Source organism: Salmo salar, chromosome 11 (genome assembly GCF_965601325.2).
Source record: "Salmo salar chromosome 11, fSalSal1, whole genome shotgun sequence".
In the NCBI taxonomy this organism is placed as follows: domain Eukaryota; kingdom Metazoa; phylum Chordata; class Actinopteri; order Salmoniformes; family Salmonidae; genus Salmo; species Salmo salar.
The window spans coordinates 19,705,176-19,849,354 of NC_138301.1; the positions used below are offsets into that span (position 1 = coordinate 19,705,176).

The following is a 144,179-nucleotide window of genomic DNA, read 5'->3' on the forward strand; positions in this document are numbered from 1 at the left end:
TTATAAATGAACATTCAATAGCAATTGACCACAAAAAAGTGCCTTGACAAAAGGCCAAATTGCGACAAAGGGCCAAACATGAATTACTGCATACTCCAGCAGTGAATTCAGCAGGCAGACTGAATTACAGACAGTGGATAACAGGGTACACCTGGGCCTCTCACAAGGAGGGGCAATTTCACTCCTTGTGCATTCTTACCCTCTGTCTGTATGTATGTCAGTTCAGTCTGCCCATCCATCCATCCGTTCGTCCTCCCTCTCTCTCTCTCTCTCTCTCTCTGTGCAGACACTTAGCCGGTTTCGCTAGTCTCCAGGCAACAGCTGAGGTTTTGATGTCTAAATGTTTGTGCACTAAATGTCTCTTTAATTCAATTCCGTAATGCAGTGTTTGAAGATACGGATCAATGCCCGCTGCCTTTGATGGTCATCCTGGTACTCAGAGGCATGTCATTGTACCAATCCTGCACTACAGAAAACAACAAGGACCCCATCACATGATGCATCCAACGTGGCCGTGCAGATCCTTTCATTGTTGTCTCATCATAGAGGACTATGTGCTATTTCTGAATCACATCACATGAAGGATAAGTGTGCAACCATGTAGAGAACATTTTCTTCTTTGAGTACAACTCCTAAGGTACTGCAAGACCATTATACAGTAAGCATGAATCCTACCAACCCTACCCTGCACAGCCTGCATTAAGAGAAGAACAGACCAGGCACTATCTTAATTCACAGATCTTATCTCTTCATAATTACATAATTACACCCTCTGCCAGATCAATACAGATAGCAAGGGAGAGAGTGGATGAGTTAATCAATTGTCTGTTTTGTAGTAACCTGACACAATGTGAATAGAACAAAGAACAGCTACAGGTTTGTCTTGGAATTTGATTACCCCCCACAAAGGATATTAACTTCTTGAAGAGGTAACTGGTAATCATTAAATAAGACACCTACGTCCTGGTCAAAACATTATTCATTTAAAATAGTGTTTTTCTTTCACAGCATGGCATGTAAAACAGATAGATTAATCTAAACCGAGCAGGACTTTCCATCTACAAACTTCACTGTCTATTCAGCAAAAGGTATCTGCCAGTAAACCACAACCATCAGAGAGAAAGATTATGGCATAACCGATTTCTAAAATGTGATTAAAACCAGATGGGAGCGGAGATTGTATGAGGCAGAGGGTTTTACGGTATCACACAAAAGTATGTTTTTAAAGCAGAGTTTCATGTCCTGCCATCTAAAAAAAAATATAACTTTAGTGCTGCACATCTCTTTAGCAAAAAACAGGAATGATGTGTCTCTAAAAATGATATGTATTGCTGCCTATCTGCTAATCCCTTGACCTGATTTAATTACAGAAAACCCCAAAACTCTTACCACACATAAATCAATATTTTCAATCTATTGTTGAAATGTGTTTGAAGAATCATGGAAAGGAAAAAACTGATTGCACACAGGGAAAATGGCTTAAGCAATCTTCAGCAAGAAATGCAACAAACCATCTATACAAAAGGAGTACAAGGTAAAGCCTTTACACCCATATACCACATAGAAAAAAGGAACTTCAATGAAGGACCAATTCACTCTTTCAGATCATAATCCTTGGTGCCAATCAATAGATGCCAACAGAAAGTGCCAACCCTGTAATAACTATGAACCACTTATCAATCGTATTACTCACTTCTTGCCTCACCTTTTGTGTGTGTCTGTGTGTGTTTTCTCAGCATCTTACACTACGGAGGCAAGAGAGTATCATGTCTGTTAGTCATGCGTAGAGGCTTATTTGATATAATGAATGGAGGGAGGGATGTAGAAGATGCGATGGGAGGGTAATTACTTTAATGGCTGCAAAAGCTCCTGTTCAAAACACCTTTGCACACGATGGTTGATTATGGATGGTCATTTCAGCTTTCTGATGAAAACGCAGAGCTCTTAGTCCATGGGCTTGACTGATAATCGCATGACCAGAAATGTCAGAACAATGAAGTACTGAAATACATTGTCACATCCTCCCCTGAAGGTCCAAGCCTTCAGTTCTGGGCTTCAATTCATGGAAATAGTGGTATTTGTTAAACGCACCACAAAAAGCAAGATGAAGACAACAGAGGGTCAGAGGTTATACAGTATGATGTATAAAAAGATAGCAACTCAGTTCACAAGAGAAATGACCAAGAGGAAAACCAGAAATATCAACAAAACAAATAACTGAGCTATGAGTATTTTCTACTTTATTCGAAGACTCAAACAAGATAACTCACTAATTTCTCCTCTCACTAATTTCTGTGCTCAATTAAGTCAGTTGACATGACACACTAAAAGCATCTTAACTAAGCTTAAGTGTCTGTAAATTGAAAGAAATGAATTCCAACTCCTAAAAAGAAGCAATTAAATAAATGAAACATGCTATATAGATCAAATCAGGCACAAAGAAATTCCACTGAAACTTCTATTGTAACCTTGTCATGCTTTATGTGCTGTGCTTCACTGTACAGTAGTAGTGTTGTTACTCAAAGGAAAAATGTGACCTTCCTATTCGCAGCTAAGCACTTAGCAAAGCCATTCAGTCAGTGTGTGGTTAGCAAATTCATTCATGAATTGCATGTAGAGCACCTCTACTTCTTGGGAATACTGTAAGCTAAGTTCTCGTTGTAAAGCAGCCACTTTCACCAACATCCACAGTCCCATACAGTATTATTTCTCTATGAAACGGTAAAATGTCAGGTGTAATAAAAGTTGAGTAGTCAATCTACGTTAAAACCACCAAATCTGATGGTATTTTAATGTAAACATGTTTTATTTAACCTTTATTTAACTAGGCAAGTCAGTTAAGAATAAATTCTTATTTACACCGGCCAAACCTAGACGCCGCTGGGCCAATTGTGCGCCGCCCTACGGGACTCCCAATCACGGCCGGTTGTGATACAGCCTGGATTCAAACCAGGGTGTCTGTAGTGACGCCTCTAGACCTGAGATGCAGTGCCTCAGACCACTGTGCCACTCAGGAGCCCCGTTTTACTGTGCTCTTCTATATTTCACTTGATGATATAGCATATTAACAATACAGAGCATTCAACTTTTCATGGGAAGGAATGCCACACGTTTGCTACAGCACAAGGCCCATAATCAAATCTGCACTCAGACCACAACATAGAAAGAAATGATTACGACCTTCAAATTAAAGTACACAACGGAATCAATTTTGGTCAAACTCCCACACTACATTCTCAGCACTACTAGCTAGTTCTGTTGAATATAGTGTTTTATCGTTTGAATTCATACTCCGCTCTTGACTTAAAAAAAAAAAAAATGTACTGGGGTCTTGCTGTTCTGTAGAGTTTTAGTAAACACTGCACTGGAACATGACTTTGCAAACCTTTTTTTATGAATAGATTATAAAGAAATAGTCAAAATTAGCCATACATCATGCTTTGCATAAGTACAAAATATTTTTAAGAATCTAACAGCTTCAAATAATGTATCTAAAATACTATCTTTGGTAAATGATGAGCCAAAATGCCACTACAGGTAGACTATATTTAAAGTACAACGGCCAGTATTAAAATATATAAAATGAAACAAAGCAAACAAAGGTAAAGATATGCAGCATGGTAGTATATACATTAATAGTGTGTACTGTATGTGGTCCCACTGCTTTAAACACAACAATCAAAAACCTTCTGAGTCAATTCAAAACTTCTGATTTCTTTCAAAAGATGGAAGTAAATAAGCACAAACCCAGCTGTCATACATTCAATACATCAATATTCTGATCCTTCATGTAGTAGTTGCAAGTGAATCCAAGTAGACTTCAAACGGTGTTGGCCCGGAATGACATGGGTAAGAACAATTCAACATGGCAATGACTCAGCAATAGGACGGCATAATCAATAATTCATTAAGTTAACCTTCAATAATACTGAAATATATCTGTCTTTTCATATCCAAACACTTTACAACATACTGTGCTGTACTTGTGTTTTAGTGAGCCTTCAGCAGGACAAAGCTAACACAGGTGTGCTCTCCCTATTAGATGCATCGTGTTTGCCCTGAAATACACATCTAAACAGGGCATTTGCTCGATTGATACGTCGACATAACTGAATGAACGGTGAAGTACCCGTCTTTATTCCACATTTCTGTATTTGGTGAAGAGATTGTAGAGTACCCTCAGAGTAGACTTCAGGTCACAGTTCACAATATCTGCCAAAAGATCAGAAAAAAACCAAAGGCAGACTTTAGTCTGGGAAACATTTACAAGAAAAACATCTAAATGACCCAGATTCAGAGCTGCGATGTACACGCTGTATGATACCTTCTTCAAACATCTCCTGTAATTGGAACCAGCTCCTGTTGCTAGCTACTGCATACTTAAGACACAACACCTATAAGATCTGCATTAGCCCATTACATCCAGTGAGGCACAACTGGCCACTTTTATCTACACTAGAAAAACAAATGTTGCCTGAGCCCCATGCCTCAATGAAGCTGTTATGATTGCAGTGTGCTTTAAGTAGGCCTATTGCTATAATTTGGCATGCAACCACCTTTAAATCAAAGCTAAAGGGGAACACTTAATGTTACAGCCCAATGCAGTCATCATGGGCCACTCACTGGTGCTTGACCGTACCATTAAAACTATTACAGGCCTCCGTTCAATTAACACAACAGTCACATGGTTATACCCAGGGGATAAAAGTAATCAAATAGGGTGGCAGGTAGCCTAGCGGTTAAAAGCGTTGGGGCAGTAACTGAAAGGTTGCTGGTTCAAATCCCTAAGCTGACAAGGTGAAAAATCTTTTCATTTGCAATTGAGAACAAGCAGTGCCTGTAATTCGCTTTGGATAAGAGTGTCTGCTGAATGACTAAAATGGAAATATGTGCACTCTCTCTCTGTTGTTATGATTAGAAGGCATGCTCTGATTATATATAGTGTTGAGTGAATACTGCCCCAAGGGAAAATCATTAACACCATATTGTTTTGTTTAATCCCGAATGACAAAATGTTGAAATTCTGCTGTCACATGTCTTTCTTTCAGAAACAATGTACGTGTACAAAATGAAGGCACTCACCCTCTGCCCGTGGCTTGGGTTTCTCCAGGCCTCCATCTTGCATCAGCTCAAAAGAGAAAGCCACATTGTGCACCTATATGGGAAAAGAGATCAGCATGATCCAGTCCAGTAAGCAGCTCACTGTAAACTATTTGTAAGAGATTAAAATGAGTCCGATTTAAAATGTAGCCTACCTTTTGGTCAAAATGCTCTGGCGTTAGGAAGAAGTTGAAGAGAGGAACAAAGTAGCCCTCAAGCAGTCCCATCAGCAACACCAGGTACACACCATCAGCAAACTTGTAGAAACATGACAGGTAGAACAACATACTAATAATGACCATGTTCATCATCAAATCATAAGCAGGTATATTAAAAGGGAAACAAAGTCATCTCACCTGTGTGTCCAATTCAGACACCTCCAGGTTCAACTTGTTCAAGTGCTTGTTCACAAAGGTGATCAGAGTCTGCAAGAAGGGCAGGTATTCAGTCAGTTTAAATGTTACACAAACAACGAATACCTTCTATTTTTCGAATTAGGATGGAGACTTGCCTTTTTCACCACATTCAGCTTGTCTGGTGCATGGTCAAACAAGGTGTCAAACGCATCTCGGTCTGAAATTGAATAGAAGTTAAATGATTACAATAACAGAATGTTCATTTTAGTAATACAGAAGTAATAAAATAGTGATAATGTAATGGCAAATTAACTAAAATCAATGCATGGTAATATGACACTTTTTAAAATTTTTATTAGAACAAAGTGAAAATGCTTACCATGTCTTCCTGATAGAGCCCTGCAAGAGAAGAGAACAAAGTATTTCAGCACTGGTATCGTACTGTGTAATCACAGCACTGTAGAAAGACAGACGAAACAGACAAGTTCAAATGAGAAGAAAAAATAAACTAGGACTTTGTTTAAACTGGAAAATATTAACTGAATGCAGATGGTCTAATCAAGACGGCCAGGCAGGAAGACAAACAAAGAGATTTGCGTTGTGGTTCCATCCCAGGAACGGTCCGATCAAACGCTGTGTGGTGGGCCTTCCTGGTGGACATGTGCCCGGGAGGCAGTGGCTTGTCTTCACGGTCCAATCTTCCCCAGCAGAGACATGCTTCAGCAGCTGCTGCCCCTCGCAGGACAACAGCCCAGGGCCCCCTCCCTCTTATCTCCAGAGCTGATTTGCACCCGTTGGACCACTATTAATCAGATGCAGCTTCATAAAGCAGTGGTGTGGCTGGCAGGAGCAGAACCCCCGAACCCCCCTCCCCTCACTAAATCTGCACATTAGCATGGGGCTCCAACTGTCCATATCGGCCCCCCAAGGAGTTGGCGTGTCCGCATTGTCTTTCCGCTTTAACGCGAGACCGGGAGAGGCCGTTCCATTCCCCTCATCAGTCCCTCAATAGTTCCAACTGCTTCAATGCCCAGCGGACTCATTTGCTGACTGATTTGTGAACAGATATTTACAGACATGTGATTCGCCCTATAATCACCTAGTTTTGAATGACCTTTCCAAGGCAAAGTACATGATTGTGTTCGGTTCTCGTCCCTCATACTTATACCTCCATGAATTAACATAATTTTCATGGCCAAGTTTCTAAGGCCTTCTTTCCGTAAACATTGGCATTCATTTTCTTGGCTGCCTCTATAAACAAGTTTCAGACATTTTCTCTTCACACCCCGAGGGTCTGATAAAGGCCTTGTGGAAGACAGGACAAGTTGGGTAGTTTCATCCAGACATCTGTACATAGTTAGTTAAAAAGGATGACAGTGAAGACATACTCCGTGTTCCCTGTGATCTCTTCCTGAACCTGGCGAGACTGCAGGATCCCCTCCCGTTTCTGTGGGGAAAAACAGACAATTATGACTTTTGACAAAAATGTTAGTTTTTTCAGGATTTCCCTTTTCATAGTACAAAATGTATCAGGAAAGAACTGTACCTGTACAACCACAACTTGAATGGACACATGATCAGGTAGGCGGATGGGGGCGCGGCAGTGCTGAGACAGCGCCACCAATAAATGGAGAATGGCCACGATGCTTTTAGCATGGACAGCTAGGGGAGAACATAGGAAAGGAAAGAGGGAAGGAATGAGAGGAATGTTATAGTACATCCACCGGCATTGTCATTAAACAGATGATGCACACACTGGTGCACTGGAGCAGGGTTAAGATAAGAAGAAATGCCATTTTTTTTCACAATTATCAAGATAGGTGACTCTCAGCTTTCACAATGCCAAGTTGAAGGTTAAACAAAGGTCAAAAACAAAATGATAAACTCAATGTCATGTACAAACTGGTAGAAGTAGAAGTAATGTGCCTTTGTTAGAAACTGTAACAACCCACTCCAATCTTGTTGTCTGTAGTGTCATAGCGATTCAAGTGACTGATACAACAAGCTGCAAATTACAACTTCTTGAAAGATAGAATTCCAAAATAAATGTCAAATATGATAATTTACCACTAAAAAATATTACATTTACTATTTAGAGAACCTGTATGGGAGGATAAGAATGAAAAACAAAGGGATTAGCTGTCCTTTGATCACAGTCAAAAACAATCCTATTGATTTCCTCAAGGTGCTTTTAGATAATCTACAAAGGATTAAAAAAAAATTCAACTGCAATTTTAGAGAATTAGAGGGTTACAATACACCAAAGAATAATAAACCAATGTGAAAAAAACATGGCTTCAGCATATCCTTAAAAATATTGAAGAAAAATGGAATTGAAAAAGGAAACAAGACTGAGTACCGTGACCTCCCACCACTTGAGACAGACTCAATAATGTAATGTCAGAGGGTCGTAATGTCAGAGGGTCGTAATGTCAGAGGGTCGTAATGTCAGAGGGTCGTAATGTCAGAGGGTCGTAATGTCAGAGGGTCATAATGTCAGAGGGTCATAATGTCAGAGGGTCGTAATGTCAGAGGGTCATAATGTCAGAGGGTCATAATGTCAGAGGGTCATAATGTCAGAGGGTCATAATGTCAGAGGGTCGTAATGTCAGAGGGTCATAATGTCAGAGGGTCGTAATGTCAGAGGGTCGTAATGTCAGAGGGTCATAATGTCAGAGGGTCATAATGTCAGAGGGTCGTAATGTCAGAGGGTCGTAATGTCAGAGGGTCATAATGTCAGAGGGTCATAATGTATGTCAGAGGGTCATAATGTATGTCAGAGGGTCATAATGTCAGAGGGTCATAATTTCAGAGGGTCATAATGTCAGAGGGTCATAATGTCAGAGGGTCATAATGTCAGAGGGTCATAATGTCAGAGGGTCATAATGTCAGAGGGTCATAATGTCAGAGGGTCATAATGTCAGAGGGTCAGCACGGTGCAGATTGGTCCAATGTGAACTTTCTCTGTGCCTCTCTGGCACCCAACAAAATGACCAAACAAGCATGGTAAAAAAAGAACATTATCTTATTACATCACCTTTACATTGTCTTTTACACACACCATTGGCATAATAATAGTAATAATTGTAATTGTGATCAACACATTCCAAAAAAAACATGAACAAATGAATAGAATAGCAGGAATTCGAATGAAACAGTGCTCTGTGAAACATGTCACCTACAGTCAATGGTCCATTTGATGTTTCTGATTGAGACCTTCAGAGTGTCGTTGATCTTCTCCAGAACTGTCTGCAGCTTCTGCTTCTGGGCTATCTCAGACTGGGTCACCTCAGCCACATTCAGCCTCTCACCCTCCAGCTTCTCTGTAATTCCAAAATAAATACATATGTTTTATTGTCACATACAATGAGAACACAGGGAGGACCATCAAATCCAACTGGAATCAGACAAATTCCAGAGAATAATGTGATGCATTGCAAGCATAGAAGGGATGTTTTGGAGGGAATTGTACCAAAGAGTTTCTGCAGAACCTGCCCATCGTAGAGGTCTTCAGCCAGGTCTTTGACAATGATTCTCTCCCCCACCAGCACATCATTTATCCAGTCTATGAGTACCTGCATACAAAACATTATATAGAATTTAACAGGCACATACAAATTGTACATTCATAAGGCACATAATATTGCTTTCCAATGCTTTGATCGTGACATACGGCAGTCATTTTATATCTCACACCTTCATCAGTTCTTGCAGTTTGGGGTCATTCCTGGAGTTAGGGTCAACCATGGTGCGGACCTCATTCTCCTCTAGAACCACACACACACACACACACACACACACACACACACACACACACACACACACACACACACACACACACACACACACACACACACACACACACACACACACACACACACACACACACACACACACACACACACACACACACAGGTTTAGAATATAGACAATGAGAGAGAGTACAAGAAAGTGAGAGAGAGTGTGTGTGTGTGTGTGTGTGTGTGTGTGTGTGTGTGTGTGTGTGTGGGCATGCGATACACTACAGGAGTGGAAATGGAGGCCTTACCCAGCATGGTGTCCTCTGGGTCCAGCTCAAAGGGGATGGGGCTGAGCGGCAGGTTGATGGCATTCATCCCCTCCTCCTGGAGCTCAGACACTGCAGAAGCAGAGAAGCAGAGACCTTTAGTGGCCTGACTCAATGTGTGACAGGCTAATTATTATACAACTGTACTGACACCTCCATTGAGTTCACACGAAAAAAAATGGTCCACCCAATTTAGGGCTCTTTTCTTCAGGTTAAGCTGTGCTCTTCATGCCAGGTTGTTAGTATTATGGCACATTGGTCTTACCAGGAAGAGTTGGCTCACCACGCATGTCTATAATTATAACCTAGTTATCTTTGGTCACGTTCGGGTTAGCCAGGAGAGAGATAGTCTAGTTTTGATTAATAAGATGAAGTGCCTCATTGTAGCCAGTGATAATACTACACGGGAGACTCCCAGAATGAGCCATTCACACTATTACCGTAAATTGGAGGAGATGTGAGAGAGTGTATGTCTATTAACTAAGCAGTCAAGGTCAGTTGCTCTGATAGCTCAGACCATGACCGCTTTGAAAAAAAGACTTTCTCTCTGAGACACATCGCCCCACACAGGACAAGGCCATCCTCTCCCTCCAGTTGCTAGGTGTTCATAGATCTAGGCTCAGTCTCACGCTGGTATCCTGAGCATCCGCCTCCTTCCCTGATCATTTCACTTACCTCGCCTGGCGTCATGCAAATTGGCACATGTGGGGAACTCACACAGGTGATGTGACAACCTGACCACTCTGCCTGGCCATGGTACCAGCACTGCTAGTTCCTGTCCGGACCAGTTGATATGTCAGTAAGATCACTATAACACTGATGCAGAGCTGCATAACATAACGTGATAAAGGGCTGCAGAACAAACTACGATAGTTTTTTTTCAGTTTCCTCCCAAACAGAGAAAGCACCCCCTGGAGATGTCAACATCCTGTTAGTAATCAACACCAAGATCTCCCTCTGCTGTTCAGCCTAACCCACAGAGACAGAGATCACCTTCCTCACACTAAAAGAGCTGCATCCATTTGGTTCTTCAACAGACTGTTGAACCGACGCAAAAGCATAATCTGGATAATGTAAACCTCTCTGTCTGTCTCTGTCTGTCTCTATCTCTCTGATCTGAAAGGACTGCTCCTCAGTTCACAGGCAGAGACACAACATAGTTTACAATAACGCTCATATAATTGAAATACTGTGTGTTGCTGTCATGGGATTGGAGAGGCCCTCCATGGAACAGACCCCTACAGGACCAGGTTGGACAACATCAGTTCAGTATTTTGGTGAATGGGGCTCAGCTGCAGACTCACTTTTACATGCCCTTCAGGAGTATATATCGGGCATGTCTGTATCAAAAGATACGCTTCAAATGTAATGAATAAAAATGGGTCAAAGTGTCTTCCAGGAAACATTATAAACAATAATAGTGCTTCAGACATTTAATCATACTTGATGCTTGCTCATTTACCAAAAAGATTAAACGAAAACTCAAGTGCTTCTCTATTTAATACTTAATTGAAGGTATGATTTAAATAAAATGTGAAACTATGAAAGCCTTAGCAGCCTCTGGTCTGAACTCAGGCAGTGGTTGTGCTGGAGAGAGAATGGGATTTTTTCCTCATTCCTTGGTGAACACACTTGTGATGGAATATCTATCAGCAGCCTCTTATCCTTACATGACAGTGGCTCAGCCATGTGTACTGTCAACACAGACACACACAGCCTTCTCCCGCTATGGCTTGGACAGACGCAACGTAATACAACTCAAACAGATGCTGTCCCCCTCACCAAAAACAAAATCATCCAAATTGTTATCACAGTTATTTGATGATAGATGCATACATCAAACATGAAGAGGGTCTTTCAGTCACCATTCCCGTTCACGTATAACAAAATGACGTCATGTAAATAGACACGCCTAGCAATTACTAGCGAGCCTATACTATTACCGCGTTCAAAACAACTGGGAACTCGGACATCTCCGATTTCACTCTTGAGTGCTTTCAAGACATCTGGGAACTCCGGAAAAAACAAGCTCGACTGAGAATGTTTTTTTGAACGGTCATCCAACTCGAATTCAAAGTCGGGAACTCGTGCATCTTTCTAGAGCCCCGACTTTGCGACATGTAGATCACAGACGTCATGATTTTTTTTCTCCGAGTTCCCATTTATCTTGAAAGCAGCATATAGCAAAGTTTCTTAGCTTATTTTCAAGCAAAAACTGTCATTAATCTATTGAACAAATTGTTTAATTCTGAGGGGAAAAACGGTGGAATGTGGCTATTTATAGCATAATATAGCCTACAGTTCAACAGTAATCGTATTTTATTTCTAATCCTTTTTAGCTTCTTGATGTCAACCTTTTTATATAGATGCCTTAATAATAATCAAAATATAGCCTACTGCACGAACCTTCTTTTGCCTTTTTTCTTCTGGCCAAAGTTTCCCCAAGTTTTCCGAGGAAAGAGTCATCTTTTTTTCTTGAAGGTGGTGATTTTGGAGTCGGGGATTTGGGAGAAGAAGGCGATTTCTGTGGCGAAGAAGCCATTTCCAGTTTATTGCTGGGTATTCAAGCTATTGAGACGGTTGTAGCCTATCATAGAAATACAACTTTCTGCTTGTCAAAGTTTACGGAATAGCCAACGACGGAACCGGAATTCCAAGTATTTGCGCAGCCATCCGACGTCTCCCTGTTATTTGATTCCCGTACCCGTCCCTTTCCCACCCACTTTTCATGAATATGGGAAAAATAAGGTAGCCAATGTCCAGCAATGAGGAATAAGTATAGTAAAGCAAGAGCCGATAATGTAAAATAATCAGAGGGTTTTCGATTCTAGTCATAGGAAAATTAAGTCCAGCGAAATTATCAAACGTATTTTCCTTTGTTTTTCTGCTACCCAGATGTATTTACTTCCAGCAATATAATTCTCCATCAGTTTTCTTTTACTTATGCTTAACATGAGTTTCCATGGGGCTAGAACAAGGCCAATATGGAAAATAACACCAATGATATACAGCACACTTGTTCTGCAGTCCTAACAAGCAGTGTAACAAACTTGTTCAAGTGGGGGAGAATGGGTAAGACAAGGCAGCTGACTCAGTCAGTGTTGAGCCAGATCAATACATGATTGCTTATTTACCACAGACAGGATCACTCAAATGACTTCCAGGCTTTGTTGCCTCATTCTGCTAATGATCTGGTGAACTTGGTCTAGCTAGCACAGCTGACCAGGCAAGTGGTGAGAGCTGTTAGCAAATCAATGACATTCAAGCCTCTACTTGACAACACAGGCCTATTGCTGGCACATTATTAACCTCCTACATTTTAGGATGTAATCAAATATGCAGATGATAATAAATACATTTTTGTGTGTTGTTTTTACAATAATACTAACATACTCTTGCTGTCTAGTTTTATGAAAAACTTTGGGTTAACAAAAGGCCTATTCACAGTGCAGCCCTTTTGCCATCTCTTTTGATACAATTATGTGAACAACGCCATGTAAACAAAATGCACAATGGCCCTGGCCTTGCCCTGGGCTGTCATTAGAGGAGACAGTACTGTTGGACTATCTGTGGCATGGCCCTGGTGCAGACAGTGAGGAGCCCCTCTGGCCAGGACGTCTGGGGCCACTTCACCCCAAGAGCTCTACCACTGAGTTTGACCCATTTGACCAAGCTTTCAAATGCATTTCTCACTAGACTGGTTATTTGACAAGAGATGGACAGATATGCTCATAGCAGCTTGTTTTAAGGCAGGCTTTAAGAATTACATAATCAAATTGACTGATATTAGCACTCAACTGATATGACTAAGAGCATGCTTACTAACTTATAGATTTTTCTCCTGCCATCAGGAGTCATACAGCAAAAGGAATAGAAGTCCTACGTACAGTATTTCTCCTGAAACCTGGTTTATAATTAACACATGTAGATATTACTCTTCTGAGATACATTTACTGTGTTCAATGTGTTTTTTGCCGATGGGAACATGTGTCTTGTTCCATTTAAGGGAATGATTTGGAAAGTGCTAAGATAATGAAATTGTGCTTCTTTTTTTTAATTTATCTTCTCCACAGCTTTCTATTTTCATTGCCGTTCACAGCTTCTGTAATTTCACTGCAATTTCAGCCTCAGATTGCTATTCTTTTTAATGCTAATCATTGTTATTACATAACCTGTGTGAACAATAAGGGCATTTAAGATAAGGGCATTTACATGAAAATATGAAATGCTCCCAGTGTCAATTCACAGTCACATTGCAGTCCACGGGGATGAGCAGAGCGGACAGGCAGATACAACAACGAATAGTGACCTCTGCGGTGGATTCCATTTTACACCAGCATTCTACCAATGCCACTTACTCTGCCATACTCAGTTCTGTGAAAGACAGTGAGAGGTAAGAGCAGGGCCACTTCACATATGTTTTGTGTGACTGAAACCTCATATCGGTCTTTGCTCTGCTGTTAGAGATACATTTCTGAAATCTCATTCAACATGTCCCTGCAGCTTCTGTTGTGTTGATCACATCCAGAGGTGTCGAATGTAACTTGAGACTAGACACAATTAATGAGAGAGATCTGTGATAGGGCTTGTGTGATTATTTGTCAGTGCATGTGTTCCCACATGGCCGTGTCAGCACTTAGATTTTCCCATGTGCTGGAGGATCCTGCTGTGGGGTGAGGCATGAGGAGCACGTTAGAGAGGAGTGGGAGCGCTGAGCCCACAGCCCTCCTTACACCTCCACATCCCCTCGACCTCAGCATCTGGCCTCCTCTGTGCCTCCTAAACTCCCCACTGTGGTCATCTCCACAGACACAAAGAATAACAAAGAACACAACTCTAAAACCCTCCCTTTCCTCTCACTGGAGTCCCACCTCTATCCACCATCCAAGGCCATGCACCCTGTCACCCTACACCATGGACTACTGTCTCATCTGAGACCTTAGGTCATGAGTGCGGCTCGCAGGTGGACTCCCAGAATACGCTGATCATAACGTACTGAATTAACAACCTGCATCTCGACTGATGCACTGCTGTTATTTCAGAACAGGGCCCAGGTTCAGGACTGTCAAGTTCACAGGCAGACGGATCCTCAGATGCAGCAGTGACACACACGAACACGTGCACACGTCAAAACAGACTTGAGTTATCACTGTGATACTTGACTTGCCCTTCATAACTGGTCTCAGTTAACCCCATCTCTCACCAATTCCATCTCCAGGCATTAAATGCTGTGTCCATGACACACAAGTAATCCAATGCCAAAGAGATCATCTGTGCAGTTTGGTTGGGCTAAATGCTTTTAAACGGCATCTCTGTTCTCTTCAATTGCGTAAGCAAGGAGTGTGTGCCGAGTCTAAATGACTTTGCATGATTTGTTCTCAGCTGGTAATTTAATTTAATATCACTAGCCAGTTAATAGGCAGAAGACCCTTAGGTACTGTACTATGTAGCATCTGGTACCTCCACTTTCCTAGGCATCTGTTCCATGTTAAATAACTGACGTCAAGAGGTGAGGTTATACAAAATCTATATAATAAATGAATAGAAGCCGTTATCACAACTGATAGCTAGCTATTCAACAGGTTCCCAAAATAGAAACTGAAATCTTTAATTTTCTTCAACTGATAGATTTCATTAGAATCTGTGTCAGTAATGGTCACATGTTGGTTCTGACAGGTTGGCACTCGGTCACATTGTTTGTCAGACTGAGATGTGACTGAAGGTTGTGGTATTCAGAGCACCTTAACCTTTCCATTAGGAAGATATGCAGTCTGTCCTGGCCTGTTTGTCACCAAGCTGCCTTATCTTACAATAGAGAGGTGAGCCATATAATGGGAGCCAAACACTGGGGATCAAACAGACCCTCCCTTGAGCAATACGATTATTCAGGCAAGATTTCATCCTGTTGTAAATGACATTAAGCATGGAGCAGCCAGTGTGGTCTGATAGGAGAGATATCAAATCAGCCGCCGTGCATATTGTGATACCAACATAAACCTGCCTGAAGCTTATAGTTTAATGGTTCAGTGAGCTGAACACGTGAGAAAGTTGGAGAGAGAAAGAGAAAGAAAGTGTTCCGATTCTATTGGTATGCTGTAGGCCTTGGTTCTTTTAAACATGTTTATGCTGGCCAATGCCTGAACCCACATATTAGACAATTACATAGAGGCATTTTTGGGTCATTTCCTTGATCCCTTGATATGAGCCTCTTTCTAAACAACAGTGCTCTCTAGTGGTTACCTGTTCCAACGACATGTTAGAGGACATGAAATAGAATCAGCAGGATAGAATCATTACACTGTTATGAGCTGTGGTAAATGGTAGTTGCCAACCCGTTAATGACTCGTAAAAGTGATCAGTTAATGACTTAGATAACCTCATTTGACTCATTTAGTTTATTTCCCCAGATTTGAGATCACAACAGTTACTGTGAGAACTGGAGTCCAGAGGGTATTGCTATTACTTAGCAGAGCTGCACAGCAACGGGTGATGACAGAGCAGGAAGGAAGGGGCAAGAGGTACAACAGGAAAAGGAAAAGGTGGAGACAAGAGAGGAAGACCCTCACAGACAGAGAGGCAGACATACAGTATAGTGGCAGAGGAGAGACAGAGTGGGGGAAAGTGAGAGACAAAACATACATACACGCACATACAGGCACTATATATTAATGTCTCATCGCCCTCCCTCTCCTGGGACAGTGACATAGATCAGGGATCAGATTGAGAGGAAGGTGTGAGTCAGAGTAGAAAGTGGAGCCATAAAACAGTTATTGGAAAAGTGGGTGGCATCAGATGCCAGTAGGTGGCAACAGAGGCTCAAAGTTCATCTCATCCGGGTCAGATAGGAAAAACAGTTCTTAATCTCTTAACCAGCTGCATATTACTATAAGGCAGTGATTTACAAAGCACGGCTGCTGAATAGAAAATATAATGTCAAGGCGGTCAACTCTAATTGACTGTCAAGAGAGTGTGCCACTTCAGTTGAGTGTAATTTCCTTTGCAAGTAATTGTTCTGCAATTTTCTTCCATAAAGCCGTTTTATGCACATTTACCCTTGACTTGATAGCTCCAATGGCTGAGGTAAAATGGTTGGCATTTCTCAATTGACAATCTCAAATCTATGCTTTGGGTTGAATGCTCTGAAGGAAGCAGATTAATAAAATAAAATATCTACTTTAATACAACACCAAAGAGACACATACCTGTGTCTCATGATTTATCTCACTGAAATACATTGCTTTTACAAACCTCCATTATTATTTAGTCAAGAAAGTTGCTTTTAAACATGTGGCCTTCTGTAGACCTTTCAATGTTTTTAGGGATCACATTTCCTCAGCTTCTCCTTGATCTCGGCTGTACTGGACAAGGAAGTGAGGCACAATCTGCTAACCCCAGTAGCTTTAATTGCATCACAGCACACACACCATTGGTCCGTCACACTGTGTGATGCAAATTGTCTGAACAAAATGTCCAGGCCTATCCAGCCCCGGTCTAGCAGATGTGCCAGGTTTGGTTTGGAACACCTCCCTTGAATGTTTGTATGAGAGGCTCTGAGAACTCAGAGAAACAGACATTTTTACAAGCAGCATCATCAGGGCTTGCAAAAGTGTTTGGCTGAAGTTTTTTTTGGTTTCCATGGTGATGGGTTGAAGGGACAAGCGGATGACACAATAAAAAAAAGAGTGCTTCAATAGTCTGTACCTCTGTTGTGATTACATTAAATCAAGCTTTCCCCTTAAAAGCAAAGCTAATAGAAGGTATTGGATACTGGTGATAATACAGCCTGAGAGACATGCTTTGGCAGCTAGTATGATACATTGATTGTATGATGTTTCCTTTGAAATAATTGTTATTCCAAAGTAGATGCTTTAAAAAAAAAAAAGGTATTCTAGTGGTGTGGGGTGGCATGTACCGTAGAGGTTAGAGCGTTGGTCCATCAAGTGAAAGTCTCTGGTTCGTATACCCGAGCCAACAAGGTGAAAAGTATGTTGATGTGCCCTTGAGCAAGGGACTCAACCCTAATTTGCTCCAGGGGTGCCGTACTACTATGACTGACCCTGTAACACAACACATTTCACTGCACCTATCCTGTGTACTGTATGTGACAAAACATCTTAACCAGGTATGATGAGAGATGATTTCATGGCTTTTGAATAAGACACAAGACACTGATGGTGCATATGGAGAAAGAGAACTGCCTCCCTCCTGTGAGAACCATGAACCATATCTGGCAGGACTACAGTGGGCTGGCTGGGGAGAGAGTTGTATGGTTTGACATGTCCCCTGTGACCTCATCACCAAAGAATCCTTTCTGGCTCTCATGGATCCAGAAAGAGCTCCAGGAAACCATCCAGGAACATGTCCGTCTGGGGCCTTATCAGCACTGAGAATGGGACAGAGGAACTTAACCCATATATTTTAATTTAGGAGACTAGACATGGCAAGTAGACTAAATATAGGAGACATGCTCTTAAAGAGGAGTTAATGTTTAGGGTTTACTTTGAATACTGAGCCTGTATACTATGTCATGCTGAACGGCTTGATTTAAATGTGTTACCCCTATTTGTACTATTCTATGTGCCATATCAAACCATGGGGAGAACAACATTGTGATATTATGAAAGAATGACAGTAAACTGGATCAAGATGACAAATAACTCAGTTCATTTATTTACATTTGTTGCTTTAGGTCATACATAAAGCAACACAGAATCTCCATGAGAAAAGCAGACTGCATTCGAAGTCCCATAATACATTATTCAATGCATTAATTTCAGACAACATGAGTTATGAACCTATTGGGATATTAATTCCCTTTGTTTGTGTGGGTCAAGAGAAAGTTCTCCTGGGTGACAGCTTCTGGAAGAGAGAAAGAAAGATGACAAAAGATGGGAGAAAGAGTGACATGCCTCTACATGACAGAAAGCTGTCTACGCGAGTACACGTGTGTGTTTGTGAGTCTCAGCCTTTCGATAGTAGGATCATAATAGTTTGTAGAGTAGACATTTTTGTGAGAAGAACCTTTTTCAGGAACCGCCATTGTCTCACAAACACTGCTCTAGTTCAGCCCCCGTCAAGTACATCGGCTAATGGTTGGTATCGCCGGATGCAGACGAAACAGATAAATACAATGCTTAAATACTGCTGTCTGTAGATCAAACACAGGGGTTAGAAGCAATTTTTACTTGTGTGTGGAAGTCCTGACAGTAACTGGGACTAATCTGACCAGACATTCACTCCAAAACATTATTCACAAAACCATGTGACCATGCAGGTGATCACCTTCAGAATGGCATGTCTCCTAACCAATCAGGAGGCTCATCATCAGAAAGTTGAAAACAGACTTCAAGTGAACATGAGGAGAAATTAAAGGAAGGAAATATAGGTTAGAATACAGAGAGAAATCAGAGGAAGGGTTAAATCCAGGTAAAATGTATTGAAACTTTGTAATTGTTAGATAGTCAAAGAAAAGGCATTGAGAAAACATGAGATTGTGCTACTCAACAACACACAATTTAGCACTGTACAGTGTATTGCATGAATTATGTAACTTCTGGTTCAGGAAAGAACATACACACCACAGCATTCAAACATAACCTGAGTTTTCATGTCAGATTCTGTCCTCCTGAACAATTCCTTTCAGCAATATTCGTAACATTATGAGAAACATATTTAAGTGAAATAGACTTGTACAAAATAACAAAAATGAAGAAAACGTATATTACAAACACACAACAACTCTTTAGAAGATTGTCCCTTATCCCACCTCATCATACAGTAAATTGAATTTGGCCTTGCATCTGTTTCACCAATAGGTGGCAGCAATGAGTAAGCATTAAACAGTCCATGAACTGGGGTAGTAAACCAAAGCCCACGGCCATGAAATCTCTTCCCCTTTTTAAGTACAACGGACAACGCACAAAAATACTGGAGGCACTGGGCCATAAAATAAAGCAATAAAAGTTATCATAATGTGTAGCGAAAGTACACTACGGTCATGGGGTCATAGGAAATCTTACAATAACAACTTTTAAATGTAAACGTGTGTCAAACAATATTGAAATAGAAAAAAAAGATGAGAAAATCTGGTCAAGCACAGATCCACGTTGGCCCCCGACCCCAACCTGTGAGTTCAGCAGGGTTTAGTAAACGTGCAGCGTCAGCACTAGTCATTATCCAAGGCCTGGACAGCTATTAGGCAGCCATTAACTCCCACACCATTCATCAGGCATCAGCCACAGGTCAAGGCAGCTCCCCAAGTTAAAGTGTTTCAAGTCAGTCTTTTCATTTAGATTACTTTTTCCCGCACAAAAACTCTGTCATAACCTGAGTTAAGCCATGTAAAAACGGGCTCGATTTTGACAGTCAGTTGTTGAACGACTCAACTCTAGAGCAAAATAGATTGGATGATTTCAGCAGTCATATCAACCACATACCGTAAATGATTTAGACCACCATGAAACCATGTACAGGACATAACCCCTCATCATAAAGAAAAATGTAATGTTCATGAAAAACTACCACACGTATCACAAACCAAGCTACTGCTTGGGAAATGTTATTTGTTCTTTGGTTGGTGTAGGATTAGATCTAATGCACTCACAGCTACATATTCTGTGAGAAAATATTAACAAGGTGCTTGTACACATGGTCAAATGGTAGCTTGCCGTCATATGACATGGCACAAATGCAAGATACGGCAGTTAATGTTCGGCCAGGGTTCAGACCCTATTGCACGAGGGTTAGGATTAGGCTTTCCTCCCTGGTGGGCCTCTACATGAGCCTGTGGCCCAGGTGTTCCTCCAGCCACAGCAGTAGGGGCTGGATGGACTGGGAGACAGGCCCGGTTTCAGAGTACATCTGCAGCAGCACCTCCTGGAGCATGAACAGCAGGGGCACTCCCAGGCTAAGTAGCTCATACAGGAAGACATAGTCTTGTACATTGGCCCTAAAGTGGAGGGCCACAGCCTGGGCCGTACCATGCACCCAGCGAGACAGGCGGCGGGGGGAGTCACACACAGCCCGGGTCACACTCAGGGGCCAGCTCAGGCTCTTCCTCAGGCGGGAGCTGAAGGTACCTGGTGACTGGCTCTGCAGGCCTTCTGTTGGGTCACCGTTGGGAGTCTGTGTCTCTGATCCCTCCTGAACCCCGGCTCCATTCTGACCCTGAGGGAGAGACCCATTGAGTCACAAAGATGTCCCACAAATTAACATCAAAATGACAATGGCAGGTGGATGATTGAATGATCGAGAACAATTACCAGATGTGAATTGAATGTCCTCCGATGGTTCATTCCATTTTTACGTTGTGTGAAGTGCAGCTTGCAGTATAACTTGCCTAATTAAACATGATCAAAAGAGGATTTAGAAAAATGGGCACATAAACAGTTAATTATCTCTACCCGGCACAGCCGGAAGAGGACTGGCCACCCCTCAGAGCCTGGTTCCTCTCTAGGTTTCTTCCTAGGCTCTTGCCTTTCTAGGGAGTTTTTCCTAGCCACCATGCTGCTACATCTGCATTGCTTGCTCTTTGGGGTTTTAGGTTTGGTATCTGAATAGTACTTGGTCACAACTGCTGATTTGATTGATTGATTGATTGATTGGCTGATTGATTGATTGACATTAAGCGAACATCAACCTTAGTGTTGGGAAACACATACCCTGCTCAGAGTCGAAGGCATGGCCTCCCTGGCGCAGGGCGGTGCCACAGGTGTCACAGCGAAAGCACTCCCTGTGGAAATAAAGTCCCTCAGCACTGATCCTCTCCACCACGTACACGCGCTTCTGGCAGGAGTGACACTTGTCACCAGACCCGGGGAACTCCCTCCACAAGGAACCCTGGGAAACAGAACAGACAGACAGACAGTGCTACAAACGTTGTCAGCACAGCAAATTACGATAATGAGGGAGTGATGCACTTGTGTCAGAGTCCACAACTTTGACCCTAAAAGGCCTTATGGCCGAGTTTGGCCTTTGGTTCACAAAGCATAATGAGTCACAGAGTCCTTTAAAGAATAATCATCCCAATCCTTATTTTACACAATCTCTCTTCATCTGACTCAGAGCCTTAGTCTATGTTCTTCACCTAGATAAGGGCTGTTGTTCAAGGCTGGTACAGCCTGAGTGGCTGCATGCTCAGCCAGACATGCTTACTGGAGACAGAGGCGGAGAGGCTGGGGGTGAACAGGGGGAGGAGGCTTCAGGCCTGTGGTCAGTCTCATAGAGGGAAGAGGTGAGGATTTTCAGGAATGTTTTCTCATTATGGTTAACTAGTGAGCCTGTCTGGATGATTCAGATTGTACTCTAGACTGACTGATTGGCGCTGACTCAAACTGATCAGAAATCTGTGAACAGGGAGGGGCAGTCTAACTCACAAAGTGCAACACCACACAAATATATTCAGCCTTAGCATGAGAGGGCCCAGAGTAGCTAAAAAATACCTCACATGCTTCTTGCATGTAAGACCTTTGTGTCTACATGTGTCCTTTGTAATTTAGACGGTAGTACAAGTTACTTTAGCAGGCATGTGGCGCTGGGGGCAAAATACCTGTTTGACGTTATTAAAAACAGCTTTGGTTGGAGTATTGCAGTGCGTTGTTGTTGGGATACATATGTGGAGCCACTGCTGTGACACTGAAACAGCAACATGACTGTGATGTTAATAACTACAACTGTAAGTTACATGCAAATTAGATTAGAAGTTAAACTAATTTATACTTCTAAAATATATACACTGCTCAAAAAAATAAAGGGAACACTTAAACACAACGTAACTCCAAGTCAATCACGCTTCTGTGAAATCAAACTGTCCACTTAGGAAGCAACACTGATTGACAATAAATTTCACATGCTGTTGTGCAAATGGAATAGACAACAGGTGGAAATTATAGGCAATTAGCAAGACACCCGCAATAAAGGAGTGGTTCTGCAGGTGGGGACCACAGACCACTTCTCAGTTCCCATGCTTCCTGGCTGATGTTTTGGTCACTTTTGAATGCTGGCGGTGCTTTCACTCTAGTGGTAGCATGAGACGGAGTCTACAACCCACACAAGTGGCTCAGGTAGTGCAGCTCATCCAGGATGGCACATCAATGCGAGCTGTGGCAAGAAGGTTTGCTGTGTCTGTCAGCGTAGTGTCCAGAGCATGGAGGCGCTACCAGGAGACAGGCCAGTACATCAGGAGACGTGGAGGAGGCCGTAGGAGGGCAACAACCCAGCAGCAGGACCGCTACCTCTGCCTTTGTGCAAGGAGGAGCAGGAGAAGCACTGCCAGAGCCCTGCAAAATGACCTCCAGCAGGCCACAAATGTGCATGCTCAAACGGTCAGAAACAGACTCCATGAGGGTGGTATGAGGGCCCGACGTCCACAGGTGTGGGTTGTGCTTACAGCCCAACACCGTGCAGGACGTTTGGCATTTGCCAGAGAACACCAAGATTGGCAAATTCGCCACTGGCGCCCTGTGCTCTTCACAGATGAAAGCAGGTTCACACTGAGCACGTGACAGACGTGACAGAGTCTGGAGATGCCGTGGAGAATGTTCTGCTGACTGCAACATCCTCCAGCATGACCGGTTTGGCGGTGGGTCAGTCATGGTGTGGGGTGGCATTTCTTTGGGGGGCCGCACAGCCCTCCATGTGCTCGCCAGAGGTAGCCTGACTGCCATTAGGTACCGAGATGAGATCCTCAGACCCCTTGTGAGACCATATGCTGGTGCAGTTGGCCCTGGGTTCCTCTTAATGCAAGACAATGCTAGACCTCATGTGGCTGGAGTGTGTCAGCAGTTCCTGCAAGAGGAAGGCATTGATGCTATGGACTGGCCCGCCCGTTCCCCAGACCTGAATCCAATTGAGCACATCTGGGACATCATGTCTCGCTCCATCCACCAACGCCACGTTGCACCACAGACTGTCCAGGAGTTGGCAGATGCTTTAGTCCAGGTCTGGGAGGAGATCCCTCAGGAGACCATCCGCCACCTCATCAGGAGCATGCCCAGGCATTGTAGGGAGGTCATACAGGCACGTGGAGGCCACACACACTACTGAGCCTCATTTTGACCTGTTTTAAGGACATTACATCAAAGTTGGATCAGCCTGTAGTGTGGTTTTCCACTTTAATTTTGAGTGTGACTCCAAATCCAGACCTCCATGGGTTGATAAATTGGATATTTATTGATTATTTTTGTGTGATTTTGTTGTCAGCACATTCAACTATGTAAAGAAAAATGTATTTAATAAGATTATTTCTTTCATTCAGATCTAGGATGTGTTGTTTAAGTGTTCCCTTTATTTTTTTGAGCAGTATATAATTATCCGGATTACATCATGTTTAAAATCAAACAGACAGCACATCATTTTGTGTTTCTCTGAGAGGCAGCAAGCTCTGCATATAGAAATGGCGTGGCCATAAATAGTGCTATGGTTTGGAGGCACACAAGAGGCACTCACCACATGTGACTCATTCAAGGGATCTCTTTGCATTTCTTTCATACAAAGCTGCATATCTAGTGCCCCAGATTGACTGGTCTTTGGTTTTCCATGAAGAATGAAGGAATTAGAGGCAACAGAGAAGAAAACTTAGTTGAACAGTTCAGTGACAGATAAGGGATAGATGAGTGCATCAAAATAATAGTATAATGTTTGCTCTGACATTAGGGGATATGGGTTCCATCACGGCAGACAGATGGGGAGACATGGATGTGTTTGTTTTCACCTTGAGTTGGAGTAGAATGGATAAGGATGAAGACACGGTTTGAGGGAGTGAGAAGGTAGAACAGGTGATTTCTGGACAAAGGAGGGAAGTGACTTTAGGAGTGGGAGCAGGGAGGATGGGAGGAGAGGGAATGGTCTGTTCAGCAGATCCAGGCTAGGGTGGGAATGGGAAACAGAGGAATGGAAGGTCAAAGAGGGAGAGGATTGTTAAAAGAGAGACTTTGAGAATCAGATAGGTTAAATGATAGTTGGCATTCTCAGTTTGATGGGCCTCAAGCCTACAGTACCTGGTATTCCATGGCACTCTACCATCCTATTGACCAAGCCCCAACCTGATTAGTCTCAATTCAAGAACACTACATTCCATTTTGACGTGAACTCAGTTATAGTGCTATAAATTAAAGATGTGCAATATCTCTGCATGATGAATATTGAATGACCACAAAGGTTTTAGCATGACACTCAACGATAGGGACACAGTAAACATTTCACTGTAAGGAATCACACCTGTTGTAATTGGCGCATGTGACAAATACAATTAGATTTGACATGCTGAAACACAGACATGGATGTGGTTATTTATACTTGATGTTGAAGTAGACAGGAAGAGGAGGAAGAGGATGGAGAATAGGTATGAGGCGGGGATGTAGAAAGGGTGATTTCTGGACAAAGTAATGAAGAGATTTTAGGACGGGGAGCAGGGAGGATGTGAGGTGAGGGAATGGTCTGACTCTGTCCAGCAGATCCAAACTAGTGTGGGAATGGGAAAGTCAAAGAGAGGAAGAGATATTATGAGCATCAGATGGAAGTTAAATTAGAGTTTGCATGCTTAGTGGTTTGGGCCTCAAGCCTAAAGCGCCTGGTATTCCATGACACTGCATTCCATTGAAATGGAAACTCAAGAGTGATATAGATAAAACGTGTATTTCTTCATGATAAATGTTGAATGATCACAAAGGTTTTAGCATGACACACAGTGATAGGGACACATACAAGACAGTGAGACAGACATGGATGTGGTTATTGTTTACCTGAGGTTGGGGCAGACAGGATGAGGATGAGGAATAGGGATGAGGAGGTGAGAAGGCAGAAAGGGTGATTTCTGGGTAAAGGTATAATGAGGTGACTTCTGGACTGGGGTTAGGGAGGATGTGATCAGACACTGAGGGAATGGCCTGTTTATCAGAATCAGGCTAGGTGAGGAATGGGACAGGGGAGATTTGCAAATGAAAAGAGAGGGAGAGGATTGTTAAAGGAGAGCTTTGAGTGTTAGTAATTTGATAGAAGTTACAATGAGAACTGGCGTGCACAGGGGGCTTTAAGCAAAGGTATTCCGTGGCACTATCAAATCATAGTATTACCTAAACCCTAACCTGCTGAGCCTCAACACAACAGCTTACCCTGGTATCCACTGAGATGGAAACTCATTTAAAGAAGGTGAGCAGTTTTTTGATGATACAATACCATGGAAATACCTTTTCCTGTAATGGAAATTGCAGTATGACGACTACTCTAGCACTAAACACCTTGCTTGATGACTATCCTGTGAGTAATAAAGCTACAGCCTCTTCCTGTGAGGCACAGAAAACCCTGTGCTACCTTTCAACAGTGCTGAGCACACAGAGTAAGTGAATTACCAGTGCTGTTCATGCATATCATCACAGACAGAGCTGAGAGAGGAGGCTACCTAGTTTTCAGCCTGAGCTCTCTTCTGCAGGTCTGTCTCAGTGGGAATATAGAATCAGTAATGGAACAAGAAGAAACCATTTAATGGAATGATTTCTGCTTAAACAACGAATTGCCTGGTGTGTTTTCACAGGGCATTACATAAAAAAAAAAAAAAGCCTTGTTGAAACCCTCGGCGTAAACAGTCATTTATTGACTGACAGCGAAGGTGATTTTACATTTCAGATGTAGGATCTTAACTTGATCACTATTTTGTTGCCGACAATTTTCCTTCACAGCAGGAAATGCAAACTTGTAGCGTATTCAAGGTTTAAAAAGATTTCTAAGGTTTGTAATTTCCACTTTAAAATCTCTGACTTTCTTTGCCCGGAAAATGTTAAATGTTGAATGATCACAAATGTTTTAGCATGACACACAGTGATAGCTACGAAAACAACATCTACAAAAAAAATGCCCATTAATTATAAGTCACATAATAATTCAAATTTCCTGTTGCTGCAGGATTATTTTCCTGTTTTAACAAATTGGCTCAAATTATGATCCGACATCTGTATAACAGAACATTGTGTCCTACAATAACCTGCGCTAGCTGTGTTCTGTTGCTACAGACTCTGAGCAGCTAATGAAAACATTGCCATAAAAGTCATGCTTCTGGAGATGATGGATGTTGAATTTCAACACAGGGAGGGTTATATGAACTCTGTGCAGCAGCAGTGATGCCAAACAAGACCGAGCGTGCAACACGACAAACACACTGAGGGACGGGAGAGGTGAGTGGTCAGAGTTCAGGGGTCAGATAGTCACCTGGGACGTAGAGGTCACATCCTCAGAGAACAGTACTCTCAGGTGGACCGCTTTCTCCTTGATACTTTTATTGTGAAACTCCCTAGCATTCTGGGTCTGAGCTTTCTTCTGCAGGACACATACCATGAGACACAGAGACAAAGAACAGGTATCAGCAGGAGAAAGCTGCACCCGCAACACAGTACCACATACTCCCTGTCTGAATAGTAATTATTAACGCCCAAATCAGAGTTATAATGTACGGACAAATAAAAGTATGAAATGTATGCACTCACTATTGCAAATCACTCTGGATAAGAGCGTCTGCCAAATGACTAAAATGTCAAAGGTAATGGTCAAGCAAGATAAGTGGACTTTGGTCCTACTTTCCCACTGAAGGAGCTAGATGGCACATTGTTTATTGGGTGGTGGGGAACAATAGTGTTGCTGTGTGGAGTAGAGTGGCAGTGCTTATAACACTAATTTGACACACCAGCAGAGATGACTCCACTCTTATACCTGTGCTCCTGGAACAGCAGACTGAGACCCAGACAGAGACAGACAGACACACAGGCCTGGCACAGAACAAGGCCACAAGGGCTAAACTTGCCAGTCAGCAGCCTCTGTACCTCTTTGTCTCTGCCAGGGATGTGGGTCTGCTCTTGCTATTGTGGTCAGTGTGGATGATTCTGTGTTGACTTCACCAGCTGACTATGTGCTATACAATGCTACATGTATAATCAGGATGATTATCTCAACATTCATATTCAGCCTTTTCCTAAAAAGGATGTCTTATATGATCACACAGTAGGAGGCAATAACAATAGGAAAGGAGAGGAGAGGAGAGGAAAGGAGTGGAAAGGAGAGGAGTGGAGAGGAAAGGAGAGGGGAATAGGTCACCTTGGTGATCTTTTCCTCCACCTCCTGAAGGCGTTGGAGCATTCTAGACATGGCTAGGACCGCTAAGTGGCAGGAGGGAGAATAACCAGGGTACTCTATGCTCTCTGGCTTTTGAGGATGCGTCTGGGGTTGCGTCTGAGTACGTGTCTGATCAGCCTGTCTGACCTTCCTGAGGGTGTGATTTGGGCTGGGTGGGGGTTGGAGCTTGGGTTGGAGCTGGAACTGGGGTTGGGGCTGGTGCTGAGACTGAAGCTGGGCTTGGAGCTGGGGCGAGAGCCGAGCGATGCACTCAGCTGCATATTTAGCACAGGTTGCAGACGGAAACTGAAAACACACAGCACGTGAGCTGCAGTTCTATTGCTCTCTGTCAACTCAAGGTGAGATTGATGAAAAAACAAGAAGCAATTGCATGTCACGTCCTGACCATAGTAAGATGTGATTTCCTATGGTAGAGTAGGTCAGGGCATGACAGGGGGTGTTTTGTGTTTTTCTATGTTTTCTATTTCTATGTTTAAGTTCTAGTTTTTCTATTTCTATGTTGTTGTTTTTTGGGTTGATCTCCAATTGGAGGCAGCTGGTCCTCGTTACCTCTGATTGGAGATCATATTTAAGTAGGGGTTTTTCTTCCTGGGTTTTGTGGGTGATTATATTTTGAGCAGTGTTTGTTTCTCTCTGCGTCACGGTTTGTTGTTTTGTCATTTTTCAGTTATTTGTGTATTGCAAAGTTTCACGGATTTAATAAAAATGTGGAACTACAACCACGCTGCACTTTGGTCCGCTCCTTTCGACAGCCGTGACATTGCAGCAAACAGGCTCCAGTAGTTTAACAGCTGGAGAGAATAGGAGGGAGATTTATGCCCCATGCTTTTCTTTATCGTGTGAATCTACTTCACTGGGGGGGTTATTTTTCATTTCCAACCCACAGGGATCATTAAACACTCTCACTCCAGGTAGATGATGACTAGTTTGTGAGTGAGTGTATACCAAAACTGAGTGACAGTGTGTGTTCTGCAAAGTGTATTAGGGTGGGTATGTGTGTGTATTACAGTATGTTGACCAGGCCTGCTCCAGTCCTCTACCTGTGTCTTGGGGGGAGGGTTGAGTGGGGTCTGCTGCCTGAGGTTGGTGAAGCGTGGGGTCTCAGTCATGTCCATGGAGCGTGGCCGAGGGGCCCTCCCAGAACCCCAATCACAATGAGACTGACAGGGTTTGTCAGCCAGAAACAAAGCCAAGGAAAAAGGTTAGTAGAAAGACAGAAAAGGAAGAAAAGAGGGAAAGTGAATTGCAAGATAAGTTAAGTATCTCACCAAACAGTTAAGAACAAATTCTTATTTACAATGACGGCCTACACCGGCCAAACCCGGACGACACTGGGCCAATTGTGCACCTCCCAATGGGACTCCCATTCACGGCCGGTTGTGATACAGCCTGGAATCGAACCAGGGTGTCTGTAGTGACGACTCTGCACCACTCGGGAGCCCCAAGACTTTATAACCAAGTCTTAATCAGAAAACGAACAGTACACAACCAAGCCTGGCTCTTTCCCTTGGAACACAACTGATCACCTCTGTCCTATAGCACACTGTGGTATAAGGCATCTGAGAACAAACATGCCAGGTACTGTACCATACTACAGTACTGTATAAGCTATGGAGGACACTGTCCAACACTGACAGTGTCCTGAGGAGGGGAAATGGGGGACATATCTTGGTGGTTCTGACCTGTCTCCGGAGGGTGAAGCTGGGGTTGCTCTCCTCAAACTTGGACAGGAGCTGGCTGGCCATGGAGCGGACCTTGTTCTTCTTCACCTCCCTCCCCTCACCCACACAGGACGCACTCTGACTGGAGAAGTTGGTTGCCTGTCATGAGTAACAGTGAAAATGGTATAAATGGTATTTTGCCGTATTTGACTTTGGTGCACTTAGAATGTCCTTACGAAATTGTAGTTTGATGGTAATAACTACCTCTTCCAAATAACTGCAGACTTTTCGTCTCCTTTTGTACGTTGGGTCAGTATCTTCTAGCTTCTTCTCATCCTGAAAGAAAACAACCAGGCCATAGTATATGACTAAATATTTCAGACTTCACTCAAAGGTAAAAATATTCAACATGAAAGTGAACTATTAAAATAGAGCCCATCTCAAAAAAACTCTAGAAGAATGATCTGTCTTTATACATTTATCTCGTGGAAGGCCCCAATACAGTCCACTTATTCAAATGAAATGACTTTTGAAATGATAACACAGGGAGGCTGAGAGGCTCTCAAGTTGCAGTCGTTATCAATGAAGACAGGCACCTGGAGAGAGGAGTGTGATTACCTTTGGTACCCTTTTTCTTGGTACCAGAACTTTGTTCATACTTCTGACTGCCTTGGAAGGATAGTCTTCACTGTTTTCGTCGGCCCCTCTAGAATCTGCAATGAAACACGAGTACATTAAAAGGTATGATATTTTCCACAGAGCTCAGCCATGAATGCCAAATAAAAGCAATGGCCAATGTGTTTAAAATAAACTTAATATTACTGTGTTGGAAAGAACCGGATGGGGCAAGACCATCTGTTTTTCCTGAGAAATGCCACCTAATAAATAAAGGGCTTTTTCGTGGAAACCAATACCGAAAACACTTCACTACAGATCATAAGAATGTATACAATTATTGCTAAATAGTACATCATCATTCCGTCATGTGGGCAACCAGCTTTGCTGTGGATAGAGGCATATCATGTGACTGTCACAGAAAATGTCGTACTCCTCACAGAAAATGTCGTATGGGAGAGAATAGGACCAAGGCGCAGCAGGTTTGTGGATACTCATGCTTTTAATGGTAAAACAAAAGGGCATCCACAGGAAAAACAAAATAATAGACAGTACTCACGACACGAACAGTTTTGCAGGCTCACAAACGCAGTGCAAAAACAACCACCCACAACCCCAAAGAAAAACACACACACCTATATAGGACTTCCAATCAAAGGCAACTCAACACACCTGCCTTCAATTGGAAGTCCCAATCACCAACACAACATTTAACAAACACAAACCACCTGCCACATCCTGACCAAGACTAACACAATTACGCCCTCTGCTGGTCAGGACGTGACAGTACCCCCCCCCCCTCAAGGTGCAGACCCCGGGATGCACCTAAAAAAAGAAAAACACAAGAAAATCCCCAATACCCCAACAAAACCAACAAACAATAACCCCTAAACAATAAGGGAGGGAAGGGAGGGTGGCTGCCGTCACCGACGGCACTGTGCTACACCCTCCCTCCCCAACCCACCCATCCTGGAGGTGGCTCAGGTGCAGGACGTGGACCTTGCTCCACCTTCGGCGTCGCCCACTTCGGTGGCGCTGCTAGCTGCGCCGGGCAGATGGGCCACTAGGGCTGACCCTGGCAGACGGACCGCTCAGGCTGGGCCGGAGGGCAGTCGGGCCGCTCGGGCTGGGCCGGAGGGCATTCGGGCCGCTCTGGCGGCTCCGGAGGGCAGTCGGGCCGCTCTGGCGGCTCCGGGCAGTCGGGCCCTGGCGGCTCCGGGCAGTCGGGCCGCTCTGGCGGCTCCGGGCAGTCGGGCCGCTCTGGCGGCTCCGGGCAGTCGGGCCGCTCTGGCGGCTCCGGGCAGTCGGGCCGCTCTGGCGGCTCCTGACTGGCGGGCAGCTCTGGCGGCTCCTGACTGGCGGGCAGCTCTGGCGACTCCTGACTGGCGGGCAGCTCTGGCGACTCCTGACTGGCGGGCAGCTCTGGCGACTCCTGACTGGCGGGCAGCTCTGGCGACTCCTGACTGGCGGGCAGCTCTGGCGACTCTTGACTGGCGAGGCTGGGCTGACGCACTAGACTCCTGATGCGTGGGGCTGGTACTGGACGTGCCAGCCTGGAGACACGCACCTCAATGCTAGTGCGTTTAGCGGGAAACATCGGACCGTAGAGGCGCACTGGCGGTCTTGAGCGCAGGGTTGGCATCACCCCTTCAGGCTCGATGCTCACACTCCCCTGGCACATGCGGGGCGCTGGTACTGCGCTTACCGGCCTGAAAATGCCAGGCCTCACCACAGCACCTACCCCAAAGCACGGGACCTGTCCAATGTGTTTTCTTCCAAAAAGGGTACGGGTAGCTGGCCTGGGTCTCCCATCTCGCCCCGCCAAACAGCCCTTGTGCCCCTCCCAAAAAAATATATTGGGGCTGCCTCTCGGGCTCTACCTGCCTCCCAGGCAGGTTGTCGCAGTGCACCCGCAATTGCTCCCATGACCAGTCAATCCTCTCCACCAGTATTTCCAGCGACCAGGAATCCATCACCTCCCGAGCGCGCTGCTTCCAACTTTCCTCCTGTGGCTTCCTCCTCTTCCGCTGCTTGGTCCTTTGGTGGTGGGTGGTTCTGTCACAGAAAATGTCGTACTCCTCACAGAAAATGTCGTATGGGAGAGAATAGGACCAAGGCGCAGCAGGTTTGTGGATACTCATGCTTTTAATGGTAAAACAAAAGGGCATCCACAGGAAAAACAAAATAATAGACAGTACTCACGACACGAACAGTTTTGCAGGCTCACAAACGCAGTGCAAAAACAACCACCCACAGCCCCAAAGAAAAACACACACACCTATATAGGACTTCCAATCAAAGGCAACTCAACACACCTGCCTTCAATTGGAAGTCCCAATCACCAACACAACATTTAACAAACACAAACCACCTGCCACATCCTGACCAAGACTAACACAATTACGCCCTCTGCTGGTCAGGACGTGACAGTGACCTCTTAGAGACCATAAAGCTAGTACAACTGATGTCCCTGTGGCAATAATATGCTCTCTTCACCTTAGGCATCTCAGACCAGAAAATATCTGGAGTAAGGTGTAGTGTTTTCTCTCCAGGCATCCTAGACCCATACACTATCTGTAAGGTAGCCTGTACTGTGCTGTGCAGATGTGCATTCCTCTCATGCCAGACAACATGACTGATAGGGTTGTGCAACGCAGACCTCCTTTCAAAGGAAGCCAGATTAAATCTCATACTCTCTTTTACACCAGCTAAAGTGTCTCTAGAAAGACGTAACTTATCTGAAAGAGAGCAGGGGTCACCCAGACAAAAGGGATGAAATACATTAAAGACAGAGACAGCTTGATATGTAAAGAAATGGCCCTGGTGAAAACAATACAGTGAGAGGCTGGGCTTTTAATACAGTGGACACAGTGGAGTGGTAGGGCCAGTGACAGTGACGAGGTGTTAAAGTATCAAGTTTCAGGTTTTTTATTAGTAGTATGATCAGGATACACACGGTATACACTGTCCAACGAAATGCTTACTGCAGGTTCCTTCTGGACAATGCAACAACAATAAGAAAGAATAAAAAATGAGAAGACGAACATCAAGTAAATAGCTCAGTAGAATAGAATAAGTATAATACAGGAAGGCACAATTTATAGTTCAATATTTACACGTGTTATGGGGAAGGGGGGATTGGGGGGCTAGTATTTAAAATGTGCAGTATTTAGCAATAATAACAAGAGTCTGGTGGCAGCCGTTGTGATGTGGTGTAGCAAGAATGTGTGTGAGTGGATGTATCTACAGGGGTGCCAGGACAGAGCAGAAGGACTATATGCCTCTCCACCCTGTCTGCTCCTTAAGCGTTCAGAGCCAAACGCTTCTGCTGCATTTAAAAATAACTCTGACATGGGAAGGAGCCTTTTAAAAAAGGTCTAATGATAGAAAGGGCTGCTACTTCAATCAGACTACATAGAAAACTATGGGATATTTTGTGTGTGTGTGTGTGTGTGTGTGTGCGTGTGCGTGCGTGCGCGTGCGCGTGTGTGTCTGTGTGTATGAGTGCATATCCTAGGGAGTTTTTCCTAGCCACCGTGCTTCTTTCACATACTTTGCTTGCTGTTTGGGGTTTTAGGCTGGGTTTCTGTACAGCACTTTGAGATATCAGCTGATGTACGAAGGGCTATATAAATAAATTTGATTTGATTTGATTTATCTGTGTGGGTGTGTGTGTGTGTGTGTGTGTGTGTGTGTGTGTGTGTGTGTGTGTGTGTGTGTGTGTGTGTGTGTGTGTGTGTGTGTGTGTGTGTGTGTGTGTGCGCGTGTGTGTGTGCGTGTGTGTCTGTGTGTATGAGTGCATATCTGTGTGGGTGTGTGCGGGAGTGAAATCTGAAGTCTGGGGCTTCAGGACACACGTGTCTGCAGGGGGATTGGGTGAGGGGTGTGAGGCGTACCTGAGACGGGGAGGGGGGTGCCGCGGAACAGCTCGTAGAACTTGGAGAGGTAGGTGACCATTCTGGTCTTGTCTGGTTCCTGACCAGCAGCCATCTCCTTTCCAGTGGTGAAGGGCCGGATCCCAAGCTCCCGCTCAGCCACGTCACATGCCAGCTGGAGGTTGTTAGCCGAATCCTCCTCATTCAGCGAATCAAACTCTCTGAGGGAAACCGATTGAAATGATATCACGCGATGTTGTTGTAATGTTGTGTGGGTAACTAGGTGAAGGCTTTATAAGACTAAGCTGGCGTCAACATAGACGTTATGAAACAGTTCTAGTCTAGCAGTGTAGCCCTCACTTCACCACAAAGATGATGTCAGAAATAACAAACTGCCCTAGATACTGAGTGTGACATGTAATACATAGTTATGCTTTCCAAACTCCCTTTCACATACTATAGGGTTTTTCTAAAAGCGGTTGTGTCTTCTGTGTGCTTTGTTTCGTCACACCTATCAGTAACAGAGAGAGAGAGAGAGAGAGAACTGCCATCAAGAAAAAGGCTCTTCGATGAAGGTCAAATGTAATTCGCACCCACCACTTACATTTACTCTCACACAAAGACGGGCTGTGAGGGAGAGGCAGGGGCTTGTGTGTAGATAGTACACCAGGACATACATTGACATGAATGGGTTACTTTCATGCCTGGCATACTTTACATTACGCACTCACAGAAGGAGACAATATTACAGCGTGGGTGTAAGATGTTTTGCTATTACTGGTGTCTTGATGTAAATGTTAGCCTAATGAGGAAATTCACCATTACACAATATACAATAGAGGCATTTTATGAGGAGCCAGTCTATCGACTTAGAATGACGAAGTGCTACATGCCAGGGTGTGCCAAGAAGAAGTCTCACATATGGTTTATGAGGAGAAAAGAGAGTGAGTGCTGAGCTCATTTACAGTTACTGTAAGGTACATGAGGCCAGTCTTACTGTGGTAGTTTACAGGCTAGTTGTGTGTTGCAGTGTTTTGCTGTACGTACATGAGGTGGGATCTGAACCGGTGGATGAGGGCACAGAGAGCCAGGCCGCTCTGCCATGAGGTGGTCAGGTCTGTCACGCTCACGTTCCTGTAGCCCTCGGTCTGTTTCTGACACCACGTCAGCAGCCTGACCGGCCTGATCTCCGACTCTACACACACAGACAGGAACAAGCTGTTCAGTATGGAGAAAATGGCATGAAAAAGGGAGGCACTACCTAAGCTGGTCCAATAAGAACATAGATGTTTGTTTTCCATTGCCCTATTTTCCATTTGTGTGACTGTCCTCGTCTATCAGTCTATCAGTGTTTTGTCACTTGTTATGTGTTGTGTTTTTGTGGACACCAGGAAGAGTAGTGGTCCCGTGTGGTTCAGTTGGTAGAGCATGGTGTTTGCAACGCCAGGGTTGTGGGTTCAATTCCCACGGGGGACCAGTATGGGATTTTTTTTTAATGAAATGTATGCATTCACTAATGTCAGTCGCTCTGGATAAGAGCGTCTGCTAAATGACTAAAATGTAGCTGATGCTTCTGCTAGAAGCTAATGGGGATCCAAATAAATAAAATACTTAACACAACCCAGCTAACAGCCACCCACCCACTCACCTGGCAACACAACCACAGAGCTAACAGGAAGTGAGATCATAGATGTGGGACAGTGACAGCAGGTGACGTTAATGAGAGGTAAGACTGATAAGAGGTAAGTTAGAATAGGGGCTGAAGTATGCATATGACTCTGTCAGGACATGTTGAACCTGTCTGTCATTGTGTAATAGGACCCATGGTTGTGTAACATGGGGTTTAGTGCATTATGTAGAGGCCAGGGTGTGCTTAAAGAGATACAGTATGCATGGAAAAAACATTTTCTGATGATGGAGACAAAAATCCCATCAGTTTATAATGAGGTCAGTTCTCCTTGAATAACTGCTGTAAACTTTCCAGTATTAATGTTTAACATGATCCATGGGGCCAAAAATATCTTGAAACGTAACCAGCTAGACTTTGTTAGGTCTGGTATCTGAGAACATCCTGAAGATATCATTGATGCGTTTAACTACTAGTGTATCAAGTCATGTTTTTCCTTTTCACAATACACAGAACCACCAGCTTTGGCCTCCAATAAAATGATCAATGTAGGGGGGTGGGGGCTGTACCCTATATGACCCTGTCCACAGTCAAGTGGCTCCCACCTCACCAGAACGCCGCTCTCACCATGGATCATTGAAAAAACAAACCTCAGACGGCGACTTATTTCCTAAGCAAAGATTAATGCGGGTCAGTACTCAGTCTGACATTCCTGTTAGTGAGAGAAAAGGTCTGCCTCACCTTAAAGACTGCTGTGGGCCTTTGTCTCAGAACACTCCCAGAGCACAGGGAATGGTTAGAGAACTCAATAGAACTAGAGTGGAATGGCTTATCTTCTCCTAACTTTGGGTAAATAGCCACTGAATGAACGAGTGCTGCAGATATTTTAGCCCATGAAACCGAAGGGACCGAACCGTCATCATTTTCAAATGAGTTACTTGAACCAGTTGAATAGACATCACAGCATGTTCTGTAGGTTGGAGCCATTCACTGGATCAGAGGTACAGTTTAAGTCGGAAGTTTACATACACATAGGTTGGCGTCATTAAAACTCATTTTTCAACCACTCCACAAATTTCTTGTTAACAAACTATAGTTTTGGCAAGTCGGTTAGGAAATCTACTTTGTGCATGACACAACTCATTTTTCCAACAATTGTTTACAGACAGATTATTTCACTTATAATTCACTGTATCACAATTTTAGTGAGTCAGAAGTTTACATACACTAAGTTGACTGTGCCTTTAAACAGCTTGGAAAATTCCAGAAAATTATGTCATGGCTTTAGAAGCTTCTGATAGGCTAATTTACATCATTTGAGTCAATTGGAGGTGTACCTGTGGGTGTATTTCAAGGCCTACCTTCAAACTCAGTGCCTCTTTGCTTGACATCATGGGAAAATCAAAAGAAATCAGCCAAGACCTCAGAAAAAAATTGTAGACCTCCACAAGTCTGGTTCATCCTTGGGAGCAATTTCCAAATGCCTGAAGGTACCACGTTCATCTGTACAAATAATAGTACGCAAGTATAAACACCATGGGACCACGCAGCAGTCATACCTCTCAGGAAGGAGACGCGTTCTGTCTCCTAGGGATGAACGTACTTTGGTGGGAAAAGTGCAAATGAATCCCAGAACAACAGCAAAGGACCTTGTGAAGATGCTGGAGGAAACAGGTACAAAAGTATCTATATCCACAGTAAAATGAGTTCTATATCGACATAACCTGAAAGGCCGCTTAGCAAGGAAGAAGCCACTGCTCCAAAACCGCCATAAAAAAGCCAGACTATGATTTGCAACTGCACATGGGGGCAAAGATCGTACTTTTTGGAGAAATGTTCTCTGGTCTGATGAAACAAAAATACAACTGTTTGGCCATAATGACCATTGTTATGTTTAGAGGAAAAAGGTGGCAGCATCATGTTGTGGGGGTGCTTTGCTGCAGGAGGGACTGGTACACTTCACAAAATGGATGGCATCATGAGGTAGGGAAATTATGTGGATATATTGAAGCAACATCTCAAGACATCAGTTAGGAAGTTAAAGCTTGGTCGAAAAAGCGTGTGCGAGCAAGGATCCTACAAACCTGACTCAGTTACACCAACTCTGTCAGGAGGAATGGGCCAAAATTCACCCAACTTATTGTGGGAAGCTTGTGGAAGGCTACCAAAAACATTTGACCCAAGTTAAACACTTTAAAGGCAATGCTACCAAATACTAATTGGGTGTATGTAACCTTCTGATGCACTGGGGATGTGATGAAAGAACTAAAAGCTGAGATAAATAATTCTCTCTACTATTATTCTGACATTTCACATTCTTAAAATAAAGTGGTGATCCTAAGTGACCTAAAACAGGGAATTTTTACTAGGATTAAATGTCAGGAATTGTGAAAAACTGAGTTTAAATGTATTTGGCTAAGGTGTATGTAAACTTCCGACTTCAACTGTAAGTCCATACTAGACACACTGTACTAAAGCCTCCCAACTCCACAGTCTCTCTGGCCTCTTTTGTATCGTGTGTGGCTCACCTCGTCTGGCCAGGTTCACAGGGCGACGTATTGTACCATTACGCACCAGAGAGCACGACTTCACTGGCAGCTCTCCATTGATGTACAGGTGACGCACCTGGAAGAAATAACAAAGAGACACAGCTGAGATTTAGGCAGAAGAAGAGATAAGAAGACAAGCACAGTCCATCCTTCTTGTGTTAATGTTAAGGGTGAATCTGTTATTGGTGACAGGAAAAAGTGAATACTGCAGTAAACAATGTGATCCTTGAGAATGTCTTTCGTACCTGGTTTTGCCTGACACAGGTGGAGATGAGGTTGGGATACCGAGTCCCAGGGTCAATGGTGTACTGCTCAAAGTTTTTGGCAATGTTTTCAGTGGTTGTCTGCGGCAGAATTCTGTAAAGACTCTCCCTGGAGAAATGCATATATTTAGTGTGTGTGTGTGTGTGTGTGTGTGTGTGTGGTGTGTGTGTGTGTGTGTGTACAGTATGTGTGCTGACCACTGACCTCTCAGCTAGCACCTCCAGAGGGGTCATGCCCTCAGCCCACCTTTTCACCATCCAGGCTGAGTCAAAAGCAGCCAGGAAGCCTCTCGCACACCCTGTACCCATGGGCCAGAACGGCTGCACACACAAACACATAACAGTACATTTTGCTGAACATGCACATGTAGTTTTATTTTACCATTTTAAAGCATGATTAAACACTGTTGTGACAGCCTCCTCACCTCTAACAAGCTGTCCCCAACCAGTGCCACCAGTAGCTGGCGTCCGAAGCGTTCTCTGACTAGCGCTGCGTTCTCCGAAGCATACATGCTGGTGAAGTCAAACATGGCCACGTCCGGCTGGCCACAGGCATTTATGGCAAAGTCCAGCGTGGGAAGCTGGTAGTTGGTGCCAAAGTCAGCAGCTTCGCGGGCGTAACCCAGCAGAGCTTCCTGGTTCACATTCTCACTGCTCAGCAGCATCTCTGTGTCTATGTAGTCCTACGAGACAAAGTCAGGGGAATTGTGTTTATGAGAGACCATGACCAAAAGGATGAAGTCAAAGAGGTTAAATGAGATGCAACATTGATACCCTAGGTGTAACAACAGTTATTCAGCTCGTATATTGGAGGACCATTAAAGATGGATGCTCTTGAAATTGTACTGTGACGCCAGTCTCAAAGTCCCACTTTGTCTTTATGAATGAATTCATGGGATGACTCATGCAGAACCCTGGCAATTGAAGTGAGAGCAGGCGCTGAGAGGGAGTCATAAGCCAGTGAAATATGTGCTCCTTTAGGGATGTTTATAACACTTAGCTTTCATGGATGTCATTGTGGTGCCCGCCCAGCTCATGGGCTGTTCAGCTGGCAGACCACCAAGGATGAGATTCCTCCGACCCAGCACCCTCCTCTATTAACTCCTCACCTCTCCTTCTCTCTCCCCCTCTCTCTCTGTCTTTCTCTTCCTCTCTCTCTCACACACATCTGAATGCAACACCCTCAGACAGCAAGAAAAATCGGCCCGCGTCTGAATCTAGTTGATGATCCCTGATCTAAACAATGATTGCTCACATGAATGATGACCCCCTTGTCCAGTAGGCTCTGCTTCTTCGCTGTCATGACAAAGTAGTGTGTGTTGTCCTTGTAGTACACAATGTTCTCCAGGTCAATACCTGCAACAAATGACAGACACAGACAGGAAGGTTAAAACCCCCCATGATAATGACAGGGTTGAAGATTGCTGTTGTTTGACAATGTGTGGATTTAAGTGCATTCTGAGGGAAGTCTGCTCCTCTGGCTGACTCATTGTCTGTGGTGGATTTCAGGCCCACCTGTCTCCTCTTTGAGGTCCAGGAAGAACTTCTGGTTAAAGATGAAGGCCACACCACTGATCTCCTCCACCTTGGCCTCGGCCGTGGTGTTCCTGTTGACAAAGTTGGCCGTGATGGCGATAGCCAGCTTACCACGGAACTCCTTCCTCTTGAACCCTGAGAGCGAGAGAAAGAGGGGGAGAGAAAAAGAGGGGAAGAGAGAGAGAAAGAGAGACAGGGATGGGATGTTACTATTCTCTGGCCAGGCCTGCGGAGGCATACTAATCCAGAGGAAATCTAGCACTGAGCTGTAATCACAGGCCAGTTATTTTAGGATCAGAGAGGCTTGTTACCGATGTGATACTGTTTATATCACCAGGGGAGCAAAAGCCTCGGCGGGAGAGTTGGGTCAGTACTAAAATGTTCTGATCTAATAAATGTGTTTTCCAGGTTGAATAACTTTCACAACTTTAGGTGGAGTAGAGTGCAGCCACTCCTTACATGAACTGGACTATCGTTTTTTTCACGGTGAGATTTTACAATATATACTATTATTGGCTGCATTTGCTTACACTTCTGCTATTTAGGATATCAACCACAATAGAACAGAATCAGTTCCTCTTCAGATAGAAACATTGGGGAAATGCTTCTTGCATTAAAGAGTTAATTGCCATCCTCTCACTGATGCTGAAAAGTTTTTTGTTGTTAATGGAGACATTTTAGAGGTTCATTTAACATAAACTTTCTGTGTCCTATCCAGGGCCAAACATAACTGCAGACAAGCCTTAAAATAGACTGAACCATGGGCTCAGACGTTTAATGCCAGACTACTATTCACTTGGAATTCCTGTTGGTGCTATTCTCACAGTTACGGTTTTATAAAAAGCTTTCTGACTTTTTAAATGACATGCAAAACCTTGCCTTTGTGCAAGAGAATATGGTGATATCATTTTTAAACGTCTCTTTGTGGTGTCAAAGCTCCACCAAAGCTCCTTAAAGCCTGGAAAAGGCAACCAACCACAGCCAATACCCGGGATACTGTATGTCACTGCAGGCTGTATGTCCCACAGGCCACATGTTAGTATGCTTATAACTGTCCTGGGGAAGAGGAGGGTTCTGCACCAAAGCCCTTCAGTGAAAGAAAATACCTCCTCATTACCTCTAGACCTGTGACTCAGGAAGGAAAGGAGGATGAATGTTCTAATGTGTTCAGCCTCTCTTCCTCCTACAAAATAATGTATGAGCTTCTGAGAGACGCTGTTCTAGGAGGAGGTAGCATTTTAATATGAGCCAGAAATGTTCCATTACGGTCACTGCTATTTCACTGGGGCATTTCCCCTCCTCACATCACTCTTCCCAATGCAGCTGTGTTCCTCTCAGACGATTAGCTGGGTACAGAACAGATTGCGGTATATTTAACCCTCCTCTCAGACAGGGCTTGCATGGCAGTTCAAAAGTAGAAGGACTTCTAAAAAGAAAGTTTTCCTCAGGCTTTTCGTCATCCAACGATGACCTAAACGTCTCGTTGTTTGGAGACAGAAAATGCCCTTTTTAGGAATAAGTATCTGATGTGGATTGGTGAGGGGATGACGGGCATCTGTGAGGGAGAGTCCAACATGCATGCATCAACAGTTGAACAGCATCCAGATGACAACACACACAGGGCCCAAGATCTTTTTGATTAAGGTACAGAGAGATGGTGAGTTCATGTGTAACCTTGCCCTTTGAAGGAGACGTTAATGACATCACATAGGGTATCGTTTTACAGAGGTGAGTTTCATTTTATGGCTTCCTAACTTTCTTGGATGAGACTATGCCTTTTTAAATTGATGCTTTTTGTAGCCAAAAGCTTCAGCCAACAACAATTGTATGTTTCTTAGTTACAGTTGTTAGGCTGTTATCCAGACAAAATAATGATATAAGAAAGGTGTCCTGGATATTATTTGAAACAAGCCACTGTCAACAAAGCTACATAAACATAAGTTTCAATATAGAAATTGTGTTTGAAGGCGCTTCAGATAATATCCAACTGCATTTGAACTTGGAGCTAAATTTAGCTTTGGAGCAAGTAGTGTTTAGTAAACATATTGAGCATCTCAGAGAGAGCCATTCCACGGATGTAATCACATGATATCATATACAGTACCATATCACCATATCCTATGTCTGGGGTCAGATCATTAACGGTATGTAGATATACTCTGCATGGATACAGCCCGTCACCCTCCCATCCCTCCAGAGTTCTCACCTTCCAGGGTATTTCTCCTCCCATCAGCCCCCACCACCACGTCAAAGTCAATACTAGCCACGGGGTGATCGGCAGGCCTGATCTCAGCTCTCCAGCCAGGCCCTGAAACACATACAGAGGAGAGGAGGGAGAGTGGGAAGGGAGGAGAGGAGGGGAGAGAAGGTCAGTACAGTTCACAGGGACACACACCTCAAACAAACACACTTATCAGTATACAAGCGGGTAGAGTTCAACCCAGATAGAGAGAATGAGAGGACGCGGGCTTGAGAAACAGACAAAACATTTACTTGGTTGCTCTTTTGGCCTGTTATTTCTGGGGAACAATATTTATGATGCCTATCAACACCAGTGGGGAAAAGGGTTTGCTAATCCTGACAGCTCTCAACAAAGAGGGTGACACAGAGGCCACACACATTGTGTCATTTAGCTCAGCAGACTATACCATGCTGTAATTATATAAGATGTTGATTAATGTCAGTATCACTTGTACTGTGTAATTGATACCAGAGCGCTAGCTAGCTACAGTATATAATTCAATATGTTACAGCGTTTTAGTACATAGTGGATCAAATGTGGTGAATAATGTCAGCCACAGAGGCAGTGTGAGGCCCCAGCAGCGTTGGGTTGGCTGTCTATCAGCTGTGTAATATCACCATGTCAAAAATGCATTCCATCATGTCAAGGACACCGAGCACCCCGTGACAGCAAAACTAGGGGGACCATTCTGTATCCAAATTTAGTAAAGACTCTTGTTTTTATCCGTTGGTTGACGTCGCTGTCGAGGATGCCACATGGGATAGCTAATGACCCCCAGTCCAGGAGTCCAATCAACAAAACTCTGAAGGAGAGAGGGGGGTCAAGTGTAGAAGTATTTCAGATAGCCAGCCTTTCAGCTCGGCGCCACATCACCACACACCACGCAGCATTCACACCTTGAAGCAGCTAGTACTGTACTGTTATAAGAACTTGGTCGAGGGGGCACGGTTGTAATTACACTGGCTAATCAGCTCTTAATTAACTTCCACAGCCGTAATTTGGCTCTAGTGCTCCTTAAACAAAGCCAATAGGTCTGCTCTGCTCACTGATATTACTGTGTGCTCTGCTCAGCAGCAGCCATAAAATAACATTAGCATCTGGGGAGGTTGCTAACCATTAGCAGCTGAATAGGAATGGTGAAGCAATGATTATGACTTTTAAACATTTGATTTCCATGGCAATGCAAATATCAAATTAAAGGGTGATCAGTGCACTGCTGTAACAGTGCTGCTGTTTACTGCTGGTTGCCAAGGAGATTCACTGTTGAATGGGGGAGGCAGAACTACTCTAACAGGTACTAGTTGTGGACTGCAGTAACTCCCTGTAGCTCAAGGTACAGTGCTGTAAAGCAGCAGAATGGGAGAGAATATACTGTGTTGGGATCCTCTGGGCAGCCACATACAAATGTAGGATCTTAATTTGATCAACCTGTTGCAGGAGAACTTTCCTGCAATGCATGAAATGTTAAACTTGTAGCGTATTTGAGGTTTTTCAAAATGATTCTAAAGTTTGTCATTTCCACTTTGAATTTTCATACTGTATTTTCCCTTAAGATAAATGTATCAACCTCTACAAAAATGTTCATTAATTATAATCCACATAATAATTCCCATTTCCTGTTGCTGCAGGATTATTTTCCTGCTGTAGCAAACTGGCTCAAATTAAAATCCTACATCTGTAACAGTCTTACTGACTGTTGCAAAGCTAATGTTAAGGTGCACTGTTGATGTTCTCTAAATGCATTCATAAAGCCCTTCAACCCCAACTAACCTGTCTGCTATTGAAAGTCTGGTCCCAAATGCTGTAACCTAGCCCTTGCCTGAACACTGAACTACATCCAAAAGACCCGGAAGGGTGACCAGAAAGGAGCAGAGATGATGGGTACTAGGCCAATGTTGATGGATTTCAATGGACATATAGCTACTGCAAGTGACGACCTGTAAGTGGACTGTCACTCACCGTCATCCTCCTGGTTTTCTAGAGGTTCCAGCAGCTTGACAAACTCCACATTGACGTGGAACTCCACAGCTGCGAGCAGGGCGATCTTCAGCAGCATGAGCTGGAGCTGACGAATACCTGGCAAACAAAGACAAGAATCAGGAGGTCTTAGAACCATGCAAGAAACCCAGCTGGCTTTTCTGGCTTATCTAATACAGTACCTAGTACATGCACACTGCACAGGCATCCATGCATTTACACATTATACACACACTTGACAGCTGTAGAAAGATTTGCTTTTAACAGCAGCAGTTGGCAGCTCTGCTTTGTATCTCTGTAGCTAAGAGCAGGTGGAAGGTTCCCCTTCCATGGCTTACAACCTTGACATTATGCAATGGAAGGTATTGGCAGCATCAAGCATCAAAATTGCTTTGGAGGGGAATAGGATACAATAGCATAATCATAAGCTAAGAACATGAATCCAACAATATCGATAAGCAAAATATTCCGTTGCAAAAGTAAGTACATGTCGGGCAATGGGAAACGGCTGTTATTAATAACAACTGTTATGGCTGTACGGGCGGAAAGGTTTCCTGATGAGATGTTTACCCCACATGTAAAGGTACTTACTGATGTGGTCTATGGCTCCAGCACAGAATTTGCCGTAGAACTTCTTAGCCCCGAGGCCCTTGAGGTCGTGGATGGTGTAGGGCCACAGGTGCAGCACGTTGTTCCTGGAGAAGGTGTCCCTCTTCTCAATCACCACCACCTTGGCCCCCAGCAGAGCCAGCTCGATGGCCGTCCGCAAGCCACATGGGCCTCCCCCGATGATAAGGCACTACAGGGACAAGAATGACAGAGGGACACCATTATCATTATGAATGCAAATAAATAGGACTCAAAATTGTATTTCAGTCACATTTCTGTTACACAAAATGCAATACATGTGTACATCATAACCATATGCCTGCCAAAGAGATCATATACTGTATACGTGCATTATCACCATAATAAATAATATTACTGAAAATAGAATCATTGTTTAAACCTGTAGACATACTCAATAGCAGATGAAATATGAGGGGATGAGTTGATGAGTGTTTACTGTATATTGCCAAGTAAACAGACAGAGTGCCTAGGGTGGATGTTTATGGTGACAGTATGTTGTGTGTTACTCTGACCCAGCGCTGGGAGAGTATGTGTCATTACCTCAACTGTAGATCCTTATTACAGCCTAGTCCTATCAAAGACATGATTCATGCATCTGCCTCCCTCAAATATGCATGAAGTCAGTTCTTGTGGGTTAAAGGATCCTTCTGAGAATGTGTGGCGAGAACATGACTTCATCCAGCCTTCTAGAAAGGATGAGAAGGGACTTTTTTGGAGTGTTAGTTCTTCTGAGGAATCATCTCACTATCCAACCACTCTTGAGTCAGACAGTAGCCCCTGTAGTGGCCAACGAGTTGGGCTGCTTCCTGTTTCCTTATCCTTATAACCAATCAGAGCCTCTCTCAACCAGGCTCAGCCATCTCAGCCCACTGTGACCTTTTCATTTCAGATCCCTTATTTCCTCCCCAGCCCAGTCAACCCACACACCTGACCTCTAAATCCCCAGCCGTATATTTGAACAGCGGGACTCACTTCCTGTCACCCTGTGTGTCTGCCTGAAGGGCCACAGGAACTCCCAGGTGTCACTCCGATCAGTATTGTGACACGATCGTGTTTCAGCACCAGCCTCAGGGGCCTTATCATGTTTGTATACTGTAGCTCTGTGCTGAATGGGGTATACTCTCTCTCTTTTTCTCTAGCTCTCTATCCTTCTCTCTCTCTCGTTCTCCCACTCGCTCTCCTTCACTTTCTCTCCCCCCTCTATCCCCGCCCCCTTCTCTCTCTCTCTCTCTCTCTCTCTCTCTCTCCCGCTCTCTCCCAGGGTGCTGTTTACAGAGCTAAACGTGCCAGCTGCCCAGATCACACCATAAATGGTACCGCTGCTCCCGGCAATAAAAATAAGATTGGGCTTTAGTCATTCTGTTTTCTCATTCTGCGTGTGTGAGTCTGCTGCAGGGTGTCATCAGGAGGCGAAGGAGAACATAACATTAGCAGCCTAGGGGTAAGAGTACGAGGTATTCAATACTCATCGGGTATACTAGTCAAACCCAGGTGGCTGTGCGTGGCTGTGTCTGGACAGGCCTGGCCCAGTTCTTTTCATCACGACGGGTGATTAAAGTGAATGGGCTCTTTAAACATTGTCAGGAGAATCAGACAGTCACTGAGACGTGCCAGGTGTGTTAAGCATCACCGCCACAGAGGAAAAAGAAAAAAACATGTGGAACAATGCCTTATTCACAAACACAGAACAACATCAGCTCAGTTTATTCAGATGTGCCTAACCACACAATCCCCTGATATGAGCTAGATAATCACTATCAAAGCACTACTTTTGTTTTAGTCTATCTCTATGGTGCTATGAGAGACGAGTGGTTTGTTTTTCCTGTTTCTATGCGATGCTGTGTTATCGCAGATGGGAGGGCTTCCTGAGGGCCCACTGCAGTTCTGCTGAGTCAGACCACAGCTACTTCCTGTCTGTCCCCCACCTGTGACCTCACCCCCTCACCAGGAGTGGAAGACCCCCCCACCCCACCTCACCTTTCACTTCTCTCCCGTTCATTACTTACTGCACCTGGAGCCCTATTAGCTGTCAATCAAATCAAAATCAAATCAAAGTTTATTGGCCACGTACACAGTTTATCATACTCAGATCATGCAGAATGTAGACTGGAGGCCAACTCAAACATGCTTATCAAAATGGAAAGTGGACACAATGTCAGGCAGTTGGTAATTATTTTCTGCTAGAGTCCTGATCAATCTATGGAGCTCAAAACTATAGGATACTGCTGAACCAAGCATTATCCTCCATAACTGCACTGTTTTTGAATGAATACAAATGACTTGTTATACTCTACGGAGTACAGTATGTCTACGGAGTACAGTATGTCCTCTAAGATCATAGACATTAGCTAACTGGTGGTCTCCAGTGTGTTCATGCTGCCAGCCAGGTTAGATTGACAGGAACACCACCCAACACTGGGCTGAGTGGAGCTCCTTAACACACATGCTTATTCTGGCTTCACCGGAGTAAAACAAACTGACTGTGTGTGTGAGTGAGCGAGCGGAGCCCGTGCACCTGCAGACATGATGTGATGCCTCACTAGCTTGGCTCAGCGCACAGTGGTGGCTCACGCTGTTTTGGGACAAAACGTCAGACTTAAGGTACTCAACTGAGAGAGACCACCGGGAAAGCCACAACATGAACTGGCAACCCTCGCAGACAGCCATCTGAGACTTCATGGGAATTAGAAGAGGAGAAAAGGTGCAATACTCCTGTCTGAGCATGAAATAGGCCTGAGAAACAGGCAAGGAGGGCACAGTGTGTCTCTGAACTTTCAAATCATACCGTAGAAGGTTCCATACAGTGAATTATTTGCTCAGTGGAAGCACACTTTTCCACAGTATCAAACCATATAATTAAGGGATATCAAGAGAGGATGCCAAGCATGGAAATGTTGATGACACACTGTTCAATGATGGGCCATCTAGGGTGAGATTTACGAGCATGGCATAGACAACCTGTTATAAAGGAGAGCTCCTCTACAATGAGGGGGGAAATACAGTAGGAAATAAAAAACAGTTGTTCTGTCTTTAATGCTAACCCACATTCAGTGGGTTGTGAAGTAACGAGTTCATGTCTTCACTGTAGTTTCGTCTAAAGAGCAGGAGACTGGGGAATTGAACAGTGTAATAAACAATAATAAACAATAATACAATGAAAACGTTTCCATGTGATTCATACATGAGGTATGTGCCAACATTATAGAGGCATAAAAGTTCACATAAGAAAAAGGAAATGAAATGTAGCACTTATGATTGAAGGTATTTCATGAATGCACAAACCATTCCAAACATATTACCTAGCTCAAGGAGAATTATGTTTGCACAACGGAGACTACAAACTATCAAGCTATTTGCCATTTCATTTAATTAGGCTATTACTGCAATAATAGTATATGTCATAATGTGGAGTTAGATTGCCTAATAATTAGAGGGCTTACTTTGTAATTGTGATGTAGAAATGCAGAGAACACACAAATCAGATCCTTAATAGAAAACAGTGTCTGTATTTTGTTGAGGTATACTGGCGCTGAAGTGCAGGTCAGGAGCTCACCTTCAGGACATAGCCGGTCCAAATAGTTTCCATAGAATCTGGCACTGGACAGCGGCACCGCCCTGGAAAACTAATCGTCTCTCTCACTGGGCCTCTTCCCACTCCAGCTCACTTCTCCAGACCTCTCAGATGAGACGAGCACAAAGCAACTCTGACACTTTTAAAATAAGCTTGTCAGATCTCGGGCTCAAGAAGCCACTTCAACAGGCCTAAAGCACTTACATTTAACAGCATAATCAGTGAAAGAAACTAAGCCCAGTAACATGTGTCCTATGACCATTCTGTTCAGTGTATCTGCTTCGTATTTAAAAAATATTAATATGGGCCTTCATTGTGTTCCTCATTAAAAACGTATATAGAAGAAACCAACAGTAGGTGTGTGTCATTAGCATTATAACCAGGTGTATGCAGTAACAAACTGGGGATGACTTCATATCCTATACAGATTGTAGCTCCAGCAGGCTCCAGAGGCTGGGTGAGGAATGCTATCACGTTATTATTCCCTGTGAACCACCACCAAACCCTAACTCATCGCTTAAGCCATCCACTCCTTGTGAAGAAAGTAAAGTCATTTAATCACAACAGGAGAGCCATATACTGTACCACTATCTGTGGGAGATGTCCGTCAATCATTTTACGCCTTTAATCTCCTATTCTGTAAACAGACTTCAAACATAAGAAGAGAGGGTAAGTTGAATTCTAGCCTATGTTTTTTACAAGGTCGTTTCTCCTTCAGAAAATACACTTCCATCCACACAGCCAGAGTAATAAAATACTTATGTGAATCTCTCCTACTGTACCAACAGTATGGTTAATTACCCAGAACTCAGAGACTGTACTGTACATCTGTTTTATTACTTTGATCAATAAGGCTATTCAGCGCTGTCCTGTGGCTTGTCAGACTGAGGAAACCTAGCTGAAACTCTTTGGCACGGGACTAAAGACAATCAGACACTTTAAATGAAAGGTTCATTAGAACTGGGATAGCACCTAATCATGGCATACTCTCAGATCAAGGGGGTATATGGTGTTCCAACCGGGTTTATAGTTGGTATCAGAGAGAACTAGTAAAATCTGTCTTATTTTGGATAACTTAAAACACACTTTAATAATATCTGGGCAGGGTTCCAACCTTTCAGGAGGGCCCAATAAAGAACACCACCCTCTCAGTAGAACTAAGGAAAATAATCACACTTACTGAGTGATGCTGTCTGTGGCTGTGTGTTATGAAAGCATTCTGGTGACTGATTGAGGGTGCTGTGTAGCTTTGTAATGCACCATTCTGCCAAGCTGAAAGGGGCAAGACTCTGTAGAGCTGTGGATGAGGAGGAATGAGGATAGTGCTGAAGTGAGTTACAGTAAAGGCGTTGGCATGCTTCCAAGCCGAAACAGTTCGGAAGAGTTTGTGCATATATTATGATGACATTTTGTGGCGTTTGTACGTTTTGGACTTCAGTGAGGATTTTTTCATCTGTTAGAGAAATACTGCATCTGCACCCAAACATCTAAGTTAGATGTAAAATTGCGCGACTAAGATCTCCTCTGCAAAAATGTCAAAATTAATGACATATTTGTTGAGTTATCTTAGATTAAATCTGACTATTTTGAGGAAGTATATACTGGCTATGAGGTCTCAAAATGTACAGTTGAAGTCGGAAGTTTACATACACTTAGGTTGGAGTCATTAAAACTCGTTTTTCAACCACTCCACAAATTTCTTGTTAACAAACTATAGTTTTGGCAAGTCGGTTAGGACATCTACTTTGTGCATGACACAACTCATTTTTCCAACAATTGTTTACAGACAGATTATTTCACTTATAATTCACTGTATCACAACTCCAGTGAGTCAGAAGTTTACATACACTAAGTTGACTGTGCCTTTAAACAGCTTGAAAAATTCCAGAAAAGGATGTCATGGCTTTAGAAGCTTCTGATAGGCTAATTTACATCATTTGAGTCAATTGGAGGTGTACCTGTGGGTGTATTTCAAGGCCTACCTTCAAACTCAGTGCCTCTTTGCTTGACATCATGGGAAAATCAAAAGAAATCAGCCAAGACCTCAGAAAATAAATTGTAGACCTCCACAAGTCTGGTTCATCCTTGGGAGCAATTGCCAAACGCCTGAAGGTACTACGTTCATCTGTAACAAACAATAGTACGCAAGTATAAACACCATGGGCCCACGCAGCCGTCATACCGCTCAGGAAGGAGACGCGTTCTGTCTCCAAGAGATGAACGTACTTTGATGTGAAAAGTGCAAATCAATCCCAGAACAACAGCAAAGGACCTTGTGAAGATGCTGGAGGAAACAGGTACAAAAGTTTCTATATCCACAGTAAAACGAGTCCTATATCGACATAACCTGAAAAGCCGCTCAGCAAAGAAGAAGCCACTGCTCCAAAACCGCCATAAAAAGCCAGACTACAGTTTACAACTGCACATGGGGACAAAGATCGTACTTTTTGGAGAAATGTGACCAAACAGAAACTGTTTGGCCATAATGACCATCGTTATGTTTGGAAGAAAAAGGGGGAGGCTTGCAAGCTGAAGAACACCATCCCAACCATGAAGCACGGGGGTGGCAGCATCATGTTGTGGGGGTGCTTTGCTGCAGGAGGGACTGGTGCACTTCACAAAATAGATGGCATCATGAGGTAGGAAAATTATGTGGATATATTGAAGCAACATCTCAAGACATCAGTCAGGAAGTTAAAGCTTGGTCGTAAATGGGTCTTCCAAATGGACAATGACCCCAAGCATACTTCCAAAGTTGTGGAAAAATGGCTAAAGGACAACAAAGTCAAGGTATTGGATTGGCCATCACAAAGCCCTGACCTCAATCCCATAGAAAATTTGTGGGCAGAACTGAAAAAGCGTGTGCGAGCAAGGAGGCCTACAAACCTGACTCAGTTACACCAGCTCTGTCAGGAGGAATGGGCCAAAATTCATTGAGTGTATGTAAACTTCTGACCTACTGGGAATGTGATGAAAAAAATAAAAGCTGAAATAAATCATTCTCTCTACTATTATTCTGACATTCACATTCTTAAAATAAAGTTGTGATCCTAACTGACCTAAAACAGTGAATTTTTATTAGGATTAAATGTCAGGAATTGTGAAAAACTGAGTTTAAATGTATTTGGCTAAGGTGTATGTAAACTTCCGACTTCAACAATACCATTGCCGCTTTTTTCTAGTTTTTCAAGAGAAGGCCAACCGAACTGAAGCATGCTGACGCTTTAAGGGTGTGGTGTGTGTGTGTGTGTGTGTGTGTGTGTGTGTGTGTGTGTGTGTGGTGTGTGTGTGTGTGTGTGTGTGTGTGTGTGTGTGTGTGTGTGAGTGCGTGCATGCGCATTTGTGAACATACGTGTGTGAATACTGAGATGAACTTCGAGTTCTGTCTGATCAGAAGAACACACCTTCTCAGCTGTTTATATGCGCCAGCTGCAGTAAAGGATAGTAGCTGATTTAATGTGTCCTGACAGGTACAGTTTAAAGTGATGACCATGACGTTGCCTAAGTCACTACTCTCCCTATGACAGAGCACTTCTCTACTAAGGAAGGACAAACTACCGATTATCTAAAACCGATTACAGCCGGGTAAAATGCAGAGAATCAGTCACACCTGTCACTATTGTGACTTGAATCCTGATTAATCATAAGTCCAATGGGTCAGACCAGTCATACAACTCACAGCTACACAAAGAGAAGTGAAATGCATAACATTCATAAATATTACTTCCACATTAATATATTGGGATCTTATTTCAAACTACTGTAGAGTGTGCACTGTGCAGTCAAGACAATTTTCACGCTGATGGTCTTGGAGTTCTTTGTCTCTTTTGTCTCCAAAGACTTCCATGCAACAGAGCTCTGTCTACAGTGTGCAAATAACACCAGAGGTATATACAACACCTCTGTATGATGCAAAGCATGTGTCCTTTGAATGTCATGGTGAGTGGCTGTTAGCTTACCTTGGTGCCCACACAAGCCTGGCCCTTCTTGTACTCCTTGTGGCAGGTTCTCTTGTCTAGCTTGGTCCAGAGGGCTTTGGCCCTCCAGGATGTGAGCCTGGTCTTTAAACTACAGTAGAACGTCTCATGGTCCTGAGGGTCTAGATCCAGCAGCCTGCACAGGAGGTTGAAGGACTGCACGGTGCCCTTACAGGTGGAGGCCTGGATGAAGTTCTCAAACAGCTTCCCTGCCTGGTCCTTCTCCTCCTCTGTCTCCCCCATATTTCCCAGGAGGAGTGCAGGGTGCTTGGCTGGTGCTGGCTTGCCTTTCCTCCTCTCTCGCTCTCCCCCAGCTGTCTCAGTGGCTACTCCCACAGCCTGGCCCCCATGGTCCTGCCCAATCTGAGGAGGTACAGAGAAAACATATTGAGTCTGATGTCATCGCATGGCTTTTAGAAGTGTAGAATCCTTAACAGATGGAACTTTATGTAACATTGGGAAAAATAATTAAACAGTCAAATGTTGGACAGGAAAAGGCACAACCCTCGCTAACCATTCTTAGTTTTATTATGTAAGTTTAAAAGGTTGACGTTTCAGCCTTCAATGGCCTTCTTCAGAATAATCACAGAGGGAATAGACACGTTCATATTGGGCATGGGGAAGACAATTAGGGAGACAGTCAATTAACCAGCCTGCAACAATCACTGATTTTCTACAGAACTGGTTTCATTGCATTTATTTTACTTCATATCACTGACTTACATTTCCAGTGTAAGAATAGATGTGTTTGAGCTCTCAAAGAAAGCATTTTTATTTTCTGACAAACTAATACAGCATGCCATACTAACTGATTGTTTCTAGATAGATCTTGGGATAATGATTGTCTTCATTTCTAGTCAACAAAGGACTGTGGAAGAGTGCACATTTCCAAAAGTCAATGCCAAAGTTCAAAAGCTCAAAATAGAAACGTGTTTCAAAACATACAGTATTCCCATTTCTATGAACTAAATGAAATACAGGAGGTCATACAGTAACACAGAGAATATCAACACATTAATGAATCATGGCTTCCATCTACAAAGTACAGTGCATTTCATTCTAATGACCAAATCTATTGATAAAAATACCAGACAGCTCAGTGAGGTCAAACAGTTCGGTCCATGCCTGTTTGCACATCACTGACTTGGCACTAGTGGACACGGACATACTGCTAAGCAGGCAGAAAAAAGTGCTTGTCTTGTGGCTGAAAACTGGACAGAGGTAAATGTTTTTAATCTGCAGAACGGGGACACCTCCTACCCCTGGATATTTTTCCTAGAGTTGTAGACTGGTCTCATAGGTCTACATTACGTAGTAAATGTATATCTGGGACACTCAAATTAGTATGAGTGATATGCATTTTAACTAATTAGCAACTTTGCAACTACTTACTACTTTTTAGGTACTTTGCAATTACTTAGCATATTAGCTAACTCTTTTCCTAACCTTAACTCTTTTAGCTAACCCTAACCCTAACCTAACTCCTTACCTTAACCCTAACCCCTAAAAAACGAATGTTAGTATTAGCCACCTAGCTAATGTTAGCCAAAACAAATGTGAATTTGTAACATATTAGAGGTTTTTCAAATGCGTAACATATTGTACATTTTGCAAATTCATAACATATTGTACAAATTGCAATAGGTATCTTATCATACAAATTGTCATTCATAACATATCATACAACATCCACAAATGAATACATACCATACGAAACGTAACACATACTAAATGTAATGTCTCAAATTTTACGTTCAGAATAATACGAAATGCTCTGAGACCATGTTGAGAGTTGTGTCTTTTTTTTCGCTCCACTCTAGGATTTCAAAGCCATTGAATTCCCTATGATAATACTGATGTTTTGACAGGTCCGAATGATAAAAGTGAAACAGAATATTAGTTTGAGGACAACCTCTCTGTATCATTGAATGGCCAGGGTGGTACTCAGGCCACACCTTAACTGAGAGAGACTGAAAACTCTTCATTAATTATGATTGAGGCTTACATATGCTTACTTATACTTTTAGCATTACCCTCACGCACCATATATTGAAAAATAAGAAAAATAACCCATTCCCCTCTTTCAAAAACCACTAATCAAACATTTGAAAATCATGCCAGGAAATCCACACCAGAGCACAACATAAAAGCATAACATGGAAACCTCTCCTAAAAATATGGGAACTTAATGGGTGGGGACCATGGCTTCTGTGAGGTTTGGGAATAGCAGTCCTTTGCTATTCAAATCATCCATGGAGAGGGCTGGGCTGTGCTGGGCTTGGCCAGGGGAGAGGTGAGCCCAGCCCAGCAGGACCTGCTGCAGTGTCGTCCCCCACTCTCCACCACCCCAACTAACACCACAGGGTCTGGGGGAGGTACACTATATATACAAAGTGTGTGGACACCCCTTCAAATGAGTGGATTCGGCTATTTCAGCAACACCCATTGCTGACAGGTGTATAAAATTGAGCACACCGCCATGCAATCTCCATAGACAAACATTGGCAGTAGAATGGCCCATACTGAAGAGCTGAGTGACATTCAACCTGGCACCGTCATAGGATGCCACCTTTCCAACAAGTCAGTTTGTCAAATTTCTGCCCTGCTGGAGCTGCCCCGGTAAACTGTAAGTGCTGTTATTGTGAAGTGGAAACGTCTAGGAGCAACAACAACTCATCCGTGAAGTGGTAGACCACACAAGCTCACAGAATGGGGCCGCCAAGTGTTGAACCGCGTAGCTTCACTAGATCCAAACTGCCTCTGGAAGCAAAGTCAGCACAATAATTGTTCGTCGGGAGCTTCATGAAATGGGTTTCCATGGCTGAGCAGCCACACACAAGCCTAAGATCACCATGCACAATGCCAAGTGTCGGCTGGAGTGGTGAAAAGCTCACCACTCTGGAGCAGTGTAATCGCATTCTCTGGAGTGATGAATCACACTTCACCATCTGGCAGTCCGACGGACAAATCTAGGTTTGGCAGATGCCAGGAGAACTCTACCTGCCCGAATGCATAGTGCCAACTGTAAAGTTTGGTGGAGGAGGAGTAATGGTCTGGGGTTGTTTTTCATGGTTCGGGCTAGACCCCTTAGTTCCAGTGAAGGGAAATCTTAACGCTACAGCATACAATAACATTCTAGACAATTCTGTGCTTCAAACTTTGTGGCAACAGTTTGGGGAAGGCCCTTTCCTGTTTCAGCATGACAATGCCCCCGTACACAAAGCGAGGTCCATACAGAAATGTCGAGATCGGTGTGGAAGAGCTTGACTGGCCTGCACAAAGTTCTGACCTAAACACTATCGAACACCTTTGGGATGACTTGGAATGCCGACTGCGAACCAGGCCTAATCAGTGCACTAATGCTCTTGTGGCTGAATGGAAGCAAGTCCCCACAGCAATGTTCCAACATCTAGTGGAAAGCCTTCCCAGAAGAGTGGAGGCTGTTATAGCAGCAAAGGGTCATGTAGTGTATCTGCTCTGCTGCCTACTGGAGTTGGGCCGAGTGACACCACCTCTCATCTTCCACTGTGCAGCAGGTGTTGAGAGATCGATATGCCATCTGTCCATTAAGAAAAGTGTTATTATGTCACTGACACATGATAAGCAACTCCATATGGGAGGTGTTAGCTTGGAGCAAAGATACATGAGACTTGTCTTATGTTGTCAAGTCCTTGAACTAAGTCTTGGTTCTCAGACAGCTTTCAGTGATGCATTTTGGGAAACAACTCTAAATAGGCATACTTAAAGGAAACATCTTTAGGTATTTCTTTCATTAGTCCACTGTTGATACAGGCTCAAAATGTTTTGCATGTCAGCAGTCGAGTTTTCAAGAAATAGGATTTTCAAGAAGCAAAGTGTCACTCATGATGATACATTTTGGGACTGTATTACCATGGGCTAATTCAAAAAATAACAAAATACAGTTTGAAAGAATTTTTCCTGGAACATGAGCACTATTTGTGGTCACTGAAAACATGCCAGTTCTCATACAAACAAAATCATTCTATCTTACAGAATCCCGTTTGGCCCAAATTATCTGTATATTTTGCATCCTGTTTGCTGTTGTTGTTTCTTTGCCTTACAGTCATTCATCCTGGATAATGGGATGCCAGCTCGTATTGAGGACAATGTGGGAGGGGTGTCAACTTCTGTCCCCCAGGCTGATACACACACACCATAGTGACCCCCGGCTCCTGTCCCAGTGTCAGACACAAAACCCTATAGGCCTCTCTCTGGAGACAGTCAAGCCCCAGACTGCATTCCAACGCTACATGCCTCACATAGCACTGAACTGCTCTATCAACAAGGAACCAGAGGCAACGCCTACCGAGCTCTGTCGATGGTTCAACCAGTTATCCAATGGCGTGCTCATGACTCTGGGCCCATTCTGTAGGCTGTTATCAGTGTGTTTTGGTGATGTAATGTTTATGAGTGCTGAAAGAGGGCTGGGAGGGGCTCAGCATAGCATACAGGTGCTTTAATTAGCTTGGGGCAGGGTAAATTGTTTATGTAAAGGATGTATTATTATGCTGCTGTGGGGTAAGGGTGTTCCCTTTACCATGCAAGATGTGGTACAACACAACCAACATCTGCATTCACACCATTGTTGAAATAACAGCAAATGGTGAGAAAATCCTGAATGGCCCGCTTTGTCCTCTGGTTATATTGGACAAGTTAGATGTGACAACATGATGGTATTTGCAACCGTTTTTTCTGTATAGATTTCAAAACAAAAAACATAAGGGCTTCTGTTGAACTACAGTAAACAACCGCTTGGTCTACCACTAACAAGTAGCTGTACTCCCAAAACAACATTTCAGGAAGCAATTTTAATATGATGCAATCACAATATCAGACCATTTCCAACTAAGACATACAGTAACTACAACTTCTGTTTGGAAAGTTGAAATACAACCAGGGGTTTGTGCTCCAAGCTTCATGAATTGTTTAAAAAAAGCTACAGTATAAAGACCTGCTGGAGAGGTCTTTCTGTGTTGGTTAATGAAAGCTAGCACACACTGCCCTCACAGCGCCTTCGGAAAGTATTCAGACCCCTTGACTTTTTCCACATTTTGTTACGTTACAGCCTTATTCTGAAATTGACTAAACAAGTGTTTTTCCCTCATCAATCTACACACAATACCCCATAACGACAAAGCGAAAACAGTTTTTTAGAAATGTTTGCAAATTTATAAAAAATAGAAAACAGAAATACCTTATTTACATAAGTATTCAGACCCTTTGCTATGAGACTCGAAATTGAGCTCAGGTGCATTCTGTTTCCATTGATCATTCTTGAGATGTTTCTACAACTTGATTGGAGTCCACCTGTGGTAAATTCAATTGATTGGACATGATTTGGAAAGCCACACACCTGTCTGTATAAGGTCCCCCAGTTGACAGTGCATGTCAGAGCAAAAACCAAGCCATAAGGTCAAAGGAATTGTCCGTAGAGCTCCGAGACAGGATTGTGTCAGGGCACAGATCTGGAGTACCAAATAATGTACGCAGCATTGAAGGTCCCCAAGAACACAGTGTCCTCCATCCTTCTTAAATGGAAAATGTTTGGAACCACCAAGACTCTTCCTAGAGCTGGCCACCTGGCCAAACTGAGTAATCGAGGGAGGTGACCAAGAACCTGATGGTCAATGACACAGCCCTAGAGTTCCTCTGTGGAGATGGGAGAACCTTCCAGGAGGACAACCATCTCACCATCACTCCACCAATCAGGCCTTTATGGTAGAGTGGCCAGACGGAAGCCGCTCCTCAGTAAAAGGCACATAACAGCCCGCTTGGAGTTTGCCAAAAGGCACCTAAACACTCTCAAACCATGAGAAACAAGATTCTCTGGTCTGATGAAACCAAGATTGAACTCTTTGGCCTGAATGCCAAGCATCACATCTGGAGGAAACCTGGCACCATCCCTACAGTGAAGCATGGTGGTGGCAGAATCATGCTGTGGAGATGTTTTTCAGCGGCAGGGACTGGTTGACTAGTCAGGATCGAGGCAAAGATGAACATCCAAAGTACAGAGATATCCTTGATGAAAACCTGCTCCAGAGAGCTCAGGACCTCAGACTGGGGTGAAGGTTCACCTTCCAACAGGACAACGACCCTAAGCACACAGCCAAGACAACGCAGGAGTGGCTTCGGGACAAGTCAAGTCTCTGAATGTCCTTGAGTGGCACAGCCAGAGCCCGAACTTGAACCCGATCGAACATCTCTGGAGAGACTTGGAAATAGCTGTGCAGCAACACTCCCCATCCAACCTGACAGAGCTTGGGAGGATCTGCAGAGATGAATGGGAGAAACTGCCCAAATAAAGGTGTGCCAAGCTTGTAGCGTCATACCCAAGAAGACTCAATGCTGTAATCCCTGCCAAAGATGCTTCAACAAAGTACTGAGTAAAGTGTCTGAATACTTATGTAAACGTGATATTTAAGTTTTTTATTTGTAATAAATGAGCAAACCTTTCAACCTGTTTTTGCTTTGTCATTATGGGGTATTGTGTGTAGATTGATGAGGGGAAGAAAAAATATTTAATACATTTTAGAATAAGGCTGTAACGTAACAAAATGTGGAAAAAGTCAAGTGGTCTGAATACTTTCCCGAAGGCCCTGTATGGTCAGCTAGAAGAGCTGATGCTACATTGTCCCAGATGGAATCCCATGACCTCACCCATGATCTCCATCTGACAGCATGGAAAGGCAATCCGCAGGCAGAAAGCACCAACCCACAGAGCACCCGTAAAAAACACACATAAAAAAGAGAGCGAGAGAGAAAGAGTGTGTGTGAGAGAGAGAGAGAGAGAGAGAGAGAGAGAGAGAGAGAGAGAGAGAGAGCGAGAGACAAAGAGCAGACCGCGGCTGGGATCAATGGCCATTCCAAGCTGTTTTTATGCGAGCCTGGACGTTCGATTTCACCATACTGTACAGGTTTTAACAATCATACCTGTTTTTTAAATTACATCTGCCCATCTATGACTTGGCTAATGACTAATCCATTTGCAAACACTGGCTACTCATTTTATGCCTGTAATATCAAACAAACCATCCCATCACTGGTGCTTTCACAGCACAGCACAGGTGTCTCAGTTACCTGCTATTGTATTAGATAATAGTTCTCATAACTTTGCTATTTAAAGACACTTGACTCGTGACTCCGACAGAGTATACAAAAACTGAGGCAGAGCTATAGTACACAGTATATTAGGTATATCTCCTGAAGGTTATTCTGAGCTCAGGTAATCCAGTGCATGTTTCAGAGGGATGAGTGCACAAGCTATCAGTTTCCAGAGGAGGAATTCCAGAGATGTGAAGTATGTACCTGTTACAGCTGGCCTGCCAAGGCAGAACAGCTAAAAGGAGCTAGCCAGAAACACACACTCCCTTAAATACACACATACCTGTATACGCATTATACTGTAAATCATCTTTTCTTTGAGAACAAAATAATTATTTAACCACTAGCTGTTTAACTAATGTTCTGGAATGTTTCATTTATTTAATTTGAGTTATAACCGACACTCTCATTAGCATGGTTGCTCATGCGCTTACATTCTTGATAAGAATCAAAATAGGTTTCATGTCCATACCACATGAGCCATCAGCTGTGACTTAAACCCCTCCTCAGTTACACATGCAGCTCCATGCATTGAGACTGGTAGTGGAGCACATTTAATGAGAAGAAACCCAAGTCACCTTAACACCTCACATAATTTATAACAACACCAGTGTCAGGTTGTATTAAGATTTGGTCTAATAACAACCAACCAGGCAATACATGGTCTAAGGCAGTAAACACTGACCAATAACTTAATAAGTGTGCCCATTACTACATCAGCCAAGGCCATAGAAACTGAGCAATATAGTACATACTGCTAGACCAGTAAAACACAAAACAATGACGTGATGTCCATCGTTATTGCTCCACACAGCCTCTAGCTATCAAAAAACAATGGGAAGCTGACGACTCAAAGGAAAGCAATGGGAGGGCTAGGAATGACACGTAATGCAGTTAATTACCGAGAGAACTGAAGGAAACCAGGAAGGAAGCCCTCAACCCCTGATAAGCAGACATTACACCTCAGAGCTGGACAACAATCTAAGAAAACCATATGTTCCAGCATCCCGCCAACAACTTTGCCTCTCTCCAGCCCTCATAACTCGCTTGTACGATCTCAACTCTATGAAACCTGGCTGTTTCTTCAGACAGCGGTGCCAAAGCAAAGGGACACGGTTAAAAACACTGCGTTATCTGGCAGGTCGCAGTGAATGTCATTCATCTAGAGAGGAGAAAAGAATGAATTTACACAGAAGCAGGTACTGGAGAGGTGAAGCAGCTGTCTGCCGTCTGGAGGCCTGTCTGACCCACGCAGTGTGTGTTAACCACATGTCCTCTTGGACTTGGAGAAAGATTTATCGGGACACACTTCAGACACACAAAGCACAGAAATAATGTCTGTCCAGCTATTTGAAGTTTGACATGCAGTATGTAATCCACTTGGCACATAATAGTTTGACCTCATCCAGCGACACATTCCTGTCTTCATTTCACACAAATAAATGAGCAAATAGCTGACAAACGCAGTGAACTCTCGCCATGTAAAAAGATCCCACACAAAGAATGCTCTGATGTTCTTAAATCAACATTGAAAAATCTTGGAAACACTGATGCCATATTCAATGCAATCATTACACCAATATACCATACAGTAACATGAGATCCTCACAATGTGATTGAGATTAAGACCCGTAAGGTGAGAAGTGACTGCACTCTGAAGGCAGATTTTTTTGGTAACTGACATTCCCCCAGACAGTCAGACAGACATTCAGTCAGCAGAAGCAATTGGATCCAAAGATCCTGTTCCATATTTCAGAATGGTACCGAGGGGTTTATATGACACTGTATAACCACAGGGAAGGAATAGTGGAGCCGGTAAGGCAGCTTTCAGGGAAGTCATGCTCAGAATACACAGGTGTCATGTTCCAGAGGAAAACAGCACATGTCCTGGAGGATAGCCTGACATCTGTATAAGACCACTCTACAAACATAAATACACTGTGTTGCTGACCACAATGAGAACAGCTCCATCAGTCCTGAAGGATCTGTGCCACTCTTCAGAAAAAGGACTGCTGGACTCTATCCATGACATTTGGTGACCATTTATTGTGATCATAGACACAATAATAGAGTGCTTAGGGGTTGTTGCTCTGTAAACCCAATTCTGCTTTAATCCTTACAGTAATTTCAGGGTAAAGAAAGTCATGACATGCCTCCAGCCAGTGGTGTAAAGTCATCTGATATGTGAATGTGTCTGTTTTCCTGTCCAGATCAAAGGGATGGAGAGCTGCCACTGTGAAACTGCCTTTGCTGGAGGTTAAAGCACAAGGACTGACTCAAACTGTCACACCCTGATCTGTTTCACCTCTCCTTGTGATTGTCTCCACCCCCTCCAGGTGTCGCTTATTTTCCCCAGTGTATTTATCCCTGTGTTTCCTGTCTCTCTTTGCCAGTTTGTCTTGTATGTTTCCAAGTCAACCAGCGGTTTTCCCGTTCTCCTGCGTTTTGCATTCTCCTTTTTCTAGTCTTCCCAGTTTTGACCCTTGCCTGTTTCTGGACTTTGTACCCGCCTGCCTGACCATTCTGCCTGCCTTGACCACGAGCCTGTCTGCCACTTTGTACCTCCTGGACTCTGATCTGGTTTTGACCTTTTTCCCTGTCCACGACCATTCTCTTGCCAACCCCTTTGGATTAATAAACATTGTAAGACTCCAACCATCTGCCTCCTGTGTCTGCATTTGGGTCTCGCCTTGTGCCTTGATACAAACTCCTTTTAAGTTCCCTTAATGACCAATTTCTGAGCTTGTACAAGCCAGGGGGAACTTGTTCATGTAGTCTAGTTGGCGATTTATATCCTAATGATGACTGAGGTGGTGGTTTAAGTTGGCAGAGCGGGGTCCTACTGAAAGGATCAACCATTTTAAACCATGCATAAATCCTGCAAGTGATTTGCTTTCTGAGCCTCAACCTCCCACGTCCTTTTTCTGTGCTGGAGCTGTTGCCTGGAAACATGTGCTCACTTCCACAGAGTGGCTCTAGGAAGGAAATAATGCGAAGAGGATGAAGAAAGTTCACACAGTTCTGCTCTGGGATATTGTGAATAAGCCTACAGACAGACCAGTCAGGCTGGAATACGGTGCTCATTTGGAATGATGTCTGCTGACTGACAGAGCCAGAAAAGTTTTGTTGATTTCAGCTTATTTTTCTTCTTTACTGTAGTGAGCCCTGAGAGAGTGACATAGCTCTGAATCCAAAGGCTTGGTTCATTTAAAACTAGTTATACTAGTTAAACCAGTTATACAATTAGATTAACCTATTTTGTATCTAATACATGTGTTTATTCCTTCACAACTAGGATCTTGCTGGGCCCAGCACAGGTCTTCTGGTGCCAGTGATGTGGGAAAGGAGGCTTAGCAGAGACAGCTCAGAGGTGAGTACAGTGGAGGTAGGAAGAAAACAGAGACACAGTTGTGCGATCTTAATTTGAGCCAGTTTGCTACAGCAGGGAAAGTATCCTGCAGCAATAGGAAATGTGAATTATTAAGTGGATGAGGGCTGGTGTGGCTAATGGTGTGGCTAAAATGCCAGGGCTGAATTTTTGTCCCAGTCCACCCCTGAAGCCTCGGCACAACCACTAATTACAAACTTAGAAGATGAAACTGGCTGCTGGCAGCATTTACATCTAAGTAAATTTTGACTAAATTACAAGAACAGCAGGTTCATGCTGAGATTGGGAAACTCCCTTAGGGGGGCAATTTCAGATATTTTGGCAACACACTAACTCTTGAGTTTTAACAACATTTGGGAATTTTCATGCAGACACATTAAAACATAATAAATCAGCGTGGATTTGATCTTTACACACCCACCCCCTCAATTAGACTAACTGTGACGTCTAGAGAGAGACCATAAACCTTCAGCATCTTTACATCTCTACATTCACTCCTGATATAAAGCCTTGTGATCTTTCTATAAATCTGCTTTTGGGGAGAGCAAGTCAAACCTGATGATTTATTCTTATTCCAGACAGCATAGGTATGGTGATAAAACAAGAGAAGAAAAATGAAGGAAGTGTACGGCTACAGATAAACTTTTGATTTAATGTCTGTTGTATACACTGCGCAAAAACATTGGCACTGAAGTAATCACATTTCTTTATGTTGTATAGTCTTGGGAAAAGGTTACATATAGAACCAAAAAGGGTTATATCGCTTGCTTCTTATATGGAACACCTAAAAGTTATATACAGTAGACCAAAGAACACATTTTTCTATGAGTATACTCCCATGGCTAACAGCAAGTGTATAAATCTTTCTGAACAATATTATTTTTACTGTTCCTTAACTTCAGTTGCTTTATAACACAAGAAATACTAACAAGATAGAATATTCCTGAGGAAATTCCAGCAAGACAGGAGAAAAATATTGTGTTTTTTGTTTGAGCGTGCAATGTTTATCGAATCCAGGGAGACAGAGTACTTAAATCACACATGGACAACCAATACCTGAGACAGATTCAGAGACAGACATGTGGTGTATTGAGATGTTGACACATACTTTATCAGTAAGGTAGTGAATCACAGAGTAATAAAGCAGGACTTTAAGTCTTACAGCAGTGTGAGGAAGAGCGTGCCATGTTTTCAACCGGCACAGGATGCACAGGAAATTATTGCTCATTCAAGAGGGGGTGGAAAATTACACGACTGTATGATTGCTGCTGCCTTCTCAAAATGTCCTTACTGAGTCACAGCTGCTCTCTCATGGCCAGATACTCACAGTGGCCTGTTTTCTAGAGTGACTTTGAGATCAACATAATCAGACAGATACGCCCACATTCTGTAGGTACACTTTCAAGAGTACCAAAATGAAAATGGACAATTCCATTCAGATTTCAGTAATCCAAAATGTGTGCTTATAACAGATTATATACTGTATCTAAATACCTTACAGATGTCTCTGAAACGGATCTGTGATCATCTGACCATGTGTGCTGTAACTAATGTGCCTCACCTGGGACAAAGAAAAATATAGCCTACTGTACAGTATTTATTATTTAAAGCCACAAGTTCAAAATCAAAATCAAACACAGGTTAGTGAGTAAGCTTAGAAATTCCCATAATTCTTATGAAAGGGGAACATTAATTCATCTGACAGAAACAGCAGCGCTAAAGCAGACAGACAGTGTCACAATACCTCTCCCTGTGTATTTGTGCCCCCCCCCAACGACACGCAAAGGGCCGTAAAGTTGTGTAACTCTGTATTTCACCACTAAAAGCTGCAGGGGGAGAAAATTCTCACTGGCTTGTGTAGACAGTAATATCTGTTGATATAAATACAATATAATGGAGCCTTTACAATATACTATGATTAAGAAAACAATAATCAAATAATAATATCGTTTTCCTTACTGTTTAATCATTGTCTTTCTCTTAATGTAAACACAATGTAAAGAAAATACCATGCCATGGTGGAAGCCTATACCATTGTAGAACTCAGCCAGATACATCAAGCGTAAAGGCATAGCCTGCCAGAGAACGTGAGGGGGGTCAAAACTGAACATATTTAAAAGAGATCTTAATACACACCTTTTTAGCTTTGCTTTTCCTTAGGGTGCTTTTTCAGTCTTTCACTTTGTATTGTTATTATTTTGTTTTTTATCCTTTTATGTTTGTGTAGGAAATATTTCTGTATCTATTTTCAGAGTTTTTTATTTATGTTTTTTCCTGTGAAGCACATTGTGTGGTATTCATGTCTGAAATGTGTCAATTAAATAAATCTTCATTTCAATTGATAAATGAATCCAAAATTGTGGCCAATTCTAATTTGGCGTAAACATAGTCTCACCTGAGACAAGTGATGATTGAAGACTAAATTATTATCTCTGAGTATTCAGGCTGGAACATTTTTCACAACCTCTCTCATATATGGGAGAAGTTGTGACAAAAGTTCCAGCCTGGATACTCAGAGATAATAATTTAGTCTTCAATCATCACTTGTCTCAGGTGACAATCACGCTACTCAAACTAGTAGTACAGTGTTAGTAATTTACTGTTTCTCTCTTATTAATGTAACTCAATGTAAGTTTAAAGAAAATACCATGCCATGGTAGTAGCCTATACCACCGTAGAAGTCAGTCAGACACATCAAGTATAAAGGCTTTTAAACCTGGATTATGGTGGAGACACATACATCATTATTATAATGGTTGAACACACAGAGCTATCTTTTCAGAATATGTAGACAAACCAGATGTTTTATTGTCCAGTTCAGACACACAGGCTCTTACTGTATGTACAGGAATCTGTATCTAATCCTATCAGAATGTATTTATTTGAATACTAAAGCAAAGAACATGTACAAATCCCACAGCAGAGAAACGAAATCAATTCATCAAATAAGATTCGATTTTACAACCTTGAATGAACTATGTCACAGTGTTCAGCCTCAACTGTCATGTTGCTCAATTGTCTAGACATCTGCCCAGCGGTCATTGATTTGTGAAACATGCGTAATTGGAAGTGTGATTTACCTTAGTTTACAGAGGAGAAAAAATAAATCAACTGGTCCAGTCTTCGCAGTTGATTGAAGAGGGATATTCAAAACCGTAATGACCGGTCAAAGAAAATGTATCTAATCGAATTTTCGCTGGCTATATGTGTCGGTATGTCTCTTCCAGTCACTCACTCTAAACTACTACTGGGCTAAATTACTGTCTCACTACCACAGTACCTCCCGTCTATTGCATGAGGGCGGTGCTGGAGATTACAAGACCCAATGGTAACTTCTGATACACTGTGCTCGAAATTTAAATTAGAAAGGCTTCATTACAACTGTAGACACAAATACTTTACATGTAGCCACAGTGCAAAAAAATTACAGCATAGATAGTAGTATACTCTGATTGTTTTATGGAGAATAAAGCTGGATTTAAGTTTAATGGGTATTTTGCTAATTAAGCTACAAATAAATTAACCAAATGGAATATCGGCATATAGCCTAAATCATGATGTATATCATTGTAATAATTCAAATACATTTTGAGGCACAAGTTGGACTCAGCAAGTGATTGAGGCACGTGCACAGGCTCTAGCACAAACATATCTCCAGCTGTTCAGTGTCCAGTATAATGTTTCAAGAACAAACAAACAAAACAAAGAACTTGCGTCAAATTACGCAAAATTAATTGATCCATAATAGGCTACATTTGGCATTTACGCAGTGAGTAAACATGGACTGCTTTAAAGTATTGACTGTTTCTTCCATTACATAAAACGACACGTTCAAATGATGGCGATGACATGGTCAGTTAATCACCGTCACACCTCTCTGCTCCAACGTCATCACAAGCCTCTCCATACCAAGGAGTGACCTCTCTAAAAAAAAAACTGGTCTCAGACTAGACGTAACATAGTAAAGTTAAATCCGGGACACTCACATTAGTATAATATGTTATGTTTGGTATGGTTACACAAGATGGTTACTTAGTCGGGTGGTTGCTCGGGGTGGTGGGTGGGTGTTTAACCCATACGTCTAGCAATTATGGTTTCATAGCCATAAACCTTTAAACTAGGCTACTCCACAGTGGTTTAGACTAGGCTACTGAAAATATATTCCATGCAAATGAGGCCATCTAGCGGTAAATGGGCGAAAACATGCGACAGAGCCATATTATGCATCCACGTTTACGCAGTCACAGCAGACTATATTACTGTGTAGCCTAACTATCACAACTTTAATACATTGTAACTAGATCTACTAATTGTGAAATATAATAACAAGTGAATTATAAACTTCTAATTGAAGAGTAACAATAAAGAGTCGTCGCCAACATTACACAGATCTCATTACGCAGATCTCATTACACAGATGTTCCAACGTTAACCCGGGCTCTAGGCAAGTCTGCTCATTGCTCAAAGACGAGCAGTCAGCCCATTGCGGTGTGCCACCATCCCTTCTTCATTGGCGCCATCCTCCCACAGCCTGCTGCGGTTGGCCCAGAATAGGCCCGTCACTGGCGTCACTATGAAAGGTAAGAGCATCGAAAACGTATCACCATGGCTTGCACCTGTCAATTACGCTATAGCCTACAGTGGTCGCATAACTTGGGACAAAATAAACTACAACTTTCTCAAAATATAAATACATGCATAAGGCAATATTATAGCCTATCCTCCCCCCTCTCTTCGGACAGAGTGACCCAGCAGCAGCAGCATCACCGCACACACCCAGTGCGCAGATGGGACGTCCAAATAACCTAATTCATTCTGATGCCTTTTTTGCGCAGCAGCAATGATGTTGTATTTCTCTCTTCTAACTCTGAGCCTAACGTCCATCCATGGCATCCTCCTTCCTGAATCTGCCAGGCCCGTGGTTTTGGACATCAACCAGATCCCTGAGGATAATTTGGCACAAGGACACACGACATTAAACGACATGTTTGAGGAGGTAGAGCAACTGACGGAGGACACGCATAATAAACTGGAGGACGCGGTGCACCAGGTCGGTTAATGGTTAGGTCTACTCAGATGTATATTTGCAGAGCTTTGATACAAAATAAATTAGCCTATTATGTCCCATAACACCCCTTTCATTTGTATGATTTTTAATGTTATGTAAAATGCAACAGATAATAGCGCAGTACACTCTTATTATATCATTTTAGTTGATCTGAAACCTTTCTGTTAAAGTAACCACAAGTTTAACTTGAGACATAAATATTTATTAGACTAATAAAAACAGTTGCCCATGTGGGTTGAGATGAGTCTAAGTCAATCTTAACATGCACAGTGTGTAAAAAAAACAGTGGTGACCTCAATGCAGCGTTGATCTTTTGCATCAAACCTCTTTAGATGGACAATGAGAGTGCCAAGTCCAGCTTGCATCCCAATAACCTTCCCTCAAATTACCACAACGAAAGCACTTCTGAGACTGTGGTTGAAACTCAATCCATCCACACCATAGAGACAGTACACAAGGTACAGTAGTAGTCACACGCAAATGCATTTTTGTACTGTATTTCATTCAAAACTAGAATGCTGAAATGCTATTATGAATTGTAATACTGTATGGTAGTAGTATTTTGGCATCCCACATTTGTCATGAAGATTGAAAGCAAAATTGCAGAAATCCTACAAAAGTGATCCTAACTGGAAATGTGTCTCTCTTTCTTTAGGAGACAGACAACAGAACAGGAGAGACCCATATCACCGGAACAATTATCCAGTCCAGTGGCAAGGAAAATAATATTAATCATGTGAGTCAACAACAATCTTTGGAATTTCCCTCCATCATGATTTACAACAGATTTTTTTTTTAAACATATATTATCCACAATAACTTGAACACTATAACTCTAACTGGTGTTTTGTGTTTAATAAAGACAGTGGGCATAAGATGAATACAATGCCATCCTTAATGCAAGTCACAATTCATGAAAGATTTAACAACACATGGGCTGTTTCCTCTTTCTGTGCTGTTCTGCATGCGGCCACAGCTGCTGTCATGTTTGGGAATCTCATTTCTCTTTCCCCATGCCCTGTACGCCTCTCCAGTCTCAACTGTGCTGTCTCATGCTCAGTAAGCCAGGTTAAAGCTACGTCTTATCCAGGCAGAGTGACGTGCAGGATGGTGGCTGGTTGATAAGCTCTCTTCAGAGCTGCATCCTGTCTGTACATTAATTATATATGGCAGCCACATCTCAGCCCTGATGAGTCTGCTGATCAGGCAAGATAATAGCAAAATAATCACAGATCAATAAAGCCAGATGTGTGCGTGAGTGCATGTCTTGACCAGTATACAGTAGTAGGCCTTTGGAGACAGACACTTGATTACTGCTATAACCGGCCTCTGACCAGGACACAGTGCAAGAAGCGCTCAATTCATCTTGTCAGCAAAAGTCTGAGGGGTTTTTAGTTATTTGTTTTTGGGGGTTTTAGTCACAATATCTAGCTGGATAGTTTTGAACAATAACTGTGAAATGTCTATCATTTGATTCGGTGCTTTTGGTAAACATTGCGTGTAGTCATTTTCATAACATCCTGCACATTAAACATACATTTTCTTTATTGCAGTCACAGGTTTTAATATTTAGTTAAAATAATAGACAGTCTCAGATCATGCCATTCCTACCAGTCTTTTCCTTAAGATATGTGGTAGAGAGACAAGTGAGAGGGAATTTGGACATATATTGGGACAAGTAGCCCATTGTCCCAGTTTTAACTTTTTATTCAGGTCACTTTAGGCACAGATACACTACTGTTCAAAAGTTTGGGGTCACTTAGAAATGTCCTTGTTTTTGACAGAAAAGCAATTTTTTTGTCCATTAAAATAACATCAAATTGATCCGAAATACAGTGTAGACATTGTTAATGTTGTAAATGACTATTGTAGCTGGAAATGGCTTATTTTTAATGGAATATCTACATAGGCGCACAGAGTTCCATTATCAGCAACCATCACCACTGTGTTCCAATGGCACGTTGTGTTAGCTAATCCAAGTTTATCATTTTAAAAGGCTAATTGATCATTAGAAAACCCTTTTGCAATTATGTTAGCAAAGCTGAAAACTGTTGTTCTGATTAAACAATCAATAAAACTGGTCTTCTTTAGAATAGTTGAGTATCTGGAGCATCAGCATTTGTGGGTTTGATTACAGGCTCAAAATGGCTAGAAACAAAGAACTTTCTTCTGAAATAAACACCAGTCTGAACGTCAACAGTGAAGAGGCGAATCCGGGATGCTGGACTTTGCAGAGTTGCAAAGAAAAAGCCATATCTCAGACTAGCCAGTAAAATGAAAAGATTAAGATGGGCAGAAGAACACAGACACTGGACAGAAGAACTCTGCCTAGAAGGCCAGCATCCCGGAGTTGCCTCTTCACTGTTGACGTTGAGACTGGTGTTTTGTGGGTACTATTTCATGAAGCTACCAGTTGAGGACTTGTGAGGCATCTGTTTCTCAAACTAGACACTCTAATGTACTTGTCCTCTTGCTCAGTTGTGTACCGGGGCCTCCCACTCCTCTTTCTATTCTGGTTAGAGACAGTTTGCGCTGTTCTGTGAAGGGAGTAGTACACAGCGTTGTATGAGATCTTCAGTTTCTTGGCAATTTCTCGCATGGAATAGCCTTCATTTCTCAGAACAAGAATAAACTGATGAGTTTCAGAAGAAAGTTATTTGTTTCTGGCCATTCTGAGCCTGTAATTAAACCCACAAATGCTGATGCTCCAGATACTCAACTATTCTAAAGAAGGCCAGTTTTATTGCTTCTTTAATCAGAACAACAGTTTTCAGCTGTGCTAACATAGTTGCAAAAGGGTTTTCTAATGATCAATTAGCCTTTTAAAATGATAAACTTGGATTAGCTAACACAATGTGCCATTGGAACACAGGAGTGATGGTTGCTGATAATGGGCCTCCGTATGCCTATGTAATTATTCCATTAAAAATCAGCCGTTTCCAGCTACAATAGTCATTTACAGCATTAACAATGTCTATACTGTATTTCAGATCAATTTGATGTTATTTTATTGGACAGAAAATCAGCTTTTCTTTCAAAAACAAGGACATTTCTAAGTGACCCCAAACCATGAATGTAAATATTGGAGGAGAACGTGCAACAACGTATCACATCCTCAAAAATGTACTTTGAAGTTATTTTAAGTTTGCAATAGTACATGGCTACAACATCTGAATTTCACTTCAAGACTACCATGTTTAATTTAGCCAATTTTTCCAGTACAATCTGTTTTCTAGTGCAAAACTCTGGATTGTGGGCGGCTTTGGTACCATATAGAGACCATCTGCATGTTTATCTGTGAAGGAGGGTGTGTCTTGAATGTCCCCTTTTCCCCTCCTCACAGGAGTGTATTATTGATGAGGACTGTGAAAAGGGGAAATATTGCCGGTATGAGACGCACCGATCCAAGTGTCTAACCTGCAAAGCCCTCGACGTGGTAGGTCCATTTCATGGTTATTAACAGTGTCACACACATTTTACACACCCTGACACTGAACCCATCTAGAATGTATTCATGCAGACCTATATTTCCCAGGGGACTTTGACTCCTTCCTAGTTCCTACTTCAGACCATCTCCAGTTTTTGTAACAGTGCTTTAGTGCACACATGCACACACACAGCAATCACAGAGCAGCAGATTGCTTAAACAATATGATGCAGCTGCTTCTGCATTGTTACTGCATTGCAGTGTTGCCACAAGTGTAACTGGAGTGTTTCATGAGGGAGAGCTTCTCCCCTCTTGGCTGTGCATCAAAGCATGTGTCTGATTGAATAAGAGCTCCACCTCTCTCCCCCTCTCTCAGAGGACAAAGAGAGCAGCAGGATGAGAGGTAATGAGAGAGCCTACTCTACAGACACAAACAATGTAATTGAATTTAAGACCAATGTTTTTGGCAGGGCAGAGTGGAAATCCATCCACATAATACTGTAGATACTGGCTTGCATTCAAAGTCAAAGGTATGCTGAGAATAGCTAAGGGTTTTCCAAGTTGATAAGGCCTGTGTTAATGTCCTGCACAGAAAAACACAGTCATATGTCAAGCAGCACACTATAAATTAGATCCCACTATTGGTTCAGATTGCACAAGTAGCAGGAATTTGCTGCACCTAGAGAGCTTATGAGAGTTACACGAGACCGGTCATGCCATTCCATGACCATGGGGCTTATATGATGCCATGCATGTCATCTGACAGTTTGTCACTGTGTGTGTGTGTTCCAGCCCTGCAAAAAGGATGAGGAGTGTTGTACAGGACATCTGTGTGTGTGGGGCCAGTGCAGCCAGAACGCCACTAAGGGGGAAGCTGGCAGCATCTGCCAATACCAGAACGACTGCAGCCCAGACCTCTGCTGTGCTTTCCATAAAGGTACAGGCCACACACAGAACATAATTCCTCTGCTAAATTATACACCATGAGTCATTCTACATGAAATTAACATCATCTGTGGGGAGCAAAATGGGCTCCTTTCATTTGGCTATGACTCAGCCAGAATAAAACCTACAGGGATTGCTTTGACATCCAAAAAAGGGAGGTTTCAAATTGCGATACCACAAAGCCTCTGTTCTCAATGTAATTGTCGCTAGCCAATTATTATAGTCATGAAGTCAAGTGAAGCAGTGCGCATTGAAGTTTCAGATAGTTAAGTGATCATGTGAAAACCCATAACCTGCTTTCTCTTCTAAGCACTGTCCATATACTGTACTCCTGTATTAAAGTTTCTGTAGTAATGTCACTTACCTTTGTCACTACCCATCTCTCTCCCCTTACCTTGTGGTCAGCTCTGCTGCTCCCTGTGTGCACGGCCAAGCCAATAGAGCGTGAGTGCTGTCATGGCTCCTCCAACCACCTTATGGAGCTGTTGTCCTGGGACATAGAGGGCCAGGGACCAAGGGAACACTGCCCCTGTGCTGGTGACCTCCAGTGCCAACATATCGGGTAAGAGTATATATGCTGCAAACCTGCAACATTTATATTCAATTTAAATGAAGGCATAAGTCATTACATTTTTGTAAAAAAACACTTGGTAGACAAAAGCCATAGCGATCACTCAAAATGCTGTTGACCCAGGATGATGCTACAAATTGATATTTCCTCATCTCTTTGACAGACGAGGCTCCCTGTGTCTGAAAAGACAGAACTCGAGTGAAGAGGACCTGACAGACACACTTTATTCAGAAATTGACTATATTGTCTAGGAGTACCCATGCAGCTCAACCTTTTCAGGCCTGTAGACAATCAGATAGAGGGGTCTCCAGTGATTTCAGCCTAGAAAATGAGGTTGCTCACCTTCTCACAAGGCTTACATGTAAGATTCTTCCATCTATAAACTTGTCATTGTTTATTCAAGCCATTGCAGTTTTTTCTATCTGCTTGAAGTTAACCAAAGCTCTAGATGTTACGTAACACCATGTATGTATTAGACGGAGTTTACATTTTGGGGTATTTCCCCGATTCCTAGATGTTCACGCTGTTCAAAGGTAGTGTGTATGATGACTACACTCCAATTCTGCAATAAGAGTTCGTGTTTTAACAAATATGTACTTAAAGCATACCCCATCCTGCTCTCACTTATGTGCCTACCTTAAGGATGCACCGTTGAGGCCCTTTGCTCAAAGGAATTAAGTCAAGTTTGGGATGAAGAAAGAATAAACACAAGGCACTGTATACATGTGAAGTAGCTTGCTTAGTCCTGGTTTTTGTTTTAAATAGTGGTTTAAACAAGGACAGATGAAATGTCTGAATATATGGAGCACTTTGACAGGTCAGCTCATCATGCCCACAACTTAGTAATGGAAACTATAACCCAGACACATGCAGCTCGCACAACTTTTGCGCATGAGAAAATAAAAGGCTTTGAAAATGTAGATGTCTATTCTTGTGATGTAAATATTCTTATATGTATACCATGTTAAATCCATATAAATGCAGAATTGGTAAAGTGGGGATTCAAAATATTTAATTTACAATAACAGAATACTGCAGTTATGAAAAAAACATTTTAATTTCAATTCTAAAATCACCTTAACTATGTTCACACAAGATTTAAACCTCAAAACAAAGAAACAAATTATTTTATTGGCATTTCTACTGTGAACAGCTTGTGGCAGGCAGCATTAGAAGCCCAGAGGAGCTCTACTGGGCCCTGCAGCGTGGATACCCAGTCAGCTGGTCCAGTAAGGTCTATGCCCTCTGGTCTCAGTCTGAGAAGCAGCAGCAGGTATATATTGCCCCCAACCATCTCCCAAAACAACTGAGGGCTCCCGCCCCTCAAGCAATCAGCATGCACGTGGCCTCGACAGACACGCACACCGTTCACATCGTGCAGAAATAAACAGGTTTCTAAATTAACATAAGGTTAAATACAGACAAAATGTTTTTAATGTGTGCCAGAGGTCGCTCACAATAACATCAAAATAATTTACATTGAACAAAATGATGAGCTTCTTAACGTAGTCTACATGGTGGTCTAGTTGCCATTTCCTTGGTAATTGGAGGACTAACACGTATCAGTGAATCAGGAGGAAGTGAGAGGCTGAGCTCCTATAAAGCGTAGGGGGTGAAGCAGCAGTAAGAGGAGTTTCCACAGTGATGTACACTGTGGCATTCTGGGAAAACAGCAAAAACCCTCCACGTCAGCAAATCAAAAATGACCACTTTATAGAATCAGAGAAAACAGAAGTCATTAAATGTTGAGTGTGAACTACGTATCGATCAGCCAAGGATGATAAAAAAAACTGCAGTTTGGATTAAAGAAGACAAAGAAACTGGAAGAAGACAAAGTGAGTTTGTTGTCGTAGATACTCTTGGCTTTATACTCACAGTCTCTAAAGTGGGTGGGTGGAACGAGCATCGCTCTAGCCTGGTGAAATATCAGATGTGGAGAATTTGAACCAGGTACATATTCACAGATGGGTCAGGTAGGCTCTATCGCTAGTCTGCCTAACAGAGGGAGAGCGAGAAACCAAGTGCAAGAGGGAGATGAGGAGAAATAAAGTGTTGCAGAGAAGAAGGAGAGGAAACGGACAGACTTGTCTTTCCCTCTGGCTACACAGCTCTACTCTGATCGTGCACCCATGCCTGGAACATTTTCGTTAAATTGATTTGTCTGTATGGTATTTTGTTTATTGAATAGCTTTTGCACTTCCCTTTAAACTTCACAGTACAATAAACTATAGTGCACAATATGATTTCTGAGCCACTCTCCCCTAGAGCTCAGATGGGAGGACAAGAGATGGTGTATGAGCCGCACTGATCTGGTGACGTCGTCGAGTCAACGTGGGGCCCCACGCCAGACAGGGTCCCTTGGCCGGGCCAAGCTACACTGCGGCAGGCAGGCAGGCAGGCCAACCAGCTAACTGGGACGGGCCTCAGAAGGGCCTCAGTCCTGCCCCGGGTCCTTGACCGGGCCCCCATCCAGGTAGATCTTAAGGGCCTTCTCCTTACGAGGTGAGTAACTGACCCGGTGGCCAGTCTTCAGCAGGCGGCTGCTCTCCCTCTTCATCAGCTCATTGCGTTCGTCTTCAGACTGTTCCATAGGCTCCTCTGTGCTGTCCCTGAAACCCCAGAGCACAAGCTGTGAGATTTTCTGGAGAATATACCTATATTAAACCAAATCTCTGCAGTTTTCCTGAACATCCCATTGTCATTACACAACAGCTACTCATTTGAAATGGCAAAGGGCCCTGTTCCAGTATGGCAGAGTATGATGGGTTTACCTGTAGAAGACCACAGCGCCATCATCACAGATGTACAGAGGCCACACATTCAGAGTGGACACTTTAGGGTTCCAGTCCAGATCCTGATGGATCTCCAGTACAGAGATATCACAAGGAAATGTTCCGCGCCCCTGCAGGAGACAATCAGGACACCAGTCAGTAAATTGGAAAACATTTCAGGAAATTAAGTGGAGTGAATCAACGCAAGAGTAAAAATAAATCCTAACAGCATCAAAAACAGTTTACCTACCTTCGCAAACTCCAGGTTTTCAAGAGGAACACCACTTATTTCACTGAGCTGGAGAGAGAGAATTGATGTCACAAATTGCCTTTTAATATTCATTTAGCATGCCCTATAATTTACCTTGCAACATCTACTTATGCGTCTCAAAGTCTAGAGGCTGATGTTATATACTGTGATGTGAAAAGTTACAGTGCATCTCACTACTCCCAAGTGGTGCATCAGACCCAGTGATGTCGCTGGGAGCAGCACTTAGTGGGTAAGACAATCCCACAGTGCTGCCTTGCAATCCAGCGTGTCTGTGGCCTCAGACATGTGCACCAGTGTACAAGGCCTGGCACCACATTCAGGACGTGAATACACACACACACACCTTTTCCTTGAGTTCCTCCACACTGCTGCTCTCCAGAACCACTTCCTGGAAGGGCTCCAGCTTCATCTGGGCGGGGTTCCAGCGGCGGGTCAGCACAGCCAGCTGGGACATGGACTTCATCTTCTCCGGTCCTGGAAAGGAGGGTTAGGGAGGCTGAGCGAGCACACACACCCACCCACTGTCTCGGTCTGCCTCTCTTTCTCTCCCTCACAAGTGATACTCATTCAGATGAGAGACAATTCAGTTCTACAGGGCTTTTCCTTTTACAGAAGTAATTGTTAAATCTTTTTTACGTGACCTAATATAGGAGTTTGATATAAAGCAGTAATATATTTTAGAGTAAGTTTGTCTCTTTTCAGGCTATGATGACCATGAGGCGATTTACAAATGGTTCTGAAGAGAGTAGTCGAAACAATAGCAAACCAGTATTACCATCTAGAACCTCCAGAAAGACCTCCCAGTTACTGGAGATGTTGATGTCCTCCTCGTAGACGTGGTAGTCCAGAAACACTGTCCCTGGGTTCTTCCACGTCTTCTTCCTGAGACGGAACCTGACCCCACACACACAAACAAAATTAGGATTCAACAGCACTTCTATCAATAAGCATCAGCTGTGAGTCAGTGCTTTAAAAAGGTCTCATACACAGTACCCATCCATAAGAGAACAATGGCACCCATAATACTTTGAAGTGAGAGGATCTGCAGCAGGTAGCCTAGTGGTTAAGAGCGTTTGGCCAGTAACTGAAAGTTCGCTGGTTTGAATCCCCGAGCGGACTAGGTGAAAAATCTGTCGATGTGCCTTAGAGCAAGGCACTTATCCAGAGCAACTTACAGGAGCAATTAGGGTTAAGAGCGTCTTCTAAATGACTAAAGACTGACATTCTGATTGTATCACCACAAAGACACATGTGGAACCTTTTACAGTCAACAAATGTTTTCCTGAAGAAAACATGTAGGTAAGGGATTCAAGTGTATAATATTTGATGTGTGCCCATACATTCGTGTGCATTGGATTGTGTACATAGATCTTAGATATGCAGATTAGAGTTACGTGACTGTACATGTTTTTAAGTGTGTAAGGTGGAACCCACTTGTCGATGTTGAGATCCAGCTTGCATTGGTCTTTCAGCTGAGGCATTAGCTCCTCTTTGGACTGTTTCACAGTCATGCCCTTAGCAAACACTGTGTCCACGAGGAACTTACAGGGCTGGGGAGAAGAGACAGACACACACCATCACTTAAGCAGGAAACACAATGACATATACAACTGTCACATAAATACACCCTGGTGACAAATCCATCAGCAACACACCTACAGGCAGCTGTTATGTGAAGAAATTTCACAACACCGAATAACAATCACTTATGTGTCTGAAGAAACATCAGCTCATCCCAGTCCTTACCTCTGCATCATTCACTAGTAGCTGGTACACTTTCACCCGATACTCGCCCTTCTTCAGTGCTCTGCCTAATCGAATGGTTATCTGTAAGAAGACCAAGAGGAGCGTCATGGATAAGATTGTTTGTAAAAAAAAAAAACACTATTATCTTTTGAAAATAAGTCATGTTTTGAAAGGGGCAGATAGTGAGACGCTACGGACCTTGTTGTCGTCAGAGAAGGAAGAGAGGGTCTCGTTGAGCCGTACACTCTCAAACTCCTGGTTGTTGGCGTAGACGCGGAACACCTTGAACTGGGTAGAGGTGACCCCCACGAAAGGCTCCAGGTTCTGTTTGAACGCTGACAGAGTTATCCTCTTATCCACGTGGACCAGTACACCTGACAGGCAAACAGCACCAAAACATACGTTTCAATTAGTTGGAACAAACTAATCATATAACAGTATATTCAATACTACATGTGGATTTTGTTCTAACAGCATCTAAACCAGTGTTTCTTAACCCTCGAGGTGTTGCTCCCCGGTCTGTCAGATAACTGACATGAGTGCTTATCTTAAATGAACCCCTTCACATCCATGGACTATATTTAGTACGATATCAAAAATGTGCCACAAATTCTGTTTTCTGTAAATGCATGAAATTTGGTGTCAACACAGTTAGCACAAGTGTCTAGATAGAGAATAACAATACTAAAATGTCAATATGGCCTATCATACTTTAAAATGACTTCAGCATATGCATTTTGAAATACATTTCAGAATTAAATTGTTTAAAAGCATATAGTATTGTTATCTGACCTCTTCTAAGCCCAAATATATGATTGAACTCATTGTTGTTTGTGAATTACAGCCATTTCTGTATCGTACTAAATTTTGTCTTTGGACAAGTGGTTACTGTTTTTTTTGTCGTCACCCCCCTACAGTATATGCAATACAAACTGTCTTAATGGAGATTGGAGAGAGTCATTTTACAGCGTTCTCCCTCTCTCAGATCTTAAACATCTTCACATCTTATTATACAGTAAAAGCAAATCCAATGGAGAGTGAGGCCTGCTACAGCACTCTCCCCCTTTCTCACAAGCACACGTGCACACACATACCAGACATACACACATGCGGGTGTGCATGGTGGGGTAAGAAAAATTTGTCATCTTTGAGCACTTTCTGACCACTTCTAACATGGGGAAACATGTATGGAAGGTTTCATTGAAATCAAAATGGTGCTGTAAAAAAAGTGATCCAATTCATAATATGAACGACCCACACTTATTCCACTGAAAAAGGTACAAAAAAACAATTCTACAGTTCCCACAAACTAAACATTCAATCAAAAAAAGTTAGGACAGACTAAACAAGATTAGAATCAAAGACCTGCATTTGTAAATACATTTAGAAGACGTACATTTCTGGCCTCCTTCCCCAGAGCCGTCCTCCTGTGCATATGGTTCTGCTCTGAAGTAGAGGTAATAGGATTCCGCCTTGCTCTTCCCATTCTCATCATACTCGCTGTCCGTGCCACTGTCCTCCTCGGCTGTGTCCCACGTCTCTTTCTTACCCTCGTTGGCCTTGGAGCGGCGGCTGCTGGTGATGCTGTGTGAGTCCAGGCCATTGGCCAGCTGAATGGGGCCACTGTCAGCGTTGCACAGCGTGTCACTGCTGTGGCTGGAGCTCAGGATGTCACTGTCAACTGAACTCGTGCTGCGGTCGTTGTTCACCTCAGAGTCCGAGCGCTCCTCCCCAGGGAACTGGGTTTCCGGGTCAGAGTAGGTCCCCCCGCCGGCCGCCCGGATCCGGTTCTCCAGCTCTCGGTTGTCGACTGCAACGACAGCGGATACGGAGGAGTCTAGTTCCTGAGAGGGTGAGGGGGACTCGATGTGCTCGAAGTCGCTGGTGTCTGAGCTCTTCTGGCTGTCACTGGTGCAGGAGCCCTGCTGCTGCTGGAGGGACAGGTTCTTCAGCTTCTCTGTGCTCTCCTCCAGGATGGTCTCTACAGAATTCCTGTTGCCCTTTGACCCCTCAGAGCACTCCTCAGGGTCACCGCCCACTTTTTGGCAAATAGTTCTGTTGGTGCCGGGGGATTGCACAGGGAGCGAGACAAACAGGCGGATTGTGTTCCCATGGCGATCCAGCAGTTTCCACAAGAGGGAATCAGTGAAAGTGACCTGGTGATCTGGGGATTCAGAGCTTTCCACAAAAACCTAAGAGAAACCAGATAATGGACAAATTAGGTTTGTGTTACATCTGATATCAAAGCACTGCTGAAAAATTGTTTACAGATACACAACATTAACACAGCAGACACAACCTGGAAAGGACAATAATAAAGTAGAGTGCGACCTTGTTGCTCCTGAAGAAACCCTCTGCTTTCAGTGTCTTGTTGGGCACGTAGAGAAGCCGAAGGTCATTATAGCAGCGCTCCAGGACAACACGCATGGTTTCAGCTGAGAGCTCTGTGGCCTTTCAACAAACAATACACACACAGTGGAGAGATACCTCACCACAGATCCCAAAACAAATAGTGGCAGATTTCATGGTCTTACAAGTGTGGACTGTATCAGGCTGGATTAGACTGTATTAGATAGAAAGGAAGAATTAAAGAAGAGTGTCTGAACTAACTTACCTGTGCAATGAGCTGCTTGAACTCAGTGATTGACTGGTTTAGATAGGCCCTGATGCTGACTGGAGGGGCGACAGTGTCAGTCTTCAGATCCACCACGTGAACCTTTACCATCACCTCTACAGAGACACACACCAACCAGTCACACACACAACTCACTTCCAAAAAGGCTAAAAGAGTTGCTAGTTATAGTATTATATTTAAAGTATTGAATGTGTTTTACTGACCTCCAGGTTTGTATGGCTGGAAGACTTGCTCTGGTCTGCGGGTCTCCAGCAGCAGGTCAAACATGTAGGAGGACTTGACCCCGCCCAGCAGTAGCCCCATGGGGGTGTCGTCCTCGCCCTCGTACGAGCGCTCCAGGTACTCATGGAACTCATCGTACTTGACAAGGCGACAGCAGTCCAGCGGGACCACCCCATCCAGTTCCATGAGCTAGGGGGCAGAATGGGTGGCCAAAGACACACACAAACACACAAACACATCCAATTGCTAATAGACACATAAGATAATGTTTTGAAGATTCTCTTGGCCATTGCAACCCCCCTTTTATTCTTAGAACTATGTCTATCCTTGGACCACTCTCTATTCTGACACCGACCGCTAGCTGGTATGAACTGCAGCTGCTGAGTGAGATTAGCTTTCAATGCTTTCCTCCGCGTTTAGCTTCCACTCTGACGTACCTTGTAGGCCATCTCTGTTGCCTCTCTGAGCGTCTTGTCCTTGTGCACTTCCAGCTTGTTCTCCATCATAGCCATCATCTTCACCGGATGCATGCAGAACAGCTTGATCTGACAGAGAAATACAGATCAATTAACAACAAGACAACCTCTGTGAAAAACAACAGAACAACATTCAGTCAAATGACCGACACCGTTGCCCATGGGAAAGTCCACAGGAGGAGGATGTACCTTGCAGGTATTGCGCTCGATCTCCCTCTGTCTTTTCTCCTGCTCCTCAGACTCCTTCTCCCTCTGGACCAGATGCTTTATGTGCTCAGGGAAGTCATCACAATCCAGATACTCTGCCGTGGTAACAACATGGCCCATCAGTCAAGAGATCACCATAACTAACTGGGGGTCCAAGTCATTGAGAGAGACTAGGAAAGTAAAACCTACTAGGATTGTTATACCCACATATTTCACTTTATACAGTTTAACAGTCATTTTAGACATTTAAAAGCAAACTTGATTATGGAACTAGACTTGGTTCAATATGTTTCCCTTACTTGCATTCCTTGAGGGGTCTTTCAACCTATAAATCAGCATATACGCATTCGTAGAGCTATTGAAACAGAAAAACATCTTATTAAATGCAAATGGAGAAAAGGAAAATGAGTAGCCAAATCTTAGAGAGTTCTGTCTTTCTTTCCAAACACATGAAAGAACAGTACATTATGTAAAAGCTCAGTTATCAACAGGGCTTTGTCCTAGCCTGAATAACTACCCTCTTGTTTTTCTCCCAGGGAGACTTCAATAAAATGTAGGGCTCTGTGTAAACAAGCCGCGGTTCATCCCCATTAAAGCTTCCTCTGGTATTGAACGTTGCGGTGTGTGGAGTGGGAAGCTAACTGATGCTGGTAATGTTCTGGCCATGTAGGCATGCATTAGTAGGTACATACAATGATATTGTGAGAGGGGAGAGCCAGGCATGGGAGTGAGATGTGTTCAGGGACATATTGATTTCAGAGTGACTGAGAGACAGGAGCTCCACTGACCTTGCAAAGGCACTGGAGTAATAGCCTCTGCTCCCTGAGGACCCTCCATACGTTTTCCTGATGTCTTCCTGGGTGATCTATATAAGGACACACACATCAACACACTGGATCACCACCGTTGAGTTTCTGACAACTGTCAGTTACAATGACAGGCGTCGATTTCTTAAGTCTATTTAAAGCGTAGGTCGAGGAGTTATATTGATGCAACCTGTGTCGAGTTGCTTTGTCTAGTATTACATGCATAGTAAACATAAGTTATTGTAAGACTGATAACCTTGCTGACGTGCTGGTCGTTGAAACTGTACCACTGGCCATCGCTGAAGGACTTAATGCAGGCATAGTAGTGGCCACCTGCAGCGCTGCCCGAATGCACCATGACCGAGAACAGCTCAAAGGTCAATGAACTCTGGAGACGAGACAGAGGCAGGAGAGAGAATTGGCTAACAATTAATTCTAATGACAGCAGATTGCACTACATGCAAACAGACCAAGATGGGCTATAAGACACAGGGAGTACGGGTGCTACAGTGTAAGGACTGTTTGTGTGGTATTACATACAGTGTTGAGGCTGGGTACCTTTGGCTTCAGGACCCTCTCAGTACTGCTGGCGCTGTCCAGGCAGATGCCCTCATCCACACCGTCGTCCGCCGAGAAGTCGTTGCTCATCTGGTCGCTGTGGCAACTGCCTTCATTCTCTGCCCCGCTGTCAGTGCAGCTCTCCGTTTGAGGAGATTTCTATGAGAAGGCATTGATCAAAAACAAAGAGTGGGATGGAAAGAGAGAGAAAGCAGACAGAGTTCAGGTATCAGTTACACTCATGAATTAATGATGACTTCATGGAAATTACTAATACATGAAACATAATCGAAAATCTAATTTGAGTGGACCTGAAAGGCTGGCACTATTCCACCCCGGGCCTCCTTACTCTATCTAGAGTATAAAACACATGGGAGGCCACACTGGGCTGGTGTGTCTCACCTCGTCCTCCACGTCCATGAAAGGACCCATGTCCAGCTCCTCAGGAAAGGACATGCGGTCGTTGAGTTTGATGCGGTGCATAGTGGTGTAGTCAAAGTCAAAACGCTTCAGCTGCAGAGTCAGCAGGTAGGGAAAGTGCAGAAACCTCAGCCCCTGTGGAGGGAGGGCAAAGGGCATGGGTCAGAACCCAAATTACCTGGGCAGACCAGTGACCACCTTCACTTAATACCCCCCCCATCAGTTCTCCCATGACCCAAAGGGAAGTGTGGTCTTAACATCAACAAGATCACTAGTCTGTATACTCACCTTACGGGCATCACATTTTTTCTTGCAGCGCTCACAGAAGTACTGGTTGGCCCCGTCCAGAGTCTCTGGCTGGACGAAGGCCTGCAGAGCCTCCTCCTGTTTCAGTGAGTCACAAAGGCACTGTATCAGTAACAACTCTGACCACATATACCTCACATTACACTGTCTTACTATTAACAGTCTTAGGAAAATGCAGGAGCACACAGCAGGGTCTGGACTTCAGTGTCTGCGCGGTGAATACGACCGTGCAATATGACCATGATAGCTTTGATCTCTTCAAACACTTGGATTAATACGGCTATAGTCATGAAGAAGGGCAGAGACATAAGAAATTGAGGCAGAGAGACACGCACCACGCTGCCATAAGCCTGGCTGGCCCCAAATGGTCTGATGACCAGAGGGATGTCCAGGTAGGTGTCGATCCTCCAGCTCTCATAGCCACACTCCAGACAGCGCACATAGTCCTTCAGCTTCCCCTGGTAAAGCTGGTTAATCAGGTCAGCCTGAGGGGGGACACAACACGAGGGAGTCAGGCCCAAGCAGTCACAACACTCACACACATGCATCTCTCAGAATTCTGAAATACGCTCTTCACTGCTCACACTGAACCTACTACTCACACAACTCTATGCCAGCTTAATAATAATGTAAACTCCCTAAACTCTAACACTCCCCAAAGACAATGACTCGGCTCCTCTCAAAGAGTCAACACATTTCACTTAATATGTGATTGCAACAGCGGGCTCATTAACTGGGTAAGACCCTATTTAACAAGTAGAGACCAATTGGTCCAAGTGTTGGATGTTAATGGAAAACTGTCTAATGCAAAAGGAGATTAGCTGTGGAGTCCCGCAGGAGAGTGTCCTTGGTCCACTGCTCTTCCTACTGTACATTAATATGAAAATCAGCCTGCTCTTTTAAATTGTTTTTGTACGCGGATGACTCTGCTCAATTGATGTCCCAAAAGAACAAAGCCTCAGTAGAAGAGATCCTTAGAGCGGAGTTATCCAATATTACTAAATGGCTTATTTGGTTCCAGAGTAACGCTTGTAAGGTCCCCTGGTTTCAGTGTCAAAGTGGGCAACTCAGAGGTTAGACCAAAAACATCACCTTGGGTGTTAATTTGATAGGTACCGGACCTGTGAGATTATGTTTAACAAAAATAAACCCCAAAATATAATTCCTAGCTCAGACCTCTAAATGGCTTGATATTGAGACCCTGAAGAGTCTGGCAGGTAAGCTAGTTCAGTGTCACTGATTATGTGTGCTCATCATGGTTCACCAGCAGCCACAAACATCTAAACAATTTAGGATTTAAAAACTTTTGATTCTACAGAATAAGCCACAGATAAAATAAGCTTGTAAGAATTGTATTTTAACTCCCCCGGCCCTCGAACTTATCTGGAGGTCCAGCATTTTAAGCAGCTTGGCTGGCTATCTGTGTAAAAAATAAATGTTATTAATTGAACTGGTCTGGTAAGGGCCACAGAATTATCACTGACTCAGCCCTCACATACCTATCCAATTATGTTTATTTAGAGATGTCCACCAGCATAATACCTGCGCCAGAGACTTGAATAGTCACCATTTAAAATGTAAGAGTATATCTGGTAAGAACCCTTTTTTATATTCCAGTGCTGTTAAACTTAAAGCCATTCCAACAATAACCTCATTTAAATAGAATGTTAAAAGCTAGCTAACGATTGAAAAGTAGCAAATATTTTCATGTCTGTATATATCTGGAATATGTAACTAATCTACCCCGAGGGTGCAAAACATTAAGAACATCTGCTCTTTCCCTGACCAGGTGAAAGCTATGATCCCTTATTGATGTCACTTGTTAAATTCATTCAAATCAGTGTAGATGAAAGGGAGGAGACAGGTAAGAGAAGGATTTTTATGCCTTGAGACATGGATTGTGTGTGACATTCAGAGGGTGAATAGGCAAGACAAACGTAAGTGCCTTTGAATGGGGTATGGTAGGTGCCAGGTGCACCGATTTGTGTAAAGGACTACAAAGCTGCTGGGTTTTTCACACTCAACAGTTTCTCATGTGTAATAAGAATGGTCCATCAGCCAAAGGACATCCAGCCAACTTCACAACTGCGGGAAGCATTGGAGTCAACGTCGGCCAGCATCCCTGTGGAACGATTTTGACACCTTAGAAACCAAGCCCCGACAAGTTGAGGCTGTTCTGAGGGTAAGAGGGGGTGCAACTCAATATTAGGAAGGCATTCTTAATGTTTTGTACACTCAGTGTATGTCAACAACTCAAAGAAATAGGGACCACAGCAGAAATAAATCTGACTTTATTGTGCAATCCCGTTCTCGTTTTTTGTATGCATGTAATGTGTACATGTAATTTTTTAAATGACAAATAAAATCAAACACAGTTGAAGAAAACAATAATAGAAGTTCAAATAAGTACCGTAAGTGGAGAAAACTGCTGCTGGGGACACAAATATAGCAAAAATCAAAATGGGACTTTGATTAACCACTGATAATGCAGAGCATTCTTTACAAATACAGCTAAACGCAGGAGCTCACGTGTTCGAGCCTAGTGCTTCTATCCACAGTGAATTAAGTGTTTACGGTTCATACCAAACTCCTGAGATCAGAAAACACTAACCCTCAGCCTTACTGGCTCCTTCTCACCTTCCCACAGAAGGCCCTTTGTTCTGGGCCTGGGGTAGGCCCCTCATTGGCTCCCTGGATTAGTGTTGTCAGACAAGTGGCAGGGTTCACTTTTCTTTCATACCTGCTCTGTCTGCTTCCATTTCTGCTCCAGGGCATCAAACATGACCCTACACAGCTCCTGGACGTCATGCTGCTGCCAGGCTGAAAACACAGATACACAGACACCACAGAAGAGACAGACAAACACACACGGACCAGTTAAGGCACAGTGAACTGTGTGACAAAACAAACTAAGTACCCCTTCCCCCACTCTTCCAGTTCCTTTATCAAAACATCAGAAGCGGTTGAGCCTGGGCTCCTCCTGGTTACGGGGAGGCTGCCTGGCGGGGGGGGGGGGGGGGGGTCTAGTTGTAGAAGTGCGACAACCCACCTTCGCTGCTGTCCCAGCCGAAGCTGCGGGTCACATCGGTGGTCTCGATGGCCCTCTTCTTACTCGTCTGCAGCAGCAAAAACAGCCTCTGTAGCTGGTAAGGGATGCTGGTGACTGGGTCTTCCTCCGACTCCTCAAACTCCCAGCTGGAGCGAACAGTGGACAAGTAGAAAATAGTTAAGACAAAGCTCTTCATTAAATACAGTTTTTAGTAGAACAATACAAGGAGCTTCACGAGAACAGGGACTTACTTGTACAGCGCATTTCTGAACTCTGGGGTCATAAACAGTGTTTGTAGAAGGCTGTTCAAATAGCAGGTCATGGCCTGGTTAACCAAACCCACATATCCTGCAGAGGGGGAGAAAGACATCAAAATCAAATGTTATTTGTCACATGCGCCGAATACAACAGGTGTAGACCTTAGAGTGAAATGCTTACTTACAAGCCCTTAAACAGCAATGCAGTTAAGAAAAAGTGCTAAGTAAAAAATTGAAAAAATGTCAAATAATTAAAGAGCAGCAGTACAATAACAATAGCGAGGCTATATACAGGGGGTACCGGCACAGAGTCAATGTGCGGGGGCACCGGTTAGTCGAGGTAATATGAACATGTAGGTAGACTTAAAGTAACTACACATAGATAATAAACCGAGAGTAGCAGCAGTGTAAAGGGGGGGCAATGCAAATAGTCCGAGTAGCCATTTGATTAGCTGTTCAGGAGTCTTATGACTTGGGGGTAGAAGCTGTTAAGTAGTCTTTTGGACCTAAACTTGGCGCTCCGGTACCGCTTGCCATGCGATAGCAGAGAGAACAGTCTATGACTAGTGTGGCTGGAGTCTGACAATTCTTAGTGCCTTCCTCTGACACCGCCTGATATAGAGGTCCTGGATGGCAGGAAGCTTGGCCCAAGTGATGTACTGGGCCGTGCGCACTACCCTCTGTAGTGCCTTGCAGTCGGAGGCCGAGCAATTTCCATACCAGGCAGAGATGCAACCAGTCAGGATGCTCTCGATGGTGCAGCTGTAGAACCTTTTGAGGATCTGAGGACCCATGCCAAATCTTTGCAGTCTCCTGAGGCAGAATAGGCTTTGCCGTGCCCTCTTCCCGAGTGTCTTGGTGTGTTTGGACCATGATAGTTTGTTGGTGATGTGGACGCCAAGGAACTTGAAGCTCTCAACCTGCTCCACTACAGCCCCGTCGATGAGAATGGGGGCGTGCACAGTCCTCCTTGTCCACAACTATCTCCTTTGTCTTGATCACGTTGAGGGAGAGGTTGTCCTGGCACCACACGGCCAGGTCTGGCCTCCTCCCTATAGGCTGTCTCATCGTTGTCGGTGATCAGGCCTACCACTGTTGTGTCATCGGCAAACTTGATGGCGTTGGAGTCGTGCTTGGCCATGCAGTCATGAGTGAACAGGACTACAGGAGGGGACTGAGCACGTACCCGAGGGGCACCCGTGTTGAGGATCAGCGTGGGGGACATGTTGTTACCTACCCTTACCACCTGGGGGCGGCCGTCAGGAAGTCCAGGATCCAGTAGCAGAGGGAGGTGTTTAGGTCCAGGGTCCTTAGCTTAGTGATGAGCTTTGAGGGCACTATGGTGTTGAATGCTGAGCTGTAGACAATGACCAGCATTCTCACATAGGTGTTCCTTTTGTCAAGGTGGTAAAGAGCAGTGTGAAGGGCAATAGGGATTGCATCATCTGTGGATCTGTACCAAATTGGAGTGGGTCTAGGGTTTCTGGGATAATGGTGTTGATGTGAGCCATGACCAGCCTTTCAAAGAACTTCATGGCTACAGATGTGAGTGCTATGGGTCGGTAGTCATTTAGGCAGGTTACCTTAGTGTTCTTGGGCACAGGGACTATGGTGGTTTGCTTGAAACATGTTGGTATTACAGACTCAGTCAGGGACAGGTTGAAAATGTCAGTGAAGACAATAGCCAGTTGGTCAGCGCATGCTCTGAGTATGTGTGCTGGTAATCCGTCTGGCCCTGCGGCCTTGTGAATGTTGACCTGTTTGAAGGTCTTACATCAGCTACGGACAACGTGATTACAGTCGTCCGGAACAGCTGATGCGCTCATGCATGTTTCAGTGTTACTTGAGGCGAGCATAGAAGTAATTTAGCTCGTCTGGTAGGCTTGTGTCACTGGGCAGCTTGCGGCTGTGCTTCCCTTTGTAGTCTAGTTTGCAAGCCCTGCCACAGCCGACGAGTGTCGGAGCCGGTGTAGTACAATTCAATCTTAGTCCTGTTTTGACGCTTTGCCTGTTTGATGGTTCGTCCAAGGGCATAGCGGGAGCTTCCGGGTTATAGTCCCGGTCCTTGGAAGCAGCAGCTCTACCCTTAAGCTCAGAGCGGATGCTGCCTGTCATCCATGGCTTTTGGTTGGGGTATGTACGTAGTCACTGTGGGGATGACATCATCAATGCACTTATTGATGAGGCCAGATGATGAAGCCAGCCAGACGTGGTGTACTCCTCAATGCCATCGGAAGAATCCCGGAACATATTCCAGTCTGTGCTAGCAAAACAGTCCTGTAGCTTCGCATCTGCTTCATGAAGTGAGCAGTCCGGGGGGGGTTACGAAACAGGAAGTGAGGTCAAGTCTATGCTGTTGACAGAAAGGGTGTACCTGTGTCAGACTTGTTGAGGATGGAGGAGTAGGAGTAGCTGGGGCTGCTGTAGTCACTGCTGCAGCCCACCGTGCAGTCTCTGGGCAGGGGGCCGATGAAGCGCTCCTGGCGGTCATCCAGACCACTGCTGCCCGCTGTCCCCGACTCATCCTACACAAAGGACAATTAAGCTTCAGTTTATAAGCTACAACTAGTCTACCAAGAATAAACTGCATGTCAATCCCTCCTCCAGGGGAATGCCCTAGGCATGCTGGTATTCATATTAACCATTAACTCTTATCTTCCCCACTCACTCACCGATGCAATCTGAGGCTGTTCTCCATCCTTGTCTGTGAGTTGGAGGAAGTTCCTCTTCCCGGGCTCGAACCCGGACTCAGTGAGGGACATCTCACTGCTGGGGTCCAGCGGCCCCTGGGGGAGAACAGAAAGAGAGAAAAATCCTTCAGTTTGGACAGGGAGGTCTGAACATGAGAAGATGGCAGACGCAAACAAAATAAAAAAAGGATTTGAGATTGAAAAATATCAGTAATTCCCCACAATACAACCTAATCAACCAGTCAACCAGAGGTTCCCATTGAATTCATAAGGAGAATCCTCCCCATGATCATTCAAAAGATGAGCATTTAGGACCAGTTTGTGGAGCATGCTATGAAGCAGCAGTGTTTTGTCATGTAATGTTGGCTGTAGAAGAGGGAGGGGGGAGTAGCCAGCAGTGGAAAGAGAGCTTAATCCACTGACCTACTCTTGTGAGATAACTCCAGCCTCAGATTACTTCAGGGACAGGAAAGAAAGACTGGCGTACATAAAGCTATTTACACACTATGGGGAGGATACAAACGGCACCATTTCAAGCCGCTGGTCAGTGAGTGCGGCTCAGTTGAACAGCTGACGTAGAGTAGACAGTGTAGCAATGTGAGGAGGAGCAAACAACGGACGTTTTGGAGGAGCTTGGTCGAGTACACAAGTATGTAAGCCCCCCCACCAGGATCCAATAAAGGGACCTGGGATCATAAGGTTGTCTTAGGGCACAGGCACAGACTCACCATGTCCCCGGTCTTGCGCCATGCCAGGTCAAAGGTGCCGTTCACATAGCCCGCCTTGTGGGCCACATCCTCGAAGAGTTTGGAGAGGGTGGTGGAGGCTGGCAAGTTGAGGGTGAGCCTTTCATTGACTGTCTTAGCATTGGTAGTGTCCTGGACTATGCACAGCACTCTGGGCTCCTCCGCCGCATTCTCTACCTGTAGGATACAGGACACATACAAACCCCTTGAGCACAGAGCACACACACCTCCATTCAGTTTTCTACTTCATGACAAAATATTAAAACAAAACATTATCAGCAGCTTATTTGCATGCATTCAGGGAGCCGAGAGATTTGACTACAGTCAGTGGTTAGGGCATTCTCATACATGAATGTCATCATAACAGGCGAACGAACACCAAACAAGAAACTAGAGCAGGCAGGTGGTGCAATGCAGGATTACTATCATATGACCTACGGTGTGGACCTTACATTGCATTAGGTTCTTGGAAGATGCAGATTAAAATAGTAGCCCAAACCTAGAGAGGGAGGCACATTACAAAGACTGGAACAGAGCCATGTTTCCAAACTTTCATACAGTGCCAAAAATTCCTCCATGAGGAATCTCTCATCAGTAAGGAAACTGAAAATATCTGGTTAAGTAACTCATCAAGGGACGGGATGACGGTACATTTTTAAATTGACCAAAAACCATCACATGCAATGATAGATCAAGATTTGAGCCTCATGCATACATTGAATCTATAGGGCTAGTCTGGTTTACCATCTGCATGTCTAGTGAGAGCCTCACACCATCGCAACCTATAGACCTTCATTGTTTCTATTCAGTCTGGCTTTGTCCATGTTATTTATGAAATGATGGGCTAGTTATTCAGCAAATCTAGTGAAGCCAACATTTGTTATGAATACAATGTCCACTACAGTGTATCAGACTATTTTCCCCAAAGCAGGCCTTCCAGGAATGACAAGATAAACCTGTCCAAGACAGTGATGTTTGTGTGACTAAGTGTGCCCAAAGCAACTGTTCCAGTGAGGCTCACGCAATAACACGCGCTTAAAAGGTCTATCAGCACCATTACATGGCAAGTGCTTATTGTGACCTTTATTTAATTGTCCACAATTATAGTCCATGAGTGTGGTGTGTAGGCATTTGTCAAATGTTTCCTAATCAAAGAACCTTTTGTATTTTCCTAAATAATTCAAATGAGTCATCCCCCAAACAAATTCCTGTGGTCTGTTTATTTAACCTACATGCGTGTCATGTTGGCCTGGTGTTACCGCCATTTGGGTTAACAAAACTGGCCCTCACTCAATCAGCCCTCTATTCTAAAAGTTACTATTTTGTTATGGTCTAGGCACAGTGACCAGCTGGTAGTAGGTTTGCCAAACATTCAGGACAGCAAAAACCTGATGCTCCATGCAGTCGTCAGCAAACCCCACACAGTAAGCTGCACACAATCACAGACTATCCACTCCGCTAGGAGGAACTACCTGAGAAAACCTCTTCTTCATCTCATCGAAAATACTCTGCCTGCAACTCCAAAACATACCCTAATGACACATGGGGAGGAGGGGTGAAAAACAAAGATTAAAACAGTGCAAACAGCTGTTACCGAGAAGGGAAACATTACGCAACATGCTAGAGTTTCTCTACGCATCCACAAGCACACTGGTTCAGACGAACTAACTGGGAATGGCACGCTTTCAATTCACTTCTAAACACCACCAGTAATAGTGTAGGTATTATTAAAATCAAACAGACAGAACAAGTAACTATGTAAAGCTGGTGATCTTGGCAAAATATGTCCCGGCCGATGCTACAAACAAGCCGCAGATGTCAACACGAGTGAATTATCAGATTAGGGGTATTTTTATCACAGATAATGTCGCAAGGTGCTGACATGCAGCCATAGGTGCTATAGAGCACAGACAAGCGCACTACACAGAACAGATACGAGAATCTAGGCTAAATGACAAACACAGAGGAATTATTACTTAACTAAAACCAGAGTTATTAGTCTGGATTTCCATTGTTAAATCATTATTGATTCAGTCAGGTGACACAAAATATTTCCCTGCTAATAGGGCAAATAACAGCAATCTAACACCCAGCATCAGTAGGCCTACAGCAACACTAACTCTATTGAAGAGCCTTCAGAGGGTGAGAGAACAACCTGGTCTATAGTCACTGGCTGGCAGAAAACCCTGAATTTCAGCAGAACTTCAGCCTGTAATTTTCAGTCTCATTTTCATGTCACTCCAGTCTGTAAGATCACATTTTTTCTTCAATCAAGAAGACCGTCTGGGAGGGGAAAGAAATTGGCTCTTTACTTCCTGGTTTCACAGTAGCACCTGAGGTCTAATGACTCTTCCTAAAACAGATACTGAAACTTTTCTATGCATGTTGTTTCTCGGGAACTATGAACATTGCATAAAGGGAAAGCAAGAGTGGGCTTGTTAACCTGCTTGGGGATTTGGTTTTCAAAATAACATTTAGGCCTGACATGAGCTGCCATGGGAATTACATTGCATTAACATGCATTTGCACATCTGACAAACTGTAGACATAATTTCCCGGAAAGAAGATAAAATGTCTCTAGTATAGTTACGAAAGGTCAGAAAGGAAGGAAAAACAAACATGACAATGAACGTAAATACAATAGCCCTTACACTGTATTAATGTCCTGTTAACTCCTAGGAAAGTCTGCTCACGCAACAGGCAAGGGCAAAGGAAATTATATGAGTGTTTGAAGCTAGCCTACACAACTTAGAGAACTAAATATTTGACTTGCAGACCTTGTTTTACTTGAGGAAACAGGAACAATTTAATAACAATACAACAGCAGTGCTATCTGGCATATTCTCAATGCCAGATTGAGGACTAAGTCTAACCTCAGAGGCCGAAAACTCTCCACCCCGCTGACTCATCCCACTGCACACGACTTCTGTCAAGCGCTTGAACAGCAGCTAGCAGGTGGCTCTACAAAGTTTAAACCAACCAGTTCCCTCTGGACGACTCAATAGTAGGCAGGAGTGGATATGTTGTGAAGCTACTGCTTCAAATAATGACTATTGCCTTCATTGGTTGGACAATAAGATCTTTAAACTGAGTTTGGTGCTGTCAAAAAAGCTGTTTCAAGTCACCTAACCTGTTCCAGTTCAAATTGAGACGAAAATGAAAGAATCGTTCTCTTGCTTGGTTAATGGATAACAAAGACGATTCTCCATTATTTTACACAAGACATCCAATGAAATATGAGGCCTAGCCATGCTCAAATGCAGAGTGACAGGGGCCCAGGCAGCGATGTGTGTAGGGTTGGAGATTGTCATCAGAGTTTGGCTGTGGAGAGCAGTGAGCCCTGCATTGAGCTGAAATAATGGTTTCAGCTGCGTGATTAGGGGGATGGAGAGAGGACTGATCAAGGCTTCGCTGAGCACAGCAGCACAACGGCTTGGGCCTTCAGCACTGGGAACACTTGATTATTGAGAGAGGCTGTCCAGAGCAGATTAAAAAACTAGTCAATTCCATTTTAAGGAGATGTACTATCCTACTGAGGCCAACATTCCAGTCTCAGCCCTAATACCAGCCTAAACAGAGGCTCAACACTCCTTGATCTGCCATTATATTATTTCTTAGCTAGATACACATTTCTAAATTAATATAAGATTTAAAAATTCTCATTCTAGTACCATTTACAAAAGGTTGGAAAGCGATTAACACAATATGTCAAAAGACAAGGTAATTATTTCTGATTACAATGAAAGCAGGCAGTTCACTGTCTACAGCCCTTGGCACTATATTTCAGCAAACTCAGGCAAGACTGGCCGGATTAGCTACAATAAATCTTCGTGTGGAAATTGTGGACACAAAAACAACCCTATGAAATGTTAATTGGGAGGCACTGACTGTCATAAAAACGTTTATATTGTTAACAGTTTGACCTAATTATATTTAGCAAATGAGGGTATTGGACCATTACTTGTTAGATGAACATCTAACATTATCACAGCTAGCTAATAGCACATTTTGTGTACACGACATATCAAATAGTTAACGTTAGCTATGAAACTAAAATGTCATGTGAGACTAATGCTTAGAAAAATAGATAGCCAGCTGGCTAGCTCTCGCTAGCTAACGTTACCTGTAACAAGGACTTTTTTGTTTACCCGATCTGAAACTAGCTTGTCATCGACAACGACACCGTTCAACTGGTTAGTTTGCCTTTGCTTTGACAAGCTAGCCAACTACAATTTAACGTTAGACATTGTTTTGAGCTGCTGCTAACGACATTATTAGCAAACTAGCCAAAAAAAAATACAAAAAAATAGCAATTATTATTCTACAGTTGTTTTATTTTCCATGAAGCTAGCTGGCTACCTCTTGTCCACCATAGCTTCCTAGTTAAACGTTACTACGCCGTTTTGAGCGAAACAGTCGGGCTTAAAGCTACAGTAGCTAACTAAGATTAGCATGCTAGCAATCTTTTCTAACTAGCTAGCTGAAAGCTAACGTCAGTTAGCCAACTCTGTCATTGCGGTTTTACGTGTCAATAGATAATGCCTCCAACTACTTTTCTGTACTAACTAAAAAGTTGTTTGCATCATTTACTGTCACAGGGATGATTGCTAAGGGCCTGTTGTTGCCAGAACCCGTTCTGGAACTGGCTATGGTAATCTCACCTCTTTGAGTACGAGCTGATTCTCTTCGCTGGGCACCATTTCCATTTGTGCGACAATTTATACAGGCATCTACCCGAGCTCGATGTCAACGGGAAAACTTTACGACGATGAACAAAAACATAATTTGTGTTTTTTCAACACAAGGGTCTGTACAACTAAACTGAAACGAATAAAAAACTTGTATGAAAATTATATAGGATAGTTTCTGTTACACCACCTAAGCACAAACACACAGCTATCAATGGGGAGGAAATGGACAGCCTTCAGTTTCGCGAGATTTCAGAGAAGGTGTCATCGTCACATCCTTAAACATCTCTGATGTCACTGATAACCTAAGTACGTAGATCAAGTCTGTCTAGCATGTTTACAATTATAATATTGACAAAGTTCCAGTGAAACTCTGTGCTTTTCATCCGCAGGTTTTCTTGTCGTGGTCCTTAATTTATAAGCATCATTTTTTCTCCACACAGATATTATATATGGAATAATCGGGATATATTGTATAAAAATACGTATTTGTTTTTAGAATATTGGTTCCGAAATAATATCCTATTGGGGAGCCAACTTGTAAATGCAGAGGGTTTTTTACTTATTTATAAGGATTTTGTTTTTTTAATCACTTTACAAGGTCCCTGTAACACATAAAGATTTTGCAATTGTTTTAGATGCCATTCCCTCAGGTGTTGCTTTAATATTCAGGAACGTGTCAAGGCCTGACCCTCAGAGCCTACCTTCCATTAACCCTGTTGACTCATCAGTAGGAAAGATTTGTTTCTCTTTTGGTCCATTCAACAACAGAGCGATACGAACCTTGTTTCAGCAGGATGTTGTATCTATACCTTATAGAACGGTTTTATTGATAATATCTGTTGGGGAAAAGTTTGGGTGTTGCCACACACATAACTACTTGTTAACAACCACTATATGAAGAGGTTTAGGAAAAACAAACTTAAATCGTACCTTTTGTAATGACCACCCAGAAACGGTGTTGCATATATTTTGGCATTGTATTCATGTAAGGAAACTGTGGCAAGACATCAGTAGATTATAATTGAACACATTTATGAAGATTTTACCCTATTGTGGAGAGATGTACTGCTTGGATTCTTTACCTATGATAGAAATAAGTTGAAACAATTTTATGTAATTCATTTCATTATTCTTTTGGCCAAATTTCATATTCACAAATGTAAATTTACAAACAAAACACTAGATTTTCTTACCTTACAATTCTTTTTTTAAATATATTTTAAGACAATTAAATACTCTACTCACAAAAAAACTGTTAGAATTATAAGTGTATGTATGTCCCTTAAGGTCCTTGTGTAATGTGATATTGTACCCCCTAGCCCAATTGTCCTTGATATATTATTTATATATACTTGTGTTCCCCCATGTACTTTCTGTATTGATTTGTTGTTAATAATTTAAAAAAAAAAAAATATATATATATATATATATATATATATATGTATATGCAGTGGCTGTTCTAGATTGTATGGCTCCTTGGGCCTGGGCCCCCTTCAGCCCCCCCTGACTGATTTTACTGTACAAAGTTAGAGTTGCGCTATTTGATAGATTCCCCTGCTCCCCCTACCTCAGGCTTCCAGTGGGAAGACTTGAGGTCAACCTACCCCCGCCCCCCTCCCCATCTCATACTTCTGAGTAGGAGACCTTCCCAGGCAGTAGCCTGCCTAGCTCACAAACTAGAATCAGGGTGCCCACTCCGATAAGGTTAATTGACCCACAGTCCCACACGGTGACATGTATCATTGACGTGACGTGCAAATGAGCGATAGAAAACCGATCACGCAAATATCACTATTACGATTTTTTTTGTGCGGACACCCGGTTCCACCCATGTCACCTATAAAGTACCTAAATCCACCACTGCATGTATGTACAGGTAACTGCCAAAAATAAAGGAAGCACTTGAGTAAATGAGGGATACAAAGTATATTGAAAGCAGGTCCTTCCACACAGATGTGGTTCCTGAGTTAATTAAGCAGTTAACACCCCATCATGCTTAGGGTAATGTATAAAAATGCTGGGCAGGCCATTATTTTGGCTGTCATGGCTATGCCCCCATAGGATGACAATGCCCCATCCACCGGGCACAAGTGGTCACTGAATGGTTTGATGAGCATGAAAACGATGTAAACCATATTCCAGGGTCGTCTCAATCACCAGATCTCAACCCAATTGAACACTTATGGGAGATTCTGGAGTGGCGCCTGAGACAGCATTTTCCACCACCATCAACAAAACACCAAATTATGGAATTTCCTGTGGAAGAGTGGTGTTGCATCCCTCAAATAGACTTCCAGATACTTGTGGAATCTATGCCAAGGTGCATTGAAGCTGTCCTGGCTCGTGGTTGCCTAACACCCTACTAAGACACTTTATGTTTGGTGTTTCCTTTATTTTGGCAGTTACCTGTATGTATGTAGGCCTATGTATGGATGTACGTGTGGATGTAACTTATGTCTGGCTGGCTGTCTGTTATGGCCAATATCACAGATTAGAATAGAATCTACTGTAAGGTCTAGTCCGGTACCAATCATCAAGTGGCATATTTTGGTAGGCCTAACAGTGTCCCCTATCTACTCGTTATTTTAAAATAACTATTAAACAATGAACACATTAACAATCATTATTGCAAGTGGGAGTACAGAAGGGAATTGTTAATTGTTTACCTAGAATTTCAACTTCTCTACAAACTCACCAACTCATAAATTAAAGCAAATTGGACATTTTGATTAGCAGTATAATACAGACAACTCAGTGAAGGTGAAAGAGACTCACAAACCAGTGTGGTACCATTTCCTATGTATTTTTTAATGACTAACATAAATGATCATCAGGTTGTCAACAACCATCTGGTCTCCATGGCGGTACACAAGTTAGGGAATAGGGTATTCACAAATGTACTTTTTCTTGCCAAGGCAGACCTCATCATGCCATTTTCCCTGTGCAGCCAGTGAGAGCACAACACAGCTCTCCCTCTTGGTCCCTGTGGGCTGCTTCTTGGTCTTGTCCCAGTTGAAGTAGCTGATGAGCATGCTGTTGACGTCTACATACTGGCCCTCCTTCACAATGTCTGTCACACCGATCCAGAACTCCTTGGTACCTGGCGCACTCCTCTTGGCATAGTCCCTCAGGTCATTGTTTTCATTGAGGTCACGTGGAGTGGCAAGTGTTCCACCCCATGCGATGCAGTGTTCGTTGGCCTCATGGTACTGCTTGGGTTCCTCGATGGTCAGGTAACACTTCCTGTGAGCTTTGATGCCACGAAGACAAACTGGAAGCAGAGGGAAGCAGTTTTACATTTATCTCCTTCAAACTTCCTCAGGCAATAACCCTACCTACCATGCTCAAATATTCCTGAAGAATGTGAATTATATACAAAATATATATTTACATGATATATTGGTGTATAATGTCTCACTGATATTTTCTAATCTATAGAATTTCAATCAGACATAATGAAGACTAGTAGGACCAAGCAAAGGTTTTCATCTGTATCTATGTTTCCTAAACCAAGTTCCCAAAATAAGACATAAGCCCTTTCAGTGGGAGAGAACCCAGATAGAGGCATACTATATGAGACTGTAACACTCTGTTCTTCCACCCTCGCTGTATAAAGAACCTGTCTCATCATAATACTTTTATATCCATCGTCATACATTTCCCAATGTGCTCCAGAAATTCAACTGCATTATCTTCCACAGCACATGACTCAGTGCTCTGTCAACATCATTATTGCTGCTGCGACGCATGAGGTTGAAGGTAAGAGTACTCCTGCCCTCTACTGGTGACTGAGCATATTAGTAAATGACGCTAACCCCTGATGTCTGGGGTTAGCGTGAATTACCATAATAAATATAAAATCATAATTTCTCTGCATCAATTCCACACTATTAGAAAAAAAAAGGTTCCAAAAGGGTTCTTCGACTGTATCCATAGGATAACCCTTTTTGATTCCAGGAAGTGGAACCCAAAAAGGTTCTACCTGGAACCAAAAAGCGTTTTCCAAAGGGTTTTCCTATGGGGACAGCCGAAAAACTCTTTTATGTTCCAGATAGCACCATTTTTTTTCTCCAAGAGTGCATGTACCACCTGCCTAACCCATAAGAAACATAGAGTAACTGCAAAATCTGCACTGTTTCCCCATGAGAGGCATTCCCTCTTTGAATCCTTCCTGGCCATAAATCAGCACTCAGTATAAGCGCACAGAGCAGCCATCCCCGCAATACCTGTCTGCAGAGCCGAGATCTCCTTCAGGGAGTTCACCTCCTGCCACAGCTTCTCCAGCTGCGACTTTACATCATCCTCATCTGCCGCTGCATCTCCATAGAAACACAGACAAGCAGGCAGGCATGTCAGAGAGAAAATGTACAGAAAAACATAGTAGAGCCACTGAAGTTTAGTGTAGTGTGTGTGGTGAGTGTTACCTCTCTGTGGTGCTGGCACTGCTTTCCTGGTACGAGATGGATGGCTATATCCCTGGTGGAGCAAGGTAAGAGAGATAACCAAAAAGATGGGGAGAACCAGACGCGCCATGTCTGCACTAAATTCCGACCAAAGAAAGGGGCACACCTTTTAACATTGACACAGGAGCCCAAAGCACTGTGGGCAGTTCACTATATACAGGCCCACTGTTTGCTCCTGCAGTGAGTCACCTCTCATTGGCTGACACTATGTAACTTTGGGTTTTTTCAAACGTCAGGGGGAACTGAAATACCATGGGTGGGGTGACAACAATGATGGCCCTGTTTCTGCCCATTCATAAATATTTACTTGGGACAAGGTGCAATTCATTTACCGTTTTCCCCATCCATTTCACAAACAAGCCGTAAATTCATTGACTGCAACACTGCACAGAATGTTCTGTATGAGAATATCTGCTTCTGTATCTGACCTCCCACCACTCCCCTGTGCATGGATACATTTGACCCACAGTAAATTAACCCTGAAAAAGAAATGTTGCTACTCCATAGATGGCTAAGAGATTTGTTATTTTATACGCCATGTCACCAAAATTATTTGTATGACCAAATGCATAGATTGGTCTCCCAATGCATCAAAACATTAAGAGGATGATGACATTTTGCTTGTCAACTCTAATTATATCTCACTCAAATGTGCTGAAAATACAGAGATTAAATTGTGTAACCATGGAAAACAGGGAGCTTAATAGAGCTGAGGAAGTCCAGCTCCCTGCTCTGGTGCAGCAGAGGTTCTTTTTAGTGTGTGATGTTGTAGAGTAGACAGATCAGATGGAAGAGGGGTGCAGTGTTAAGAAAAACTCTGCTGTCTGATTGAGAGAGCCGGGAAGCCCAAGCGGCACGTGGCCTCACTTAAATATGAATGAAGAGATACCTTTCAAATTTGATTAGGTGTAATGGTACAGTAAATATAATGTCTGTGTGAAACCATTTGCATGAATTAATTCCCAAAACCTGAAGAGCAACATTGAAAAGAAATCACAATGTCATAACAACACTCTAGAACCCTGGCCAGATAATAGTCTAGGGCTGTTGAGAGGTGCAATATGACCACATAGTTAAAGTGGTTTAGCTACACAATGCTAAAAGGATGCAATCCATATTTCAAATAGATTACAGTATTGGAGCATAAAAACAGTAAAAGATCTTCGGCATAAATTATGTTTATGCCAGTCAGAGAGATAAATTCTGCAGGCTTAGATGATAGTGCCTATAAATAGTACATAGGACATTGGCAAAGGTCACCCATTTGAGTTACGTTACCGTGGGGGGATAGGAGCTTGAGAAAAGGTCAAGCATTTGTTATCACAGTGGTATTTGATTTATAGGATTCATAGGAAGTTGTGGTGGTGACATCGTGAAAGGCCACCAGCCTGCCAGTAAATAGCAAAGGACCAACCTCATTTATATTGCATAATAACGGTGTTACATACCACACTGCTATAAGTGGAAAAGGGATGATAAGAGAATATCAAGACTCAAAGTGATTGGGAGAGATGAAAATCAGTAATTCATGTTGAATCCTTATGACTTAATTAGATAAGAAATCGGCAGAGCTTCTTAAAGTAACCATGGTCAAAGTCTATTTACCATTGTTAACAGGCAAGTCATTTACAGTGAGAAAATTACCATGGATTTAAAGCTTAAATCATTTTTCATACTGTACATTCTTGGAGAAATACCCCAGCCTATGAGAGTGTGATATTATAGGCACTCTTTCACAGGGTGGCTTGTGGAGAAAACCTGCAGATTACACAGGCCAAGAAAAACACACAGCTTTCCCAGAATGCAATGCAGATACATTTATTCATGTAAACAGAACTGGACTACGTACAGTATAACATAACAAAAACACTAATACCAACAAATACAGTTAAACAATATCTTCATATAAGTCTGTAATCAGGCTCCAGCTACAGTACTAAACACGCCTACATAGTTTATCTTTTTTTACTTTTAAGGCAAGTTGACTATCCATCATAATGACCTCCCATGGAAACACAAACATACACACTGCAAGTTACTCTACACTCTAGACCTAGACTAACAGGAAAACCCAAAGAGACATTCACATTTAGATGTACTGTTCTCCTTCATTAATATACTTGATTTCCAGTATCATTGCCAAGTCTACCATGAAAGGAAATAGGTGCAATGTTGTGATGTAGCTAATAAAATATTTGAATAAAATGTTGTGACATTTAATGTGACTTAGCTAATTAAAGATCATACGAATGTTGTAAGTGGCAAATGAAAGATCAATGAAGTGTGTGAAACTGGATTTCTTCACCAGTGGGTGGTTTGTTTGGAGAAGCACAGCTGATTACTTTCCAATCACTTCTACAGCCATGTAATAACTGGGCCCTTTCTTCCCATACAGACAGTAGGGTACATACAAAAATGGATCATATTTTCTATTCACTTGCAAAGTTACAAGAAATTGTATGCTGTTTTATACTGTGTCTGTACATTTATTTTTGGTTTGGGAATACTCCTGAAGGTAATATGTAAGCTTGCAGTTATATGAAACACAGCTGCCTTAGCTAGATTTACTGTTTATAACAAGGCGATTCAATAGCTTTCATCTCCGTACCATCAATGGTAGTTTCATATTTTAATGAATAAATAGCTGTGTACGTTGGATGATTGATTTCACACTTTCCATATGGATAATACTTGTAGCACAATACAGTTGTCATACTCCATCTCACAGGAGATGGTAACATCTGATATGAATAACTCCTGTCCTGTGGTATCCACAGCAATAGTACTTCCATTCTTGATGGCCCATCAGCTCATCTGTAAGTGAATGTGTCTTTAGTCCTCCCTCTCGTTGGCACTCTGTTTGGGAGGCATTGTACACTATACACAGGCACCAGCCAGTAAACGTAACACAACTTCTTACACACACACATAAAGAACACAGACTAAACAGAAACGGGTGTGGTTAATCATCATCATTACCTGACCACCATGCCATTTCTCTCTGCATTGTTTGTCTGAAATGTGGACTATGGATGAGGTCAAAAGCTGACATTATCGTTCTTATTTTCATTAGTTGCAGAAATGTAGGAAACACACTCAGAATGCTGCCTGGCATTTGGCAGAACCCCCATGAAATTGAGTGTCTGTGGAATGGGTACAATTCAAATACTGAAATCTTCTACAAGACTGCTGCAGACTTCTAGCTCAAAGGCACTGGTGATCCCATAACAACACCGCAGAAGGTCGGATCTCTAATGTGTCGGTAAACATGGTAGCAGGCATTTACAGTGGCATTTCCTAATACTCTCTCCTAGCTCACACACTGCTGAAGATAACCTGAGAGAGGAGGGTGAGAAATGATCTCAGAGAGTGATTTTGATAGACTCACTGCAGCAGGTGGAGGTAAATAGCCCAGGGCCAATCTGCTCTGGGTTTGCTGTGTATTCAGTGATAATGGGGTGATCAGAGTGACTAGTGTTCATGAAGCAGCCGAAATGAATCTCACTTCTGAGTCCCCATAATAGTGGTAAAAGAGAAAGGGGAATATAGCTTAGAGGAGACATTTACTCTAACACCCACCCGTCCTTGTTTCCCTCTTGTTTCAACCACCAAGACAGGAGTACAAGCATGGTCAATATCACTTATGTGCCTGGTTCACTCTCACTCACTTACTGTTCTCTTTAACACTCAATCACTCACTCTCGTATTTTCCCTAAAAGCAACATAATCAACCCCTTATTCACTCCGTTCCTACTTTGCTCCCTTGTTAAGGTTGCCATAGAACACAATGAACAACGATGAGGCTGCAGATAGGTCTAAGCATCTCTTAACATCATTTGGTCAGCAACATAATGCTCATCATAATACTGGATAGTGAATGGCACTTTACCTGATGGGCAACTTTGACAACCAGTGTCTTATGAGTTTTCATATGTCTTTCAAACATCTTACATAACAAAAGACAACAGACCCACACACAAGCACACAAACATACACTCACATACTGTACAACGGTTTGAGTTCACGGTGCGTAGTTCTGGTTGTGGAGTCGTCTGTTATGGGACTAATCCCCCGCTCCACCTCCTTCCTTTAAGGTGTCCAGGCCAGTTGTGGTGCTGTACCTGGGCCTACTGGATGAAAGGCATGCGCTCCTTGTTGTCACTGTCACCTTCATGTTCTTCCTCCTCCTCACCAGCCTCACTAGTCTCTGTGCTGTCACTGGCCATCTACACAGAATACAGAACACATTGTAATTTATCCAAATACAGAATAGAGTACCAATACACAACATGTACGGTATAAACTGTATCTATAAGAAAACATCCAAAGACAAAGAACAAAGGATACAGATATTAAAGTATCTGTCCAGTGTTCCAGATTTGTTATGAAATATTACCTACAATTAATGACAATATGAATTAAATAGATTACTAATACAAAATATATATAATTAAGGATGTTAAAAAGCAGATTTTCTCTGTGTCCCTGCTTGGCGTTTCGGAAACAACACTGGCATACACTTGGATATTCAAATTAGTTCCCATGTGGAGGCACTGGGGCAGACTTCCTGAGCCTGGCTGCACTAAGTCAAATAGTATGGATGGATTCAGGATTTGGAAATGCACAATAAAACTACTAGGACACTTTACTATAACATCAATAAATGAATAAATGCACAGTGATTATAGCACAATTATGAGTCGTTTCTGTCCTTTGCTTTGTCATTATATTCCTAATATTTGTGTTGTTAGCAACCTAAATAACGTTAGCTAGCTAGGTAGTTGTGAAGCTAACTAACTAGCTACTGGCTGCTGCTACCTTTATCAGACAACAACAGCAAACTAGGTTTCCCCTTGACCTAAAACTTTTAGCTGCAAACCACAGGATTTAAAATTGAAGGAGATGGTGAGATGGTTGTTGTGTGGAGGATCTGCTTTGACTTTCTTTCTTGTTGGTTAGCCAGCTGGCTTATTTAGCATTGATAGCGAACGTTCGCATGCTAACATTAGCTAACTGCTTCTAAACAGTCAGCAGGCCAACTCTTACTAACCTAGGGTGACTACAAGTCCCGGATTGTGCGGGACAGTCCTGCAGTTTGGGCCGTTTTTCCCACATCCCACAACCAAAAAATTATGTTCTACATTTTATTAACAAATTCAAACACCACTAATTTAGATTTTTTTTTATTTGTCCCGTATTTCAGTCAGACATTCTAACCTGTCTCTTGCAGTCACTTTTCACTTATGAAAAAAAAAAATCTTTATCATAAGAATGTGGTAGTCTACTGGTGATGTTAAACACTTCTCCAATCGTTGCTGAGATCTGATATTCTGCACAGCGCAAGACGAGATGTAGACTAATGTCATAGGCCTATTGTCAACCAATCATATTTCTCAAATCCTTTCGGGCTAAATTCCAGCTAAACTTGGAGAGGACAGTTAGGCCTAACTATTTTCAAAAAGCATGCTTCTGATAAAAAACTACAAAAGTAAGTAAATAATCGTATTAGACTGAAAGATAAGGTCATTTAGTCAAACTTGTGAGGCTCTCCATGCTCATTAGTTGCACAATAAACATATTTGCTGCTACTTCACTAAATCCGATTTTAAAGTCTCCCTTCCTAGCTATTTGACCTTCCATGAGACCACCAAAAATGTTTCCTTGGCCAAATATTCCCAGATTTTCATAAAACAGCCACACATGTAGTCTCTCAATGGCATCACTAAATTTTGCGAAAAGCAAAAGCGTAGGCTAGGTGCGCTTCAATTACTTATTTGGTGCAACAGACTGCAGGGGTGTAGTGCTGCCATTACTCGGCTACTTCTCACAATGGTGCTCATTTGGTAATGTTAGATCAAAGCTGAATCAATGTCTTAGAAGATCACATAATGATTAATTCTTACTGGGCACAGACGTCAATTCATTTAATTGAAATGACATGGAAACAACGTTCATTCAACCAGTGTGTGCCAGTGGGTTAGTATTCTACATAACAAAAACAAATATAATAGCATAGTATAACGTTACTGTTACACCAAAAATACCACTTCATTTCTTATGAGATTTTAGGATGGTAAACTGAATAGTCCCCAAAAATTATCAGATGGCCAAAACTCAACAGCGCCAGAATGTGCTATGATTTAAAAAATTTAAATACAGGAAGGCTATGAATTTTAACACCTTCTGCTCTAATTTGCCCACGGAATTGGAATTCACAAAGATCTAAATGCATATTCCCATGAAACTATTTGAGATCAAATGATCGGCATGCAGACGCAGTTTGGACATTTCACTGGTAAAATGTGAAGAATTATCATTCATGATTGACAGTGCTGATGTCATGGCCTATTTTGAAATGAGGGATGCCTAAATTGGCGTTTGAGGGTATTAAAAATCTAAATGTTTCTTGAGACAATATGTGTGGGCATAGGTAGATTGCAATTGGAGGATGCATTTTATGCATATTCTATAATGATATTCAATAGGCTACATCTGGGTGGGTGTCTCGACTTCCGCCGAAGTCGGTTCCTCTCCTTGTTTGGGCGGTGCTCGGCGGTCGACGGTTTTCTAGCCATCGCCGATCCACTTTTAATTTTCCATTGGTTTTGTCTTTGTTTCCCACACACCAGGTTTTCATTTCCCAATTACTGGTTATGTATTCCCACGGGGGACCAGTACGGGGGAAAAAAAATGTATGAAATGTATGCATTCACTACTGTAAGTCGCTCTGGATAAGAGCGTCTGCTAAATGACTAAAATGTAAAATGTATGTATTTAACCCTCTGTTTCCCCCATGTCTTTGTGTGTGATTGTTCGTTGTTCAGGTCGGTATGTTTCCGGCTGTTTTTTTCCGGGTGCTGTTTTCACCCAGTGCTTTGTGGTAACCGTTATTGTTCACACATTGGTATTGTTACTTTGTGCTATTCCTTAAGTAAAGTGCGTTATTCACTCATCTCTGCTCTCCTGCGCCTAACTTCATGCACCAGCTACACCTACCGCCTGACAGTGGGATGGGGACATGCTGCTAAATGTTTTTATTCATGAAGGCAACTGTCTCGCGAATGTCCCGCAAAATCATCCTGTTGTCCCGCATTTGGGTATTTTAATTGTGGTCTACCTATACAAACCACATCATTTGAAATAGAAGTGACAGGTGAGATAGTTGTTACATAGGCGTTGTCCTTTTTGCTAACACCAGCTGTGGATTGCTCGGCTTGCTAGCTATCTTGCTTGTGTGCAGTGAGTGTGTATTACTGAGCACGTGCCTCCCATTATCTCAAGAATGATCCTTCACCCCACTGGAAAATAAAAACAAAAAAGGCAAAAGCTGCTGGACCAATCACATATGGCCCAAGCAAATTTCAAGCATTACATTTTATTTTTTGAAGTAATTTTTTTAAATACAATTAAAAGCGTTTGAGATGGGGTTTTACTGGACAGTTACTTTAAACGTATCAACATTGAATGAAATTTTTTTTCAACGCTGCTCAGGCTTTTGTTTCTTATGTTTGCTGCTCCAAATGGGGACGCTGACATTCCCGGGTCACTATAGAAACCAGTGCCATTGGAAGATATCATATTCATTGTTATCAGACTTAGTTTTATCTAGGAACCTCAAACCTAACCATGTGTTAATTTGGCCAAGAGTTCTCCAGGGATAAATTGCTCACTGTGGTGAGTCATGATGCTATTTAATCATTTCCTTTTTCCTCAAGGTTTTTCAAACTTGTTGAATGCATGTGCAATTTTAGACCACTTAGCAATATCTTGTTTTTGTAAAAAAAAAAGGTCAGGGTTGTGTACGTACCAAAGGAGTGGGAGACTTCTCCACATCCAGGATTAGCTTTCCTATGTTGCCCCTGTCGTGGATCCTCTGCATGGCTTCTTTTACCTGGGGTTCAAACACAATAACCAATCAGACCAAACACTGACTGTCACATAAAATCAATGTCAGTAATAACAATATATACCATATAGTTTAGACATTCGATCCCCCAAAATACAGCTTGTGATTTTGTTTGGGAGCTGTATGTGAAGTTCTGAATAGAGTGCATGCAGTTTTAGGCACTGCACATTAGGTGGCAGTGGTGACACAGCAAGCCCATGAAAAACATAGCGACAGAGTGTGACTTATGTGCACAGAGGAGTAGACGTTGCAATCGGGGTGATAAGGGTTTGCATTTCTCTTCACAACAACTTCAAAACTACATTTAACAGCATCTTCCATCCAAACTCTTGTAATAGGAGCCAGCTAAAAATCACATTCTTAAATCACAGTCCACATTGTCTGCAGAACTGAATGCTATTATGCTGTGCAAATAGCCTGACTAACAACGGAGTGTTTAAAAAAACGTATAGGTGCAGTGAAATGTGTTGTTTTACAGGGTTAGCCATAGTACAATCTTCATACATAACCTAAGAAATTACAGTCAACAACCACAATTAATTGGTGTTCAGATTCCAAACTCAACCAATCACACGACCAGTGTCAGTACACGCTCTCATTTAGAATGATCAGAGTGTTATTATCTGAGTGGAACAGTTGCTACATGTGCTAAGCTGAAGGCCATGTTTTAAAGTGTTACTGCCTGTTCATTCTGCTGGGTGGAAGTGAGAGGTCAAACATTCCACTTCCCAGACAGACAGTAACTTTGAAGCACACACTGGTTCTCTCTCAAATAAATCAGTGCAGGTCACTGTATAATCATTCAGTCAGTCATCTGAGCCAGCACACATTTAACACAGCCAGGATGTGCACAAAGCATGACGATCATCACACCATTTCACAGGACTGAAAAATACGTGTCATTTCTAGAATAGTGTATTTTGCATATTGCGTGCCGTGGTCTGGTGGCTTTTCTGAATTGATATACATGGCCGGAGAAGATTAGCGTCCCTGTCCTTCATCTAGCCAGACTCAGTCAATACCCAAACCCTCCGTCAGAGCTCATGACATTTACAGATGATTGGAACTGCTTCCCACCCGCCTAAAAAAAAAGGTGCTGCAAGTGTATTCCTCCTACTTCTAAGGAGGTCAACCCTGCCACGAAAAATACTTTTCATCACACCATTTCACAGTATGACATATAGCATGATGAGATGACCTATAATGATTACTTCCTCTAAGTCAATGCCACTGGAGACCACTTTAGGGCTGCCCTTCCAAGTATTCTTACCTTACTGTCAGACTCCATTTTAAATTTGCATCTCTGCCTCTATACTCTTTGTTCTATGTGGTGACGTTTCACCAATCCCAATGTTTCAGTGCTCAAAGCACACCACTCCCCATGCTCCCTATCACCTGTTGCTACGTAGAGCAGAGAAGGGATATCTGAGACCAGTCTGCCCTGATGCATCTCAGGGATATTGCCTGTATGCTCAGTGTGATTACTGCAGAATGAATCCATTTACAGCAGTCCATGGCCAGACGAGCACAATAAAATGCATCACTGAGAGAGCAGTTCAAAATATATCTTTCAAGGCACTGTGCATTTTCAAAGTCATATCCGTATAATGGAGCAATTGTCTTTGAATGTTTTGAAAGGAAGCAACTGAAAGTCATGAGTAGGCACCCATTACATTACTGTAATATCTTTAGCATGGAAATGTATCAGAGGTAACATTTCTACAATGATTCTGAAATCCATTGAGCACATGTTGTGTTTTCCCTGATTGTGGGTTGTTTCATTCCCCTAGGGGTTGGATAGATCTCTAATTTCCTTTAATTCATCCCTGGTCATTTCTAATGGCAGTAGTGTTTGCATTACCAGAAACCCACTTGAGAACACAATTAGGAAAATGAGTGTACCAAGAATCAATCCTGCAGTCAAATACGAGATGCACTAGAAGGCTCTGTGATGCTGTAATTCAACATGATGCACTCTGCAATGGAAAACATGAGTCACATGGCTCTACAGTGCGACCATTTTACTTGCATATGTACCTAAATATTTTGCTGTGTGACCTGGAATTTTAATATAGGAGCACCAGTGCGCTTAGAATAGAGTCACCCTGATGATAATTGTTGCAATGATTCCTTCACTGTACCACAGGCCCTGGGTGCCACGGAGTATACGCTTGCACCATTACTACAAAGAAAACTGCTTGTTACCTCAAATATTTTTAATTGTGCTCTTAAATTTCTTTGTGCTCCAAAATGTTTCAACTTAGGCACACACGTGCTCCCTGTAAAAAAGGTCAGCGTAGAGCCTTGAGTCACATCCCTCCCTGTACGTAAACAATTATCAGCATGTGAAAAATGATCATTCATAATGTTCACCATAAATCTAATACATGCTTACTAACTTCAGCCACATACAATATCCCAGTGTGCAATAGCTTGTTAAAATTGTGTTTTCAATGACCAGTGACTCAAACTGGAGACTGGCTGCTTTAGTAGTGGCAGCAGTGAGCCACTCCAACCTGATGGGTGGTGGGTTGTGGAATTAGATCTAATCCCCATGTTATTTCTCCTACAACATTACATTTAAGTCATTTAGCAGACGCTCTTATCCAGAGCGACTTACAAATTGGTGCATTCACCTTATGATATCCAGTGGAACAACCACTTTACAATAGTGCATCTAAATCTTTTAAGGGGGGGGGGGGGGTTAGAAGGATTACTTTATCCTATCCTAGGTATTCCTTAAAGAGGTGGGGTTTCAGGTGTCTCAGGAAGGTGGTGATTGACTCCGCTGTCCTGGCGTCGTGAGGGAGCTTGTTCCACCATTGGGGTGCCAGAGCAGCGAACAGTTTTGACTGGGCTGAGCGGGAACTGTGCTTCCTCAGAGGTAGGGGGGCCAGCAGGCCAGAGGTGGATGAACGCAGTGCCCTTGTTTGGGTGTAGGGCCTGATCAGAGCCTGAAGGTATGGAGGTGCCGTTCCCTTCACAGCTCCGTAGGCAATCACCATGGTCTTGTAGCGGATGCGAGCATCAACTGGAAGCCAGTGGAGAGAGCGGAGGAGCGGGGTGACGTGAGAGAACTTGGGAAGGTTGAACACCATACAACTCCAACAGGATTTACCAGACTTGAGTAGCACTGATGTTTGAAGTTGGAACAATAACTATTTTCTTTTCTTTCAAGACTAAAAACTGATATAATCTAAAATGTCTTTTGAGTGAGACCATTTTATCCAGTTTGAATGGCAAATATATTTTGCCTTGGGATATCCAAGTGGCGTGCTATCCAGACAGTACTCAGTACTCAGGTACACCATGAGAAAACCATTTCTACCAGGTAGGTGCACCAATCTCTGTCCATACATAAATGATGATGCTAGTAAATAAATTATGTTATGGGAAAAAGTGGGATCATAAATACAGCCTTGTGAGGTCATACAGTTACTGTGATTCAGTGGATCCCTCCATTTCTGACAAATCTTGCCTCAGCATTTTCCTACAAGCCACTGCAAACAGAGTACTTTCAATGTGAGAAAGTTGTGTTGGTTTGGACGGCTGTGATACCTTACTACCACATGGTTAATCCATCCCCCACCTCATCTCCACCCCCACCTCCCATCTCTTAATCTTTAGGTTCCTTTGTTAAAGAAGATTTCGATTTAAGGCGCCCGCATGCTTCACATCCGAAACAGTTTGGAACAGTTTGTGCATATATTATGACAACATTTTGTGACGTTTTTGTTCGGCAAGGGTTTTTTCGCATGTTCGTGCACCCAAAAAATATCTTGAGGCAAGCCGAAGTCGGTAGCCGAAGTCTACGCCCCTTTGTCAATGATTGGTCAACATTAGGGATTCTTGAATGACAACAAACAGTTAATTGATGAGAGACGAATCGTTTTCATGCAATTTTTTTTACTTGAGATATACTGAACAAAAAATCTTAGTTAGATGTAAAATTGCACGATTTGGCAAAAACATACAAAATAATTCTGACTATTTTGAGGAAGTGTATCTTGGCTACAGCGTCTCAAGATGGACAAACAGTAGTATTGACACTTTTTTATCATTTTTCAAGCAAAGGTCTTTTAATGGAGTATGCAAGCACACTCGTTCGGTTCGCATGCGGAAGGCTTAAGGGTATTGAGTCTTTTCATGGGCTGAGGAGGGTGGAAGGAACTCAAGCATGAAACCAGAATAACATAATCCAGACTGTGAACCAGCAGTCTGTGCCAGTGTTTGTTCCTGTGTTCAAAGCCGTTATGAGAGTTACTGCATTAGAAATGATGTATACTATAAAGTCATTCAATAACTATGCTGGAAGGTAGAGGGGTTTCATGGAAAAGGGTAATGTGATTACTCTCTGATCTCGCTCATTAAAACTCATGGGGATCTACATAATCACTACATGGGAATAGTTCAACCCCTCAGAGATGATGACCGTGGACGGCCTATATCACTGTTCTCATTACCATGGTACACACAGACAATGTACCTCTTTGTCTGGATCCCATTGTTTCCAAAACATTCTTTAGTTAAAGGAAATGACGTAGCCTAAAGCAGAAGTAGGTCAGGGACTGTTAATGTGATGTTAATTAACAATGATGGAGAATTGTGGCTGGTTGGAGAGTCGGTAGGGGGTAAATTGTGAAGCAGGCACATATCTGAGAACCAGCAAGAAGGCTCCGCCATGCTTTATCCATGGTGAACCCCTACTGTACTCCCTGTCTAGATCCCGATTACACCCTAATTGGCCAAGACACTCCAAGTTAGACAGGCAATGCTGCTTGGGTATCCAGGCAACCTCTCCTTCATTCTATCCTGAAGACACACCCTCCACCCTCTCCAGCCAGGCGAGAACCGTTTTCCAGGCTCAGCATTTACACGAACCAACGCCCCCTGAATTCTCATCCCACGCACACAAGCAACGGGAGTCTTTGCCCCTGGCTTGCCACCCCACTTCCCTTTAATGAGGCTCTTCATGGGCTGTGGTTCCAGAGAATACCCTGCATTTCATGCCAAACCTCACTGACCAGCGGAGGACAGTGTTCCCAGGAGAAATACAAAACATCTCATAAACACACCTCTCTCTTTCTATCTCATACAAAGCTGAAACTCACATGCTGCACGATATCCTCCCAAGACAACATCACGGTGAGCTCCACAGACAGCTACAGTATCTGTCCTCCCACAACTGCTGACAATTGCGCAACTCATTTCACCAACAAACCACAAAAATAACTTCCGAATGGACTTCACAGAACTCACTTGGAAAAATGACGGAAAAGCTTCTGCTTACACAACCAGGTATGGCTGCATCCCGGTGGTATCCCCGCGATGTTAAACAGTCATATCTTGGAATTCCTTTCTGAGACCATGCCAGAAGTAGTATTGTGATTTGTCGTACCGGTGAGTGCCAAGCCTATGAGGATCAGAAGGCCCTTTCCGAAAACGCATCGTCAGGCTTGATAAATTACTTAACATTCTTTATCAGGCAGCCGTAATCTGAATGTTTAGCAGAGAGCGGTCCTCCCAGATGAATGTGGGCAGCTGGTTAATGAACAGATCCTCCTCCCACAGCAGGAAAAGGCCACGGAATCCCACACCAGCCTCACACAGGAGATCGATCTCTAGGCACACAGCTACTCTCACAACTTCTAATCGCATCCAACATTGACAAGACCCCAAATGACAGGAAAGGCAGAAATTCTGAAGGTCTGGAGAAGACGATTACATTGTCAGGCATATTATAGCTGGTTCAGGCGGAGGTGTGTAATGGGAATTTGAATGTTTGTGCTTATAACTATTTTCTGTGTTCTATTCATGTGCTGTTCTATAAACCAATGTCTGTGTTCATGCAAGTGGTTGACTGAACAAATCCTCCTCTTATCAGTAACTGCAATTTGGCAGCACGCCCAGACGTTGTTTTGAGAACGAACAAACGATATCTCAGTTAAGGTCTCAGCTTAGAGAGGAGAAGCCTCGTGAGGTGTTGGTCTGTCACATGTTATGAAACAGCATTGGTCGGTCCCATGAATGAAACAAAACGGTAATGATTCATTAATTATGCTAAATCATGCAAATATAACTGGTCTGTGTATAGCTGTATATAAGACAACTGGGACTGCCCAGGAAGAGCTTCTGACAGACATGTGTTCTATGGTGCATTGAGTTGGTTGGAACCTCTCCAGCGCGCTGACAATAAACAATGATTCATTTAAGATTGAGTTTGAGTGTCCCTGTGTAAGAATTTTTCCACGACAGACGTTTGTAGCATAGGAAATTGCTTGAGAGCAAGAGAGGTAACCAAAGCCATAGCATCAATAGACCTGTGTTACAACCGCTTTATAACGGAAAATATTTTTTCACCATGCAAAAAAGACCTCCCTTTGTGCCACCAAATAACTGAATCCTGTCACCATGTGAGCTAGAGTGAATCTAAAATCTGAAAAGAAAATGCTGACATGGAGAAGATGGATGTGGGTTCCCAATACCTTCAATGTGTTTATGGTGGCCAGTGTGGCCAAGTTCTTTTCAGATCATTGTCCCACAACAACAAAAGTAGGTTTTCATTGAATTTGGCAAGGCTGCTGTTCTATGGTGTGCTAGTAAGAGGACAAAGCATATGTTCCTTTTAAAATACAGTGCCTTCAATGTATTCATACCCCTTGACTTACTCCACATGTTCTTGCCTGAATTCAAAAAGGACTAAATAGCATTTTTTCATAACCATCTACACACAATACCCCATAATGACAAAGTGAAAACATGGTTTTAGATATATACACTACCGTTCAAAAGTTTGGGGTCACTTAGAAATGTCCTTGATTTTAATCAGAACAACAGTTTTCAGCTGTGCTAACATAATTGTGAAAGGGTTTTCTAATGATCAGTTAGCCTTTTAAAATGATAAACTTGGATTTGCTAACACAACGTGCCATTGGAACATAGGAGTGATGGTTGCTGATAATGGGCCTCTGTACGCCTATGTAGATATTCCATAAAAAATCTACAATTTCCAGCAACAAAAGTCATTTACAACATTAACAATGTCTACACTGTATTTCTGATCAATTTGATGTTATTTTAATGGACAAAAAAAATGCTTTTCTTTCAAGAACAAGGACATTTCTAAGTGACCCCAAACATTTGAACGGTGTATATATACTGCTCAAAAAAATAAAGGGAACACTAAAATAACACATCCTAGATCTGAATGAATGAAATAATCTTATTAAATACTTTTTTCTTTACATAGTTGAATGTGCTGACAACAAAATCACACAAAAATAATCAATGGAAATCCAATTTATCAACCCATGGAGGTCTGGATTTGGAGTCACACTCAAAATTAAAGTGGAAAACCACACTACAGGCTGATCCAACTTTGATGTAATGTCCTTAAAACAAGTCAAAATGAGGCTCAGTAGTGTGTGTGGCCTCCACGTGCCTGTATGACCTCCCTACAACGCCTGGGCATGCTCCTGATGAGGTGGCGGATGGTCTCCTGAGGGATCTCCTCCCAGACCTGGACTAAAGCATCCGCCAACTCCTGTACAGTCTGTGGTGCAACGTGGCGGTGGTGGATGGAGCGAGACATGATGTCCCAGATGTGCTCAATTGGATTCAGGTCTGGGGAACGGGCGGGCCAGTCCATAGCATCAATGCCTTCCTCTTGCAGGAACTGCTGACACACTCCAGCCACATGAGGTCTAGCATTGTTTGCATTAGGAGGAACCCAGGGCCAACCGCACCTGCATATGGTCTCACAAGGGGTCTGAGGATCTCATTTTGGTATCTAATGGCAGTCAGGCTACCTCTGGCATGCACATGGAGGGCTGTGCGGCCCCCCAAAGAAATGCCACCCCACACCATGACTGACCCACCACCAAACCGGTCATGCTGGAGGATGTTGCAGGCAGCAGAACGTTCTCCACGGCGTCTCCAGACTCTGTCACGTCTGTCACGTGCTCAGTGTGAACCTGCTTCATCTGTGAAGAGCACAGGGCACCAGTAGCGAATTTGCCAATCTTGGTGTTCTCTGGCAAATGCCAAACGTCCTGCACGGTGTTGGGCTGTAAGCACAACCCCCACCTGTGGACGTCGGGCACTCATACCACCCTCATGGAGTCTGTTTCTGACCGTTTGAGCAGACACATGCACATTTGTGGCCTGCTGGAGGACATTTTGCAGGGCTCTGGCAGTGTTCCTCCTGCTCCTCCTTGCACAAAGGCGGAGGTAGCGGTCCTGCTGCTGGGTTGTTGCCCTCCTACGGCCTCCTCCACATCTCCTGATGTACTGGCCTGTCTCCTGGTAGTGCCTCCATGCTCTGGACACTACGCTGACAGACACAGCAAACCTTCTTACCATAGCTCGCATTGATGTGCCATCCTGGATGAGCTGCACTACCTGAGCCACTTGTGTGGGTTGTAGACTCCGTCTCATGCTACCACTAGAGTGAAAGCACCGCCAGCATTCAAAAGTGACCAAAACATCAGCCAGGAAGCATAGGAACTGAGAAGTGGTCTGTGGTCACCACCTGCAGAACCACTCCTTTATTGGGGGTGTCTTGCTAATTGCCTATAATTTCCAACTATTGTCTATTCTATTCTATTCTATGAAGCTAGCTAGCTAACGAAGAACAACAAAGAATATCTAGTTAACAGAAGAAAAGAAAGAGAAAATCAGGACAGAAGAAAAAGGATATCAAAGTGAAACAGTTCTCTAAAGACACAAGAGACAATAATACAAGAAACAACACTTCTGTAGCTTGTCAACTATGTGTCTGTCTATCCCGGTTCTCTCCCCTCTGCACAGGCCATACAAACGCTTCACACCGCGTGGCCGCTGCCACTCTAACCTGGTGGTCCCAGCGCGCACGACCCACATGGAGTTCCAGGTCTCCGGCAGCCTCTGGAACTGCCGGTCTGCAGCCAACAAGGCTGTGTTCATCTCAGCCTATGCTACCCTCCAGTCCCTAGACTTCCTGGCGCTGACGGAAACATGGATTACCACAGATAACACTGCTACTCCTACTGCTCTCTCTTCGTCTGCCCACGTGTTCTCGCATACCCCTAGAGCATCGAGCCAGCGGGGTGGTGGCACTGGAATCCTCATCTCTCCCAATTGGACATTCTCTCTTTCTCCCCTGACCCATCTGTCTATCTCCTCATTTGAATTCCATGCTGTCACAGTTACCAGCCCTTTCAAGCTTAACATCCTTATCATTTATCGCCCTCCAGGTTCCCTTGGAGAGTTCATCAATGAGCTTGACGCCTTGATAAGTTCCTTTCCTGAGGATGGCTCACCTCTCACAGTTCTGGGTGACTTTAACCTCCCCACGTCTACCTTTGACTCATTCCTCTCTGCCTCCTTCTTTCCACTCCTCTCCTCTTTTGACCTCACCCTCTCACCTTCCCCCCCTACTCACAAGGCAGGCAATACGCTTGACCTCATCTTTACTAGATGCTGTTCTTCCACTAATCTCATTGCAACTCCCCTCCAAATCTCAGACCACTACCTTGTATCCTTTTCCCTCTTGCTCTCATCCAACACTTCTCACTCTGCCCCTACTCGGATGGTATTGCGCCGTCCCAACCTTCGCTCTCTCTCTCCCGCTACTCTCTCCTCTTCCATCCTATCATCTCTTCCCTCTGCTCAAACCTTCTCCAACCTATCTCCTGATTCTGCCTCCTCAACCCTCCTCTCCTCCCTTTCTGCATCCTTTGATTTTCTCTGTCCCCTATCCTCCAGGCCGGCTCGGTCCTCCCCTCCTGCTCCGTGGCTCGACGACTCACTACGAGCTCACAGAACAGGGCTCCGGGCAGCCGAGCGGAAATGGAGGAAAACTCGCCTCCCTGCGGACCTGGCATCCTTTCACTCACTCCTCTCTACATTCTCCTCTTCTGTCTCTGCTGCTAAAGCCACTTTCTACCACTCTAAATTCCAAGCATCTGCCTCTAACCCTAGAAAGCTCTTTGCTACCTTCTCCTCCCTCCTGAATCCTCCTCCCCCTCCCCCCCCCCTCCTCCCTCTCTGCGGATGACTTCGTCAACCATTTTGAAAAGAAGGTTGACGATATCCGATCCTCGTTTGCTAAGTCAAACGACACCGCTGGTCCTGCTCACACTGCCCTACCCTGTGCTTTGACCTCTTTCTCCCCTCTCTCTCCAGATGAAATCTCGCGTCTTGTGACGGCCGGCCGCCCAACAACCTGCCCACTTGACCCTATCCCCTCCTCTCTTCTCCAGACCATTTCCGTAGACCTTCTCCCCTACCTCACCTCGCTCATCAACTCATCCTTAACCGCTGGCTACGTCCCTTCCGTCTTCAAGAGAGCGAGAGTTGCACCCCTTCTGAAAAAACCTACACTCGATCCCTCCGATGTCAACAACTACAGACCAGTATCGCTTCTTTCTTGTCTCTCCAAAACTCTTGAACGTGCCGTCCTTGGCCAGCTCTCCTGCTATCTCTCTCAGAATGACCTTCTTGATCCTAATCAGTCAGGTTTCAAGACTGGGCATTCAACTGAGATTGCTCTTCTCTGTGTCACGGAGGCTTTCCGCACTGCTAAAGCTAACTCTCTCTCCTCTGCTCTCATCCTTCTAGACCTATCTGCTGCCTTTGATACTGTGAACCATCAGATCCTCCTCTCCACCCTCTCCGGGTTGGGCATCTCCGGCGCGGCCCACGCTTGGATTGCGTCCTACCTGACAGGTCGCTCCTACCAGGTGGCGTGGCGAGAATCTGTCTCCGCACCATGCGCTCTCACCACTGGTGTCCCCCAGGGCTCTGTTCTAGGCCCTCTCCTATTCTCGCTATACACCAAGTCACTTGGCTCTGTCATATCCTCACATGGTCTCTCCTATCATTGCTATGCAGACGACACACAACTAATCTTCTCCTTTCCACCTTCTGATAACCAGGCGGCGAATCGCATCTCTGCATGTCTGTCAGACATATCAGTGTGGATGACGGATCACCACCTCAAGCTGAACCTCGGCAAGACGGAGCTGCTCTTCCTCCCGGGGAAGGACTGCCCGTTCCATGATCTCGCCATCACGGTTGACAACTCCCTTGTGTCCTCCTCCCAGAGTGCTAAGAACCTTGGCGTGATCCTGGAGAACACCCTGTCGTTCTCCACTAACATCAAGGCGGTGACCCGATCCTGTAGGTTCATGCTCTACAACATTCGCAGAGTACGACCCTGCCTCACAGAGGAAGCGGCGCAGGTCCTAATCCAGGCACTTGTCATCTCCCGTCTGGATTACTGCAACTCGCTGTTGGCTGGGCTCCCTGCCTGTGCCATTAAACCCCTACAACTCATCCAGAACGCCGCAGCCCGTCTGGTGTTCAACCTTCCCAAGTTCTCTCACGTCACCCCGCTCCTCCACTCTCTCCACTGGCTTCCAGTTGAAGCTCGCATCCGCTACAAGACCATGGTGATTGCCTACGGAGCTGTGAAGGGAACGGCACCTCCATACCTTCAGGCTCTGATCAGGCCCTACACCCAAACAAGGGCACTGCGTTCATCCACCTCTGTCCTGCTGGCCCCCCTACCTCTGAGGAAGCACAGTTCCCGCTCAGCCCAGTCAAAACTGTTCGCTGCTCTGGCACCCCAATGGTGGAACAAGCTCCCTCACGACGCCAGGACAGCGGAGTCAATCACCACCTTCCGTAGACACCTGAAACCCCACCTCTTTAAGGAATACCTGGGATAGGATATAGTAATCCTTCTAACCCCCCCCCCCCCCCAAAAAAAAAGATATAGATGTACTATTGTAAAGTGGTTGTTCCACTGGATATCATAAGGTGAATGCACCAATTTGTAAGTCGCTCTGGATAAGAGCGTCTGCTAAATGACTTAAATGTAATGTAATGTATTCCATTTGCACAACAGCATGTGACATTTATTGTCAATCAGTGTTGCTTCCTTAGTGGACAGTTTGATTTCACAGAAGTGTGATTGACTTGGAGTTACATTGTGTTGTTTAAGTGTTCCCTTTATTTTTTGAGCAGTGTATATTTTTTTAAATATCTCATTTACATAAGTATTCACACCACTGAGTCATTACATGTTATAATCACCTTTGGCAGCGTTTACAGCTGTGAGTCTTTCTGGGTAAATCTCTAAGAACTTTGCACAACTGGATTGTACAATATTTGCCCATTATTCTTTTCAGAATTCTTCAAGCTTTGTCAAATTGGTTGTTAATCATTTCTAGACAAGTAACTCAGCCACTCAGGAACATTCACTGTCTTCTTGGTAAGCAACTCCAGTGTATATTTGGCCTTGTGTTTTAGGTTATTGTGCTGCTGAAAGGTAAATTAATCTCCCAGTGTCTGGTGGAAAGCAGACTGAAGCAGGTTTTCCTCTAGGATTTTGCCTGTGCTTATCTCCATTGAGTTTATTTTGTATCCTGAAAAACTCCCCAGTCCTTAATGATTACAAGCATACCCATAACATGATGCAGCCACCACTACTAAACATTTTGAAAAACATAATTCCACTCCACTAATAACATTAATGTCTATCATTTCACATGTTTATGAACAATTCACCAATACGAGTCAGCCATCCATTTTCCTCCATGTATTACAGATGAACAGATAACAGCAAACAACCTTTTCTGGAGGCTTCAGTTCCTTCTACCATTTGGGCACATTCAGCTTACACAGCTGCCTACTACAAGAGGAAAGGACTGTTCATCATGCTGTCTTACACAGGCCAGGTTTGCCAGGTGCGAGGTCATTAAATCAACAAGCGTAGCTAAGGCCAAGACTTAAGAGCCTTAATTTACATGATAGTGGTAATAGAAAGGTGCAGGAGCCAGAGCAAACATGGGGTGAATGACAACAGCCATTTGAATCACTGGAATAAACAGGAATGATCAGACCATGTGGTGGAATCAGTAGCTAACAATGATAGCAACCCATAATACATGCCTGTCTTAGCACGGCTCATTTCAGTGTGTCAGAGAGCCCACATGCTGCTGATAGATTTCACAGTCCTACAGGTCACTGGTGAGTGAAAATGGCTCTAGGGTGTCATAACAGGGTGTGGCAGCCTGGTTACTCTCTTCCCACCCCCACGTTCGGAGAGATCCCTGGCTACACTCTGGTCTGTTTATCAATGCAGGGCCTTGGTTCCTATGGCAACAGTGCCAAGCTTGGCTCAGCCGGGGAGGTAACGCCAGATCTGGTGTGGCCAAACCGAGAGCTGTGCCGTGATATACAACCACATAGTACTAATGCTGTAGCTCAGTTAGCGACACGAGACAGCCGAGCAGGAGTCCACTGGGCAACAAGTAGCGACAGAAAAGGTGCTGTGTTGAGAATACTTCTTGGCTGTAGGATAGGATACAGACGACAGCATTAAAGCATTGAAAGTGTGGTTCAGGCTTGTGTTACACACGGTTTTGGTGACAGCTCAGCAGAGTTTAACCATGACAGCCTCATTAATGAGAAATCGAAACATATTTCCAGGACAAGGTGGACTAGTGAATCTACTGAGGCTTGGGTTATCTGTAGCCTGGCTACGGTGGTAGTACATCCTGAGTAATGCCAGTGTCAGTAATGGCCTTCTGCCTGATAGGCTGGTGAGGGGAAAACACTGCTGGTGCTGAGTTTTAACAAGTGCTGTCTGAGAGGACCATAAATCAGATTGTCCAGAGCTGCCTGGCTGCCTTGCCTGCCTTCTGCCAATGCCAGATCTGAGGTGTCAGGGAGCAGAGTGGAACAGCCAAGCTGGTTGGGAGGGAGAGCTCGGCAACAACAGTAAACAACTGTCCGAAAACAACCGATATGCATTCAGGTGTCAGGTCACTGACAATTCCTAGGCAACAGACAAATGGATGTGGCCCAAGGTAAAAAAGCATACTAGAGTTGTGTTTCTGGAGGGGTGTTCATTTCCTGGAGTGCCGTGAAAGACTGACTAGTTTGGAGGAGCAGGATACAGCTGGTTGATGTGCATCTCTAGGGGGGAGCTTTGTGCATTCTCTGGCTGCATTCCTCTAATAGCCCCCTCAACTTCACTATGGACCTCTCCAGGACTTCACTTGACTCACGGCACAGAGAGAATTGCCTCTGTGATGCTCAGGGCATTCAGAAATAGTTTCTAGTAATTGAAGTCTGTGGCTTCAAAGCCGTTCTCCAAGACAAGGTCTTTATAGGTAAACTTGCTTTTCATTGTGCAAACCCGTTTGATATATTGCTTTCCAAAACAAATCCGAGTCTAGAGACATTAAGAGGCTGTGGAGAACAAAATGATATCCCCTGGTCGGGATGTCACGGGAAGATGGTGCATGACTTCCCTCACGACTATTGTGGAACAGAAGGTAGAGGACCATACCAAACAATCACAGCAAGGCCCCTGGCTACACTGGTGCTGAATGATGAATGTTGCTGTCATAGAAAGTATCCAGATAATCATCTTCAGCTCAGGGGGTTAAATGGAGTCAAGAAAACATGGCCACAACACAGGTAATAAGATTCACATTGCTTGGAGAAGACATGGCCAGCTCATCTATTTTTCCCTCTGGGTCTGGTATTGTTTCCAAGCAGAACAGTAGGATCATAAACAAGGATGACTATTAGGGCTGAGCTTTAGTGTGAGCGATGCTGCAAAATGTTACAACACTGAAGCCTCCTTCAAACCTCTCCCTCTCACAACGCTATCCTCCACTATCCCTTGCTTTCTCATTAACCTTCACTAATTTCTCTCTCTCTCTCTGCCCTTGCACTCTCTCGCCCTCTTCTGCGGTACCAGCTGCAGTCTCCTCATGATTAGCAGAGTAGCTTTGCTCCGGGCAGTGAGGAGTCTGCAGACGTATCAGTCAGGTGATACAGACCACGTAGCTAGTATGTTAATATATCTTATGATGAGTATGGAGCAGCAGGTACTAATCTCCCTGACTTTCTAAATAACACTTTTCCATGCCGTGACGGCATAAGGCAGAACCCACCTTCACATCCAAAACATGACTCTCTGTGTGGTGGAGGCTTCCAGATAGAGAACATGTGTTCTGAAGAGCCCTCTTGGGGGAGAAGTGAACAGCAGAGATTAATAAGAGCCATGTCTGGGGAACGGTGGTTCTGCACTCAGGTGACAGAGCATAATTCATCACACATCACATTATGTCTCCTGATGGAAAGGGAACAAAATGGATACAGCAGGTCAGTCATGTCTCTCTGACCAACTCAGGCCTGCCCTATTGTTGCACATGAGGAGTAATATCATTGTCAATAGTATTACAAGTACATCCAGTCCCCAGAGTAAAATGATTGTAGGTTTAAGTCAACACTCTGAAAGCCTGTAAGTCAATAATGTTTCTAATGGAGAGAACTAAGATAGGGAAGCCTTTTAGAAAAGTAAATTTATCAATTCAAAGTAGCTGACAAGCTAGGATAGCATTTATTCCACTGACTGTCATTATTTGTTCATTTCAAGTTTATTCGGATCACTGATTTCGAAGACAGTGACCTCATGGCAAATATTTTGATAATTATTTCCAAATAAAAAATCTTGATTGGGAAAGAATTATAACTTATAACCTAAGTGTGATACATCTGTAATTAGGGATTTCATTTCTTCAATCACTTTCTTTCCTATTTTGGTATGAGCATTTAAAGGTGCCACCCACCCTGGCATGACTTTGCAGAATGCTGTGGATGGATCAACTTCTGAAACCATGACAACCATGCAGAATAGTGGGGAGTCAGTCTGTCACTTTCCCACCACAATGCCTGATAGGATCAAAAGGAAAAACAATAAACCAAGCAAACAAGGATCTATACTGAACAAAAGTATTGGTCCAAAGTTTCATGAGCTGAAATGAAAGATCCCAGAAATGTTCCATATGCACAAAAAGCTTATTTCTCTGAAATTTGTTTACATCCCTGTTATTGAGCATTTTCCCCTTGCCAAGATAATCCCTCCACCTGACAGGTGTGGCATATCAAGAAGCTGATTAAACAGCATGACCATTACAGAGGTGCACCTTGTGCTGGGGACAATAAAAGACCACACTAAAATGTGCAGTTTTGTCACAACACAATGCCACAGATGTCTCAAGCTTTGAGGGAGTGTACAATTGGCATGCTGACTGCAGGAATGTCCACCAGAGCTGTTGCCAGAGAATGTAATGTTTCTCTACTATAAGCCACAACGTCGTTTTAGAGTATTTGGCAGTACGTCCAACTGGCCTCACAACTGCAGACCACGTGTAACCACGTCAACCCAGGACCTTCAAGGGTGCGTACTCAGCCCCCTCCTGTACTCTCTGTTCACCCATGACTGCGTGGCCATGCACGCCTCCAACTCAATCATCAAGTTTGCAGATGACTCAACAGTAGTGGGCTTGATTACCAACAATGACGAGACAGCCTACAGGGAGGAGGTGAGGGCACTCGGAGTGTGGTGTCAGGAAAATAACTTCTCACTCAATGTCAACAAAACAAAGGAGATGATCGTGGACTTCAGGAAACAGCAGAGGGAGCACCCCCCTATCCACATCGAAGGGACAGCAGTGGAGAAGGTGGAAAGTTTTAAATTCCTCGGCGTACACATCACAGACAAACTGAAATGGTCCACTCACACAGACAGTGTGGTGAAGAAGGAGCAACAATGCCTCTCAACCTCAGGAGGCTGAAGAAATTCGGCTTGTCACCCAAAACCCCAACAAACTATTACAGATGCACAATCGAGAGCATCCTGTCAGGCTGTATCTCAGCATGGTGTGGCCTGCACAACGCATAACCGGGGGCACCTACAGCACCCGATGTCACAGGAAGGCCAAAAAGATCATCAAGGACATCAACCATCCGAGCCACTGCCTGTTCACCCCACTATCATCCAGAAGGCGAGGTCAGTACAGGTGCATCAAAGCTGGGACCGAGAGAATGAAAAACAGCTTCTATCTCAAGGCCTGCTAAACAGCAATCAATAACTCAGAGAGGTTGCTGCCTACATTGAGACCCAATCACTGGCCACTTTAATAAATGGATCACTAGTCACTAGTCACTTTATACAATGCACTCTAAATAATGCCACTTTAATAATGTTTACATATCTTACATTACTCATTTCACATGTATATACTGTATTTTATACCATCTATTGCACCTTGCCTATGCCGCTCCTTTATTTATTGCTTGCTGTCTTCAAGCAAGTCACAGGTGGCTGTTCAACTAAGGCTGTGTTCTTGTTCTGAACACAAGGGAGCCCATTTATTAAATGTCCTCTTATTAACACTACACTCTTAGAAAAAAAGGTGCTATTTAGAACCAATACGGGTTCTTCGGCTATCTCCATAGGATAACCCTTTGAAGAACACTTTATTGTTCCAGGTTTAACCCTTTTGGTTCCAGGTAGAACCCTTTCCAAGGAGGGTTCAACATGGAACCCAAAAGAGTTCTACCTGGAAACAAAACGGTTCTCCTATGGGTACAGCTGAAGAACCCTTTTGGAAACTTTTTTCTAAGAGTGTACTGTACAGAATCACGTACCAAACTAGCCTTTGGGGGTAAGACAAAGAAAAATGTGATTCACATTAAAATATATATATATATACAGTGGGGGAGAAAAAGTATTTGATCCCCTGCTGATTTTGTACGTTTGCCCACTGATAAAGAAAGGATCAGTCTATAATTTTAATGGTAGGTTTATTTGAACAGTGAGAGACAGAGTAACAACAAAAATATCCAGAAAAACGCATGTCAAAAATGTTATAAATTGATTTGCATTTTAATGAGGGAAATAAGTATTTGACCCCCTCTCAATCAGAAAGATTTCTGGCTCCCAGGTGTCTTTTATACAGGTAACGAGCTGAGATTAGGAGCACACTCTTAAAGGGAGTGCTCCTAACCGCAGCTTGTTACCTGTAAAAAAGACACCTGTCCACAGAAGCAATCAATCAGATTCCAAACTCTCCACCATGGCCAAGACCAAAGAGCTCTCCAAGGATATCAGGGACTAGATTGTAGACCTACACATGGCTGGAATGGGCTACAAGACCATCGCCAAGCAGCTTGGTGAGAAGGTGACAACATATGGTGTGATTATTCGCAAATGGAAGAAACACAAAAGAACTGTCAATATCCCTCGGCCTGGGGCTCCATGCAAGATCTCACCTCGTGGAGTTGCAATGATCATGAGAACGGTGAGGAATCAGCCCAGAACTATACGGGAGGATCTTGTCAATGATCTCAAGGCAGCTGGGACCATAGTCACCAAGAAAACAATTGGTAACACACCACGCCATGAAGGATTTAAATCCTGCAGCGCCCACAAGGTCCCCCTGCTCAAGAATACATATACATGCCTGTCTGAAGTTTGCCAATGAACATCTGAATGATTCAGAAGACAACTGGTGAAAGTGTTGTGGTCAGATGAGACCAAAATGGAGCTCTTTGGCATCAACTCAACTCGCCGTATTTGGAGGAGGAGGAATGCCGCCTATGACCCCAACAACACCATCTCCACCGTCGAACATGGAGGTGGAAACATTATGCTTTGGAGGTGTTTTTCTGCTAAGGGGACAGGACAACTTCACCGCATCATTTGACGGGACCATGTACTGTCAAATCTTGGGTGAGAACCTCCTTCCCTCAGCCAGGGCATTGAAAATGGGTCATGGATGGGTATTCCAGCATGACAATGACCCAAACACACGGCCAAGGCAACAAAGGAGTGGCTCAAGAAGAAGCACATTAAGGTCCTTCGAGTGGCCTAGCCAGTCTCCAGACCTTAATCCCTAGACAATCTGTGGAGGGAGCTGAAGGTACGAGTTGCCAAACGTCAGCCTCGAAACCTTAATGACTTGGAGAAGATCTGCAAAGAGCAGTGGGACAAAATCCCTCCTGAGATGTGTGCAAACCTGGTGGCCAACTACAAGAAACATCTGACCTCTGTGATTGCCAACAAGGGTTTGCCACCAGTACTAAGTCATGTTTTGCAGAGGGGCAAATACTTATTTCCCCTCATTAAAATGCAAATCCTTTTATAACATTTTTGACATGCGTTTTTCTGATTTTTTTGTTGTTATTCTGTCTCTCACTGTTCAAATAAACCTACCATTAAAATTATAGACTGATCATTTCTTTGTAAGTGGGCAAACGTACAAAATCAGCAGGGGATCAAATACTTTTTTCCCCCCACAGTATGTGCAAAAGTACTATCTCACAACTCAATGAAACCTTCACTATTGCGCAGACATTTAGAAACAAAACATGCCAATTTGAAAAAAAAGCCACAGGAGTTTTTTGAGTGAGAATTAAGACGACTTTCGAGTAGTAAGACATGTATAAAAGCAACAGATACCAATAATAAGAAGGGGTTAGAAGCGTCTTATTTGGTGAGCTACCGAGTGGCTAGGACAGTCAAGCCCCATACTATTGTGGAGGACATAATTCTTCCTGCTGCCTCGGCTATGGCTGGGACAATGCTGTGGGAAAAGGCCCCCAAAAAACTATACAGACAATGCCTTCATCAAACAACACTGTTTCATGATGCATCAGTGATATAGCAGGAGATGTTTTGAAACAATACTGCTTCGCATACAAGCCAGTGAATTCTATGCGTTACAGCTGCATGAGTCAACAGACGTGTCGGGCCTGGCACAGCTCCTGGTATATGTCCGTTACGTTTATGTGGGGTCAATTAAGGAAGACATCCTCTTCTGCAAACCACTGGAAACCAGGACAACAGGAGAGGATATTTTTAAAATATTGGACAGTTGTGTGACATCAAATGGACTTTGGTGGTCAAGATGTGTTGGTATCTGTACTGATGGCGCAAAAGCCATGACAGGGAGACATAGTGGAGTGGTAACGCGCGTGCAAGCAGTTGCTCCCGACGCCACTTGGGTACACTGCAGCATCCACAGAGAGGCTCTTGCTGCCAAGAGAATGCATGACAGCTTGAAAGACGTTTTGGACACTACAGTGAAAATGGTTAACTTTGTTAAAGCAAGGCCCCTGAACTCTCGTGTATTTTCTGCACTATGCAATGATATGGGCAGCGACCACGTAACGCTTTTACAACATACAGAAGTGTGCTGGTTATCAAGGGGTAAAATATTGACCTTTTTAAAAAAAATTGAGATACGAGCTTAAGGTTTTCTTTACTGACCATCATTTTCCCTTGTCTGACCACTTGCATGATGATGAGTTTCTCACATGACTGGCCTATCTGGGTGATGTTTTTCTCGCCTGAATGATCGGAATCTAGGATTACAGGGACTCTCCGCAACTACATTCAATGTGCGGGACAAAAATTGAGGCTATGATTAAGAAGTTGGCGCTCTTCTCTGTCTGCATTAACAAGGACAACACACAGGTCTTTCCATAATTGTATGATTTTTTGTGTGCAAATGATCTCAAGCTTACGGACAATGTCAAATGTGATTTGGGAAGCACCTGAGTGAGTTGGGTGCGCAATTATGCAGGTACTTTCCCGAAACGGATGACACAAACAACTGGATTCGTTATCCCTTTCATGCCCTGCCTCCAGTCCACTTACCGATATCTGAACAAGAGAGCCTCATCGAAAACTGTGAAAATTGAATTTAGTCAGAAGTCACAGCCCAATTTCTGGATTGGGCTACGCTCAGAGTATCCTGCCTTGGCAAATCGCGCTGTTAAGACACTGATGCCCTTTGCAACCACGTACCTATGTGAGAGTGGATTCTCAGCCCTCCCTAGCCTGAAAACTAAATAGAGGCACAGACTGTGTGTAGAAAATGATTTAAGACTGAGACTCTCTCCATTACAATACAACCAAACATTGCAGAGTTATGTGCATCCTTTCAATCACACCCTTCTCATTAACCTGTGGTGAGTTATTCAAAATGTTCGATTAACAAATAAGGTTTTATATGTAAAATGGTGAAATAAAGAGCAAAATGATTGATGATTATTATTTGTGCACTGGTCCTAGAAGGGCTCTTTGTCACTTCCCACGAGTCGGGTTGTGACAAAAACTCACACTCATTCTTATGTTTAATAAATGTATCGTATAGTGTGTGTGTGGCAGGCTTACAACGATGACAAAAAACAACATTTGAGAGTGCGCTGACCCTGGTGCTAGAGGGGGTACACAGCTGGAGGTTGAATGTTTGAAGGGGTACGGGACTATAAAAAGTTTGGGAACCACTGGTCTAGTGCACCCAACCAAAACTTTACTTCCGCTTTTAACCCAACCCCTCTGAATCAGAGAGGTCAGCTCTGTGACTTGAACTGGCCACCTGACCAACACAATGTAATTAAATCAAATTACATGACACACTGTATCTCCTTGACTGTTTCTACTCAAATAACAACATGTCAGCCTTACCAGAGAAACTATTCACATTTCCTGGAATGGATAAATGAAATGTACAGTTGTGTCTCAGACATTCAATAGGAGGGACAGAAATAATTCAATTTGTCTATAAATTTTTTCACCAGAAACAGATTTTGGTCAATATCTGTATATATATATATCTGTATATACTGTATATGTGTATAAAGAAATATAACTGAGTGGAGGTAAACACCAGTAATATGAATGGAGAGGAAAAGCTCCGGGAAGGCTTTCACTGTTTTATAAGCAGGGGATCTTGTGAATAATTAAACCACCAATCATCTACCTCATAGCAGCAGGACTGTAGTCTCAATAAATGACTCTATGACCCTCTGTGCTGAGCTGCCTGCTAACCACTAGCAATTCCACAATCAAGTCCACAGAAATAGCAGAATGTGTGAAACACCCAAATGTCACATTTGTGTTTCTTTACAAACAGAGTTGGTGACAGTGTAGAAACAGAAAGAGGAAGACACCCAGAGAGATGCACTGGCAGAGATGGAGAGGAGAGATTGATGTATGGATTTCATGTGGGCGTGAATGTGAACGTCGCATAACTGCAGCCATCAAAACAAGCAACCGGTCTCAACGGCCCACCTGCCATCTGCGGGCCGAACCGACGTCCACTAACAGCGGAACAGTGACAAACAACAGATGACACTCCATCCAAGATGTTTCCATACCACCTTCTCTAAAACTTTCCGACTACCCATCTGTGTTTCCTTAGTGACCGTGTGGATCATTCCCAGATTGGCTGTATAGCAGACCTGCCAGTCAAAGACATCATGCCAGATGTGTTCAGGGAAATGTCCCTGCCCACCAGCTGTCCACTTACCTCCTCCAGTGCCCACAGGGAGTCCACCACAGGTTTGATCTTCTTCTGGTTGTAGAGGGAGAAGAGTTTCTCCACCACCGTTTTCACCTGCCCACACCTGCCCTGCTTGAACAGGAGGTTGAGCAGCGAGAATCCAGCAATGACCTTGTTCTCCTCGTAGAGTTTAATAGGGTTCACCTTCTCAACCTGCCACCACTGGGGAGTCAAACCAGAGACACACACATCACTTACCCCAATAACTCATTTGTGCTTCATTGTAAGTAATGAATGTTCGATAAATATTAAACAGACTGTTCCATTCTGTAAACTCAGTGACAGACTCAGCATTTCTGACTCACAGATTTTGCAAGGCTGAAGAAACTCTTTGTTTCCCCGGTCACCATGCTTGATGAGCCTGAAAACACAAAAACAAAGACACAAGCTTATAGAGAGAGACAGGGTGGCGGTGTTAACTGTTGGGCTGAAGTGATAGGTGAACCGTAAAGAGCCGTGAGGTGAAGAGGGGTTAATGTGGGGGAGGAGTGGTTGCTTCTTTTTGATCTGGCACAGTAAATGAACTCTGTTCACCGTCATACCATTAATTGATTCATGCCGCACTAGTGTTACAACTCCACGACTGTCATACTGACAGAAAAACTAATTCTACATTATCTGAAACCCAAGAAGACTCCTGTCATTAAACAATTCAGATGTGGATAAAAGCCAGGGTAAGTAAAATAAATTCAGGTATCATTTTTTTATCCATTTGAATCAACCTACATTTCACACTGAATCACACCGCACCCTTGGTTTTCAATGAGGTTCAAGCGGTCGCTTAAATTCTGTCCAGATTGACTATTGAGTAGATGGAGGGATATTACCTATAAATAATTGGACCATATGTATTCTAAGTGTCCTTAGACAAGGTGAAAGATCTTGAGCCTATATCTTACAAGAAACATACAAATATTTGTGGTCTAAGCTATGTCATAGGAAACAGTGCCATCAGAAAGTATTCACACCTGTTGACTTTTTCCACATTTTGTTGTGTTTTAGCCTGAATTTAAAATAGATTAAATTGTGATTTTTCATACCCCATAACGTCAAAGCCATTTAAAAAAAAAAAAAGTTTTATGAAAAGCTGAAATGTCTTGAGTCAATAAGTATTCAACCCCTTTGTTATGGCAAGCCTAAATAAGTTCAGGAGTAAAAATGTGCTTAACAAGCCACACACACTATATATACAAAAGTATATGGACACCCCTTCAAATGAGTGGATTCGGCTATTTCAGCCACACGGGTGTATAAAATCGAGCACACCGCCATGCAATCTCCATAGACAAACAACACATTTCTGCCCTGCTAGAGCTGCCCCGGTCAACTGTAAGTGCTGTTATTGTGAAGTGGAAACGTCTAGGAGGAACAACGACTCAGCCGCGAAGTGGTAGACCACACAAGCTCACAGAACGGGACCGCTGAGTGCTGAAGAGCGTAGCGAGTAAAAATCGTCTGTCCTCGGTTGCAATACTCACTACCGAGTTCCAAACTGCCTCTGGAAGCAACGTCGGCACAAGAACAGTTCGTCGGGAGCTTCATGAAATGGGTTTCCATGGACGAGCAGCCGCACACAAGCCTAAGATCACCATGCGCAATGCCAAGAGTCAGCTGGGGTGGTGTAAAGCTCACCGCCATTGGACTCTGGAGCAGTGGAAATGCGTTCTCTGGAGTGATGAAACGCACTTTACCATCTTGCCGTCCGACGGGCAAATCTGGGTTTGGCGGATGCCAGGAGAATGCTACCTGCTGGAATGCATAGTCCCAACTGTAAAGTTTGGTGGAGGAGGAATAATGGTCTGGGGCTATTTTTCATGGTTCAGGCTAGGCCCCTTAGATACAGTTAAGGGAAATCTTAACGCTACAGCATACAATGACATTCTAGATGATTCTATGCTTCCAACTTTGTGGCAACAGTTTGGGAAGGCCCTTTCCTGTTTCAGCATGACAATGCCCCTGTGCACAAAGCGAAGTCCATACAGACTGCGAGCCAGGCCTAATCGCCCAACATCCGTGCCCAACCTCACTAATGCTCTTTTGGCTGAATGGAAGCAAGTCCCCACAGCAATGTTCCAACATCTAGTGGAAAGCCTTCCCAGAAGAGTGGAGGCTGTTATAGCAGCAAAGGGGGGGATCAACTCCATATTAATGCTCATGATTTTGGAATGAGATGTCCGACTAGCAGGTGTCCACATACATTTGGTCAAGTAGTGTAAGTAGTTGCATGGACTCTGGGTGAATTAATAGTTTTTAACATGAATTTTGAATGACTACCTCATCTCTGTAACCCACACATACAATTATATGTAAGGTTCCTCAGTCGAGCAGTGTATTTCAAATACAGATTCAATTACAAAGACCAGGGAGGGTTTCCAATGTCTTGCAAAGAAGGGCACCTATTTGTAGATGGGTAAAAATAAAATAAAAAGCAGACATTGAATATCCCTTTGAGCATGATGAAGTTATTAATTACACTTTGGATGGTGTATCAATACACCCAGTCACTACAATGATACAGGTGTCCTTTCTAACTCAGTTGCCGGAGAGGAAGGAAACCGCTCAGGGATTTCACCATGCCAATAGTGACTTTAATACAGTTACAGAGTTTAATGGCTGTGATAGGAAAAAACTGAGGATTGATCAACAACATTGTAGTTACTCTACAATACTAACCTAATTGACCGTGAAAAGAAGGAATCTTGTACAGAACAAAACTATTCAAAAATATGCATCCAGTTTGCAACAAGACACTGAAGTAATAATGCAAAAAATGTGGTAAAGCAATTAACTTTTTGTCCTGAATACAAAGTATTATGTTTGGGGCAAATCCAATACAACACATTACCGAGTACTACTCTTCAAGCATAGTGGTGGCTGCATCAAGTTATGGGTATGCTTGTAATCACTAAGGACTGGGGAGTTTTTCAGAATACAAAAGAAAGAGAATGGAGCTAAGCACAGGCAAATCATACAGGAAAACCTTGTTCCACCAGACACTGGGAGATGAATTCACCTTTCAGCAGGACAATAATCTAAAACACAAGGCCAAATCTACACTGAAGTTGCTTACCAAGAAGACAGTGTATGTTTCTGAGTGGCAAGTTACCGTTTTGACTTAAATCTGCTTGAAAATCTAAGGGAAGTCTTGTTATGATCAACAACTATTTTTTTTAAAGAAGAATGGGCAAATATTGTACAATCCAGGTTTGCAAAGCTCTTAACAGACTTACCCAGAAAGACTCACAGTTGTAATTACTGGCACAAAATATTTATCATTTTTTATTTAACTTTTATTTAACTAGGCAAGTCAGTTAAGAACAAATTCTTATTTACAATGACAGCCTACAGGGGAACAGTGCGTTAACTGCCTTGTTCAGAACGACAGATTTTTACCTTGTCAGCTCAGGGATTCGATCTAGCAACCTTTTGGTTACTGGCCCAACGCAATAACCACTAGACTACCTGCCTCTACATGTATTGAATCAGGAGTGTGAATACTTAAGTAAATTACATATTTCTGTATTTAATTTTGAATACATTTGCTAACATTTCTAAAAACATGTTTTAACTTTGTCCTTGCGGGGTATTGTGTGTAGATGAGTGAGACTTTTTTTTTTTTAATCAATTTTGAATTCAGGCTGTAAAACAACATGATATGGAATAAATCAAGGGGTGTGAATACTTCTTGAAGGCAGTGTATATGTACAGTATAGCACAAGTACAATGGTGCCTAACCTATATACAATACCTGTCAGTAAGTTTGAAATGTTCTAAATTAAAAATGTCACTCAAGATACTTCATCATTCACAGGCTAACACCACATCATATCTCTAGAGTCTTATGTGCGATACTGGTGGCACAATGTAGCAAATTTATGAGTAGCATCCTGATAGGACACCAACCGTAGAGGATGTAGGTTCCCAGAGGCCTCAGCAGACCGAGGCCTTTACCAGTGTTCTCCCCAGACAGACAGTCCAGGACGATGTCCACTCCCTCTGGAGAAATCCTACCAAATACAGGAAATTCAATTAACGAGAATCAACATGTTCCTCATTTACAGATAGCCTCAACTACAGGCTTCATCAGACGCCTATCAATCTATTAGTCATTCAATGTTTAGTTCAGATTTCAATAGTTACATTTATATATTTTTAGCAAATACTAAACAATCCACTTTATTGACATTTCAATCAGCCTTTTGTTCCATCAAATTCCACTCTTGATTTCAAGTGATACAGTATTAAAAGCATTGGACAGGTTAACCATCAGTGCAATTTTTCGTAGCATGACTCACTTAAGAGCACCAATGTGAAAGAAAGAATGAGAGGCATGTTCTGATCAAGGGGTCCTAATGCCTTCCTTTCTGCCTAGTGGCCTGCCCGCCTGCTTGGCTAAACTGCTCGGCGGTCTTATGATGCCCATGGCCTTGCATATTGTAAAATGAGCTTTTTTGCTTTTCTCTTGATCCTGAGAGGAATGTGAGGCCACAGAGATGAAAGGCTTATTAATCTGCCTCTCCCTCTGATATGGCTGTATTTACTACCATTGTGATATGCAGGCAGACAGTATTCTCCCTCTGTCAATAAGTACTGAGGGGGAACCAAGGATTAGGCTCCTTAAGAAAGGAACTCAAGAGGAAAGCTTGGTTGAATGTACGCATTTATAAAGCACTTCAGAATAAATTCAGAATGTGATTATCGGATGGACATGCTTTAAGCCTCCTGACTGCATGACTCACCTCCAAAACACTATTCCTATTAGACAGTAGACATGAAGTTGGCCTTGGCATAGAGGGTTCTTTTCTGATTGTCTCCTATTGAGGCGGCAGCATCCCTATGGATTGCACTGATTGCCAATCAAACAAGATAATTAGTGATGGGAGACAAAATCCATACAGTTACATATCGGGATATTATTTTTGAACGATATATCGTATCGTTCTGATAATATCGCAATATTATTTTTGCGCTAGTTGTCTGTACCTGCACCAAAACTCCAGTATTTTTCCTCCAAAGCTTGTTCTCCATCTACTTTTTAAATATGGAGCCAATTTGTTTTCAGCACTTTTATTTCCATGACTGATCAAAACTCATTTTCTCATGGCTCTCACTTGTCCCTCTGCAGCAGACATATGGTGAGTAATATGTTTGGAACAGACAAGACAACGACATGCAATGTGATCTAAATGGGCATAGTATTTATGAGGCATCAGGGCGCTTTCCTGATTGGCCCAGCTGTTCCACGTCCCCAGCAGACAGCCTGTTGCAGGTTGCCTTCAGAGAGCCTCTGAGCACTCTGCCCCACACACTGCCGTTGCTCTCGGAGACGAGCTGCGTGTTGCCATAGGGACCGCAGCCACACACGTCCAAATATGGCATCGACTAACATCTGCATTCTCCCTGAGCTCTACATGCTCTGTATTCTACGTTATCACATTATCATTGTCATTTCATATGTACATATCAAATTGTACATTATAAACTGAAAGAGATTGTTAGTAATTATGTGAAATTATATCTAAACATATTTTAATAAACCTGTAAGATCCAACGAAATTACACATTTGCTAACAAATTAGTCTTATTCATAAAAATTGTGTAGAACAATTACCTCCGCAGCTCTATGTTTAGAATAAAGATTTTATCCCAATAATTGCTATTGTAGAACAAAAAACAAACCTTACTTTTTAACTTCTTGTACATAATCAGCATTTCTGTCGAAGAGGTGGGTCACAGAGTCTTTGATGGCTTCATGTTTGAAAGATGAGGCCGTTCCAAACACGGTGACGCTGGGTATAGTGGAGCACAGCTGAGCCACAGCTTGACCCTGAAAAACACCACACAATCCTAGTCAGACTCTCCAAGACACAGACAGTATTACACAAGGCCAATCCAGACAATGACATTTCCACAGGTTATGCATCACAGCTTTACCAACCATAATCCATATTTGATATGAAAAATAATTATAATAATTATTCTCATCCTGTTCTAATCATTCAACACACTAGGTAAAGACAGTAAATGTTTTCTTGTCCATCTCCACTACAGTATGGTACTACATACGTGAATTAAACAACAGAGTTATACCCCATTGTGTGCATCAGTCTGAAATCTGAGCAGTCTGTATGTTGACACACTGTAAGAGGTTGTTCATGAATTACAGTCTGTAGGAGCATCTCTGGAGTATAGTTACATCTCTAGTTATGTTTAATTATTAAAGCTGGGAATCACTAACAGTGCTTTCGCTAAAGGGAAATGTGCTACATGAGCCTGATAATTCAATGTCTGGTAATTTTTTTTTAATTAATAATAATTCTGAAGAGTCTGTGTGCATATATACTGTAACCAGCACAGCCCAGACACTCTCTATCTTCAACCACAGTCACATCTTTCCTAGATGTCGTTTTCTCAGCCACATCTGTCCATCATCTTCAATCATGAATAGGGCATTATGTAAAACAGCATCTGAGCTGTCTGATAATAGCCACAGGCTGTTACCCTCAAGAGCCACCAGAGATACGCACCTTGTCGGTATCTATAGTAACATCACTGATATCATTTTCAGATGCTGTGTTTTTCTTTACACCTCCTTTCGGGAGTTGACTTACCACACCCCCTCCTGCTGAGTGGACCAATACTGACATCCCCTCTCGGAGATTGGCAACCTCAAACAGCATCATGTAGGCAGCCACGAAGTTCATGGAGAAGGCCGCTGCCTCAGGAAAAGTCATATCATCAGGCATGTTATAGACGTAATCCAGCGGTGTGCAAACCACCTCTGCCCAGGCGTTGTAATTTACAAAAGCCATAACCCGGTCTCCTATCTGGAGAGAGGAAAGGGTAAGCTATAAAATATGATAAATGCAGATTTGAGAGGTGACATGGTTACAGGTTTGTTTAAGAAATGCAACAAACCTCACATGTTACTCTGACCAATGCATTTCAAAATATCAACATTAACCATTTCAAACCGGAACACAAATCAATATTTTGGGAGGTAAAAATGCAAAGTGAGATCAATATAGTTGTGCTACTAATCCATGACATAATATCTGTAACATACTGTGATCTGGATTCACTGACCTCGAATCCCTTGGTGTTTTCTCCCATCGCCTCAACTATTCCAGAACATTCAAATCCAGGGACAAGTGGAGTTTTCGGAGGATTGTCAATATTACCTTGACGCACCATAAGATCCAGGAAGTTCAAGCCACTGCAACAGTAAATGTCTCATTGATATTAACCTCACAATCAAGCAGTTATTTATTTTTAACTTAGGTGATTGGAGAAGACACAATAATGCATGATGGACATTTTCACTATTCGATAAATGTTACTTAGACTTAAAATATGTTAGTAAATAAATGCCTTAGCAGTCATAGATTCACAACACAAACAGTTTGACATCTACAAACCCATGCTTGAATTCCAGACTATTAAAAGGGGCTACAGTTCCAAGGCCATGGGGATTCACATGCACTGAACAATGAATAGCCAATCTGTGATAGAGCATATCTGTAACAGGCTCTCCCTCTTATGGAAAAATTGCATGCCACTTGTTGAAAGTATAGTTTATGTGTATTTATTATGGATTTCAATATTATCAATAAAACAATATGGTTGGACTAAAGACAACTATTCAATCCCTCAACAGAATCTACTTAGTAAATGCCAAGTAGACTATCATAAGAGAATAGAGCACAAATACCACAATTGTAGGACTTTGTATGAGCCAGTTGTAATGAGAAAATCAATTTCAACAGGCTCGAGGTATTCCCCCTTCTGCCATAGCCAATAAAAGCTCATTAAGATGATCAGTCAAGAACAAGCCAAGCAAATCATTTTATCAAGCCAAATTGTAATTCATTCCAACATTTCAGGTGTTTTTGCTTTTCATTTGCATGATTGGTCCACAGACAGTCCTTATTAATCATCTACTACAGACAGTGAAACTTCAGAGGACATGCGGCTTCATGAATGCAATGAGTCCTTTTCTCGTGTCACTTTTACAAACTATACAGGTCGAGTTGAACCTACTTTAATTCAAGGTCTATTCATGGCTCGCCCATACTGAATCAGAATCTGCAACATGTTGCAATACACGTATGAATGTGGTAACTTCGCATCACTGATATTTTAAGATCATATAGGCAGGCATCAATGTAACAATTAATCAACAGTTTAATATGCAACGTTTACCATGCTTTGACGCGAATTTTCACTTCTCCCTCCTGTGGCTCAGGCATCGCCTTCTTGGTTACCCGGAGTTTGTTGAGACCCCCGAAACCGGAAAGTATTACGGCTCTCATTTCTTTGGTATCTCCTGCAGATAGGACATTTTCTGTTTCTTTTGCTCCATTCTTCTCTATCATGTGCTCAGTTTCCTCTGTCAACTCCGTTCCTTCTTTAGCCATGTCGGTGGGCTTCATGGGGCTGGAAGGGGATGCTCGAGATTGTAACTGGTCCTTCCCTCCTTCCAAGTTCAGAATGCGCAGTATGAGCTGAATCAGTTCTCTTTTGGAAGAGGGAGAGGCTATTCGCACCAAAGATGTTTATAAACCTTGGATTGCTGGTGCTGTGTATTGGCCAAAGAGAGGATTTGAAGCCACCACTCGCCATATTGGCACTCCTCAATTAAACGTTTCAAGGACAAAATTACATGTATTTAAGTATTGTTTTGTTGTAGTGGGGACAGTAACATTATTCATCAAATAAATATATACTTTAAGGATTCTTTACAAATATATATATATATTTTTTTACGTTTAGCTCGCATAATATGATTTAAAAGTATGCATTACATTGTCTGTAACATAATACACGTGGCAAAAACGAATGTAGACATTCATACATGTATTTATGTAGCTTCCAAAATATTAGTTTTACACCGGTGGGGAAGTGCCAAGATGGAGGTACAGAAACTACAACTCAGCGCCCCCTTGCAGTCATCTAGTGTATATATATAAATTATTAGTAGGGACACGCCTGGTGCCTAAATTGATCACGTGTGTCGCGCAGTTGAGAGTCTAGTGGAGACGAAAGGGTTCAGTCAGTCGTGCTGATGAGCCTAGTTAATGTTGACTTGATGGCAAAAACAGAAGCATGGCATTGGCACTAATTCAAACTTGTAAAATAAAGTGATGTTTATTTCAATGGACGAGAGGGAAATAACTTGTAGTATTGGTCACCATCTGGAAGTCAGCTAACGTACAACGGTATGATATCGAGGTGCTTACCCACTGGCCAGCAGTTCCTTCATGGGCCAGTAACGTGGCGAATTTGTTCCATGCCACTTGATTATATTTAGAGTAGGACAGCAGCCTACACGATAAATAACTTCAAGTATTGGTAGTAACCATTTAGATGTCACCGTGATACAGTCTACTGCCCAATGGGGATAGTTTGTGCTGCAAAGCAGGCAACACAACAACACGTCCTGCGGTAAGGAGAGAAGTAGGTAGCTAGATAGTGTCGCAATATCAGGCCAGGCTGACAAATAAAGTACATGTATTGAAGTGATTTTCACCAAACATGTGGCATTAACGTCAACATTTTTATAAACATGTATAAAAAATTAAAAATCCTGTACACATTTGATTCTGATAAAGATATTGTGTTCTGTGGGTGTCACTGAGTAGGCTGATACCTATGGATTGTGCACCAATGAAACGGGGTAAGGCTGTACAGTGAATATACAGTACAGTCAAAAGTTTGGACACACCTACTCACAAAGGAGTTCCCACGTATGCTGCTCTTCCTTCACTCTACAGTCCAACTCATCCCAAACCATCTCAATTGGGTTGAGGTCGGGTGATTGTGGAGGCCAGGTCATCTGATGCAGCACCATCACTCTTCTTCTTGGTCAAATAGCCCTTACACAGCCTGGAGGTGTGTTTTGGGTCATTGTCCTGTTGAAAAACGAATGATAGTCCCACTAAGTGCATACCAGATGGGATGGCGTATGACTGCGGAATGTTGTGGGAGCCATGCTGGTTAAGTGTGCCTTGAATTCAAAAAAAAAAAATCACTGACAGTGTTACCAGCAAAGCACCGCCACACCTCCTCCTCCATGCTTCACGGTGGGAACCACACCTGCGGAGATCATCCGTTCACCTACTCTGCGTCTCACAGACACGGCGGTTGGAACCAAAAATCTCAAATTTGGACTCATCAGACCAAAGAACAGATTTCCACTGGTCTAATGTTCATTGCTTGTGTTTCTTGGCCCAATCAAGTCTCTTCTTCTTATTGGTGTCGTTTAGTAGTGGTTTCTTTGCAGCAATTCAACCACGAAGGCCTGATTCACGCAGTCTCCTTGGAACAGTTGATGTCTGTTACTGGAACTCTGTGAAGCATTTATATGGGTTGCTATCTGAGGTGCAGTTAACTCTACTAAACTTAACCTCTGCAGCAGAGGTAACTCTGGGTCTTCCTTTCCTGTGGTGGTCCTCAAGAGGCAGTTTCATCATAGCGCTTGATGGCTTTTGTAACTGCACATGAAGAAACTTTAAAAGTTCTTGACATTTTCCAGATTGACAGACCTTCATGTCTTAAAGTAATGATGGACTGTCGCTTCTGTTTGCTTATTTGAGCTGTTCTTGCCATAATATGGACTTGGTCTTTTACCAAATAGGGCTATTTTATGTATACCACCCATACCTTGTCACAACACAACTGACTGGCTCAAAAACATTAAGAAGGAAAGAAATCCCACAAATTAACTTTCAACAAGGCACACCTGTTAATTGAAATGCATTCCAGGTGACTACCTCATGAAGCTGGTTGAGAGAATGCCAAGAGTTTGCAAAGCTGTCAAGGCAAAGGGTGGCTACTTTGAAGAATCTCAAATATAAAATATATTTTCATTTGTTTAACACTTTTTTGGTTGCTACAACAATGTAGAAAATAGTAAAAATAAAGAAAAACCCTTGAATGAGGTGTGTCCAAACTTTTGACTTGTACTGTATGTATGTCCCCCAATGCAATTATGCAGTCTAAAACATCCACAGTGGGATCATGGTCTTACGTCAGATGGCATCACTCCTATGCAAAGCGCGTCCCTCAACCGATCAGTGCAGGCGGAATTGCCGCATTATCTGACGTAACACAATGCAGTTGGATTTCAACAGATTTTTGTTTATTGTCAAATTAATTCATTATTGTATTTCATTTGAAATTATGTAACAACATCCAACATTGTTTAGGATTATTCTGTCCAAATATGACATGATTCCACAATTTTTATCCCTTAACATCACTTTCAAATAGGAGACTTTTATTTTGAAGACGAACCGCAAATTCCACTATTGTGGCTACAAATGAGCATGTGATCAGACAAGGTTATTCGCAAATTTCTTCTTCCAGGCACATAAATTAAAATATTTGTGAGTATCAAAACATGAACCTAACATTGACTGACTACCACAACACATAGGGTACATGACACCAGTTTTTGGGGAATATCAAAATTATGAATGACCATTTACTGGCAATAGTTTTCATGTCTATAATCCATTCATAACCTGTTTATGAATAAGTGAGCAACAAAGTTACATCTCAAGTAGGCTACCATGTAGTAAAATGTATTCTCACTTTAAGTACTAACCCACAAAAATATTGGCCAGGGAAATAGCTAGTGGGCCCCACCTGCTGGTGAATTTCCCAGTAGAAAAAACTGCAGTACATTTACCAAGTATGGGTAGCATTGGGGCCACACAGTAGAAGTAGGTCAACACAGTGATTATTACAATCTAATGAGGTTGTTAGACACCTGCAAATTATAAGTTCTACAGTAGTGTAGACAAAATCCTGAAGTATCCCTTTAATAAAGACACAAGGGTCCTGTGTTTTTGTCCTTTTAATCACATACTATTATTTAAATCCATCTACTTTGTCAGCAACTTTTATTTCTACATTAAATGGTTAACAAGGAGGAATAACAACATAAATACTGGAAACGGAATGAAAACTTGTCTCATGACAAACAAACTACTACTACTACACTAAACAAAAACATAGGAAGGATTTTCAATTACAGATTAAATGTACAAGAATAGTTGCATAGCTAGTTGTTTTATGAGGTTTTCCATCTGTTCACTACAATGTATTTGCATCCTATCTTTACAATGGTTAAAAACACTATAGGCCAACTCAATTGCATAGGGGCATAATTGACTTAGCAATTTACGAATGAATGCTGACAGCGTTATTTTGTGCGCATCATAGCTTTTTAGGTCAATGTCTTCTGTAAAGACATCATTCGAATAATCTCATCATCAATCTCAATAATTTAATTGTGTTTATGGTAAATAAATAAAAATATGATGGTTTTAGAGTTACATTTATTTCACAATTGACATTGTAAAATATGTCCCTACCATAAATTCTTCAGATTATTTCTGACAATACTGTCAGGAAGTAACAGGACAAACCATTTCCTTTGTTACTGTCATAGATACATTAGCAATTCATCTGAGATTTTGGGTTGTTCATCCTTAGATGAAAATGTAATCAGCATATGACATTCCGTTCGAGGGGTGTACGTTCATAGACCTACAATTTGTAAAAGGGCTTGGTCCTACTCTCGAGGAACATCTGTGAATATTCGTAGTCCATGCATTCCTTGGATCTCCTCCTTGAGAGCCTGTGGATGAGAACATAGCAGTTTTCAGCTGTGCTGTTTTTGCAAAAATGTGGCATATGGAATAAAATGCAATACTGGATAATAACTTCACCTGAAAGGTTTGATATAAGACTTGACATACTTTACTACTTGTTGTTGCTTTATCTCTCCCCCACACATCCGATCGGTACAAAACAGTATCAACCAAAGCAAATGTACAATTTTGACAGCTATATAGCCTATACCCTTCCATACAATGGTGCAAACTAATTGATCTCTCCAGAATGCATCTCCATAGGTTACCTGGTTGACTAGTTGGTGTTGTTGAACAGTTCTTTTCCCTTTAAATTCATTGGATTCTATATGGACTTCATACATGGCACCACAGCCACCTGAGAACACAAAACATAATGACACACAATTTTCATGAGTGCACCAAGGAATCAGAGGCGTCAAGCCCATAGGGGGAACAAGGGCACGTGCCCCCTAAGATTTGTCCTGTTTTTGATTTGATTTTAGCTGCTGGTGATAGGCAGAACTTGCAGGAGGTACATTTATACATTAATTTGATTAAGCTATGTAGCCTATTGATTATTTATTGATGAATAAATATAACAAATATGTTTTGTTGTTTCTCTGTAATACTAGCCACCTAGCCATTTTATGAAGTTTGCTTTAGCTAGCCTGCTAGATAGGTTCCCAGTCTCCCAACCTCATAACTAGCGTAGCTTGTCCAACTATTTTAGCTGGCATGTCTGCTGGGAATTTTGCTAGACTTTAGAAAAGCAAGTAATTACTAAATGTACTGAATAAGATTCACATTCCTTTCAATCTTTTACCCAGATTTTAGCGAGAGAAGTGTAACAAAAATAAGCACCAGGCATGAGGATACAGACAGCTCAAGAGGTATGCTTAGATATGCAGAAACATACTTGGTTTAATGTAATCTGGCACCTTATGATAATATCATGATAGTTGTGAATTAATTATGATGCCATGATATGTGCTTGTATTGATATGTGTTATGATCCCATGTACTGTGTTGTAATTTGTATGTAATATCCTAGGCATATTACTGCAGTATATTGATGTGTGTGATTTACAATAGTCAGAATGACACCCTCATTAAAATTGAACAGGTAAAGAGGTATGCTTAGATAACCTATCCAGAAAAATCTTAGAATTAGGCATAATGATTATGGCTCTAGAATGCAGGAAAAAAAATGTTTTTATCCAACTTCCCCCTCCGCATCATCCCCCCCTCAATACTCTCGTACTTCGTAACACTTCTAAAATAATGGGTGCGTGACGACGCCGCTGCCTAGGCCGAGAACTAGTCGAGCATAGACTTAACTAGCCCTCGCGCAAATAAATTAAGAGATGAAGCTGAAAACCTTTTTTTCTCCGGTTAATAGTGATCATGGAGGGAGTGATATGGAGTGAGGGAAGTGAAGAGAGTTAAGATGAGATAGGTAAAAATGGAAGAGGAGTCAGAGAAGAAAGATGAGGCGACTGCTGTGCCTTTGAAGAATGGAAAAGAAGCAGATATGGGGAATGGAAATAAGAGGATTGTCTATGAGGATTCTGGTGATTGGGGTTTGGTTCTTAGAAAAAGTAAATCTGGGGTTTTGGCAGACCCATGAGGTCTCAAGGTGGGTGGAGAGTAGGATAGGGAAGTATGTTAAGATAAACTCCTCTCTATTTGTTCAGATAGGATGCATATCCACCTCCCAAAGGGACTGAGCAGTGAACATGGTCTGACTGGGAGAATGAGAAATAATGTGCTTTAGTTTACAGAGCAGGGCTCCACTCAAGGGTGTGATAGCAGTGCCTCTAAGTGTAGAGGTTGAGCAGCTAAAGAGGAAGGTTTCTGGTGTGTGTGTGAGGCCTTGCGGCTTAGCTGTAATCGAGATGGATTGAAGGAGGAGCCTGTCGGTTTTGCTATGCTTTGGAGGTACTTTTGATCTGGTAATGTTGAGATATATTGAGCTATCCGGTTAGAGCATTTGTGCCAGCTGTTCTGCAGTGTTTCCGCTGCCAGAAATGTGGTCATGTAACGTCAGTGTGTAGGGTAGGGCAACCTAGATGTACAAGGTGTGGAGGTTTCCACGTAGTGGAGAAATATTTGGAGGATGAGCCCAGAAAGTATAGTAATTGTGGAGGTAGTCATGAGGCCAGGGCTACAGAGTGCCTGGTAAAGGTGAAACAGATACAGGTGGGACAGGGTGTTACATAAGCAGAAGCAGTGAGAAGGGTGAATCAGGAGGTAGGGCTCAAGGCTCTCTTCATTGCCTGCTCACAGTGAAATGTGTGGATCCAAGCAACTGTGTTTGGAGAAGTCCAGGTTTCTGACCTTCATCGCTATGGTTGTGAATTGTGCTGCACAAGTAGAAAGCTGGTCAGATGAAATTGGAATTGTTGTGTAGAGCAGCTGAACATTTTCTGGATAATC

General features: G+C 43.0%; 7 protein-coding genes across 18 annotated transcripts in view; 1 reads left to right on the top strand and 6 right to left on the bottom strand.

Annotated features, from left to right (window-relative positions):
- Positions 1–3,372: 3,372 nt before the first annotated feature.
- LOC106562110 (alpha-parvin) lies at positions 3,373–12,233 on the bottom strand. Its single transcript, XM_014126708.3, has 13 exons — positions 11,929–12,233; positions 9,505–9,594; positions 9,153–9,223; positions 8,929–9,031; positions 8,639–8,779; positions 7,003–7,118; positions 6,845–6,903; positions 5,836–5,855; positions 5,612–5,673; positions 5,457–5,525; positions 5,256–5,357; positions 5,083–5,155; positions 3,373–4,212 (listed from the first exon to the last, which is right to left on the bottom strand). The coding sequence occupies exons 1-13, from the start codon at positions 12,062–12,064 to the stop codon at positions 4,136–4,138; spliced, it is 1,119 nt and encodes a 372-aa protein (XP_013982183.1). The 5' UTR covers positions 12,065–12,233; the 3' UTR covers positions 3,373–4,135.
- A 5,930-nt stretch (positions 12,234–18,163) lies between these two features.
- LOC106562102 (F-actin-monooxygenase mical2b) lies at positions 18,164–65,957 on the bottom strand. Of its 4 annotated transcripts, XM_045689126.2 has the most exons (21): positions 52,145–52,405; positions 49,366–49,482; positions 48,168–48,833; positions 45,155–45,300; positions 44,576–44,783; positions 43,967–44,083; positions 41,972–42,073; positions 39,745–39,900; positions 39,485–39,585; positions 38,655–38,912; positions 38,435–38,550; positions 38,212–38,338; positions 37,946–38,042; positions 34,838–34,985; positions 33,812–34,011; positions 29,919–30,013; positions 29,565–29,636; positions 29,322–29,459; positions 21,183–21,360; positions 20,784–20,860; positions 18,164–20,688 (listed from the first exon to the last, which is right to left on the bottom strand). In XM_045689126.2, exons 6-21 carry the CDS (start codon positions 44,061–44,063, stop codon positions 20,296–20,298), a joined length of 2,355 nt encoding a protein of 784 aa, XP_045545082.1. In that variant the 5' UTR covers positions 44,064–44,083; positions 44,576–44,783; positions 45,155–45,300; positions 48,168–48,833; positions 49,366–49,482; positions 52,145–52,405; the 3' UTR covers positions 18,164–20,295. The 4 variants fall into 4 exon arrangements, with proteins under 4 accessions (XP_045545082.1, XP_082813907.1, XP_013982166.1 ...); XM_082957781.1 differs by having other exon boundaries at positions 45,155–48,833; XM_014126691.3 differs by lacking the exons at positions 45,155–45,300; positions 48,168–48,833; positions 49,366–49,482 and adding an exon at positions 65,753–65,957 and having other exon boundaries at positions 52,145–52,525.
- A 1,341-nt stretch (positions 65,958–67,298) lies between these two features.
- LOC106562112 (dickkopf-related protein 3) lies at positions 67,299–73,603 on the top strand. The gene is made up of 7 exons (XM_014126710.3): positions 67,299–67,722; positions 68,073–68,198; positions 68,396–68,476; positions 71,084–71,176; positions 71,960–72,104; positions 72,518–72,674; positions 72,847–73,603. Exons 1-7 carry the CDS (start codon positions 67,513–67,515, stop codon positions 72,932–72,934), a joined length of 900 nt encoding a protein of 299 aa, XP_013982185.1. The 5' UTR covers positions 67,299–67,512; the 3' UTR covers positions 72,935–73,603.
- Positions 73,604–73,673: 70 nt separating this feature from the next.
- On the bottom strand, positions 73,674–94,787 carry LOC106562100 (ubiquitin carboxyl-terminal hydrolase 47). Of its 8 annotated transcripts, none has more exons than XM_014126681.3 (30): positions 94,505–94,771; positions 91,316–91,375; positions 89,826–90,020; positions 89,080–89,193; positions 88,782–88,932; positions 86,402–86,498; positions 86,151–86,296; positions 85,842–85,921; positions 85,512–85,529; positions 83,437–83,586; positions 83,084–83,179; positions 82,778–82,930; positions 82,358–82,534; positions 82,074–82,205; positions 81,800–81,876; positions 81,311–81,366; positions 80,994–81,106; positions 80,766–80,873; positions 80,310–80,517; positions 80,086–80,201; positions 79,803–79,922; positions 78,868–79,663; positions 77,670–77,845; positions 77,472–77,552; positions 77,160–77,275; positions 76,501–76,619; positions 76,069–76,199; positions 75,705–75,752; positions 75,455–75,585; positions 73,674–75,292 (listed from the first exon to the last, which is right to left on the bottom strand). In XM_014126681.3, the coding sequence occupies exons 1-30, from the start codon at positions 94,547–94,549 to the stop codon at positions 75,118–75,120; spliced, it is 4,185 nt and encodes a 1,394-aa protein (XP_013982156.2). In that variant the 5' UTR covers positions 94,550–94,771; the 3' UTR covers positions 73,674–75,117. The 8 variants fall into 8 exon arrangements, with proteins under 8 accessions (XP_013982156.2, XP_013982157.2, XP_013982155.2 ...); XM_014126682.3 differs by having other exon boundaries at positions 82,376–82,534; positions 85,512–85,532; XM_014126680.3 differs by having other exon boundaries at positions 85,512–85,532.
- A 2,534-nt stretch (positions 94,788–97,321) lies between these two features.
- Positions 97,322–99,142, bottom strand: LOC106562113 (tetranectin-like protein). Of its 2 annotated transcripts, none has more exons than XM_014126712.3 (3): positions 98,959–99,142; positions 98,761–98,847; positions 97,322–97,805 (listed from the first exon to the last, which is right to left on the bottom strand). In XM_014126712.3, exons 1-3 carry the CDS (start codon positions 99,065–99,067, stop codon positions 97,408–97,410), a joined length of 594 nt encoding a protein of 197 aa, XP_013982187.2. In that variant the 5' UTR covers positions 99,068–99,142; the 3' UTR covers positions 97,322–97,407. The 2 variants fall into 2 exon arrangements, with proteins under 2 accessions (XP_013982187.2, XP_013982186.2); XM_014126711.3 differs by having other exon boundaries at positions 98,761–98,853; positions 98,959–99,140.
- A 1,657-nt stretch (positions 99,143–100,799) lies between these two features.
- On the bottom strand, positions 100,800–137,708 carry LOC106562097 (putative NADPH-dependent quinone oxidoreductase VAT1L). The gene is made up of 9 exons (XM_082957785.1): positions 137,305–137,708; positions 136,189–136,318; positions 135,714–135,929; positions 134,787–134,929; positions 133,006–133,109; positions 129,408–129,463; positions 129,070–129,264; positions 106,805–106,888; positions 100,800–103,223 (listed from the first exon to the last, which is right to left on the bottom strand). The coding sequence occupies exons 1-9, from the start codon at positions 137,532–137,534 to the stop codon at positions 103,125–103,127; spliced, it is 1,257 nt and encodes a 418-aa protein (XP_082813911.1). The 5' UTR covers positions 137,535–137,708; the 3' UTR covers positions 100,800–103,124.
- A 3,240-nt stretch (positions 137,709–140,948) lies between these two features.
- bola3 (BolA-like protein 3) overlaps positions 140,949–144,179 on the bottom strand; it is a 4,135-nt gene continuing 904 nt past the window's right edge. Inside the window, 2 exon segments of the mRNA NM_001141385.1 lie at positions 140,949–141,748; positions 142,031–142,119. Of these exon segments, the coding sequence (NP_001134857.1) occupies positions 141,683–141,748; positions 142,031–142,119 (155 nt within the window). The 3' untranslated portion in view covers positions 140,949–141,682.

Coding starts and splice junctions, on each gene's coding strand:
- LOC106562110 (XM_014126708.3), bottom strand. CDS start 12,064: ATGGCTTCTTCGCCACAGAAATCGCCTTCTTCTCCCAAATCCCCGACT. Junction 5,856..6,844: donor GAGATCACAGGGAACACGGA/GTATGTCTTCAC, acceptor CTTCTCTTGCAG/GGCTCTATCAGGAAGACATG. Junction 5,358..5,456: donor TGTCTGAATTGGACACACAG/GTGAGATGACTT, acceptor TGTTTCTACAAG/TTTGCTGATGGTGTGTACCT.
- LOC106562102 (XM_014126691.3), bottom strand. CDS start 52,405: ATGGGGGAGACAGAGGAGGAGAAGGACCAGGCAGGGAAGCTGTTTGAG. Junction 39,901..41,971: donor GAGGAGAAATACCCTGGAAG/GTGAGAACTCTG, acceptor TCTCGCTCTCAG/GGTTCAAGAGGAAGGAGTTC. Junction 34,986..37,945: donor TGTGAACCTGGCCAGACGAG/GTGAGCCACACA, acceptor CTGTGTGTGTAG/AGTCGGAGATCAGGCCGGTC.
- LOC106562112 (XM_014126710.3), top strand. CDS start 67,513: ATGATGTTGTATTTCTCTCTTCTAACTCTGAGCCTAACGTCCATCCAT. Junction 67,723..68,072: donor TGGAGGACGCGGTGCACCAG/GTCGGTTAATGG, acceptor AAACCTCTTTAG/ATGGACAATGAGAGTGCCAA. Junction 72,675..72,846: donor CTCCAGTGCCAACATATCGG/GTAAGAGTATAT, acceptor TCTCTTTGACAG/ACGAGGCTCCCTGTGTCTGA.
- LOC106562100 (XM_014126680.3), bottom strand. CDS start 94,549: ATGGAAATGGTGCCCAGCGAAGAGAATCAGCTCGTACTCAAAGAG. Junction 83,180..83,436: donor GCCAGGCTTATGGCAGCGTG/GTGCGTGTCTCT, acceptor TCACTGAAACAG/GAGGAGGCTCTGCAGGCCTT. Junction 77,553..77,669: donor CCTTCTCTGACGACAACAAG/GTCCGTAGCGTC, acceptor GTCTTCTTACAG/ATAACCATTCGATTAGGCAG.
- LOC106562113 (XM_014126711.3), bottom strand. CDS start 99,067: ATGGCGCGTCTGGTTCTCCCCATCTTTTTGGTTATCTCTCTTACCTTG. Junction 98,854..98,958: donor AGTGCCAGCACCACAGAGAG/GTAACACTCACC, acceptor GTTTCTATGGAG/ATGCAGCGGCAGATGAGGAT. Junction 97,806..98,760: donor GATCTCGGCTCTGCAGACAG/GTATTGCGGGGA, acceptor CTCTGCTTCCAG/TTTGTCTTCGTGGCATCAAA.
- LOC106562097 (XM_082957785.1), bottom strand. CDS start 137,534: ATGAAGCCCACCGACATGGCTAAAGAAGGAACGGAGTTGACAGAGGAA. Junction 133,110..134,786: donor TATGTACAAGAAGTTAAAAA/GTAAGGTTTGTT, acceptor TGTATTTGGTAG/GATTTCTCCAGAGGGAGTGG. Junction 129,265..129,407: donor TCTTCAGCCTTGCAAAATCT/GTGAGTCAGAAA, acceptor TTGACTCCCCAG/TGGTGGCAGGTTGAGAAGGT.